Source organism: Mchenga conophoros, linkage group LG15 (genome assembly GCF_057382185.1).
Source record: "Mchenga conophoros isolate Kocher_MC1m ecotype Shallow Benthic linkage group LG15, M_conophoros_male_GT1.1, whole genome shotgun sequence".
Classification (NCBI taxonomy): Eukaryota; Metazoa; Chordata; class Actinopteri; order Cichliformes; family Cichlidae; genus Mchenga; species Mchenga conophoros.
In genome coordinates, this window is record NC_140540.1 from 35,621,903 (window position 1) to 35,765,087 (window position 143,185).

General features: G+C 41.4%; 6 protein-coding genes and 1 pseudogene across 16 annotated transcripts; 5 read left to right on the forward strand and 2 right to left on the reverse strand.

The window, feature by feature from the left end:
- Positions 1-5,992: 5,992 nt before the first annotated feature.
- mast3b (microtubule associated serine/threonine kinase 3b) lies at positions 5,993-43,498 on the forward strand. Of its 6 annotated transcripts, none has more exons than XM_085246190.1 (28): positions 5,993-6,325; positions 8,736-8,825; positions 18,663-18,751; positions 21,228-21,300; positions 23,479-23,499; positions 23,832-23,910; positions 26,245-26,402; positions 27,727-27,802; positions 28,078-28,287; positions 33,140-33,241; positions 33,460-33,592; positions 33,838-33,917; positions 34,549-34,646; positions 34,939-35,147; positions 35,356-35,494; positions 35,694-35,826; positions 35,932-36,097; positions 36,435-36,536; positions 36,728-36,850; positions 37,094-37,206; positions 37,302-37,468; positions 37,655-37,776; positions 37,871-38,071; positions 38,289-38,515; positions 38,693-38,815; positions 38,914-39,050; positions 39,200-39,384; positions 39,743-43,498. In XM_085246190.1, exons 1-28 carry the CDS (start codon positions 6,279-6,281, stop codon positions 40,795-40,797), a joined length of 4,458 nt encoding a protein of 1,485 aa, XP_085102316.1. In that variant the 5' UTR covers positions 5,993-6,278; the 3' UTR covers positions 40,798-43,498. The 6 variants fall into 6 exon arrangements, with proteins under 6 accessions (XP_085102316.1, XP_085102317.1, XP_085102318.1 ...); XM_085246191.1 differs by having other exon boundaries at positions 37,874-38,071; XM_085246192.1 differs by lacking the exon at positions 23,479-23,499.
- A 942-nt stretch (positions 43,499-44,440) lies between these two features.
- On the forward strand, positions 44,441-46,276 carry ndufa7 (NADH:ubiquinone oxidoreductase subunit A7). The gene is made up of 4 exons (XM_085246690.1): positions 44,441-44,583; positions 44,826-44,875; positions 45,710-45,847; positions 46,077-46,276. Exons 1-4 carry the CDS (start codon positions 44,533-44,535, stop codon positions 46,162-46,164), a joined length of 327 nt encoding a protein of 108 aa, XP_085102816.1. The 5' UTR covers positions 44,441-44,532; the 3' UTR covers positions 46,165-46,276.
- Positions 46,277-46,414: 138 nt separating this feature from the next.
- On the forward strand, positions 46,415-75,664 carry LOC146558793 (low-density lipoprotein receptor-related protein 8-like). The gene is made up of 13 exons (XM_085246689.1): positions 46,415-47,894; positions 48,498-48,632; positions 49,535-49,912; positions 53,604-53,723; positions 53,887-54,012; positions 54,955-55,120; positions 66,098-66,313; positions 66,822-66,940; positions 67,150-67,289; positions 67,870-68,011; positions 68,085-68,282; positions 70,416-70,576; positions 74,161-75,664. The coding sequence occupies exons 1-13, from the start codon at positions 47,837-47,839 to the stop codon at positions 74,194-74,196; spliced, it is 1,995 nt and encodes a 664-aa protein (XP_085102815.1). The 5' UTR covers positions 46,415-47,836; the 3' UTR covers positions 74,197-75,664.
- A 2,040-nt stretch (positions 75,665-77,704) lies between these two features.
- On the reverse strand, positions 77,705-86,095 carry LOC146558794 (uncharacterized). Of its 2 annotated transcripts, none has more exons than XR_014888638.1 (2): positions 78,508-85,796; positions 77,705-78,394 (listed from the first exon to the last, which is right to left on the reverse strand). XR_014888638.1 is itself a non-coding variant. In XM_085247447.1 (2 exons), exon 2 carries the CDS (start codon positions 84,940-84,942, stop codon positions 79,087-79,089), a length of 5,856 nt encoding a protein of 1,951 aa, XP_085103573.1. In that variant the 5' UTR covers positions 84,943-85,692; positions 85,806-86,095; the 3' UTR covers positions 77,705-79,086. The 2 variants fall into 2 exon arrangements, 1 of the variants encoding a protein (XP_085103573.1); XM_085247447.1 differs by adding an exon at positions 85,806-86,095 and having other exon boundaries at positions 77,705-85,692.
- A 12,153-nt stretch (positions 86,096-98,248) lies between these two features.
- Positions 98,249-107,959, forward strand: LOC146558795 (N-acetyllactosaminide beta-1,3-N-acetylglucosaminyltransferase 3-like). 4 transcript variants are annotated; one of them, XM_085247370.1, is made up of 4 exons: positions 98,304-98,343; positions 101,145-101,233; positions 101,537-101,669; positions 102,326-107,959. In XM_085247370.1, the coding sequence occupies exon 4, from the start codon at positions 102,336-102,338 to the stop codon at positions 103,476-103,478; it is 1,143 nt and encodes a 380-aa protein (XP_085103496.1). In that variant the 5' UTR covers positions 98,304-98,343; positions 101,145-101,233; positions 101,537-101,669; positions 102,326-102,335; the 3' UTR covers positions 103,479-107,959. The 4 variants fall into 4 exon arrangements, with proteins under 4 accessions (XP_085103495.1, XP_085103494.1, XP_085103496.1 ...); XM_085247369.1 differs by lacking the exon at positions 101,537-101,669 and having other exon boundaries at positions 98,249-98,343; positions 101,122-101,233; XM_085247368.1 differs by lacking the exon at positions 101,537-101,669 and having other exon boundaries at positions 98,252-98,343.
- A 6,405-nt stretch (positions 107,960-114,364) lies between these two features.
- On the forward strand, positions 114,365-119,139 carry LOC146558796 (N-acetyllactosaminide beta-1,3-N-acetylglucosaminyltransferase 3 pseudogene; annotated as a pseudogene). Its single transcript, XR_014888463.1, has 2 exons — positions 114,365-114,679; positions 114,925-119,139. The product of XR_014888463.1 is annotated as an N-acetyllactosaminide beta-1,3-N-acetylglucosaminyltransferase 3 pseudogene (transcript).
- On the reverse strand, positions 119,019-138,481 carry jak3 (Janus kinase 3 (a protein tyrosine kinase, leukocyte)). Its single transcript, XM_085245854.1, has 24 exons — positions 138,351-138,481; positions 134,919-135,116; positions 134,718-134,835; positions 133,877-133,994; positions 133,296-133,441; positions 132,913-133,210; positions 132,660-132,797; positions 129,984-130,141; positions 129,630-129,741; positions 129,282-129,462; positions 128,344-128,468; positions 126,193-126,324; positions 126,025-126,112; positions 125,622-125,746; positions 125,224-125,362; positions 124,856-125,007; positions 124,287-124,437; positions 122,547-122,674; positions 122,189-122,378; positions 121,755-121,879; positions 120,713-120,885; positions 120,293-120,410; positions 120,093-120,206; positions 119,019-119,447 (listed from the first exon to the last, which is right to left on the reverse strand). The coding sequence occupies exons 2-24, from the start codon at positions 135,109-135,111 to the stop codon at positions 119,328-119,330; spliced, it is 3,342 nt and encodes a 1,113-aa protein (XP_085101980.1). The 5' UTR covers positions 135,112-135,116; positions 138,351-138,481; the 3' UTR covers positions 119,019-119,327.
- Positions 138,482-143,185: the final 4,704 nt, after the last annotated feature.

The following is a 143,185-nucleotide window of genomic DNA, read 5'->3' on the forward strand; positions in this document are numbered from 1 at the left end:
TTGTTTGATTTAATTAATGTGGGGGGGCTGGTTGACCTCTGATGACCTCTAGAAATTGTTATTAATATCTTTAAAATGATAGCAGCACAAACGAAAATCTTTGCAGCACAAACCAGCACAAACGTAGCACAAACGTTTGATACCACTTTTGTTGGATTTGGGTAATGTGGGGGGGCTGGTTGACCTTTACATTTTCATTAATATCTTTAAAACAGAAGCAGCACAAACGCTAATTTTACCTGCACAAACCAGCACAAACGTAGCACTAAAAAAGTAGACCATTTTGGCCCGTTTTGGAGCAGTCTGGGGGGATGGTGACCTTTGAATGACCTATAAAATAAAGTTTAATATCTCGGAAACCGTAGCAGCACAAACGCTAATTTTACCTGCACAAATCAGCACAAACGTAGCACTAAAAAAGTAGACCATTTTGGTTTGTTTTGGAGCAGTCTGGGGGGATGGTGATGTCATCAGCAAAAAATATAACTTTTAATATCTCAGATACTGTAGCAGCACAAACGCTAATTTTACCTGCACAAATCTGCACAAACGTAGCTAGAAGTCGCTAAATGACGTCATCACCTAATTTGCATAATTGGTCATGCTAATCTAATTGTAACCTATGTTGTTGGAGAGAGAAGTAGCATCGTGGAAGAGACATAAAGTGAGTAAAAAACGTCCTAAATGCATTTAGAGTTTATTTAGAACTACAAATTAAATTTCTTTTAGCAATTATTGTTTTTTTTAATGTCACAATTCCAACCCTGCTCCTTTATCCGGGCTTGGACCGGCAAAAGTGACCCAAAATAGGCACTCTGGTGGAGTTACTTTGTGTGTGTGTTTATAAGTAGTTTTAAACCTTGTGATCCACAAAACAGCATAAGAGTAAAAGAAGAACTGACTGCGTTACAGCACCCGCTGCTTGTTGAGAGTAAAAGCGATACGCGCTTTCGCGTCTTTTTTAAGGGGTCTGAAAGGGGTCTGAAAACTAGCGACAAAGTCGCTAAGTTGGCAACACTGTGCGGCCTTTATGGCTGCAGACCCCAAATCCGGTCATTGGTACTTCCTGGCTTGTGTAGTTACTAGGTAACAAACACAGCTCAACACTGCCCCTAGCGTCCTGGAGCACTTCCGTTGTGATTTGTAGTTTGCATGTGTTTTGTAGTTTGCATGTGTTTTGGCGTTTGCACGTGTTTTGGATTTTGCACGTGCTTTGTCTCTAGGGGCCACCATCCATAACTGGCTTATTATTAAGTGTGATTTTTTTTTTTTAAGTCTATGTGCACTCAAAATCTGTTATAACCGGCAGCAGGGGCATCAGATCTGTGCATAGTAGCAACTAGGTGTGGGCTTTGCGTGTCCACCTCAGTGACCGGTGTGGCCACAGCAGAGTGAAGCTGACCCCCCACCCACTTGAAACGTAAAGGCAAATAGGCGGAGCGGTTAGTGCTGCGTTTGTGCTGATTTGTGCAGGTAAAATTAGCGTTTGTGCTGCTACGGTTTCCGAGATATTAAACTTTATTTTATAGGTCATTCAAAGGTCACCATCCCCCCAGACTGCTCCAAAACGGGCCAAAATGGTCTACTTTTTTAGTGCTACGTTTGTGCTGATTTGTGCAGGTAAAATTAGCGTTTGTGCTGCTTCTGTTTTAAAGATATTAATGAAAATATAAAGGTCAACCAGCCCCCCCACATTACCCAAATCCAACAAAAGTGGTATCAAACGTTTGTGCTACGTTTGTGCTGGTTTGTGCTGCAAAGATTTTCGTTTGTGCTGCTATCATTTTAATAATAACAATTTCTAGAGGTCATCAGAGGTCAACCAGCCCCCCCACATTAATTAAATCAAACAAAATGGGTGTCAATCAACTGTGCTACGTTTGTGCTGGTTTGTGCTGCTAAAATTTTCGTTTGTGCTGCTTCTGTTTTAAAGATATTAATGAAAATGTAAAGGTCAAAAGGTCAACCAGCCCCCCCACATTACCCAAATCCAACAAAAGTGGTATCAAACGTTTGTGCTACGTTTGTGCTGGTTTGTGCTGCAGAAATTTTTGTTTGTGCCGTTATTATTTTAAAGATATTAACAAAAATTTCTAGAGGTCAACCAGCCCCGCCATATTAATGGAATCAAACAAAATGGATGTCAAACGTTTGTGCTGGTTTGTGCTGCAAAAATGTTTGTTTGTGCTGCTAACATTTTAAAATGTTTAATAAAATAATGTCTTGATGCGTGCTTAATCATCCAGGTAAGTAAATCCCAAAAGGTTGATTCTGTTCATCTGGACATTTTCAGTTGGAGAAACGTTTCGTCACTCATCCAAGTGACTTCTTCAGTCTCAGCTGACTGTAGGTTTCCCCAACCATATAAACAGTACATTTGCATAGTGAAGGAAACTAGCGCCACTGAATGAACAATGTGCCGGGGGGTTAATTCCATGATTGTTAGTATGCAAATTCTTATGACCATTGATCAATGACAACTAATCAAAGCCTATTGATCAATGGCCATGAGTACCATTCACAGAAAGTGGGGAATGGCTACAATCACAGCATTGTAGGATGGCGAAAGATGTACCCTTGGGCCCCCCTTCTCGATCCAGAGATGGTCAGCATCCTGACAGCCCGATGGACGAAGCTGTCTCTCAGTCTGCTGGTTCTGGCCCGGAGGCTCTTCAGTATCCTTCCTGATGGCAGCAAACTGAAGACGCTGTTGAAGGGATGAGTGGAGTCACCTGTAATGGAGACGACCTTCCAGATAAGGCAGGTGCAGTAGATCTCCTGGGGAGGGAGGCAAGAGAGGTCCCCACAATGCTCTCGGCTGCTCTCACTACCCGTTGTCATTTTTTCCTGCAGAACCCAATGCAGGAGTCATACCACACAGTGATGCAGCTGGTGAGGATACTCTCAACTGTGCCTCTGTAAAAGGTGCTCATAATGGGGGTTGAATCTCTTGTGCTTCTCAGTTTGCAGAGGAAGTAGAGTCACTGTTGGTCTTCTCCACATTCAGGGACAGGTTGTTGTTGCTGTACCACTCTGGCAGATGGTTAACTTCACCCCTGTAGTAGATCTCGTCGTGGGTCAGCAGAGTGAAGAGAAGGGAGCTCAACACACATCCTTGGGGAGCCCCCGTATTCCGTGTTCTTGGGCTGGAGGTGTTGCTGTTGACCCGTACTGTCTGCTGTCTTCCTGTCAAGAAATCTAGCAGCCCGTTATACAGCAAGGTGCTGATCCCCAGCAGATCCAGTTTGTGAATGAGTTGCTGGGGAATGATGGTGTTGAATGCTGAACTGAAGTCTATGAACAGCACTCTGACATATGAGTCTCTAGTGTTCAGATGTGTGAGGGCTGAGTGAGGGGCAGTTGAAATTCCATCATCGGTTGAGCGTTTTGACCGGTATGCGAACTGAAATGGATCCAGGTTGGGGGAAAGCAATAATTTGATTTGATGCATGACTAACCGTTCAAAGCACTTAACTTAATAATGATGGAGGTGAGTTTGACAGGACGGTAGTCCTTAAAGCAGGAGATAGATGACTTCTTGGGTTCAGTAATGATGGTGGAGGGATCTCCACACACTGTCTGGGGATTGTGTCACCACGGTCTGTAGAGTGGGCTTGTAGTCTGTGATGGTTTGTATTCCTTGCCACTGCCTCCAAGTATCTCTGCTGTCGCTGAAGCTTTGCTGTAGCTGATGCCACGTGACAGGTTTGCCCTTGCTGTTCTTAGACTCACCTAATTCCCGGCTCTGAAGGCTTGCATTTTTCAACTTTAGGAGCATTTAAACCTGACCTGTGAGCCATGGTTTCTGATTGGCCCAGACAGTGATAGTCCTGGTCTCTGTGACATCATCGATGCATTTTGGGATGTAGGCAGTGACAGTTTCTGTATATTCCTGAAAGTCTGTGGTGTTGTCGTGTGTGGCGGCCTGTGGTGGAAAAGCAGTGCCTCTGAGGACCCTTCTGGCCACACCTGTACCTGCTTACGAACTGGTTTGGTGACTTTGACCAGGGGCCTGTGGGAACCCATGGCACACCTAGATTTCTGCCTGTACTGACCTTTATGCAAAATAGGTGGAATTAAGACAGTTCCAAAAGCAAACACAACTGATCAGTGCTGAGAGTGGTCCTGTTGCTGAGGTTGGGATGATCCTGTAATCTCTTATGAACGACCTCCAACGCTTCTATGACTGGGATGCAAGTGAAGACAGATGTAACATCTCTCTCTCACTGTACATGTACTGTTTATAAAATTAGGGAAACATAACCTGCACAAACAAAATAATTTGCAGGACAAATGTTTGACATCAATTTTGTTCGATTTGAAGAAGGTAGGGGGGGCAACTTCACTCACGGGTGTTTATAAGGTTGGGGAAACCTACAGTCAGCTGAGACTGAAGAAGTCACTTGGATGAGTGACGAAACGTTTCTCCAACTGAAAATGTCCAGATGAACAGAATCAACCTTTTGGGATTTACTTACCTGGATGATTAAGCACGCATCAAGACATTATTTTATTAAACATTTTAAAATGTTAGCAGCACAAACAAACATTTTTGCAGCACAAACCAGCACAAACGTTTGACATCCATTTTGTTTGATTCCATTAATATGGCGGGGCTGGTTGACCTCTAGAAATTTTTGTTAATATCTTTAAAATAATAACGGCACAAACAAAAATTTCTGCAGCACAAACCAGCACAAACGTAGCACAAACGTTTGATACCACTTTTGTTGGATTTGGGTAATGTGGGGGGGGGGCTGGTTGACCTTTTGACCTTTACATTTTCATTAATATCTTTAAAACAGAAGCAGCACAAACGAAAATTTTAGCAGCACAAACCAGCACAAACGTAGCACAGTTGATTGACACCCATTTTGTTTGATTTAATTAATGTGGGGGGGCTGGTTGACCTCTGATGACCTCTAGAAATTGTTATTAATATCTTTAAAATGATAGCAGCACAAACGAAAATCTTTGCAGCACAAACCAGCACAAACGTAGCACAAACGTTTGATACCACTTTTGTTGGATTTGGGTAATGTGGGGGGGCTGGTTGACCTTTACATTTTCATTAATATCTTTAAAACAGAAGCAGCACAAACGCTAATTTTACCTGCACAAACCAGCACAAACGTAGCACTAAAAAAGTAGACCATTTTGGCCCGTTTTGGAGCAGTCTGGGGGGATGGTGACCTTTGAATGACCTATAAAATAAAGTTTAATATCTCGGAAACCGTAGCAGCACAAACGCTAATTTTACCTGCACAAATCAGCACAAACGTAGCACTAAAAAAGTAGACCATTTTGGTTTGTTTTGGAGCAGTCTGGGGGGATGGTGATGTCATCAGCAAAAAATATAACTTTTAATATCTCAGATACTGTAGCAGCACAAACGCTAATTTTACCTGCACAAATCTGCACAAACGTAGCACTAACCGCTCCGCCTATTTGCCTTTACGTTTCAAGTGGGTGGGGGGTCAGCTTCACTCTGCTGCTCCGCACAACATAAAGGCTCGTAACAGCAAGACAGTCCCCGCATGCGCGTGCACGGTGCTTCCACGAATAGAAGCGCGCATCTTGGTGTGCGGCAGCTGTTACGGTCTCCGGCAGAGGTATTCCCCAGTTCCATCACAACCAGCAGCCTGCCAGTGTTCGTGGTTCCAGAGTTGACAGTAAAAAAAAAAAGAAACGCTTGTATTAGGTTGTTTTTTTAATGCCATATGGTGCATAGAAATGTGAAAAAACGCGTAACGCACCTAAATAAATACAAAGATACACGAAATGACCAAACCTCGGGGCGCATTCAGACTCATCGGGTTTGTGAATAAAACCTCCTTCTCGACTTGAATTTCTCGTCCTCACCCAACCTCGACTCTGACATGGCTGTCACCCACCCAAATTGATTTGGCCACCCCCCTTCCCCCTCGCTTTCCTCCCTTCCCTCCCTTCCCACCAGTCACATGGAGGTAAGCGGTGACCCATCGTTCCCTCGGCTTTGTGGCAGTCGCTCGCTCTCCGGTGCTCTTGAAAGACGCACGGGGGGAACAAACAAACAAAAAGCGCAAAACTGGCAGTAACTGTCTTTTTTTAAGTTCTTTTATTGTATCTGTTGCTAAGGAGAATCAACCCGGAATCCGCTGAAGCCGCCGGGAAACGATACTTGGTTAAAGGGGTTATTTTTAGTCCCCCACGGCGGCGATGAGTGGCTGGAAGCCGGCTGCGAGACCGAGCGCTGCTGCGCTGTGGTAAGTGAAGCCCCAGCTCGGTGCTCAGGAAGAATGAAGTCGAGACGAGATAAACTGAAGATCCCCTCTCTGACTCTGGAGTAAGTTCTGCTTTTTTCAAACAAACAAACAAAATGTTTTCGTGCTGTGCTGCAGATGTGAAATCACTAGCTGTCCTGTGTGGCTGCTGAATTTGAAGTTGCAGTAGGTGAGAAATAGGAGCGTTCACGCGCTCGTGTACAACGCGCTCGTGGTGTCAACAGAGTTTTAGATGCGCCGTGGCTTTAATTCAAACCTTCAGCTATCTGCTGCGCAGTGAAGTTAAACAGCCACCTGAGCACGAAAGATGTAAAAATAATCTCTCTCTGGGTGATAGCATTCTCATTGTCTTGGTAACGGCTTCGGTTTATTCTCATATTTTGAAGACGATGCGCTTTGGAGACTTCAGGAGTCAACAGGTGTCTCACCAGCAGCCTTTATGTCTTTAGAAACATCATCAGTGCTCTCAGGAAGACACAGGCTTAAAATTGGCAGATCCCCCACCCTGCGCGTTAATCTTTAAACTGAGCTGAAGTGGAGAAATCAAGCTGTCCAACCTTGAACTGGATCCGTGTTTGCTCAATTTGCGACTGGTTAAATTTGTAAAGCCAAACTAGTGAAAACAACACTAAACTTGTGATGGCGTTGACATATTTTGTCCGTGAAATGACTTCATCCAGGTTCCCAATCCTTTAATCTCACCAAATGTTTAATTTCATATGACTTTCTGTTTTTTTCCTTCTCTATTGTCTCTTTTTTTAAAGCTCAGTCCACAAATCCTGCATGAATCACATCGTGGCCTTTCCACAGGAACAACACACACTGACAGTGTTTTATTTAGCAGGACAGACGCTGGCTAACCTGTAATTTTTGTCTCTATCAAAGCCCATGACTGCAGTCTTATGTCCACCCACCCTTCCTTCTGAGTGAATATAGCCTTTTTTTTGCATTGAGAAAAGGGAGGGGGTTAGGGAGCGGGAGGGGTGGGGGTTCCTGCTGCTGCTGCTGCCCACTGGGATGCTGATCCATAAGGCGTAGGAGCTCCCTTCTCGCATCCTCATCATCCTCTGATCCATGCATCCATCTGCCTCCTCTGTGGACCATCTCGGCTGAGCATGCGTTGGTTTCATTTCATTTTTAGGCACTCCTTAGCTTCTGAGATACAGAGGAGGTTTCACGCTTCGCAAGCAGGGAGGGTCTCAGGGTCTTAATGATGGCACCCGCTGAATCAAACCACTACTGGAAGTGCAAATGTGAAAAGTAACACTTTCCTGGCATTCAGATAGATTTTGTTATGGTGAATTGTGCTCTTCGAGTATTTAGCCAGATTTGTAGTCGTAGTGACACTTTGGATCTTATGAGGTAAAATATGAATAACGTGGAATAATAAGAAGCCATTAGGTCTGAGCACAGTTGTAATTGGATTGTAGTTTTTAAGGACAGCCAATGGATGTTATCTGATGATTTGTAGCTACCGCCGGTCTGAATATCAGAGCCTCCCTGAACATTTAGGAAAATCTGAAATGAGTCAGTATGAGATTTTCCGCTCTGTTTTCCACTCTGGACAAGATTGGAGATAAAATTGAAATGCAGTATGGAATTGACAGATTATTCACTCAAACACCACTCGGGGCTTTTCTTTAAAGGGTCTTAAGGAGAAGACGTGCCAAAATGAAATGCAGTGGAACGACTCGCATATGTTGCTTAATTATGAGGAGGCACTACAGAATGATCAGTCTTTGTGCGAGGAGTTGTTTTTCCTACCGTCCGCCCTGCATTACTATGACAACATGTTCATTAGTGCTGTGGTAGCCAGGGCCGTGTTTAGCACTGAGAAGCTTCTGCAGAACTGAGACAATAGCAGCTTTGTGGAACCCCGAAGGCAGAGCTTAAATCTGAGAGAGAATTACTTCACGCATTATGTCAGTGTTAGACAGATGCAGATTTTGGAGCAAGCTCGGCCTGCTTATCTCGACCGTGCATTAAGATGTGAAGTAGTAGCTGAGATTCATTAGAGACAGTGCTGTGCAGGTTTGGGTGTGCAAGAACTACAAGTGCATTGTTGTTTTTGATTTCAGGAAGTCAAACCTCGATTTATCTGATCTTAGGCATCTCCTAACACTGTTAAAGATTGCGCTACATGTTCAATAAATGTGTGTTGGATGCTGAAATTTCCTGTCTGGTGTGTTGACAAGCAGCTGCTGACTTCCTGTTGTGTAAGAGCTCACATGAGATCAGTAGCCGGCTAATCAGATGCATCCAGGGATGCACCCAGCGAGCCTGTAAATAAACAGCGCTATCAGATGGGCATCGGCTTTGGCAGCCCCAGTGGTGATGTCAGCTGGAGAGAGGCGGGCATCGGCCTCTAACCTTGCGCCAAAGCTCCAGCACTGACTGATGATGACAGACACCTGACGGGCCAAGTTGCTGAGCCAGCTCACTAATGCACGTGACCATGTCTTGCTCTTACAGTTTGTCACCCACATGCCAGAGCCCCACCCTCCTGAGCCCATGCAGCCCATGCAGCCCCTGCAGCCCCCTACAAACCCTTCATCCCTGGAGGTAAGAGAGCCAGGTCACACGTAAACTCTTCCTAAGGACTAAACCTATCCATTTTTAAATTAAATTAAAAAACAAAGAAACAAAAAAAACCCTGACAATTTGCTGAACAGGTAATGTTAATGTTACTGTTAACATGGGCCAGCAAGTGTAATTAAATTTCATTTATTTCAGAATAATACAGCTCTTATTATTTGGTTGCTTTTGATCCTTTTATGCACTATTATTTCAGAATAGTGCATAAAAATGCACCAAATCATTCCTGACTGGATCGATATGACATAAAAAAATCATAATTTGCTCATTTATATACATGACAATAACACAATCTGGGTGTGTTTTTTTCTGTTGCTTTTCCTATTTGAGAAAAAAAACGAGATCAGAAAAAGTCAGAAATATCATTTGAGTCGTGTGCTCTTTGTTGTCTTGTTGTTGTTTTTTGGCATGTGAAGGTGCTTCTGTTTCACCAGTGAAGATGTGTCGTTTATTAGTTGTCTCTAAGTCTTAGTGGGTTGCTTGGCAACGGTGCTGGGTGCTGTGGAGGAAGGCAACACTGCAAACAGAGGCGGCTGCATCCAGCATGTTTCTGGATGTGTGAGCACCGCTAGGCTGTCACACCACACACTGAGCAGTAATGAATCTCATTTGCTCTCCTGAAAAATGAGCACAGTTTTTCTAGGGATGCAAAAAAACATGCATTCATTTGCACATGGACATAGTCTGATTCCACAGCATGACCGGCTCCATATTTGCTGGCTTCGTGTTTTTAACACCGTTTTGCATTTGTTTCACCACCCAGGCACATGCTCATTCTCTTGCATCAGATTCTGTATTTGTATGCAAATTTCTTATTTCCCAACATCAACCCTTGGATCAGATACTGTGATTGTGCTGCAGTTTGGCTTGAAGGAAAAAAAATGTGAGAAGACAACATGCCTTTTGCCTGGCGTAGGATTCATTTTCAGTATTACCCATTCTAATCTTTTGGCAGCATAGCCAAATCCTAAACCTAAACTACAGACAAGAACAAATTATGTTAAGCTGCCACACCCTAAATAGCCACCCGGTATGAGCTGTATATCCAATAAAACCTGTTTGATGACTCAAAAAAAGTAAATCACGTCAGAGTTTCTTTGTGTCAGGGTAGATGGAAGTTTATTTAAAATTTGACTGGAAACCAGTTCAAATTAGATTAAATAACATAAAGTGCCAAAGGTTTGGAAACAGGACCGAAAAATTCCAGCTATCTGGTAGAGTCACGTGAAAGAGAGAGTTTTTCATGTGAAAATTATTCATTAGCTTTAGCAGCAATAACTTGAAGCAATCATGATTTCATCAGTCTCTCACATCATCGTGGAGGAATTTTGGTCTATCTTTCTTTACAGCGTGGCTTCAGCTCACTGAAGTTTGCAGGCGTTTTAGCGTAGCTCTCTTAAGGTCTGTGCATAAATAGCCAGCATATAACCAAATCGTTAACGCCTCGATTCTTTTCTTTTTCAGCCATTCTGTTATAGATTTGTTGCTGTGCTTGGCTCGCCCCATTGAATTATCCATTTCTGGCCATAGCTCCCATCCACATGGCCTCACATTTGATTCTAGAATACTTTGGTATACGATGACTGCAATGTGCCCAGGCCTTGTGGCTTCAAAACAAGCCCACATCATCACTCCTCCTCCACCATGCTTGATAATTGATGTGAGGTGTTTGTGCTGATGTGCTGTGTTTGATTTTTGCCAAACATGATGCCTTTGTAAACCCTAAGCTGTACTGCCATGTTCTTTTGATAGAGAAAAGGCTTTCTCCTGGCAACCATCACAAACAAGTTATACTTGTTTTGTGTTTTGCTAATTGCACTGTTATTGACTTTAACGTCTAACACACTAACTAAGGCCTGTAGAGTTTGAGTTGTAGCTTTTGAGTTTTTTGCAGTTTGCATTGCATAGTCTGACCTTGGGGTGAATTTGCTGGGTAGACTTGCAGATATCTTGAATGTTTTCACTTGTAAATACTTACTGTAACCTGATCGGCTGTGAGTTTTTCGAAAATGACCCTATAGACATTCTGTTTGCTGTGGTGACCCCTTGTGAGTAAGGGAGCAAGTGAAAGCAGCTTCTTCCGAGCATTTCACTGTCTTACCCTGAGGTGAATTTGCCTGGACGCCCACTCCTGGAAGAATGTGGCACTTTGTCCATACACACTTAAATGCTCCAGACCGGCAAACTGACAAATGTCTGCTTTTATAGAGGTGATGTTTACATTTGCTGATGATCGGTTGTCCTTACCCTTTTAATTCCTATCACAGCACATGAAGGTATGCTTAGACACGACTGCTCAGAATCCTGTAAAAACTCTGTTTTTCACATGACTTTATGTTAAAGCCTTTAATGAAAAATGGCCTGACTGTGTGGGAAATAATGTGCATAGAGACACTAACAGTCATGAATGGTATGTCAGTGGTAACAAAGTCATTTCACTGAAAATATCTATAAAATTCCACTTAAAGCTGCTGTGATGGAAAGTGCAGAAATGACCAAGCCTGAAAATATGCAATATTCTATCTTTGTTATCAGATAGGTTCAGACACAGACATGCCTCTTTTTGTCAAGGTAAGGTGCTTGGTTACAGTTAGCTTAAAATAAAAGAAAGATTTCAGTTAGTTTTTGGGTCATAGAGATGACGAGATTACGTTTTAAAGAGTAACGTTATTATTATGTGCAGAGGTGTAAGAAGGTTTTATTTTTAGGCCTGGTTGGTCTGAGACTCTAACTTGACACTTCTAATCTTATACATAATGAAGTTTTAAGGTCAGGTAAAAAATAACTAACTACAAAAACAGTCGGGAAATAACTGTTGTACATGCAAACTTCTAATGATGACTTTAAATAGATGTGCTGCAGTATAACTAGAGAAACAAAAAGTTGCAGATCTATCTATCTATCTATCTATCTATCTATCTATCTATCTATCTATCTATCTATCTATCTATCTATCTATCTATCTATCTATCTATCTATCTGTCTGTGTGTGTGTATGTGTGTGTGTACGCGTGCGTACTAAGCCAAGAGTAAGTGAACAAGTACTGGATGTAGTTTGTGCAGTGGAATGTACCACTATTCAATAAGTTTATCTGGAACTTCCCTCTACCAGGCTCCTAATGGTATACCCCAGCAACATCTTATGCTGCTTTCACGTTTTGTAGGAAATTATCCCTAAGGTATGAATGCAAGCAGCATCTGTAAGTTTACTCGTATTACATCATAAAAGGATAGTTTGCAGGTTTGCAGCACAACTAATCATAAAACATATAAAGGCTGCTCTCTCTCTATATTACACGTTTTAATTATTCTTGGTCTATTTGGACAAGATTTTCTATGGAAACTTAAAAACGTAACAATGATCTTGCACTGTTGTTATTGTTTACATGGCAGTACACCAGGTTATTAAAGAAATACAGAAAAAATAAACTATTTTAAACAGGAGAACAAAAAAAAATTAGATTCATTTTCCAGTTCATTGCTAATTATTATGATTAAATGATTTTAAAAGGGGGATTGTTGATATCTGCATATTGTCCTGTCTCGTTTACACACAGGTTTACGCGACTATTTTTTCAATATTATGTTAATTTTGCAGTTATATGATTATAACCCTTCCACACAGAGAGGTATAATCATACATACTAAAAGAATTCAAGCTACGTTTTGACCTATCTGAAGCCTATATGAAAAGAGTGGCTGTCTCAGGCTAATGTAGGTTATAAATAGTCAAGATAGAAAGTAGAAAAAAACAGCTTTTAGCAGGTTTCTAGCACGTTTGCGTGGTAGGAGTCAGCGTGGTTTGGATTTGTACTCCCAGTCTTCAGTGGTGTCAGTTTTTTTTCTTTGCTCTGCTTTTGTAATCTGAGCTGCAGCACCGTCTGTTAGAGTCTTTAGCTGCAGTTATGGCAAACCAACACTTCTCCCCCACCTCTGTTTCAAAATCCCAGGGTCATTAATCATACAGAAAACAGCATGACTGAAAGCTTTATTTTATTAATCTGCTACAGGAATGTTGTATTTATTTGGTATCTTTACATGACTCACACTTTCAGTCTTACAAATAATATTACTTTTGCATCTTTAGCAAAGACAGATAGACAGAAACCCCCTTACAGGCCAGCAAGTCTCATTTGTAGTCAGCACTGGGACCAACAAATCGGGCTGGGTTTCTGACTATAACTGAAATTAATACCTTTGCTTCCACTCTGGGAAATTACTTAGCCAGATCCAGTGCACACTAAAATATTGCCATCAATGTTATCTTTTATGTTATCTTTTTGTGCATGTCCTGGCTAAAGTGAAGTGTTATTATTGGTACGGAATCAGAATAATTAGGACATTAACAGATCCCAAGTTTAGGCAAAGCTGCTTCTATTCTAGTTGTCTATTGTCCAATACACGTGAAAGCACTGAAACTGAAAGACAGCTCTGTTGACACTGATGACAATATACCTGCCCCACAACAGCCTAACTACAGTACACACAAATACAAATATATATACCCACAGCGCACATAAATGAAGTATTATTCATCAGGAGGTACAGTATGGTTGCATATTTGAATGTGGGGCTCATTGAGGATTATCTATTAAACTAAAATCAAACACTACACCACGTGCACTCACAGTTTTTGATACCCAGTCACATTTATTGGGCAGAAATAGCAATCAGTTGTGCAAATACCAAAACAACTATTATTGTAGCTGGATTTAAGTGCTTAAAGTTGAACCTTTTAGAACATGATTAACGCCACCTTGTGCTGATAGATTTACATTTATTTATGTTAGCTAATTATTAACAGAACCAATAACTCAGGGGGAAATAAAGACACTAAAACTAAAAATCAGTGTGTTGTGTGGTCTTTGGCTCCAACAATGAGTTTCATGTTAAGTAATCAAGGCTATACTGTCCACTTTAACTGTATGTTTAGCAGCAATTGGCTCTTCCTTGTTTGGCTAGCTGCACTGAAACGAGAAGATCCAGCTGTTAGTCATAATGTTCAGGTTTTAAAGCACTTTATGGATGAGAACAGAGTGGAGATATGGAAAAGAGCTGTTAAATCGAGTGCTGCACACAAAAATTAATATGAATACAATATACATACATTTTTAAACCATTGCATATGAGAATATAACTGGACTCAGAACTGTTTGTCAGGCTTTTAGGGGATTGCCACTGTCCATTTTAAACTGTTTTGTAAGAATTAGCTAACATAAGAGAAGCGACAAAAACACAAGTCAGTTAAAAAGCCCTAAAACTTGAGCAGACTTTTGCGGCAGTGCGTAGCGAACGTAACGAGCGGCGCTTGAACGCAGCACTTGTCTCCAGCTTCCTCACGCGCAGAGACACGCAGCGAGCGGACACGGTGTGGACAAAGTACCGCGGGCTGAGAGGCTGTTTTCAGCGGTATCGCTTAACCGACAAGCCGCGAAGGACGTGATGTCCCGGGTGTAGCGCTTTCCGTCAGACCGGGGGATGTAACGGCTGCTCCGGAGATGTTGGGACGGCACGAGGCGGTTTGACTCCGGCTTGAATACAAACGGAACCGCCGAAAAGAAGAAGACGAAGAAGAAGCAGAGACGATGGTGGGGAGAGAAGCAGTATTAGCAGCAGCAGCAGCTGGAGGGGGAGCGGATTTCACATCAAGTCGAGCTTGTGTTTTTTGAAACCAGCATAAACTTTAAACGAGGGGTTATGCAAGAAAATCCTCCAGCATGTCGGATCCGATTCACTGGTCTGCGGTGCCGAGCCAGAGCAAGTCCCCTTTTGTTTCGGTGTCGCTACTGAAGCGCTCGAAGAGGTACTTATCAGAAGTTGACATACCGGAGGTTGAAACTAGCCCACATAGCTATTTAGTCTTTAAAAGCTACCACATAGGATTACATTAGTCTATCCTAACTCACTCAAACGTCTCCGTTTACGTTTAACAACACGAGTTAGCTGCTGCTTCAGAGCAGCAACCCGATCGCTTGAACGTTAATCCAGTGTTTGCTCTCTGTTACTCTTTTGTTTTTGTGGTTATGAAGAAAACATCGTATCTGAAGCTGTTTGCAGATAATATTTGCTATAAAGCCAATATTCTCAGAGGCAGGAGCTTAAAATAATAGGCGCGGTGTGCAGTTTCCTTTGTTGAAATTGGATGTAGCATGACAGCAGGTCTGCATGTGTTTGTCAGTGGATGCACTTTGCAGCTGGCACATAAAGCTGTGTGGATAGACTAAATAATAAAATTATATGTGCGGATCCCTGTTTAGATTGGTGTGCTGCACGTTGGATTTGGGATTAGGGTTATAATGACTGCCTGGAAGTCATATTTAGGTGTAATGTATTGTGTTTACTGTTGGCTGACTGGAGATAAGGTCTGCACCTGTTAACTTCCTTGTGCAGGATGTCACACAGGATCACTAGTGATTAGTGTCATCCAGTGATTGATATGCTCTCCAGAACGTGCCGGGCACAGTCTGAAAAAGCCCCTCTGGCTATCAAATACTTTAAATGTGCAGCTGGACATCTTAGATATTGAGATTTTTTTTATCAGTGCATCCAGAAGTTATTTAATCAGGTGATTTTTCTCAATTCATCTTGTGGACTCTAAAACATCAGAAGGTATTTGCTTCATTTTATCTGCATCATAAATTTGGAACGGAGTGCTTGGACCAGCAACTTTGAAATGTCGAATTTCCTCCTTTTAGGGGATTATTTAGCATTCCCTCCTTTTTCCTTCTCAAACACACACACAGTGGTGGACATCTGTTGACCAAGCTGGGCCCGCGGCTGCGGTCAGCGTGCAAACCCCCCCCTTCAGGCTTGAGTCCGGTGACAGAAGGGCATCCTTTTTGGATTGTGGCTCTCATGAGTTTTCTCTCTTGATCTGTCATGCTGGTGTGTCATGCATTTGCCTGCAGATTACAGTTGTAGTTACGTAAACGCGTCTCAAGGCAGAGGTGCTCTGAAGGCGGAAATAATCTCACTGGTTGAGTTAAATTCCAGTGGGCAGAGAAAAAAAACAAAACACATAAAAAACGCAAGCTGTGGTTCTTAACGCTCATCTGTATTGGGCTATGAATGCTGTATTTTTGGTAAGTGTTAAGAAAGGAAAGAGGAAAAAAAATAATAAAGTAAAGAAAGAATTAGCTCATCAATAGTATTAGGTTAACACGAGCTATTGAGCTTGAAAGGATGTGCAGCAGGTTAGGGTGATTAAAGGACCGGAATGGAAATGTAATAACGAGTGAATGGAGTGTGCAGAGAAGTTAGGAGTACTTAGAGGGCCTAATGAATGAAGGAACTGAGAGATTGAGGACAGATCGAGGAAAGCAAGTGAATAAGGAAGTGAAGAAGATTAGTGAGGAGAAGTGAGGGCAGCAGTGAAGGAAGATTAAGAGTGAAAAGGTGGTTATGTAAGCATGACCAGCTGGCATACCTGTAGAGGTATGCAGATTTCCAGGAGAGAGGGCAGTGGCATTTTTAACCAGGCTGGTAATTACAATCTTGGAGAGCAAGAGGATGCCTGGGTAACTGAGAAGAAGTGTATTGATACCAATTTTCTAGAATGATGTGCAGGACTGTAGTAACACTATCAGCCATACTATCAAGATATGGTGAAAGAGTCATTAAAGGTAGATAAGAAGAGAAGCAGCACTATGGCTTCATGCTGAAAAAGAGCACGTTTGCTCTGAGGGTGCTGATGGAGAAGTGTAGAGGTCACAAAGATGCTCTGTAATGCATCCATTGGAGTATGAATTTGAATTTGAGGACTGTTTGAAGATGGTGGCACTGACAGGAAGACAAGCAGAGCTAAAGATGGAGAAGATCGGTATCAGAGGGACAGTTCAGGTTGACAGACAGAGAGGCAAGGTTGAGACGGTTTTGGACATCTGCAGAGGAGGGCTAGTGGAATTATTTGACTAAGGATGTTGGAGATGGAGTTGCCAGGAAGAAGGAAAAAAGGAAGACCTCAGAGGAGGCTCATGGATGTAGGGATGGAGGACATGCAGAGGGTTGATGCGACAGAAGAGGGTGAGAGGGAGGCAGATGATCCGCTGTGGTGACCTCTGAAGGGAGCAGCTGAAAGAAAAAAATGATAATAGGTCATTCAGCTGAAGAACTGTGGAGCTAATTTCATTGCAAGGCGTCAATCGTCCGTCTACAATTTTCAAGACTTGCTAGTTCTCCTACAGCATTGGTCACAATTGATCATCAAACGGGTCTTCTATCAAACTGTGGTATAGATCAAGGTCACATTTGTTATTTTCTGTGCAGTAACCTGTGAATTGTGGTGATACATTGGTATTCTGTTTATTATTTACTTGTCTGACAGCATTGCTACTAGTATTAGCATTTAAATATTGGAAACTTATTGTTTAAAAAGGGATCTACTTTCTTTAGTTTCTTTCTCTCATATAATCTTGAGAAATACTAATAAAACGAACAGATGCAACATATGACTAAACAGAATGCTAAACACCCTTCTAATCTTGCGCAAAAGACAGTACAGTAGATCATTTTCAGACCCATTTGGTCAAGAATCGCCAAACACAGTGTTGTTTATTGGTTGTGTTTAAACCAGTAAAAAATTAAGCCTCAGGCTGAAGGTATATGGGTCCAGAAAATTAATGATCTTCAGATGACCTAAAGTGCAGGTCTTAGCATGTTGGTCCCATGTCGACATGGTTTTACTCTGGCTTCCCACCACAGTCACAAGCCACGCATGTTAGGTCAGCTGATGATCCTAAATTAGGCGTGGGTGTGATGGTGAGCGTGAATGTCGCAGTGAGTTAGCGCTGTGATAGGCTGGCACCCTGCAGTAGATTTGCAGCAATGTCTGAAAAAGGTCTTTTTTGCTAATTAACGATGGAAATTCCTGCCTTTAAAACAAACAGGCGATTGCAAGAAACAGTAAAAAAAATACTGAAATGAAATTAATAATGTAAGGACATCCTAAAGATGGTAAACACCGACAACAAATTTTGACGTGTTTTTCAGGAATATCGCTATGTTTGTTTTGTTTAATAATACGTAGTTATATGAGGATTGCACACTCTACATCCATGTCCTATCTCCACAGCACCATTTACCCCCATTTCTCCTTCCAGTGTGCACACAAAACAGACATGTTTTGGTGTTACTCTGTGTTTTTTCAACCGTCACAGCTTGGAGGATAACGGTCTGCTACGATAGAGGTCAAGTGTCTGCTTAATCTCCTCAGAGTTACACTGTCATGAGCCTTTTGTGTCGACAAGCTGCTGCTCAACACACATACTTAAAGCCAATCCGAAACACTGGAAGACTCAGATGACTCAGACCTGTAATTATAGGTGGAAGAAGTCAGGGCAGCAGCGATTACGCTCACTTTGAAGGAAACCAACAGGTTATTATTTTCTGGCATTGCCATATCGTTCTTCCCGTCAGTTAAAAGAGCTGCTGGTATTATCAGTGTGTTTCATACAGTGCTCTGTGTTAAGGTGTGGAGCTGCTGTCATTATTTTAAAAGTGAGAATGTTGCAGGTTTTAAAGGGACCTTGTTGAGGACATAATGAGAAGAAATAAAGCTTTGTTATTCACTGATCATGAACGTAACACTGCAACTAATTTGTCAGCATGCTGCTACACCTGCAGGGCACAGATTACCCTACTGAGGCCAATGTTAGGTTATTTTCATCTGCAGAATACAGCAGTCACTTAGTATTCAAACTACTACAGAAACACTTGTATATAAATTGTGATGGCAGATGCAGATAAGTGATATGTTTTGACTGTGACAGGCTGTTGAGGTTTCTCTTTTTGCTGTTTGTGCTCCAGCTGTCGCAGCAGCAACAGGAAGAGCCTCGGTGTCGGGACGCCGTCGCCTACGCTTTCCCGGCCGCTCTCTCCACTTTCACTCCAAACTGGTAAGACCTGTTTCAGTGTTTTTCAAAATCTCGGCACTGCACCGGCCAGTCAAACCGATGAAAGAATGAACTGTTGTTATAGAAGCGTTTGCTTTGCTTGTTTCCATCTCACCTTACCAGCGTTGAGAAGAAGGATTTTCAGAGTTGTACGACCCCAATCCCAAAAAAGTGCTGCGTAAAATGTATATAAATTCATAATGCAATGATCTGCATTTCTCAAAAACACATTAGAACATAGAAAATATCAGATTTTTAGAGTGAGACATTTTACTGTTTCGTGGCAAAAAATCAGAGCTTATTTTGAATTTGATGGCAGTGACGTATTTTAAAAGAGCTGGGACAGCAGCAACATAAGGCTGGAAAAGTGAGTGGTACTAATATGAAGCAGCTGGAGGAACATTTTGTAACTAATTAGGGTAATTGGCAAGTAACACGATTGGGTATAAAAAGAGCATCTTAAAGTTTCCCTGAAACAAAGATGGGCAGAGGTTCATCATTTGGCAAAAAACGCATCTAGAAATTGTGAAAGAATTTCTTAATAATGTTCCTCAACCTAAAATTACATAGACTTTCAAATATATCATCATCTACAGTACATAATATTGTCAAAAGAGTCAAAGAATCTGGAGAAATTTCTGTGTGTAAGGCAAAGGTAAAAAAATCAATATTAGATTCCTGCGATTTTCTGGCCCTGAGCCAGCACTGCTTTAAAAACAGGCATGATTCTGTCATGGAAATCACTACATGGGCAAAGCCATATGTGAACACGATTGAGAAACAACACTGTCTTCTTTGGGACAAAGCTCATTTAAAATGGTTTGGGCCAAAGTGGAAAGCTGTTTTGTGATCAGATAAATCATAATTTGAAATTATTTTAGAAATCCATGGAAAGGCACCATCAGTCTTAAAAAGTATTAACAAGTTTTAAATCAACGTTTGCTTTCATCCAGAGTACATCTTTCTCCTACAACCACTTGCTTTTCATAGTACAAGAGCTGGGTGCTGAACTGACCGGCCTGCAGTCCAGACCTTTCATCACTGGAAAATATTTTGTGCATCATGAGATGAAAAATACACTGAACAAGAGTCAAGACTGTTGAGCAAACATAATCCTGTATCAGACAAGAACTGGACAACATTGCTCTCCCAAAAGTCCAACAGCTGGTGTTCTCAGTTCCCAGACGGTTTCACACTGTTGTTAAAAGAAGAGCAGATGCTACTGTTACGTTCTTAGTCTAGGCGTGTATTGAACGCAACAAGAAATTGGCCCCACTCACGCACCACCCAAGAAAGAACACAAACAGTAGTATCTTTTAAAGTGCTAAGCAACCATTTATTTGCTTCAGCAGTGAGCATTGCCAAAAATAACAAACACAACTCCCTAAAGGTCCCTAAGCTTTCCTACACAAATGAAAAGCAACCAAAAGTGGTAAATATGGCCCCCTCCAAACTTTTGGTGATGTGTTGCTGCTCAAATTTAAAATGACCTCGTGTTTTTCTTCGATATGTTCCATATCGGCGTGTTTTCTAAGTTCTGTCGTGAAAGACTGCCGACCACTTATTTGTTTGTATTTCAGACTAGTCGACTAGTCTACAAGTCTGAAAAATACTGACTACAACCGTTAATTTTCTACATCAAGTGCTGCAGAACAGCATTTGTTCACCCAGCTGGCATCTGTATTGCTTCCCACCTTAATTATTTTCAGCCTAACATCACAGATAGACAGATGGGGGCTGCTGTTTGCCAGGGTTGAATTCTCGTCTTGTCTTCTAAAAAAAAGAAAAAAAGAAGAATCACTGTTGAGTCTACAAATAACAGAGAACTTAGTGAAGAACTAGTTTTAAGTTGTATCTTTAACACTTTGTTACGAGCTGCCTTGTAAGAAACACAATATGTTCTAATTTCTTTAGATGAATTTATGAAAAATACCAAAGATAACTCAGTTTGAAGGCCATAAAATAGCAATTTTCATGAACTTGTAACATAGTTAAGGGACAGGAGATACTGAAATGCTTGATTTTGCCCTCCTGCTTTCGAAATCAGCGGCAGATGCTCTAAAGCCCCTGAATGCAATGAAGCAGCAGGAAAAAATAACGTTCGTATCCTCATAACAGCAGTATGTAGCTGTGCTTCCTTTTGAACTCAATCACGCTAAGGATGAGCTAATAATGGAGTGCAGTCGCACTCTAATTGGGCACTCAACACTCGCATGTAAACACACTATGGTCTCTAGTGTACCCAAATCTGCAGACTCAAACAAAGCCAAGCAGGATGAGGCTTCTCCATGAATCGAGAGCCTTAGTAGACTGGAAGCAACATTTGAAAAAGTAATATCAAAATGATATGTTGGACCATTCGTGCTAGTTTTGCACTGATGATAGGTTACTGCATAAACATGATGTTATCTGTTTTCCGTTCCATTTTCTCGTATGTTATTACAGTGCTAACTTTCATTTATGTTTTTATGTCTTTCAGCCGCCAGCAGTCCTTTAGACAGTCCACGAAATGTGTCGACCAGTGCCTTCCTCAACTTTCCATTTGCCCGAAGGTATGTCGGCAATGCTTCTTAAAAATTGTTCCCCTGGAGTTTAGTGTTTGCTTTATTGCCGTTTTTAATCATGCTTGTATTCTGTTGGATGATGGACATTAATCAGCATCACTGCTGTTAAGAGAAAGCCACATGTTGAATGTGGCAGAAATACTGCAATGAAACTTAAAAGTAAAAAGGTCATGTGTCATTCGATTAAAAGTTTGAACCATAAAATCCATCATATTACACTTGTATACAAAGTAAAATCAGCACAACAACAAGTGAGTATTTTTAAAGATATAATTAAAATCAATCGCTTTATGATGTATTTTTGAAGTTCCTGGAACTGGCAACTCTTACAGTGAAGGTTGTTGGGATTGTGCTGGTAGAGGATGATGTCATGGGTCAACAGTGGTCGAAGTTAATGGTGCTAGCACATCAGTCAAGTCAACTTTAGTCTGGTTTTCCCCTTTTAAGAAGAAGAAACCACCTGTCAAAGTTTTCTTCTTGTTAAAAGAAAGCTTTTCTTTCCCACTACACGTAGGGGGTCGTGTAGTTGTTGGGGTTTCTTACTAATATTTGAGGGTCTTTACATTGTCTCCCCTGACGATATGTCCTCTGAGGCAGCTGTTGATTTGAATTGGTGCTATATAAATAAAACTGAATTGAGTTAGGTAGTCGTTTTTTGATCTCTGAATCACCTGGGCCATTGTTTCGCGTTACGTCTTTGTGATTTATTACTGTGAATCCAAATCAGAAAAGTACACACTTAAAAAAATGACAAAAAAAAAAAGCTAACACAGGATCACGGTCTTCATAAAAGCAGCGAGAGGAAAACAGCAGAAAGGTGACTGAGGCTGACTCAGCCGGGAGCGCTCCCCACCATCCTTAACGCTGCAGACTCCTCGGCAGGATGAGTGAAGTCAGATGGAGGGTACCCCCCCTTACTCACGCATCATTCAGCCCGGTTCCCATGGCAACATGCTTGTCTCGCTCCAGGCGTGCGTAGCCGACAAGTGAGGCAGTACCTTAAAGACACCCGAGAACAGTCATTAAAAACTTATAAGCAGGTTCAGGTGCTGTGGACTGCTCTGAGAACACATCATAGCTTGCCAACAAAATAACAGGCACTAGGTAAATATTTATTCATTAAATATTTAGATTTCCTCCTGTTGTATAAAAAGCCAGTCAAATTAAAGGTCAGTTAATGTCTTTAAAAAAAAAAAAAATTTCATATACACAGGAATGGCCCTCGACTTATCTTGATAAGCTGAACTTAGACTTGACTCTAAATTCATGCCGATAATAAATTGTTGTGCGATACTTTTCTTATTATCTCATCCTGTGTCATATATCTATTCCTAACCGTCACTGTGCTGCAATAAAATAGACTCACAGCCATGAAGAGAACTCTTTTTGTTACTGCGTGAAGCTCTGGTTGTCCTGTTGTCACCATTTAATGAGACCCTTTAGTGGAAGAAGAGATTCATGAGTATAATCCGTCTGCTGTTGTTGTTTTTGTGGCAGTCAAAGCTTTTTATTAATTTACTAAATCTGTCCCGATCTATTTAACACTATTTGTCAGGGTTGTATGCTTTTTTTCTTAAGGGGGGAAAAAGGCAACGAGTTTCTGCTACGTTATACGACAGACGCCTTTGCAGTATTTTTGTGTGATTTGATAAACTAAAGCGTGTTGATGCTGGTGATTTTCCTTTGGCTCAGGCTAAAACTCTCTGCCTAAGCAGGAAAAGCCCTGCTCTTGAAGTTTGCCACTCAGCCTATGCAGCTGCACTTGATTCTCCATACAATCTGTGTGAAAGTTTAGTGCAGTCCTTGCATCATTTCTCTGCGTGCAAATGCCAAATAACATAAACATACTCCCACCGCCACCCTTTTTTGCAGCTGTACAGTCCAATCTGCAGGTTTGTTCTTTCCAGCTTTGAAGTGAAGGGCTCTTCCTGTTATGTAACACACATCCTCAAATTAATTTAGTTTGCTCTCCACTCTTTGTATCTGGACAAATGAAAAGTGGCAAGGAAGGCAACATTGTCAGTACTAATCCCTCAGCCGAATGCCAGAGGTCACAGGTTCATTTGTGCAAGACTCTTAAAACTCACTGAAACTCACTTCTCTGCTTTTCTCTTTCTTGTTTTCTTTTTTTTCTTGTCCTTCTTTCCGTTGCTGTCGTGATCGCAGCCACTTGGCTCGCGCGGACAGGTAGCTTCTTCTCCAATTCTTGCACCCTGTCTTTATGTCTAAACTTTTCTGTCGTGTGTTTTACACAAAAAATATTTGTCCTTCATAAATTCTTATTGCTTGATTATTGAAATCAAGTGATGAGAGAAAGTGAGGGAGGGAGGGAGAAATGGGCATTTATATTTTTAGATATATATATGTGGGGGGGAAAAGACATAAATTTCATGCTCATGTAGTCACAGGACACCTCCGTTGTCTGTTATGTAACAGGTTTCACATATGAAATGCTATGAAATGCTAACTAATGCCTATGCCGCTGAGGCTTATGTAACGTGCATGTCTGCTTCCCTCAGAGCCGAGGGCCGACGATGGTCCCTGGCGTCCCTCCCTTCGTCTGGCTATGGAACCAATCCGCCGAGCTCCACCGTCTCGGTAAGACACCCGGAAAAATGGCGCCATCGTCCCCCGGTCACAACATGGCAGCCAGGCGATTCTAACACCTCACTCAGCCCAAATAGCACATTGGTTTATGCAATAAGGGACAGTGAATGCCAAGACTGATGATGACAAACCGCTAATTGTTTTCCTCCATCGTCTGCTTCAGTGAGTCATTCTCCAAGTCTGTGGAACTCGGTGTAAGAAGTAACACACACACACAGTCTGCGTGGATGCATATTAATGAGGAGAGGAGGGGAAGGAAATTTAAATAATTTCAGGAACTTTTTATTTTTTTTGACAGCCTTTATTAAAAACACAAAACATCATAACATCACATTAACAGTACACTGAGACATTAGTGTTTGGTAGCTTTAAACAGCATTTTTGAGCAACAGGATGTCACAGTGATTCAACCAGATGTTTTTAAAAGACTGCGAATTGTCTTATTGCAGAATAAAGCCATAATTGTATTTACTGGATGATGTCACCAGACGGCAGTCAGATGAACAGTTCGTAATGGCGGCAGTCTGCCAAGTCTTTGAAAGTCTGCTGTGTGAAGCTCTAATAAGGAGGTTTATTGGGCCGACCCCGGCATAGCCCCAGAGGTCAGTGGGGACAAAAGGGCTCTTCAGTGGCCCCCGCTGCCCTCTTTATACTGAGGCTTTAGAAAGAGACTTCGCAGATGCTGTCCCTCTGGCCCCGTTCTGTTCACGACACATGGACCGCAAAATGAAACAGATTGCCGGCAACAGACACCGTCCCCTATTTTGCTTGAAAAGATGTTACTCTCTGCCTCGGTAGACATGGAAGATGACTGCAAATAATAATAATAATGCTTCTGTAGGCTTTTGGTTTTTTGGTCACCTAAATTCATATACATTGTGAATTTGGATTTAGGGCAAATCTTCACAGGTGCCTGATCTATTTTATGAGAATGCATAAGTGGAATATTCTGATCTGAAAGATGCTATGTGGAATTATTTTAAATCACTGAGTTCATTCGTTATGTCTTTTAAACAATTATAACCTTTCAGTGTGTTGTTTTTCAGCTGGTCTGAAAAGAAACTAGACTCTTATGTTTCATAGCATATCACAGATCTTTCCAGATTCAGTTACTCTCACTGAAGTAGTGCATCCATCCATCCATCCATCAGTATCCAGTTCAGGGTTGCAGGTGGTCTGGAGCCTATTTTAGCTATCATAGTGCAAGAGGCAGGGTACACCTCGGACAGGTCGTCAGTCTGTTGTAGAGCCAGTAAAATACAAAGAATAAAGATTGTCCAAGCAGAAAATCACAGTACTGCAAAGGAAAAGAGCACCTTCTCATGGGAGAGCAGGGTTTGAAACCCGAGTGAAGCCAGAACGCAGCACATGCGTAGGCCTGTGCTTGCCTAGTAAGACGAGCTTAGCTTTAATTTTATTTTTTCCCCTTCGATGATCCTTTAAGTCAGGCTCACAATGCAGAACCAATTTCAGTTTGCTGTTGTCCTTTGCTTTGCCCGACTTGCCTGAACCCGTTTGTGATCTTCAGTCTTAGCAGCCTACCTTGTTGAGTGATGCCACCTGAAAAGCAGACCGGCAAATTGCAACATTAGTTGTTTTTCTTCTTTTGTGAAAGCAGCCCGCAGTGGTTACAGGGCTGATGCTGCGTATTGCAACATGTAAAGCTGGCTTAGCTTGCACTTACTAATCGTGAACACAGCAGCAAATCTTTGCCAGTTTGGGAAGCTGTTGGGCTTTTGTAGTGTTGAGGTGAAGATCCTTTCTCGGGGATTTTCAGTCTTAAGTCATTTTTGAGTTCATTTAAATATTTTCCCACTCTTTAGAAGCACTGCACAAGATGATGGGTCGGAAGTAAAGATTTGGATACTTTAACATTTATTCAAATGTCAAAACAAGTAGCTCAGAAGGGCTGAAGAGATACTGCTCGTTGTTTTGGTTAAATCAGCCTCAAAAGAAGCTCAGTATTAAATGTGAAAATAGATGTATTTTTCTTATTTGATGGATTCCAAGAAACTTGATTCTTTTCATCTGAACGCAGAGTTTTCAGCGGGAGAAACTTCAGCTCATGACAATTTGCATATTAATGATGATGAAACTGACCTCACGACCCATTGTTAGTCAATGGTGCCAGTTTCGGTCACTATGTAGTGTTTATAAGGTTGGGGAAACCTGCAGTCAGCTGCAAGTCACTTGGCTGAGTGATAAAACGTTTCTCCCACTGAAACCGCAACATGTAGATGAACAGAATCAACTTTCTGGGGTTTGTTTACCTTGATGATTGAACATCCTTCAAGACATTTGATTAATTTCTTTCTGTGTGCGCAGTCCTCCTCCTCGTCCCAGGAGCGTCTCCACCAGCTTCCCTACCAGCCGACACAAGACGAGCCTCACTTCATCTTCAAGCACTTCCGCAGCACAGACAGCATAACAGACGAGGACGGACGGCCCTCGCCGGTGGTACGACCGCGGTCTCGGAGCCTCAGGTGGATAATTGACACAGAACTGAACAAACTAAAAAAGCGTGCAATTAAACTTTGTTTAGGGTAGCCATTTTTAGTTATTTATTCAGTTACTGAAAACATAAAGTGTAAAGTAATGACAGGATCACTATTTTAAGACGACCTTCTGACACCGACGGAAGGATCCACACGGAGATGGGAGAACCTCTCACAGCCTCCTGTCTGTTTTGTTCAGATTGTTTCTTGTTCTACCATCAAATTAAAAACATGTAATGTTTCACACAGATTAAATGCAGTAATCCGTCCGAAAGGATTAACTATCTACATTTCAGATTAACTTTGGACAGCGACTACAGAACACGAGCGCTGTTGTATCATTTATAGACTGTCAGATTTGAAGACGCCTTCAAGCGCCAGTTTTGGCACCTCAGCTGCCTCCGATTGATCGCACATGCCCGTTGGCCGGCAGGCAGGTGGAGATCTGACTGCAAAGCGGTGCGTTTTTGACAACTTTTGTCTGTTGGCTCTGCTCCGTGCTGTTTGTGCAGTGCCTGAGTGCTCTGTGTTCTGGCACCATGGTGTGCCGCGCGTGGGCGTGCTAGCTAACAGAGCGCCTCGGGGATCATCGTCTCATAGCTGCTGAACTGTAGTCGAGGGTGGTGGGTGTCTGATGCGGCGAACTGCAGCGAGCTTTGCAGCAGTGTGTGTTGGGCAGAAGCCATCCAGTAAAACAGAGGCGTCTTTTATGACAAGAAGAAGAAAAAAAAGACTCTGGGAGTCTGTTTGCAAGTGATAGGTTTTCCCTCCATCTGTTCTGTTTGAAGCTTCATCAAGCAAGATTTCTCTGTAAAAATACACCTTCCCTTTGGCCTCAATGCTGGAGTGGTGCTGCAGCGAGTGACTAATTATTTGATGTCGATGATTCACACAGTTTTGGCTAGAAGAAACCTCTGCTGCTGCCGGTACGGAAGCATCTTAAAGTGAAACATCAAAACCTGACAGTGAAATCCACCTTGATTGGAGCTTAAGCAGCTTAAGAGCCACCAAACCTGAATGTTGTCTCGCAGGCTGACATCAAAAGTATCGTTGATGCTGACCTCAAAACCCTCGTTCAGTCACACTCAGGCTATTAGTTAAGAGCCGACGTGTGTGTGTTGGTTGGATTGAACTAAACTGACTGCTGGCCATTTCGAGGGAACTGCGATGGCCTCGATGACATAACCACTCTTCATTGCCATTTAATAGCTTAGAAGAGAAATGCAATGAACTGTGTAGTAGTAGTAATAATAAATGTCTCTGTGTTGATCAGTTGCAATGTACTAATTTGTTGTGTTTTGCTTTTTCGTAGCCCGGGCCGATCAAGTGTTTCCTTCGATAATGAGATAGTCATGATGAACCATGTTTACAGAGAACGTTTTCCAAAGGTACGTACAGGATATCTGTAACTTTGCATTCTCAACGAAGACATATTCAAACCAGAAACACACTTTGCATTTCTCCTGTTGTTGTGTGGAGCGTCCTGAAGCCTTTTTGGGTTTTGGTTTTGTTTCAATAAGGAGAAATGCTTTTAAACAAGCTTTTAAAGCCCACTTTTCAACATTTGGAGAAATTCTTTTTAATTTGCTGTAGAGAGGGGTTAAAAAATGATTATCAGTGCTCGTTTAATTGTTCTAACTCTGTGTTTGTGTGCTCCCTGCAGGCCACAGCCCAGATGGAGGAGCGCTTGTTGGAGATTGTCACACATTACTCTCCAGACAGCTCCCTCCGGCTGGCTGACGGGGTGTTGGGCTTCATCCAGCACCAGTTGGTGGAGCTGGTCAGAGACTGTCTGGATAAGTCCCAGAACGGCCTGGTTACCTCTCGTTACTTTGTTGAGCTGCAGGAGAAGCTAGACAAGCTGCTACACGAGGTGAGAATCCCTCAATCTGACATAGGGTGCATCTGAAAGGCATCCACACTGCTGAGGTGTATCTTCTAGGAAGCTGAGGGGTAACTGGCCACCACCAGTATTTTGTCATTAATTAACTGAATCCATTTTGGAACAAAGCTGTCACATGACAAAATGTGGAACAAGTAAAGACCTGTGAATGCTTTCCAGTTACACTGGAGGTTTTGCAGGACTGATGAGAGAAGCGGTGCAGGCCAAATGCTCTCTCTGGTTTTAAGCAGCAGCTGATGAACTGATGCTGAACTCTTTAATTCGGGTGTGATGACGTTTTGAAAGAGGATTGATCGAGCCCCGGTGAAATGTGCAATCAGCCATGCCTCTCCAGTGATAGCCAACGGCACACACAATAGATCTCTTAGTGGAAATTTTCAGTGATGCTGAGAGGCACTTTTGTCACAGGTCTTATGCATGTTGTGTTAGTTTCTATAGCAACCTCTTCCCGTGTTTCTCTGCGTGCTTTCAGACAGCAGGCACGGCTAACTCTCTGTACTTCCAGCTGAACTGATAAGTCTGTTCCCGCACAGTGGAGCAAATGTCATATATTTACGCACACACACGCACGACTTGATTTGTGTGCCAAGGCCACTTTGTTAAAAAGGGCAACAGTTTTTTCCAGAAAGTTTTCTCTGGGTCTTTGTCATGCAGTATATGCAGGGGGCCCTGTGACAGGCTGGGGACATGTCCAAGGGGTGTCCCGCGTCTCACCCTGTGACAGCTGCGCAGGCTCCAGCCCTCCACGTGGATACACGGCTGCGGTGTTGCCTGAAAAGTGACACATTTTTTATTAATTTGTTATAAAAATCTTGTACATTACAGGAAGCAATGCACAAAAAGTAGCTTTGTGAAAGAAACACCTGAACAGTGCTCTGGACTAGATTAGAGGTTAGAGATTAGATGAAACTTTATTAATCCCTCGGGTGTGTTCCTCCGGGAAATTCAGTTTCCAGTAGCACAGCACCGGCAGAAGTTGCATGTTACAGATACAATAAAGGGGAATGAGAGCAAGGATATAAACATAAAGACTATAGCCTATTTTAGTAACAATTATTAATAATCATTCACTGCTCTCTATTTCCCATATCTGGACTTCTTCGGGTTTGTGATTGTGCTCTGGTCCCATCATAACAATTACAAACTATGCTTAAACTGCATTTAATGCTTTATTGGCTGTGGGGTACAAAATGTTTTTCTAGTCTATTTGTCCTTGATTTTATTATCTTGCCTGATGAGAGCACTTTACACTAATTATAATTTGGGTGTGATGAGTCATGCAAAATTTTGGGGGCTTTTCTGAGACAGCGGGTGTTTGAAGTTCCTGCAGTAAGGAAGCGATTTCCTGGACGACCTTTTTGAACCACCCGGAGAGCTTTCCAGTTTGCCAAAAAAACGTGTTGTAGTAGTAGCAATTTTATTGATTACATTTGATTACATGTAAATTCAAGAAGAAGACAAAAACATAAAAATGATACCTTAAGGCAGTGAAAACAAAATAAAAACAACAAACAACAACAAAGCAACAACACCTGTAAGGCTGGGTGAATGAAAAGGTTTTAAGTCTGTTTTTGAATTTGTACACAGTTGTAATTGATCTCAGGTCAGCAGGCAGCTTGTTCCAAAGAACAGGACCACAGTAGCTGAAAGCACCTTCAGCACATTTACATCTGATTCTGACAACAGTTAAAGAATCCTGAGAGGGCTGACCAGGTGCTAGACAGTAGGATTTCTGTCCGGCATAGAAGGAGGTCATAGGGCACAGTAACAAAAACACTTTTTGATAGCATCATTAATTATCTGATGAAGATATTCCTCTTCATTCCGGGAAATACGTAAAACTTTTACCATTTACCCCCATTTAGGCCTGTTCTGGGCTAACTGTTGATCCTCTGATTCTGTGTCAGAGCCTCCCCTTTCAGCTCAGCTGTTAAGTAGCAAAAATAATGTCTGTTTATTGGCTAAATATTTTTGTGTACATTTGTCTTAAAATCCACTTTTCTTTGTCTTCTCATCGATCTGTTCTTTTGTTCGTCAGTGTTGATCACGAGGAACTGTGGGGATACTGCACTTTGTACGGTATAGCAGTACTCACTGTAAATATGGATAGCACTAGGCAGTGATTTCAGGCACAGACATGGCCTGTATCACAGTTACGTACAACAGAAAAGCTTTAACAAGAGTTTAGAGCAGGCAGGAGAAAGCCTGTGACCGTAAGGTTTGAGTAACTGCTGTCTTTCTTAACTTACACATTACTACACTCACTACCAGAAGATTAAAATATAATCCACACAAACCTAAGTGTAGACAGAAATGACGATCACAGCCACAGGAAGCTTGGCAGATTGTGAAAGAGTATCTCATGTTTCAGAAATGCTGGTAGACAGGTGTAGTAGCAACATTTCCTTTAGGGCCACTTTCTTGAGTCTGTATCCTCATATTTGACAGGTGGCTGAGATTAGTAATAGTCTTGTTGTGCAGGAAGCTTCAATTAGCTCTCATATGACTGGATCACAAATACACAGTGTGCTGTGCTGCTGTATCGTCACCAGAACAGGGTGTTTCTCTGTTATTATAGAAGAAACTGAAAATGACTCACGAAGACTCCGCCCACCCACCGCGGATTATTCTGATAATTGCTCTTCGTTTGAAGTGGCGTCATTTCTGATGTAATTCTATCAGGCGGCACCTGTTTTCATGTTTTTGTTAAAGCCCTATCCACTTCCTTAGAATTTTATATTTATTTTTATTTCACTGTTTCCCCATAAAGCAGTGCTCTTGTATTTCTCTTTTTTTTTATAGCTTTTTTTTCAGGGGTGGATGAAATGGTGCTAATAGTGATAAACTGTACTTGCCTGTTGGATCAGTTAGGGTTCCCTTAGACATACAGTGGGGCAAAAAAGTATTTAGTCAGCCACCGATGTGCAAGTTCCCCCACTTAAAATGATGACAGAGGTCAGTAATTTGCACCAGAGGTACACTGCAACTGTGAGAGACAGAATGTGAAAAAAAAAATCCATGAATCCACATGGTAAAGAAAGTAAAGAATTTATTCGTAAATTAGGGTGGAAAATAAGTATTTGGTCACCTCAAACAAGGAGAATCTCTGGCTCTCACAGACCTGTAACGTCGTCTGTAAGAAGCTTTTCTGTCCCCCACTCGTTACCTGTATGAATGGCACCTGTTTGAACTCATCATCTGTATAAAAGACACCTGTCCACAGCCTCAAACAGTCAGACTCCAAACTCCGCCATGGCCAAGACCAAAGAGCTTTCGAAGGACACCAGGAAAAGTATTGTAGACCTGCACCAGACTGGGAAGAGTGAATCTACAATAGGCAAGCAGCTTGGTGTGAAAAAAATCAACTGTGGGAGCAATCATCAGAAAATGGAAGACATACAAGACCACTGATAATCTCCCTCGATCTGGGGCTCCACGCAAGATCTCATCCCGTGGGGTCAAAATGATCATGAGAACGGTGAGCAAAGATCCCAGAACCACACGGGGGGACCTGGTGAATGACCTGCAGAGAGCTGGGACCAAAGTAACAAAGGTCACCATCAGTAACACACTACAACGGCAGGGAATCAAATCCCGCAGTGCCAGACGTGTTCCGCTGCTGAAGCCAGTGCATGTCCAGGCCCGTCTGAAGTTTGCCAGAGAGCACATGGATGATACAGCAGAGGATTGGGAGAATGTCATGTGGTCAGATGAAACCAAAGTAGAACTTTTTGGTATAAACTCAACTCGTCGTGTTTGGAGGAAGAAGAATACTGAGTTGCATCCCAAGAACACCATACCTACTGTGAAGCATGGGGGTGGAAACATCATGCTATGGGGCTGTTTTTCTGCCAAGGGGACAGGACGACTGATCCGTGTTAAGGACAGAATGAATGGGGCCATGTATCGTGAGATTTTGAGCCAAAACCTCCTTCCATCAGTGAGAACTTTGAAGATGAAACGAGGCTGGGTCTTCCAACATGACAATGATCCAAAACACACCGCCCGGGCAACAAAGGAGTGGCTCCGTAAGAAGCATTTGAAAGTCCTGGAGTGGCCTAGCCAGTCTCCAGACCTCAACCCCATAGAAAATCTGTGGCGGGAGTTGAAAGTCCGTGTTGCTCGGCGACAGCCCAAAACATCACTGCTCTCGAGAAGATCTGCATGGAGGAATGGGCCAAAATACCAGCTACTGTGTGTGCAAACCTGGTAAAGACCTATAGTAAACGTTTGACCTCTGTTATTGCCAACAAAGGTTATGTTACAAAGTACTGAGTTGTATTTTTGTTATTGACCAAATACTTATTTTCCACCCTGATTTACGAATAAATTCTTTACAAATCCTACCATGTGGATTCATGGATTTTTTTTTTTTCACATTCTGTCTCTCACAGTTGAAGTGTACCTCTGGTGCAAATTACTGACCTCTGTCATCATTTTAGGTGGGGGAACTTGCACAATCGGTGGCTGACTAAATACTTTTTTGCCCCACTGTATAATCCCTGATGATCCTTTTGGCACATGCAGTTTCTCAATATTAAATGACAGTGACACAGTTTTTGCTTTTGTGCACCTCCACGGTGGATTAAAAGCACAGAGATCAAGTTGTGACTAAAATGTAGACGCTCGTTCAGCGATTTTAACATTTTTAAATTAAAGCCATTTTAATCACAGTCGCCTCATGTTCACACAAATAACTGGTCAAACTTTATCGTAAATGTAAGCCATGTTTTTGCCGCTCAGACCCAAACCGTCTGCAGTCCCTCTCTGAAACTGGAAATCTGTTGAGTTGAGTCTCCTGATGGCTCCTTGTGTTTTCCAGGCCTACGAGCGCTCTGAAAGTGAAGAGGTAACCGTCATCACCCAGCTAGTCAGAAAGATCCTCATCATAATCTCTCGACCGGCTCGGCTCCTCGAATGTCTGGTAAGCTACCTAAATTTGTCAATCGAATACCAAGTTTGTCATCTCCAACAATCAGCCATTTATTAACACAAATCTGATCTGAGTCGGCAACCTTACCCCGACAGCTCTGCGCATAGCTTTGTTTAGGATTTTTAGTAGTAAATCAAATGGCATCTTGGATGCCTTTCAGTTTCCCGACACTCTGCATTAATTACACTGCTGTTGGATGCTGGTGACAGGAGTTTGATCCAGAAGAGTTTTACCACCTACTCGAAGCGGCAGAAGGCCACGCCAAAGTCGGCCAGGGAATCAAGACCGACATCCCGCGGTACATCATCAGCCAGCTGGGCCTCACACGCGACCCGTTAGAAGGTAAATTTAATCAGTTATCGAGCGAAGCCTGTGATGTGGCTCATATGTGATGTTTTTTTTAAAGCCTGTTTCAGACATGGGTTAAGTAACATGCTGCCCCGAGTAGGTGATTATTATTATTATGCTTTATGATACTGCAACAAATACACAGTCCTGACTTAGATGAAGAGCAGACTGCATTTTTAAGTGATCGGTGCAGAAATGTTGGAAACCCAAATTAAAGCCTCTTCTTCTTTTATTTCTAGACATGGTACAGCTTGAACAGTATGATGCCAGTCCCTCGCCCTCAGCGTCAGTGTCAGTGGAAACAGATGCTTCTGTGGAGGTGAACTGACTAATTCAATAAGTTCAAATAATATTACAGACTCAGGCTGAGCTTTATTCAACCATTTGACATGTTAGAAATTAAACACAGCATCTTAGGTCTCAGTATATGCAGCGTGCTATTAAACAATAGCTAAAACAGTATAAATAACTAGAATAAATACAAAAACCAAGTATTGAAATATGCTAAAATTCAAATAATGGATCTTAATAAATGTACAGTATTGGACAGTGTGTGGCAGGGAAGAGTTCACACTGCCGCTGTTCCCTGCTGTACATTTATTAGGAGCCATTATTTATATTTTAGTGTGTTTATACTGGGAGAGGAGATGATTTAATGTTGAGTGCTCAGGTAAAGTAGAATCAGTCCATTTACCAAAGATGAAAAGTGCACACGCTTCTTCAGATCTGCCCACCGTGCTGTGCTGAATGTGTTTAAAGCGGATCAGGAAACGGTGACTCTTTTTATTGTGAAAGGATGCCAAAAATATTTAAAATCAATGTTATTTTGGTTAAGTAGATTGCAGGTGTAATTAGTATTTGGAGTAGTAGTTGGCTTTTAATCTGCAATCAGCATTAATCACAGCATTGCTTCTGTCTGCTTATTTAATTTTTCACATGGGCGTAAACAGCCACAGAATAAGAGCCCACAGACGCTGACTCCAACTCGAAGGAAACCTCTTGAGAGTGATTTTGAGACCATCAAACTCATAAGTAACGGAGCTTATGGGTAAGAGCACAAGTCTGTTTAACTGCATTTCACTGCTTCATCTTAGAAATGATGTTTGTTTGTTTGCGACACTTTGTTTATTTGCAAAGTGTCGCAAAGCTAAGATGAAAGATTAAATGGTGTCAGGAAGCGGAAAATACATTTAGTTGGAAGTAGTTTTTATTGTTGTTATTCTGATGCAGTTTGCCTCAATTTCAACCTTTTTTGTGCACGTTTTTGTGAGCCACTGTGACTGTGCCTTTTACCCGTTTCCAGGTAATTGAGCTAATGAGGTTTGTTTGGTTTTTGGCAGGGCGGTGTATCTGGTTCGCCACAAGGAGACCCGTCAGCGCTTTGCCATGAAAAAGATAAACCGTCAGAACCTGGTGCTGAGGAACCAGATCCAGCAGGCGTTTGTGGAGCGGGACATCCTAACTTTTGCTGAGAACCCCTTTGTTGTCTCCATGTTCTGCTCGTTTGAGACACGACGTCACCTCTGCATGGTCATGGAGTATGTAGAAGGTAAAGAAGGGAGAGGCTGCGGGGGCTGTTACAGTTTTATGTCTCTAACATTTTAGCTTAGCTTAAACAAGACCCGGTTTCAGTGAGTGCCAATGCAGAGAGTCTGAGAATAAGAGTCTGTGCATTACTGCCTCGGACAGTTGGTGTGTTAGGATCACTGCTGTTACTGGGATTTTAGTTGTTTTTTAAGGTGTTCTGTTCTTTTAAGGTGGAGATTGTGCCAACCTGCTGAAAAACATGGGCCCACTGCCTGTGGAAATGTCCAGGATGTATTTTGCTGAGACGGTCCTGGCTCTGGAGTACCTTCACAACTACGGCATCGTGCATCGGGATCTTAAACCTGACAAGTAAGGACATCTCCAACATCACCTTCACTCAGCTCTTCCGTCTTGCTTTTCTTGCTTTCATTAGGATCCGTTGACATAGTTGGGTCTGTGAGCGGGCACATGTAGAGTCTTGATTTTTCTGTAATTCAGCCCTTATCCTCATTTTCTTGACAAATTGTAAAATGCGCCGCTTACACTGACGTCTTCTTTCCCCCAACAGTTTGTTGATTACATCTATGGGCCACATCAAGCTGACTGACTTTGGTCTCTCTAAAATCGGCCTGATGAACATGACGACCAACCTGTATGAAGGTCACATAGAGAAAGACACAAGAGAGTTTGTTGACAAGCAGGTGAGACAACTTCAGGTGTAAGAGATGAATCACCTGTCACTTTTGGACAGCAGTGATTGTAGAGGCACTTGATCCAAACTGATGTTTGCTGGTTTACTTCCTCAGGTGTGTGGGACTCCAGAGTACATTGCCCCAGAGGTGATCCTCAGACAGGGCTATGGGAAGCCAGTGGACTGGTGGGCGATGGGGATCATCCTTTATGAATTTCTGGTCGGCTGCGTCCCGTTTTTTGGAGACACTCCCGAAGAGCTTTTTGGACAAGTTGTCAGTGGTACGTCTTGAAATGAATGAATTCTCTACTTAAAAATCGAGCATCAGGTTTAAAAAATAGAATCACAGCATAGAATAGCCACTGAGATCAAATCTTTATGTTAAACTAGTTTCTTTTTCCTTTTATTTGAATTGAAAACACAAGCAGTGACGTAGGCACAGAAGTCTACAACTTTGCTTCACTCTCAGAATCTTAACCACATCAGTCCTGGGCAAGCTTATGCTTTGGCAAACACAAACATTCTGACTTGCTGTTTAATGTCTTTGTAAGACTGTAAATTTGGTTTTAATTAATATTTAATTTTGTACTTTTATTTATTATCTTCTCTGATTGTCAGATGAAATCATTTGGCCTGAAGGAGAGGATGCCTTACCTGTTGATGCACAGGATTTGATCACCCGCCTGCTGAGGCAGAACCCTTTGGACCGGCTGGGAACAGGTAATGCTGATAAATTACAGCAGGGATCTTTTATACAGGTCTGTACAGCTAAATCAGAAAAACAAGGTTTATAGCAAGGGGGACATTACATTTGAATAATTTTAAAAAAGTGAAACTAAGAATGAAGTAAACATGTTTGCAAGAGGAGTTTCACCCTGATCCTAATCCAGTGTTTAACTGAATGTTTTTAGGTGGAGCCTCAGAGGTGAAGCAGCACCCCTTCTTCTTGGGGCTGGACTGGAACGGACTCCTCCGACAGAAAGCCGAGTTCATCCCTCAGCTGGAGGCCGAGGATGATACCAGCTACTTTGACAGTGAGTTCCTGCTGAGTCTCTTTGTGGTTTATTTTTCTGTGTAATCTTGACTTCACATGGTAGTGAGAGCAAAACGTTGTCCATAATTGTGGGTGTTGGAGATGGGATGCAGGTTAAATTTAGCTGGAATATAATACGGGCGAGCTAAGATAAAACTGCAGAGTGATGAGTTTTTCTCGGGATTATACCATGAAGTTTGACTTTCTCTTAAATGAGAGCATCTTCCCTTTTTGCCATATTCAGCTCGTTTGGATCGCTATCATCATTTGGCCTCTGACGAAGACGACGAAACTAACGACGAAGAGTCTTCCTTGGAAATCCGACAGTTTGCTTCCTGGTCTCATCGCTTCAGCAAGGTAAAGACTGCTGCAGTAAGAATCTGCTGTAAGAGTGCCAAAAAATTTGAAAAGTCAGATCTTAACTGACACCTTTTCACCTGTTTGTCATCAAGGTTTACAGCAGCACAGAACACCTGGCAACACCGTCCAACCTGAGTTTCTCCTCCGACCGCAGCCACAGCGAGGACAAAGAGGACCACGGGGATGCGGCAGGGCTCGGAGCCTCGCCAAGCCCAGCAGATGGCAGTGCTGAGCACAGGCAGTCTGGACGCATGGCCAGGTAAACAGAAGATGTGGACACCTGCTATTCCTCTTTATTCTTGTTTCTTTTTCGTATTTTTGCACGTTTCATAGTATTCATAATATAATAAACAGGTGGCTGAGTTTGTGGGTCTGCATGAAAACAGATCCTCAATCAGCTGATCTATGAGTTCAACATTTTTTTGTGTGCTTTTACTGTTTTTAGTCTTCGCCCCCGGGCCTCCTCCAGTTCCTCCCAGTCTGACAGAAGCACCAGTCCTCTGGTAATGAGCAGCACTCACAGCCTGGAGACGATGCCCCGGTTTGCCCTCTCCACTGATGATGAAGGTAAATCCACTTTTTTTTATTTTAACACATCTCTTCATAACACGTCCAGGTGCTTCTGCCAGAAACATTCACACTTAACACCTTCTGTCCGCAGCAGAGGTGGTGGTGTCAAATCTTCGGCGGATCAGGATTCGCAGCAACAGTACCGGCGGGAAGCAGTCATCCCCTAAGGACACGGCAGGCCCTCGGCGCTTCGGTAACCAGCTGGAGACGCCAGACAGGCAGAGGGTTCCCTGCGGAGGAAAGGTTCCCAAGTCTGCCTCTGTCTCAGCCCTGTCTCTCATCATCACTACAGGTGCAGAAGGTTATCATAACTACTTTAAATCCAGCAGAATCAGTTTGGTTTTTATTGCTCCGCTTTGACAGAGAACCTCTGCAAATATAGTCTAAACATGTAATCCATAGACAGCAGTTTTTGTTTCTAATTGTGGAATTAAAACTGGCCTTCTAATTTGAGTCATAAAATGTGAGATTATGAGTCTATTTATCTCTAAACTGTGTGTTTGTTTCAGACGATTCACCCAGTGGCCTCCACCCCGGTCCCATCTCCCCACGCTCACTGTCTTCCAACCCCTCATCCCGCGACTCGTCCCCAAACCGGGATCTGTCATTCAGCCCCGGCAGCCTGAGGCCACCAATCATCATCCACACCTCAGGGAAGAAGTTCGGCTTCACCCTGCAGGCCATCCGTGTGTACATGGGCGACAGCGACGTCTACACCGTGCATCACATGGTGTCGGTAGGTTTTAACCACAAGCCTTAAAACAGATCAAAGATCTGAAACCTGTGTTTGTAAACTGTAGCGTGTTCCAAATATTTTGCTTTGCTTTGGTGATCCAAAACTAGAAGGTAGTGATATAAAAAGGTTGTTATGTAATGCTCAGTTTGAAACTCACTCACTTCACCATCGCAATAGAGTGTGGAGGAGGGCAGCCCGGCTCACCAGGCAGGCCTCTGCACTGGAGACCTCATCACCCACGTGAACGGAGAGTCTGTCCAAGGCCTGGTCCACACAGAGATGATCGAACTGCTGCTGAAGGTACAGCTCGGAGCTGCGTGGCACTTGAACTTTGCTTTTTAAGTTGCTTCTGTGTTGAAAGGTCTGTAAAAATTCTTTCATTCTCACGAAACGTGCAGAGCGGCAACAAGGTGGCCCTTCAGACCATAGCGCTCGAGAACACTTCTATTAAAGTCGGTCCTGCACGAAAGACCAAACACAAAGGGAAGATGGCTCGCCGCAGCAAGAAGAGCAAGAGGAGAGATAATTATGACAGGTGAGCATCTGACTGGGTTCTGGGTTTCTTTTTTTTCTCTCTCTCTGTCTTTGCAGCTCTGCTGTGTTACTCATCATCTGTTTACTCTGGGAGGCTCTTTCTCCTTCAAGTGTAAGCTACAACAGTGAATTATATATCGTCCCTTCTAGGCGACGGACCATCTTTAAGAAGCTGTCCAAGCAGAGCACAGTGATGCACTGCAGTCGCAGCTTCTCCTCAGGTCTTCATCACTCTGTTTCCTCCAGTGAGAGTCTTCCAGGCTCCCCGACCCACAGCCTCTCCCCGGGGCCCTCCACACCCTGCCGGAGCCCCGCACCTGACCATCAGGGCCACGGTAATTAAGGAAATGTAGTCATTTGAGATTCTGCAGGTACACTGAAGGTCTTATAATACCCAGATGGCTGCCCCTCCCTCAGCCTAAAGGATCCTTCCTGTTAAAAGGGGGTTTTTCCTTCCCACTGTTGCCAAAGTGCTTTGTGAAAGGCAGTCGTCTGATTGTTGAGGTTTCTCTGTATTTTTGTGGGGTCTTTACCTTAAAATATTAAACACCTTGAGGTGACTGTTATTGTGATTTGGTGCTACATAAATAAAACTGAACTGAAATAGAATTGAAATTTAAAAGTGTTGTTTGCCCTGCTGCAAACTGCAGCTTGTAGTGTGAGTATTTCAACAGTCCTGCCTCTACTTTCCAGAGAATAACTCACCACAGAGTACGTCGCCTTGCTCCAGCTCTCCAAGCTCTCCCGCCACACACAGCCGGCCCATCACGCTCGGCCTGGGCTCTAAACTCAGCCCGCAACGCTACAGCAAAGTGGGCCGCCGCAAATCCACCAGCAACATCCCCCCCTCGCCTCTGGCCTGCAGCAGCTCCTCATCCTCTAATCAGCCGCTTTCCCCACAGCGCTCGCCCTCTCCTCTGCCAGGCTTCGCCAAAAACCTTCACACGTACCACGGAAAAACCCTGTCTCCCCCCACCATCGTTAGGCATGTCGTCCGGCCACGCAGTGCAGAGCCGCCTCGTTCACCGTTGCTTAAGAGGGTGCAGTCAGCGGAGAAACTGTCTGGAGTATATCACGCTGACAAGAAGTCAAAAGCCCCCCGCAGGCACACGCTGGAAGTGCCGTTTTACGGTGAGGCTGACCTGCTGGGCGACTCAGAGATGGACGCAGCCTGTGGCATCGCTTACATTGGGGTTGACCACAGCAGACTTGGGCCGTACATTAGCAGCCAAAGGATTGAACGATCAGAGCAGCTGGTTGTGATGCGGAAGCTGAACCTGTCAGAGCGGAGAGACTCCTTTAAGAAGCAGGAGGCAGTGCAGGAAGTGAGCTTCGACGAGCCAGAGGAGAAAAGCAGCAGTAATGCAGCGGGGAGCAGCACACCTCCAGGGGCTCAAACGCAGCACAGAGCGGCCTGGACTGTGACACGACCCCAAAGCAGTCAGGACATCGAGATGGACGTCCCCGTGGTGAGGAGGTTCACGCTTGTGCCGCAGATAGCTGTGCAGGGCTCTACGGAGAGCGAGGAGCAAGACGAGTGGGAGCCGTGTTCAGATGGAGAGGACTCTGGTGAGAAGCCCGAGGTGGAGGTGGACGTCACAGCATCTCCGCGGGAACAAACAGGATGTCTTCTCACCAACATGAGCTGCAGGCAGGGAGCAGAAACCACTTCCACGGGTCCTAAAATTGCACCAGAGAAGACACCAGAGTGCAGAGAGCAAACACAAAAAGGGCACCTGAGAAAGTGACAGCTCGCCGTTGTACTCCTAAAACCTGCTCTTGTCTTTCAAGGGTGACGAAGATGTTAAGTCATTCTCAAAGTTGTCGGGCTGAAAGAGCGGGAGAAACTTTTACTTGAATTTTGTTTTGTAAAAAAAACAGTTGCCTTCAGGCATCGCTGACCTTTCTGGTCTTATTTATTACATTTCATGATGCGTTTGTAACAGGGGAAAAGAAAGAAGTTCTCATGGGTTGACCAGCCAAGGCTCAACATTTTTGTATCCATAAAATATGGTTTTATGTCTTCTGAATGGATTGTTTTCTAAAAAAAACAAACAAAAGTTGTCTATTTTTTAAATAAATTCTGGTACAGAGTAGAAGTGTTAATGCTGCGTAAAACTGTTGGACCAAAAGGTACGAGGAGTCAAGGTCGCTTTTTTTTCTTCTTCAGTGTCTGTGTGTGTTTGTAGTACTGCTGTAGGTCTTCCTGAACCTAAAACGATCTCTGGTTCACACTGTGAGCAACATGACTGACACGTCATTGGATCTATCTCTGCAGCTGATGGCTACAGTACTGCATGGATTTGTATTGATGCATCCTTTAGAAGGAGTAAAACTGAAGCTACTACGCTCAAACTAGAATGCAGGGGAGAAAAACAACTGTTAATAAAACGGTCGTATCAAAGAAGAGGCTCTGAAGATGTTTGGTCCATGTTTCCTTGATGGCTTTATCCCTTCATGTACTTTAATCTTGCACAGCTTGTTGTGTTGGTCATGTTCCTCACAGTGTGAATTCACGGGAACGGCATTGTTTTTTTTTTTTTTATTCTTGCTGAGAATAATGTTGCAAACGCGGTGAGACACTACCCACCTTTGTCTTCTCTTATGAAGATACGGAGCCGAAGGGTTTTTATGTGCCATGGCATCTTGTGCAATGTCCTCTAAGCCATATCATTGAAGGCAGAAATGTTACTTGTAATTTTCAGTCACTAGGAAGATTTGTTTGGGGTTTTTGTTTGTTCGTTTCCACTGCTATTGTGGAAAAAGACGCCGAGCCTGAAGCTCCGGATGATCCACGTCCACCTTTCTGTGTGCTGTGAGTTTATCAGTCGAACTCTTTGATCGGGCGCGTTCATCTCACAGCACGCCGTTTTACTTCAGAACATGGAAGGGAGCGTTTAAAACACTCATTTTATTTGACTTTCGTTTTTTGGCCAGGTTTCCTTACTTACTCTGACACATGTTGGACTTTTGCAAGCACAAGTACGTACAAGTGCGTTATGGGGTTGTTGTTGTTTTCACCTTTTCCAGAAGCTGTAGCGTTTTTCCATTTTAATCATTATTTTTTCCCACATGTGCATGTGAAAGAGACCATCCGTAAACGCCCTGGTCCTACTTCATGTGCTGTGCAGTGCTGTTTACATCCAAAGGGGAAAAGTGCACTAATGACATTTAGACATAAGTTTTTTGTAACCGAATGTGAAAGGTAAACTGAGATAAACATATTTACAGTGAAATCAGGGCTTCTTTGAACAAGTGTTTTTGGTTTTTTGTCTTTGTATTGTGCAAATTTTGATGTATATTTTGGTAACAAGAGTGTGTATAATTCCAAGTGTACTGAAGGACATAATATGCACGAAGACAATTTCTGGCAAGAGGGAGTTTTTGGGAATTCTGTCTTTTAAATTCAGGCAGTATTTGACAGCTGCACAGACTGGCTGCACATCACATTTTCTCCACAACAGACATGACGTTTGGAGAGTTGTCGTCCTCTTTGTAAGTGGCTGTTCCTGGCTTTTGTACTAACTTTACTCTGAGTCTTCTCTTTCTAAACAGCTGTTGTGTTACTTCAACCCCTCTTCTTCCTTAAAAACCATAGAAGGGAAAAAAAAAACCTTAAATCTTGTGATGAAAACCTTACGGGATGATGTTGTTGTGTTAGTGACGCAAACAGACGGACCACTCAGTTATTTTTGCAGTCTGACAGAATTGTTTACAATGAACAAACATGCTGTGTACTGTACAAACATTTTATATTCTGTGGCTGTACACGATGAAACTATCCTCTTTGATACTCGCAAAGGAAACGACATTCATAGAAGCTGCATATCCGTTTGTTTTTTATGTTTAGTTTTAAAGACACTGTTCTTAATGAGTAGTTTGGCACCAAGCTCAGAAGCATTTTCGATATTTGCATGTACCTGCAGAACGAGATCATTGGGACTTGTTGTTCAGACTTCAAAAAGAAGCTTTAAATATTAATTAATTGGAGGTGGGGGAAAAGGGATGGATGGAAACATGCATATTTGTTCTTATGTGCATGAGAAAAATGCTTTACACCAAAAGTAAAAGTGTTAAAGATGAGTAATAAAATATATATTTACATTAGAGGTTTCTTTTTGCATACAGGAAAAGCCAATTTAAATATGTAAACATGATGAGGGATAATGTTTTGGTTGCTTTTTAATAACCTTGTATGTGTTTAAAAAAAATGCTTTGCTGAAGTCCACCACAGGGATTTTTCAGCCTCTGTTGAGCGTACTCTTAAAGAACAAGTTTGGCAGGTCAAAGTGTCGTACAAGTGCATTTGTTCTCCTGTGGACTCTTCTGTCCAGTGCATGCTGCATGAGACAAGCACACAGCTGTAATACTTGACTGCATGGTATACCGGCGATGTCGCCCTCTACTGTGTTTTCTTGTGCAACAAATAAACTTTGTATTTCCCTTTGATTCTTCTCTGAGTGTTGCGTACAGTTATCTGCCTTATTGTTACATTGATGTACCAGATCAGACCATTCAAATCCTTTTCATCAGTATAGGTGTTGTAATTCTACAAGCAACCATTCCACTATATCACTATATAAATACTTCATCAATAGACAAATGTGATGAAGCAAAATTACACTGTGAAGGTTATTAAGGCTTCCCTTTAAGGCAGGTGTCTCAAACGTAAGGGCCAGGGTCTAGAATTGGACTCTGATCCAGCTCACAGATCACTTTGGAAAATCTGAAGGAGGCCATAAATTCTGGACTTTGAATTTTTTCATAAGTTTTACAACTTTACCTACTGATAATAGATCAAGCTGTGTATTGTATGCATACCAATAAAAATGTATGCATGTCTGTCCAAGATAGACCAATCACTTGTAGGATAAAGGGTCCAGAGGTTAACCTAGTAACAAAAATGTTTTACTTTAAAATCCGTAGGAGTTCTGCAGTTTCAAGCAGGTAATACTTGAATTCGGTCAAAATTTACTACTGTCCATACTGGCATAGCAATAGTTAGGGCCATAATTTGTTGAACAAAGACACCAATGTTTGTAGTTGGGGATTTGTACACCATCACAGTGGACTGTAAATCAAGATGTAATCAATATGCAGATTATCATCTTTTAAATACAGGGATTTGAAAATTGTGTGTATAAAAATGAATTACAGTCATTTTTATACACACGTCCTGTTTTTTTAAAGGCTCAAAAGTAATTGGACAAAATACTGTAATTTTTTAAAAAAAAATTATGAGCTGCTCTGCCAGGCCTTTACTAAAGAAGATAAAGATTAGTTGTACAGCGTGTCTGTGTTCATCCACTTTATCTAAGTTAATTTGGCCCTCGGAGTACATAAATAAATTGTAAAACAACAAAAGTCTCTAAAATGCACGTTTTTACGCTGCAGTTTCCCCTGCTGGTCGGCAGGTGTCAGCAATGTGTTGAGAAACCTGGGAAAAGGAACGAAGAAGACCCGTGTCCTTCACAACAGCTAACATGGCTACTGCTACTAAATTCATTCAGAGGCTGCGAAATTTTTTATCAGGGGTAAGCAACAACATTCGTCACACTTTAAAACGGAGTAGTTTTCTGCTCTAAATATGATGTAATAGCCCTCCGGACGATTTGTCGCAATAAACTTTATCAAAGGAAACGTTTAACAGCCAGCTAACCCTTACTGACGTTAGCTAGCAGTAGCGTTGTGGGGTAGCTAAACACTATGAAGGAGGTGAAGTTCACCAGTGTGGGATTTGCACTCGTCGAAAATTGACTTTCCTTTTCCTTTTCAGCATGACCTGCAAGCCAAACTGCAGCTGCGATATGAGGAGATTGCAAAGAGGTAAGACCACAGGCGCTACCCTCGTACCGCTCACGAATGAAAGTGTTCACATATTAGAAACAACGACTAAAACCCCGTTAACAGAGAGATGCAATGACTCTGTGGGTTGCCAGACTTGCTTTTTGTTTTTGTTTGTATTTTGTTTGTTAAACCACTTAAAACTAACGAAGAATTCAAATTTGTTGTATAAATCGCTGTCAATGTATATGGACGAGAGAAGTACCACAGTGAATGTCTACAGCCATCTGTAAAAGAAAAATCAAAGCTTTGTGCTGGTTTGGGGCTGTATTTTGAGATTTTCTCAAAAATGCTAGAGTTATGATTGCACAAAAAGCATCATCACTGCCAGTGTCTGACTGGCAACAGCTTCACAATGATCCCAAACACACTACCAATGTAGTATTAACAAATCTGGTTAGAAAAACACACAATGTAACACTATCAGGCTTGGATTGGCCTCCCTGAAGCCCGAACCACAATATTATTTAGATGGCGTGGAATCATGTTGACAGAGAACAGAACAAAAGCCAGCCGACATCCAAAGAAGAGTTCTCCAGAGCTTCAAGAAGCCTGGAGAACTATTCCTGAGGACTACATAAAGAAATGACAAGAAAGTTTGACTAAGAGTTTCTTGATGTGTGGAGGAATAAAGGTGGTCATACAAAATATTGACTTTAAAGCAAAAACTCTGTTTTTGTTTTAAATTCTATATTTCCAGGTATCTTTGCATGTTTCAGTAAACTGCACCTATTTTCCATTTTGCCTGCAAATGTGGAAGTCACCAACATTGTTAAAGTCTGTTAAAATAGATTTTTTTTTTCCTCATCCCAACAGGACACAACCACCACCCAAACTGCCAGTAGGCCCGAGCCACAGGTATGCCAACAACTACTACTACAGCAGAGATGGACGGAGAGAATCAGCCCCTCCCACACTCGTGATGTCCTCACAGAAAGCTCTTACTGCTGGCAGGTTTGTTAATGATCACTGCATTTTCATGTATTTCAAGTTCAGGTGTTTGTTTTTTGCGCCATATACATAATAATAATAGTGTAATCCATCTATTTGATGTCACCTGTCAAAACATCTTCTTGTGACTGACAATGGAAGTTTGCTATTTGTAGTTTTTAGCTGAAATATTGTGGTCTTTTTTTTTCCCCTTCTTTCTCTGTTGTTGTTCCTTTTTTTTTTTTTTTTTTAGTCAAGTTGCTGAGACCTCAAAGCTTCCAGTGACTCCCGGCACTGTATATAAAGAGCCACCAATCTCCACAGACCAGCCCTACCTCTGAGCAGCAAGACAAGACTCTGCAGGGTCAACATTATGTCTCCATCCTGCCCTGACTACAGCAAGTGTTGGTTGTATCTTGTACAATAGAAGATGTGAATAAAATATTATGTTTATCTCTTTCTGCTCATTGTTTTGGTCAACCGTGTACTGAACAGATGTGAGAGTAAGTGGGGGAAGCGATGAGCTAAACATCCAGCTGAAGCTCTGCTCATCCTCTCCAAGTGACCGCTCAATGTCCCTCAAAATGAAAACTCGTACACAGGCGAGCCATTTGCAATAGTCTAAATATTGGAAATCACATTTCGGCAATCCATTACCTGGAAATGGGTAAAAGGCACAGGCCCGTCCCTACCAGTCGCGGCAGAATGCTGTCTCTTTCTGAGCCTGGTTCTTTCGAAGTTTCTTCCTCTTAGAAGGGAATTTTTCCTTCCCAGAGTCGCTAATTGCTTGCTCATAGGGAATCACTTGATTGTTGGGGTGGCCAAAACTCTAGGAGAACTAGCAATTCTTGTGAAAATCCAAAAAAAAAAAAAAAAACAGCTGCCAAAATATGCCATTGAATTTAGGCACCATTTTGCTTAAAACCCATTAAGTAATCTCTGTGTCAAGTTCTTAACAATATTCAAAGCGGAGCAGCGGACAACTTACCATCACATCAGTCCTTTAATCAGACCTAATTTGATACAAATTGGAAATAAATTGATTTTATTAAATAATTGGTTGGGTTTTTTTGTTTTTAGAAAAGTTGAGCTCTAGCCTTGAAGTCAAGGTCCCTAAGATTTAAACCTTACAGAGAGTTTCAGTAAATGCAACCATGGTATTGATTTGAAAATTATACGTTGCCTCGTTCTTGAGTTATTGCATTCACAAATCCATATGCCAATTTTTATTTTTACATTTTGTTTTTACTTTTTCATAAAGATTATAACACACAAATGAGAACATTGTCATTTTTGAAACCCCTACTTTGACCTTATCTAATGCAGTGCAAAAAACAAATAAATAAATAAATAGATAACTAACACTAAGTCTTTTGTGTGCGCGCAAACTGCGTGAACACACAGGGAAACACTGAGAATTCAGAAGATTTTCACTGTGTCCAATTCAGCCACATCTTTCAGATTTTTCACATAACAAGCAGCACGGATTTTGTCATCATTTCAGCTGGAAGCACTTTATAAGGTGTTATTTCACGTGAACGTCGAGGAGAGATCTCAACAAATATCACAGCTGCATGAAGATACTGTAAATGTCCACAAAGACGTGGACTGATTATAATGTAGACACATTAATCAGAGTCATATATGTAATTTCTTTATTTTCTATATAACCAACCTTTTCACAAATTCTATTAAAGTTTGTTTATCAATATAATCAAACATGTTGAATATACAGAAAAAGGCAGAGAAGCTTGGAAAAGCAAAGTGGACCGTTTGAGGCATTTCCATGTTAAAACCTGCGACGATATAAAGATAAACAAGTACAAAACATACAGCAGTTTCTACTCAACACGAGCCAGTTCACGAGCATAAAAATAACACAACTAGACGAAGAAACGAAGTATGAACGGCGGACGAAACAAATACCAACTCGGAGACCTGACAGGTTGACAGGCTCGGCTCTTGCGTCATATTTGCGCGCCATCTGCCTCGTTTCTGTGGAGGACGTTGAACATGGGACACCTTGGAGCTGTATTTCTTCTGGTCGTGGGTCTCTCCTTCTATATTTGGGGTATGTTGTGGAAAGAAAAATCTGCTTCTGCGTGTGTGTGAAATGAACCGGCATGTCGTTTTCGGGGCGCGTGCAGAGCGCCTGTTACTTTGAATGAAGCGTGCTTGCAGCGCGAGCGGGGTTGTTCTTGGTCTGTTACTCATGACGTGTTTATGCTTTTACTGTTACTAAACCATAGACAAACAGTGCTTCAGAAGCCGAGGCGTTTTATGTTCGGGTTGTTGCGTGCGCGAGTCTGTCAACATAAAACACTAAAAACAAAATTATATTCTGCGATGTTTGAACAGTCACAGTCTGTTAGGGCAGAATGAATCATTATGATGTATTTGCATGAAACAAACCTGGTACGAGAGCCTGTCACATTGTGATTGATTTAATGTGATTTTTTGGGGGGGAAACTTTTTGGAAAATGTGCGTGTTGCCGGTTGATTTTAGCAGGTTAATGAATGGGTTTTTAAAAATTAAATATAGTACTCTTGGATATTATTAAAATACCTCTTTTGTCAGCAATGTAATGAACAAGTCCTTTCTTATTTTTAATAATTCATTAATTTATCAGCTCTTTCCCACAGCAGTAAAACACTCAATGTGCCTCGTTTCCAGGCGCTGCAGGTCACTTTGTGCCCGCTTGTCACCAGCAGCGAGAATTCACGTGCAGCGATGGCGCATGCATCTCCACCCTGAAGGTGTGTGATGGACATGCAGACTGTGAGGACCGATCGGACGAACTCCACTGCAGTGAGTGCACACATGCGCTTCATCACACTCATGCTCATTGCTTTGTGTTTAGCAACACAGATGGTGTAATCTGTTTGGCCTATTACAACATTAGGACAACTTTCTCAGCAACTTATGCAGAATTTACTTTTTTTCTAAATATGATTTTTTTAAAAATAAAATTGAACATTTTATCCATTTATTTATTTTAATTTTAATAAGGCAGCATAGTTGAGATGTTATGTTCCATGCATGACTGATACTTTAATAATGTTAATAAATCTAAATCTGCACTGTTAATAATTGTCCTACTCAAGATTTATGGCATATTGTATACTGTTGCACCTTTTGGACTTCTTTTGCAGAACAGATTATCTTCTGTTCTCTTGCTGCGTGGGAATATGCCATTTGAGATTCTGTTTTTCTAATCCTGCTGAAGTCATGAGAGTCTTTGATATCGAATTCCAGAGAGATTTAGTGTTCATCACGTACATCAGCCTGCGGGTTTGCCAAACAGAACCCTGCAGGAGGGAGTACTTCTGAAAGGATTAGGTGTGATTTTAGGTTAAACATAAACTTTGCTGACGTGAATGAAGCCAGCAGGTTGGAATATTTGTTTAGAGCTTGGGGATGTGTGAGTCCAACCTGAAAGGTTTTGGTTTGACTGCTGGCCAGGAAAACTAAAAAAGTGAGTAATTTATTCTCACTGTCCTACTAAGAAATGCAGGGTTCATCAGTTAGGCCAGGAGACTTTAAAGAGACTAATCCAGTCCAGGTTAATCCAGTATAACTAGGAGCATTAGACACATTTACTATGTCGGATCACGCTCTTGTTTTCTTGTCTGTTTCAGATAAATTACACACGCACAATAGACATGCATGCTTGAATTTTAGTTTTAACTTTTAGCTGTGACTCTTCACAGGCCATGTGTGGTGCACCAAAGGTGAATTTGCCTGCCAGAGCAGAAGGTGCATATCAATGGATTTCTTATGCAATGGTGTGGATGACTGTGCCGATGGGAGCGACGAGGCTTCCTGCATGAACTGCACTGCTGGTTTCTTTTCCTGTGGGCCGTCTGATGCCTGCCTGCCCAGAAACAGGGTCTGCGACAGGCAGACTGATTGCAGAGATGGACGTGATGAGACCGAGGAGTTGTGTGGTTTAGCTCAAACCCTCCCGCAGGCGTCACCGAGATGTGCTGCGTCAGAGTTTCCGTGCAAGAACGGCCACTGCATCCGTCACGCCTGGAGGTGTGACCACTCAAAAGACTGCTCTGACGGCAGCGACGAGGAAAACTGCGGTGAGTGATGTGATGTGCAGCTCCACTTCCTTGGATAAAATGTTGAAGTTGTCAGTAGCAAAGCTATAGTGGCTCTGTTGAACTTGTTTTTTTTTTTGTTTTTTTTTAAGGCATAGCGCAGAATAGAAAAATGCGATTCTATCTACCTTTTTGTTAGGAACACCTAGACCCAGTTTTGCCTTCAGAACAACCCTAATTTTTTGCAGATCAGATTTTGGTCCATATTGACTTGATAGCGTCACATAATTGCAGCGTATCCATGATGTGATATTAAAGTAAAAAGTTGCTCTATTGGATTGAATTCTGGTGACTGCTGGGGGCATATTGAGGGGAAACTTGTTTGAGAGGATGTGAGCTTTGTGACGTGGCACAATATCTTCCTGGGTAATGCACTGTGGTCATAAAGGATTGAACATGGTCAGCAACAATACTGTAATAGCTGATCATGACCATGAGGTAGGCCCAAAGTGGACCAAGAAAATAATGTCTACACCATTACACCAAAACCACCAGCCTAAACTGTTGATGCAAGGCTGATGCAGTAAAGCACTATACAAATACAGGCCATTTACCATTCTTTCATGTTTCACATTTCCACTGAATTTCGCAGCAGAAATCAAACCTCTTAAGACCAATTCCACATCCAGGTGCTGCTGGCACCTGGATGTGTCATCCCACAAGAATGCTTGAATGACAGGTTAACCAGTACACACCTTAACAACCTTCCCAGCAGCTTGAAGCAGTCTAATTATTCGTCTCCAATCAGCAAGGCATTTTCTCCTAAAGAACTGCTGCTCTCTGGATATTTTCTGTCTTTCATAGCAGGTTCATGTCCTTGTGCATAGATGCACTGAAATATCTAATCAGCCATGTGATTGGCTGATTAGATATTTGCATTAGCTAACAATATAGCTGGTAAGTGTATAAAGTTTGTAGTTTTAAAAGTTAACCAATGCGTTTGACCTCTAGTGTTCCAGCTGCCACCCAGAATGAAGCCATATTGGATGCTGCTGCACACTGATGATAATGGGAAGTAGAATAAATATTGTATGGTGATACTCGAGTTCTACAAGCCAAAAAGAATACAGGCTAATCCAATTTGTGCAGGCCTGCAGCAATCACGTCTGATTCATTTTTAATAATGTGCATGTTAACACTACTGTAATACAAGATAATGTTCTTGTAACTGGTGACGTTTGATGCCTGAAGTTGAAGGTGGGTAGAATGATGGTAGCTGGGAAGAGCTTTTACACAGATGTCCAGAAAGTGGGTGTAATGTTTGAAATGTTGGTGTCACGGAAAGAAAAATTGTCACACAGACGATCTCTCTACTCCCTGAGGGGTTTTCAGAATTTCCGAACTTTCAAACAGATAGACAGGTCTCACAGTTTTGAGTCACAAAACGGTGACGTGTCACAGCGTCATCCAGCAGAGGGCAGCACTGTACTGCTCTGTATTGCAGAGTTGGTGTACTGAAGTTAGAACAGCCAAACATTTTAGCTGAAGGCTCTGTTCAGACTAGAGTTGATAAAAATTGCTGCACCTTCATCAGTGTCTGAGTTGTTGGTCACCTGTACAGTTAGGAGACTAAACACAACGCAAGCGTCTTACTAATGCGTGTGTGGGAAAGCTGAGTTAATCAGCAGAATTGCGCTTTCAGTTTGTTATCAAATATAATAAGGTGCTAAAATTTCTCAGCTTCTGTGATGGGATAAAATATGGCGTGCTGATGAATTATTGCACCTCCTTAAGTGTACAAAAAAATTCCACAAAAGTTGGGATGTTTCCAACATTAAAATGTCAGAACTGAGAAAATGTGCTGGAAGCTATCCCAGCTGTCATGGGGTAGAAGCCGGGGAACACTCTGGATACTAAGATGAGGCTTAAAACAAAGAGCAAACCAGTAGTGACAGATGTGCCCAGTAGTGGAGTACAGGCCCCAAAGATGATTGAAAAGAATAAGAATTCTGTGCCAAGATGTCTCTGTGGGGTTTTCGTCATTTATCTGAGACATAAAAATGTTTTTCCTTGCAACCTATGCAAGGATATGATAACGTTTGTTCAAGCTGGCATCAGTGATATTATCCTGACTCAGCTGTTCCAACAGGAGAGACACAGGGTCCATATATCCTGTGAAATGTCAATGAATGTTGGTCACGTTCAACATAGATCAATTCAGCACATTATAAAAACATGATATGTCTTAAAAAGTACTTTTTTTCTGTATGTTTTTTTTTTTTTGTTTTGTTTTGTTTATGAAGTCCTGAACCTGACGGTATCTGAAGGAGTGATGTGCAGGGAGATGAAATTTCTTTTGTATTTGATCAGTGTGATAGAGATTTAGTCTATCATACTGTGAGCTATGTTCACAGACGGTGACTTCTGTAAGTGTTCCTGAGCTCATGTAGTAATTTCCTTTGAAGTATCATGGCACATTGTGCGTGTGTGTGTGTGCGTGTGTGTGTGTGTGTGTGTGTGTGTGTGTGTGTGTGTGTGTGTGTTCTTTTTGTTCTTTTTGTTCTTTTTTTTTTTTTTAATGCACAAAGACCACAGCCATCCGGTGTTGATTTCCAGCCTTGTACCTTGCGCACAGAAATTTCTCCAGAGAGTCTTTTGATGATATGTTATGAGTCTTTGTAGCTGGACATTGAGGAACATTATTCAAAGTCCACAGTTTTGCAGACTGGTTGAACCTCTGCCCATCTTTATTTCTGAGAAACCCTGCCTCTTTTTTATACCTGCTCATGTTACTCTTTACATTACTCTTTACACACCAGTGGCGCTGGGTAATGATTCACACAGGATCTGTTACAGCAACGACTTGTGAAAAAGTCAGAAAAAGATAATGAGAAAAATGTAACTGTTTATTTTTTTTACTGGGTTGAACTCAGAGAGAGGTGTTTGGGGGTTTTTAATTTTAATTTTTGGAGGATGGCATGCCCAATAATTGGACACCAAGGGTGTTGTAGTTTCAAGAGAAGGGCACGTGAGTTTGTCTTGGAAAACTTCCAGAAGGTTGACGATATGCTTCTTTGAAATTAGAGTTGCAAATGCATTCAGTAAACTTCATTTCGCTGCCTCGTGGTAGAAGCACTTCAGCTCAGTTAAGCTGGTGCAGTCCATAGTCTCACATATTAATGTTTGGAGGAAGTTTGAGAGTTGTGGCTTCTGAATGTTTTTCATAATTGTCGCTCATCATCTGCATGAACAGCTGGGTAGAGGCTCAGTGGGTCATTGTGTTTTGGTGTGGTTACTTTACGTTTTAACCACAGTGCAGCTCGAATGATATCCACCCCTGTGGTTGACACACCCGTTTGGATTATCATGTTCTCGTTGCAGACTCTCATGTTTTACTTTTTCTCAAGTTCAGCTGCCGAGATAAAATGTCGAGCGTCTCATTTTCATTAATGACTCCTTCAAATTGCTCGGTTAGCTTCAGATATGTTTAGAAATAGTAAGCGAATGTTGGCATATGAAGACACTAAAGCAAAATGAATGTGCTAAACATTGTGCTGATTTTAAGCAAGTTTAATCATGCTGGCATTACCCGACTATTATTAGTCATATCTAGATAAAAGGGTGCTTTTTGGTGTGAAACCACTGCTGATGTGCTCTTTTTTTTTGTGTGTGTGTGTGTGTGTGTGTGTGTGTGTGTGTGTGTGTGTGTGTGTGTGTTTTCTTCTTGTTGCAGATCAGGACGAGTGTCTGGTCAATAATGGCGGCTGTTCTCATCATTGCGTGGATCAGCCGATGGGTTTCTTTTGCCGCTGCCCCGACAACATGAAGCTGGTCAGGGACAGCCAGTGTGAGGGTGAGTGGCAGCCTGATGGAGCAGCTGCAAAAACAACCCCGCCCGAAGATTTATTTATTTTGTATTCATAAGTCAGGGTTGTACCATTCGTCTTACATACATATTATAATACAATGCAAGCTATGACTATTTACTCTAGTAAATTATCTCTTTGATTCTTTAGAGGTGGATGTGTGCCTAGAGAGGGACACATGTGATCAGCTGTGTGTTCACAATAACGGCAGCCTTACCTGTGAGTGCCAGGAGGGCTACAGGACGAATGCAACAACTGGAGATTGCAAAGCTGAAGGTGAACAACAAATTATCTCACAACAATTTCAGATGTGTGCCATCAGTGGAGTTGCTAGATTTTTAAACAGTTTTTATTAGACATTTTGTTCATGACATTTGACTGTAGGCTGAGAATAGTGTGGAATAGCCACAGACACATTCACTGAGTTAGTCTGTAAAAAGTCTATTTGTTTTTATATTTGTTCCTTTTTATCTGAGATAAGGTGTTTGGGGTTTTTTTTGTTTTTTATGAAGTCTGGCTCAGATCCCACTAATAGGCAAACCCCAAGTGGATGACTGAATTCATCTTTTGCACAAAGACTTGTTAGTGCTGTGGTCCAAAAGAAGGAAGTCAGCTAGGATTTTCAAATAGATACCACAGGCGTGTTTACTGGAGGGGTGAGGGGTAGCGTTGGCTGTTGCCAGTATTTCTCGATTATCAATACTATCTGTAAGTACAATCAAACTTTTATGTCACGTTCACAAAGGTTACACCTTAACAAATATTGACTCAGTCACACTATATAGGTTGACACAACTGTACAAACATATTGCTCAAATCCGTAACTTTAGCATAGATACACTTACCGTAGTCAATGGCATTTTCCATTCCATTTTGTTATTATGTGACTTACAATGTTCCTGTTGTGCAAACTATTGTAAAATGACCCTGAAACTTAATTCGCTGCCACTGGAAAAAAAAACAAGGTCAAAGAGTTTAAAGCAGGCCCGCTGACATTGTCACTTTTTCCACGTCTTCAAGGACATTTAGAAAAGTCATTAAAAAATAAATAGTGATGGCACATCTGGTTTAAATGAATGAGTAAATTGAAGATAAGTAGACATAGACAGGGGAAATTCACTTGTTACAGCAGCACAATGAAAATGGAGATGAATACAGAATAATTTCTACTGTTTATAAGTGGTTGCTGTACACAGTAAATAATGTGTGTCTTTTCAGGAGATGAAGCTCAGCTGGTCTTCACCAGTTCCAAAGGGATCCAGCTGAAAAACATCAGCAGGTCTGAGTACATGGAACTGGCACCGCATGTGCCGGGTCCCCTGGCTGTCATGATTTCTAATCGCACACTGTACTGGGCCCAACAAGGAAGAGGCTCCATTTACAGGTAACCAGCACGTTTCAATATGACCTGCTTTCCAAAGTCACATGTGACAGTTGCAAGAAAATCTGAGGTCCAAAAAATATATACACATGGATGTTTACCTGTTTTTTTTTTTTTTTTTTTTTTTATTTATTATTTATTAATAAATTTTTTCCCCTAACGCTGATGTGGATCTGTGTGGCAGCAGGATAAGTGAGATAGCCCATACCCATTTTCAGAGTATCAGTTTTAGTTTCGTAAGTATTATTAGCAACTTCCTTATTATTAAAGATATACAAAATATGATCTGATCAGATAAAAAAGGGTACTTTGATAATCTGGAAATTGTTTCCTGTCTGTGGACCAAAACTGATTAGCTGCAGAGCAGAGAGACTGGATTTTAATATTCCTATCTGTATGCAAACCTGACTGGTCTCTTTTCATAAACACACATTCACTGGACTACAGTAATGTGTCAGGTAGTTGTTTCAAACTCGTGGCCCGGGGACAACTTGCGGGCCATGTCATCCCTACTTGCGGCCTGTATACCGACGTGAAGAAGTATAATGCAATTTGGCCCTTGAAGTAAGTTTTTTTTTTTTTTTTTTTTTTTTTTTTTTTTGTTAGGGATGATTTGTTTATTGTTGAGCACAATGTTAAAATAAGTTCTTTAAAAAGCCAAAAATGATTTAATGTGAGCAGAGAGCACAAACATGCTGAGTAATTGGCTGTGTTAGTTCAGTGAGAGAGTCAAAAACTAACGTGTACAATTATGTCTGCAGTTTTATTTTGTTAAATACAAACAAAATGATAGCAGAAGTGCTGCCATGTGTCTGTAAAAAAAACAAACAACCCCCCCCCCCCCCCCCCCCCCCCCACCCCCACCCTGCATTTTAGGACATATTTCTGTGTGTTTTCTTGTTTCGTTTTTTGCATTACCTGAACACCAAAATGGCCCTCAAGCGAGATGACAGTGTCAGCAGTGGCCCATAGCTCATTTTGGTTAGGTGTTAAAATAAACTCTGTGCTCACACACTCTTACTTGTCCACCAATGCTTGCAGTATAAATAGAAACGGTACAGCATCATGGTCTGAAACGTGACCCAAACATAAAAACGCTATGGGACGGTGAAAACAGCCACATGCTGCGGCGCCACTATATCAGTGTGACTACCGCTGTCACTGAACTCCAGATTCAAACCAAACAATATATGTTCTGATTCTCAAAGAGTGTTTCTTAGACAGCTTTGACTCAGATTAGGGCAACAGAAAGCTAATAACCTTCACCTGACCAGATTATTTGGGTAATAGGTAATTTAGTTGTGTCAGTATCAAATATCTTCTCTCTCTCATGGCACACAGTGATAATAATCCGCATACAAGTGTGTCGGTGTTGTTGATATAAGGAAATGCAATTTATGGGGAAATGTTTCTAGTTCAACAGCCTTCATTATGCAAAGCATTTCAGAATAAAAGTGATTCTGAGAAGCATCAAAGAGTGACATGAGTCTGCTGATACGGCTATAAGGGAAGTTTTACTTTATGCTGATTCATTTAAATGACTGATCACAGGCAAACAAGAGAGTCAAATTCCACATCTCAAACAAGCTCTTCAAGTTATGGAGAGAAAATCACATATCACCTATGTCATGTACTTAGTGTTAAGTTTTGAGAAACTACTGTTGTATAAGTGAAGACTTTATCTTGCAGATTGCTTTCTCCTATAAAGCGATTAGTGCTCGGATGCTTCTTAAAAAATAAATGGTTGCCCATGTGTGACTGATATAATACATTTCCTTCATTTCTGCATTTACGTGTGGATGGGATTATTTTTTTAAACGATAATACAAAAAAATACCCATGTACGTGTGGACGTAGCCTTAGCCACACATGAAAACAAAGGGAAACAAAGCCATGATTTGACCTCACACATGCACTCTTGAAAGCAGTGCAGAGACAGAGTGGAATCATCAGCTAGTTCAAAGTAGATCTGTGTATCATCAGCATAACATAACAGAAGTGATACTGTATTTCGCAAAGGTTAGTCACAGTTCCCACGATTGTAGCCTGTTGTTCCTGTTGAAGTTATTGACTGTAGAGATCAAACAAAGAGTATACGTATGTTTTCACCTTACGGTGCAACCTATGCAGTGATGTTGTATAGCTTGTGTGCTAGCTAGTTTAAAAAACTTGATACAATGACATATATCGTTTACCATAGTTGTTTTTTTTTTTTTTTTTTTTTTTTTTTTTTTTAGTGGAGTAATGAATAGTTATGTCTAGAGATGGACCGATCCGATATTACGTATCGGTATCAGTCCGATACTGACCTAAATTACTGGATCGGATATCGGAGAAAAATAAAAAATGTAATCCGATCCATTAAATATCACGAAAGCACCTCACAAAACTTGCAACACGCCGTAACTCACCTCAGAACGTTAGCATGTCGGAGCAGTATGCATCACGTGATAGAGCGGCTGTGGCATGCAGGACCTGTCGGTGGTCTGGATAGCATTTGGAGCTTCGCTAGCAACCCGGCATTTCATCTCCGACAAAGTTATCCCCGAGAGAAGTAAAGCAAGTGTGTAAGTCCATCTCTGAATGTTTGTAAAGCATTCCTGCGTTAAGCTTAACAAATGATATATGGAGCGACTGCCTCTTCTTGCTGCTACTTCAATCATGAAACTGCTTAATGATCAGCTGATTGGCTTTTCTGTCGCGAGTCGTGTCTCTAGTTTGCTTTTGGCCCACTTTGCACCAGAAAGAGGAAACCAGCGGCTGAACAACAGCAGCACGTTTAAGCTTGATCAGCTGTTGTTAGAATTTATTTAATATTACTTTCTACACCAGGATCCTTTTCTATGTAGCTGACAGCTGGTAACTGTGCAGGGGCGGATCTAGCAAAGTTTAGCCAGGGGGGCCGATAGGGCATGAACAGGGAAAAGGGGGCACAAAGACATACTTTTCTTTCTTATTCTCATTTAAAATGTCTAGCTTTTAATAAATAATTATCTGACACCCAAAGTTTTAATTTGATGTAAAATGAATAGAAGTCAATTACTGTATATAGTAACTATTAAGTCTAATATACCCTAGTAAGCTATAGTACTTTTTCCTTTGTGAAGGTACCATCTGTGCAGTCTGCAATTTTGTTGAAGAAAGATGTTGAATCTATTTAATATTTCTTGAAAAATAATTGATTTCTGTGCATTTTTTTTCACACTGCATCAAATTAAGGTTGATTACGTCGATTAAGCATCATGAGGTGGAGCGTGAGGGGTGGTTTCCTATTTTTTATTTATTTATTTTTGTTGTTGCTGGGAGTTGGAACCCTATTAGTTAGGTTGCTTAATATTTATGCTAGGTACTCTTTAAAATACCAGAATAGGGAGGATGGTGTAGGTTTAAGTTTATTAGATTGATCAGTATTGCTGAACTATGAAATATTTTTTTTTTGCATACAGGTATAACAGAATAGCTTTAGTGTAGTTGTTGTTTTAAACTTGAGTATGAACTTATACAAAATGCAGCAAGATATTTAAAAAACAGTTTTGTTGATTAAAAAACACTATCGGATTCATATCGGTATCGGCAGATATTCAAATTTATGATATCGGTATCGGACATAAAAAAGTGGTATCGTGCCATCTCTAGTTATGTCTATAACTTCTGTTCCCTGAAGGAGAGGAACGAGGTACAACATATAAGTATGGGATATCACGACCTCGTGTGCCCTGGCTGAAGAAACCTTTATTCACCGCTGTCATCACAGTCATTCCTCAGTTTGATAGCCGCGCTTCAACGAGCCAAACTGCTCAGTGGGGCCACCTTGTGTTGTACCTCGTTCCTCTCCTTCAGGGAACAAAGTTATGGACATAACTATTCGTTCTCTTTCAGTTGATTTACTCGGTACAACATATAGGTATGGGACATATATACACGCCCCGCAGAGCAGCCACCAAACCGGAATCGGACCACCACCACCTTAGTGAGCGGTAGACCTAGCAGAAAGGACAGTATGAGCCACCGATGGGGCTGTAACATCCAACCGATAAAACCGCACAAAAGTGTGCGGTGATGCCCAACTAGCTGCCGCACAAATATCACCTACAGGCACCCCTTTGAAAAGAGCCCATGAGGTTGCCATCCCCCTGGTGGAATGAGCTCTCACCCCGTGGGGCAAAGCAAGACCTTGGTGCCGTATGCCAGTGAGATAGCTTCTATAATCCAGTGGGACAGCCTCTGTTTGGACAGAGCTCTACCTCTATTTGGATTTGGATGTGCATTTCCCCCAGTGGAAATGATACAGAAGCACGTCTGGCCATTGGTGCATATTAAAACCCGATTCTTTGATCCCCATAATAGAACAGAGAAAACCTGACTCAGAGTGGTCAAAACATTTTTATATTTAATTCTTTATTCAATCATCTTCCGGAAGAGAGAGTCCTGCACAGCCCAACGCCAGTTGCAGGATATCTAACAGAATCATAAAATGTGTCTCTGTGGTAAGACTCGACTTAAGCGGTCAAAGAAATGCAAGAGACTGATGCTGTCCAGTGTAGCAAGTGATTTATTCACCATTTTGTGGCCCAAACAATATTTACAAAGAAACAAATAAGAAACTCAACTCTATAATTAACTCAGTTCAAATAAACATAACTGAACTTAAATCAACAGAAATTAAGGTCAAACTGCACACAGCTACACTGACCTGAACCTTTCTCCTCAAACACCTGAGTTTGTCTGCTTAAATAGTCCACTTAATCAAACAATTTCTCCTCTGGACTATTCCATTCAGTAGGTAGGTAAGATGAACATTATTATATTCAATCCTCTACTACTCCTCTTGACTGGCAACATAAACTCTGTGGTGTAATCAATACATATCACAACAGTAAATCTATTTCTTTATAAACCCTCTAAAATCAACTTTATTAAATTAAAAGAGTTCTTCCCCTTCTGCACTTGGTCTCTTCCTGTGACCTCAAATGAACCCAGAAGGTATAAAGCAGGAAGTAAAACTACATTTCCTCCTTTTGCTTCTGGAAGACAGGTAGGTAAGGGAAGTTCTAAACAATACCAATTAACAGTTGAAATAAATAACATGTTAACTTAACAAACTTGTAGGAATTGATTTAAACCAAGATGTTATATTATATAATCTGTAAAAGTGCAGAACATAAACAAACCCGGGATAGTAGATGTTTGCCTATTGCAGATTACATGTGAAATATGGTTAAATCAAAACAAGAATGTTAACTAAGAATGTAGACAAATGGTCTTCTCACCCACTTTGTCACAGTCTCATATAGATGTTATTTTGGTACTTTACATGTCACACATAGTTTCAACAACTCCTTATATACGGTACAAGTTCCTCTTTTCTGCCTGGCTTCCCTTATTTATTTATTTCTTTAAAATATTTATTAATATGCTTGTATAGCGCTACACTAACTTCCTGTTTTTCAGTCTGGCTGAGCACTTGGTTTGTGAGTCAAAAGTGGCCTTGCTTTACAAACCTTCATTACTAAAGTACATAAAACAATATAATCAGCGCCTCCATGCCCAAGGGTGCATCGTGGTCGATTATGGAGAAGAACAGGGGGCAGTGAGTATTAACCTTGGAGGGAAAAAGATCTATTTGCGCCTTGCTAAATAGATCCCAAATCTGAGCCACTAGATTTAAGATGGCGCGGCCACGTCCAGACGCCTTCCTGACCGCTCCGCTCCGACTATCCACTTTTCTTATTTTTTGCTCTGGTTTACATTCCAAAATCCTCTAGTTTTATAGTATACGACAGCAGATCACTTGTAAACATCGGTGACAAGGTTGCACATCTAATCTTGGACACTTTTAAACCCGACCCATCCTGGCCGCCAGAGATTCTACGCGGCGCGAAGAACAACAAAGGACGGGCCGCTCATCCGAGGCGTAGAACAAAGAAGCGCCGGGGGACTGGCCAATGTACAATCCATGGAGAACAAGCTCGATGACCTAAGAGCAAGAGTCACCTTCCAACGTGACATGAGGGAATGCAACATTTTGTGCTTCACAGAAACATGGCTGACCCCCACCGTGCTGGACCAGGCCGTAACTCCGTCGGATTCATTCTTTGTGCATTAAGTGCCGCCCCTTCTATCTGCCGTGTGAGTTCACCTTGGTCATCGCCACGGTGGTCTACATCCCACCCCAAGCGGACACAGGTATGGCTTTGTCCGAATTACATGATGTGCTGAGTTCGCTTCAAAACAAGGACCCGGGCGCAGCCCTCATTGTAGCAGGAGACTTTAACAAAGCGAACCTCAGACAAGTCATGCCAAACTTTTACCAGCATGTCTCGTGTCCAACGAGGGGGGATCGAATTTTGGATCACTGCTACACGCCATACAAGCAGGGCAACAAAGCTGTCTTACACCCGGCTTTTGGGAAGTATGACCACAATGCCATCTTCCTCATTCCCCACTATAACATACGGAGGGAAGAAGTAACCACGAGGGAGGTGAAACGGTAGTCTGCCCAATCAGAAGCTACGCTACAGGACGCACTCAACGACGTCAACTGGGACATGTTCAGAGCATGCGCAGTCGACATCAACGAGTTTACGGAAGTAGCAGTATGCTTCGTCAATATGCTAGCGGAGGAGATTATCCCCACTGCGAGAGTCACCACATTCCCAAACCAGAAACCGTGGATGAAGAGATCGATCCGCACTGCAGTGAACGCCAGGACCTCCACCTACAACGCGGGTCTTGCCACTGGCGATATGAGCGCCTACAAAGCGGCCTCATACGGCGTGCGCGCGCGGTGAGAGATGCCAAACGCCGGTACCGGGAGCGTGTGGAGTCCCGCTTCCACCAGGGCGACACACGGAGTATGTGGCACAGACTACGCACCATTACGGACTACAAAGCCAGGGACACTGCGCCAATCAACGCCAACTCTGCATTCGCCAACGAGCTGAATCAGTTCTACGCCCGTTTCGAGGTTAGCCAGGCGGCTAATGCTATCTACCGCCTGACTACCGAGGACAGTGACGTCATCAGCGAGAGACCGGTGACCATCATCGCGGAGCATGACGTCCGAGCGGCATTGAGGAGAGTGAACACAAGGAAAGCGCCGGGGCCAGACGGCATCACCTCTCTCTCTGAGGGGCACTAGCGCTGCCTCGGCACATTTAGCAAAGGTGCGAGGAGCGAGCGACAGCCCTAAACGGCAGCACCAGGTATTCATAGGCTAAGCCCTCGAAAGCATATCAGGAACTGCCTGCGTTTCAGGTTTATAGCCACATGAAAATAAGCATCTGTTAGATTGGTTTGCAACAATCAATCTCCTGGGCCGACTTCATTCAAGACCTGTCTGAGTGTTATTGATTGTAACATGGAAAGATGTACATTCATACATTTTTTTTTTGGAGGCACCTTTCCTGGGGCACAACAATGAAAAACAGCGGTAACACGTGATGTGGTCACCTGAACATTTAACACACCTGAACAGGGAGTTACAACCTGAGGCATTTTGTGTGCACGGGTTTTGTGCTTGGGAGACAGTGTTGGGCAGCGCATTCTGGAGCTGACAACCTAAACAGAACTTAAGCGGCACCTCTTGGGCGGCAACAGAGGGGTAAAAGCAGCGTCTCCCTGCTGCTGGCCCCCTGTTCCCCTCAGAACCACAGCTAGGAGGGCTGAGGCTTCTTTCTCCTGGGCGTCAGGTGGGCCTTTGCTCCAGGCCGACTGGTGTGGAGCTCGGGCTGTAGGATGTGCTTTTGCTAGCGGCACACCCACTGTAGCAGTGGGCGCTGGTCTTTTGCCAGTTGGCAGAGGAGCGGCAGGCCTGTGAGAGCTAGCTGCGGGCTTGGGCTTCGCCTGACGTCTGGGGATGATGGCGCGCAGAGCTTCTGTCTGCTTCTTCCTCAGATCGAATCTAACCTGAATGGCTTCAAGTGAATGTCCAAAAAACCCAGCCGCAGACACTGGTGCGTCCAAATATACAGCCCTGTCTCTATCTGGGACATCTGAGAGGGTCAGCCACAGCCACTCTGCGCCACTACTGTCAAAGCCATTCCTCTGCCCAGGGAGAGCGCTGCACAGCGGGACACACAGAGGATGTAATCTGTGGCAACTCTGACCTCGTTAGGAAGAGGTACCAGCGGGCTGTCATCAGGAACCAGCGATTCGAGCTCCACCAGGCACATAGCCTGGTACGTCTGGAGCATGGTGACGGAGCTCATTGCGCAAGCAGTGCCGGCCTGAGCCTGATAAATCTTCTCCAGCTGCGAAGCTGAGAATCTGCAGTGTTTGGATGGCAGAGTTGCGGGGCCGCCAACACCATCGTTATGGGATGGGGCCAGATAAGCAGCCAGAGACTGCGTTAACTAAGCCAGCTTCCTCGGCGCCGTCCAACTCCATGTACTTTCCATAGCCGGGCACAGTGATGCGGCTAGACAGAGGTTTGTCCCATGATGCCGTTAGCTCGCAGACAAGGTCTGGGAACATGGGAGGCGCCTTTTTGGCCGATGCGGGCTCTGGTAGGAGGAAAAAACTAGCGAACCACGACGGCTTTTGAGCTGGCGGAGGAGAGGACCAGTCCACCTGCAGCTTCTCAGCAGCACGGCGAAACAGGGAGAAAAGAAAGGTGTCATCGTGGCTGACTGGCACAGCGGTGGCGGCACATTGGGCCATGCTGTGCGACAGCTGAGCGTCCCAGCACTTTTTCCACAAACATCACCCATCTTTCCAGGGTCGAGCGCCAGAGGTGGCGGCAAAACGCACAGGCTTCGGGCTCCGTCAACACTCTCCTAGCGTGAACGATCCCCAGGCAGACAGTGCAGGCATCGTGCTGGTCGCTATCATGCAAAGAGAGGACGGGAGAACGGAAGATTTCTGCTTTGCTAGCTTCAGTTTGGAGTCCATTTTAAAAAGCAAAGCAAAACGCTGCACAGTTAAAACTCGAAATTAGTGCTCTGCGGGCAGCCCACGCACCAACTGCGCAATGGAGGCTAACACCAACAGGGGCAGTTAAGCTAAGTTCAAGTCAGCAGACAACGGAGCTAACTAGCAGCAGCTAGCTAGCCCAACTCAGCAGAGGTGTTCTCAGCGAGGTGAAGAACGTAACAACTGAGGGATGACTGTGTCCCGATTCGCGATGTTGAGAACCAAAACAAAATACCAGAGGCCCAGAAGCATGCAATCAAACAGATGAGTTTATTGAACACACGCGTGGGAAGATGTACACTGGGACTTGTCCTCTTCTTTGGCCCATCTTCTGTCACTTGTTACTAGGCAAACTCAAAAGCAACAAGAAGCTGAATACATTCAGGCCTTCACTCAAGCCTGTTTCTAGATTATATGTAATATATGTGTTTTGTAGGCGTGTATGCAGTTTTAACCTTCTATAGCTCCAAGTCACTTACACAATAGATTGTCTGGACATCGCGCCAAACAAAGCTTACAACCTTTAATTAATTGACTGAGCTTCAACTCTTTAATAAGCACAAAATGCAATGTATATAAAATGGTTATAGCTGCACCTGTAATAAAAATGTCAATGTAATGCCAACAGCTTCAACAAATGCTTTAATGAAATGATGATTAATTTGATTATGTCTTAATGCAAAGTGAATTAATCCAATGGTAATAATGATAAGTATGAGTAGCAGTAAAATATTTCCCGTATTCCACAACTGTGATGACAGCGGCTATAAGTGCAGGCGGGGCTGTGCGTGTGTCATCACACGTCATCTGCCTTAAAGGCGTGAATAAAGGTCTCTTCAGCCAGGACACGCGAGGGCATGATATCCCATACATGTGTTGTACCGAGTGAATCGACTGAAAGGGAACTTATTACACGGTCTCCACCCCCCTGGCTAATAAACTGCCCCTCTGTCTCCCAGGAGGTATAGGGACAGTTTCTTTCCTACAGCTCTGAAATCTAACACCCCCTGCACACACACCTGAAGACATGCACAAGGCCACTGCACTTTACAATACCACTTTTTAATAGTATTCCCTTTTTTATGTGTGTGTGTGCCGTTTCCATATTGTGAATATTTGTTTGTGTTTGTCTATATTTTTTGTTCTTGTTTTTTTTTTTTTCTCTTTTCTCATTATGTAACTCCAAAATCACAACACAGAATCTTTGAATGCTAAATTATGCCAGTTGCTCCTATATAGAAAGTACAGCTAAGGCTGTTAAAGTGCACAAGTACTGGCCTCTAGTAGTGGATTAAAAAGTAAAATAAAAAATTTAACTTGAAAAAAATAAAATGTGTGTATATATAATGGTAAATGGTAAATGGCCTGTATTTATATAGCGCTTTACTAGTCCCTAAGGACCCCAAAGCGCTTTACATATCCAGTCATCCACCCATTCACGCACACATTCACACACTGGTGATGGCAAGCTACATTGTAGCCACAGCCACCCTGGGGCGCACTGACAGAGGCGAGGCTGCCGGACACTGGCGCCACCGGGCCCTCTGACCACCACCAGTAGGCAACGGGTGAAGTGTCCAAGCCGGGGCTCGAACCGGCAACCTTCCGATTACAAGGCGAACGTCCAACTCTTGAGCCACGATATAAGATATACGATATAAGATAATAATTTTAAAAAAGTGTTTTGAGTAACTGCTAAAATATTTCACTGAGACAGAACTGGAAACATCAGCCTGATAGTGGAGGGGAAGGAAATGTTGGTCATGGATTGTTCTGTGGTGGGGGTGACTGTGGTGATGCATCAGTCTGAGACGTGCTAACACTAACATTACTGTTGCTAATGTGGCTAAAATAATGTTTAGGCCGAGTTCTGATGAATTAGCCTGTTGTGGGATGGCGCCAGTGGCATGGATGGAGTCTGATTGGATTTGTTAGAGCTGAAATTTCAATAAACACACTGTCGTTGTTGTGGTTGTTGTTGTGGTGGGTTTTTTTTGTTTTTTTTGTTTTTTTAATGTGTTGTCTGGGCTTCTTATTTTCACTCTTGCATTGTTTTTTTTTTTTTAGGATCTCCTTGGATAGAAAGCCACAGGAAGCTGTGTTGGTGCTGAAAGTTCAAGATTCGGTAACCAGCATGGTGGTGGATTGGATCCACCAACTTCTCTACTGGACCAGTATAGAGATGGGGTGGGTTAGCGTGGCCTTTCTGGATGGTTCAGCTCATCGTCGGCTCATCGCAGGGCTCGACAAGCCCTCCGCAGTGGCCGTGGATCCTCTCCGAGGGTACGAGGCTCTGGGATTTTGCATTTCATTTTAATGGTTAACAGCACAAGATAAGGAAAAAAAAATGCTTCACCTGTGATAAGGGGCTGTTGCATCATGGTTGTTAAATAGCAATGATTGCATTTCAAAGCAAAGAAGCTAAAAGCCAGCACGTCACGCTGGAGCTGGTTAAACATTTACACCTTTACTTGTCCAGGGAAGGGCAGCACATTACAAAACCCTACATTAATACTGTTTAAATGGTGTTTAAGCATGACTGTGTCCATGTCATGCTTGAAGGCATTGAATTATTCAAATAATACATTCTCTTCCTTGCTTTATGCTAGTAGGTCCAACCACTTCCTTTAGTTTTGCATATTTCTTTTTGCTTGTTTCGTCTTTATTGAAGTGTTATTTGTTGGCAAATAGCTTGTCTCCTAAATTAAAAAAAGACATCACCAAAAGGTAAAATAAGTCTTAAAAATCAAAGCTACAGAAGATCAAAACATGGGTGCTTTTATTTTCTCAGGCTGCTTTTCTGGGCAGATTGTGGTGTCTCCCCAAAGATCGAAAGTGCCGGTTTGGACGGCTGCGACAGAAAAGCTCTGGTCACTTCCTCAATACGCCAGCCTGTAGCCATCTCTCTAGGTACGTTCTGACATTCAAATTAATTGCTGTCAAACTGGCATTATTTAGAGAAATCAGAGGAGAGGAAAAACATCTTCGTCCTTAAATTAGGAACAACATGAGTTCATTTTTCTGTACTTCAGGCAGAAGTCAGACCTTCAGTTCGGAGCATTTGAATATATTTATGTTGAGTCACTTAGTGCTGGTATTCATGTTGCACGTTCCCTTAGATATGCCTCGGCAGCTGCTGTACTGGTTTGATGAGGGAATGAGAAGAATCTCAAGAGTAAATCTAGACGGTCGTCAGCGTAAAACGGTGGTGGAGTCTAACGGCTATCTAGACCGAGCGTTTGGACTGTCTGTGTTCGAGGTACAAGAATTACATTATGGTCTGTGCTGCCTGACATCCTGTGTCAGACCCGGGGGGCAACAACAAATGCATTTTAATACTGAAGGCAGCTATATGCAAGGAAACTAAATGCAGTGCATCCAGAAAGGATTTACAGTGCTTCACTTCTTCCACTTTTTGTTATTTTGTAGGCTTATTCAAAGTGCATTCAATTCATTTTTCACCTTAAAACCCAACACACAATACTCCTAACACAACACGCATGCGACAAAAGTGCCTAAATTTCCACTAAAAGATCTATTACTTGTGCCATTGGCTATCACTGAGAAGACATGCTGCTTGCACATTTCACCAGTGCTTGATCATTCCCCTTTTATAATTTCATCACAGCTGAGTTAAAGAGTTCAGCAGCAGCAGCAGCTGCAGCTTAAAACGAAAGAGAATATTTGGCCTGCACCACTTGCTGAATTGAAGTGTGAATACTTCCTGGATATACTGTATACAAGAAAATCACTTCATGATGAGATATGGAGCTTTCTTCTTGCATGCAAAGCCCGATTTCTGCTGTGTGCTGCTAAAGCTTTCCCTCACTGGGTTTCAGGGATTTGTATATTGGAGTGACGAAGTTACGCGGTCCATTTGCCGAGCAAACAAACACAACGGCAGAGACCTCCAAGCACTTCTGTCTAACGTCACCTCGCCAGGTGGTGTGCTCATCATACAGCCTGTTCTCCAACCAAAAGGTATGCCCAATCAAAAAGGGACTTCTTCACACTGTAGGTCCCAGACTGATAACTGTTGCTGATTTCTTCTAAGGACCCTCTGTTTGTGGACGTCCAAGGGCAGTTTGCCATCACAAGTGTGTCATTGACTTGCTGACCCAGGGTCCAAAGTTCAGCTGTGTTTCTCCAGAAATAGGAAGAAACAAAACAGAGGAAATTCCTGCAATCTCCCGTTCAGTTCCTGCAACAGCTTTATCGGATCCTACATTTTTGGGAATCCTTTCTCTGATTGGTAAGAACCTGTCAAAGTCTCAAAACATTTAAACAAATCAGATCCATACTGCACATGAAAGGTCGTCTTTCATTAGTAGCGGCACAAATTTTTCCACCAGAGTCAATAAAATAGAATAGAATAGAATAGAATTCAACTTTATTGTCATTGCACATGCACAGGTACAGGGCAACGAAATGCAGTTTGCATCCATCCAGAAGTGCTTTAGTGATATAGATATATTACAATATATATTAGCAATAATATAGATATGTGAGTATATTACAGAAATGGGTCTATTATGGTATGTTATAATGTACACGGTATGAAGTATGTTGTGAATATTCTATAACTATAAGTATGTACAGGCTGTAGTGAGTACAAGCTATGTACAGGATATGAACAGGATATAAATATGAAAAACTATACAGAATATGAAATAAATAACTTTACAGAATCTGGGATATACAGCTATACAGAAATGGGAACTATGCAAGTTGTAAACAGTTGTAGGATTAAAGATTATCGAATGTACAGAATGATTATTTACACAGAGCTATACAGTAGTGCAGTTAAGATAAGTGAGGGTGTAGATAGTTTCTACAGAGGCTATATAAAGTGCAAAAATGAATGGATCATTGATTTTCTTTTAGTTACAGTTTACCAGAGTAATTAGTAATCCAATAAACATGCAACAGGTCTCCATTGGTCATCACAGGGAGATGCACTGATCAGGCCTAACATTATGACCACCTGCCTAATATTGTGTTGGTCCCCGTTTTGCTGCCAAAACAGCCCTGACCCATCGAGGAATGGACTCTACGGTCCCCAACCCCTGCGCCACAGGCCGGTACCAGGCCGCGAGAGTTGAGGCCTGGGTGTGAAATTTATGGTTTTCAGGGTTTGTTGTTTGTTTTGTTTTTTGTTATTGTTAACTCTCTTTCCCTGGGTCTTTTCCCGTGTTGTAGTTGTGTGTCTTATTTTGAAATAAATATTTACGCGTTACCATAGCGACCAGAGAGCATTAAGGGGCAGAGAGCTACTCTCGATGCTGTTGATGCATTTCAGGAGGACACTGCTAATAAAGTTACACAATTACAGAGTGATTTGGCATTTATTATTATATTTAAAAAATACCACAGTTTTTGTCTTGGTCGTGTCATTTTGTTTTGTTGTATTTATCCTGTAAGTTGCGAGGTATGACCTCCATGGATCAGACTTGTCCAGCAAATCTGAGAGATGCTCGATTGGATTGAGATCAGTGGAATTTGGAGACCAAATCAAAACCTCAAATTGTTTGTTGTGCTCCTCAAACCATTGCTGAAACATTTTTTTATTTTTTATTTTTTGCTTTGTGGCAGGGTGCATTATCCTGCTGAAAGCAGCCACAGCCATTAGGCAATACGGTTTCCATGAAAGGGTGGACAGGGGTCAGCATGGGTACCGTGACTGGTTTGTGTCTCTGCAGCCTCATATGCACCTAACTAATGCACTGTGTATTCTGACACCTTTCTATCAGAACCAGCATGAACTTTTTTGACAATTCGAGCTACGGTAGCTCATCTGTTGGTTTGGACGACACGGGGAAGCCTTTGCTTCCTACGTGCATTGATGGGGCTTGGCCGCCCATGACCCTGTCACTGGTTTTACCATTGTTCCTTGCTTGGACCACTTTTGATAGATACTAACCACAGCAGACCCGGGCCACCATGACAAAATGTTCACTTGTTCCCTGATAATATCCCACCTCTACCAGATGCCATAATAAAGAGATAATCAGTGTTATTCACATCACCTGTGTGGTCATAATATAATGCTTGATTACATGTATGAAGTCAAGCTTGCAAATGAATATCTTTGCAAAAAATGCTTATATGAATGTGCGTGAACGAGACCTGTTTTATAAAAATGCCCAAATTTAGTAGAAAAGCAAAATAAGAAGCATTTCATTTACCACACATAAGTAAATGTTTTCAAGTTTTTATGAAGCGTTGTTAATCCAAAGGGCTTTTTCCACAAGTGTTTTTCCATTCATGCAGCCACCCATTTGTCCACTCAGTGGAGGTAATAGAAGTGACATCATGCATGACTTCAGCTTCTATGTCATGTCTGGAACTCCAAAAAACTGATGAATTTCCTGTGTGTGTTTCCAAGTGTTCCTCAGTGTCCTGCTGTTGGGAATGGCTGCATGGTGGTGGAGGAAAGAATTCCAACCTTACAGATCTCTCACTGTGCAGAGCTTCTCCCTGAAGGAATCCCAGGACCCCCTCGTCATTCAAGAGCCACCAATGGGTTCAGACACACGTATAGTCAAGGTGAGAGGAGTTTTGAAGGTAAAACCAGTAGTTTGTGTTTGTGTGCACATGTGAGAGATACAGCTAACTGCTTTACATGTTGTTTTCCCACTTCATGGCTATCTTACACCCTCTGTTTTATCTTTTTTAGGACAATAAGATGCAACCCTCACTAGCAAAAATGTTTTAAAATTTCTTTTTCACTGCTCCCAGTGATTTAATAATCCTGCAAAAACACATCCAAAGAAGGAAACTACATAATAAACAATAAAGGGAAACCATAGCTATTGGGCAGGTAGCATGCAACTGCAAACTGAACCTGGACCCACATGCACGTGCGTTAAGCCATATAAGTCGTATTTTCAAATGTTTTTGTCATTCCCATTTTTTTCCTGCACACAAAAACAAACTGTTCATTGCGTTTATTGGACTATTCCTTAAAGAAAACGCCAAACAAAAACCGGCATTTCCCCCAGTGCTTTACATCCCTGATCTTTACCCAAGTGTCCAGAACATATGGTCGCAGTTCTGGTGATACGATTACAAAATCGATCATCGACCTGCAGCCTACAGCGTCCTGGTGCCACGTGCACTTATGCACACTCTTATGTTCAAACAAGGTGTTTGTTATGGCCAAACTGTGATTTGCACAGAAGTCCAATAACAAAACACCGCTCTGGTTCAGATCAGGGAGGCCGTTCCTCCCAATCACGCCCCTCTAGGTCTCGCTGTCGTTACCCACGTGAGCATTGAAGTCTCCCAGTAGGACAACAGAGTCTCCAGGTGGAGCACCTTCCAGCACCCTACCCAAGGACTCTAAGAAGGCTGGGTACTCTGAACTGCCACTCGGCGCACCCGGCCACCAGACGCTCGCCCTCGAGCACCCTCCCCGGGTCTGGCTCCAGGGTGGGGACCCAGTAACCCTATCCCGGGCAGGGTGAACTGTTCCCTCGATGGTCTTTTCATAGGGTACTTCTGAATCGCTCTTTGTCTGGTCCCTCACAGGACCAATTTGCCATGGGAGACCCTACCAGGGGGCAAAAGCCCCCGGACAGCATAGCCCCTGGGACACACAAACCCCTCCACCACGATAAAGTAGCGATTCACGGAGGGGTGCTATCTAATCTAGCAGTTCAATTGAAGTTTAGCTATACAGCCCCGTATCACAACAACAGTCCCCTCAAGGCGCTTTATATTGTAAGGTCAAGACTACAATGTTACAGAGAAGACCAAAAATCAGATGACCTCCTATAAGCAAGCACTTTGTGACAGTGGGATGGAAAAACTCCCTTTTAACAGGAAGAAACCTCCAACAGAGTCACTTAAAGTACATAGTTAGGGCTGGATTATCAAAGAGAGAGCTGGTTCCACAGGAGAGGAGGCCTGAAAGCTACTTTTAAATGCCCTGAGAACCACAAGCAAGCCTGCAGTCTGAGAGCAAAGAAGTAGAGCTTAGGCTTGCATTAACGTCTAAAGAGGCCTGCTTTGCATGCTCGAAGGAGCGAATTAGTAGATGTGAGGGAGTATATTGTGGCTAATGTGCAGGCTTCTCTTATTAGAGGAAACAGGATTGTCAAACAGCACAATGTGTTATCATAAGGTCCCTGACTCAGCCTTTAGTAGCCCTGAACAATGTTTTCACTATAAGGAGGCTGGCTAAGATCATCCCATTTATTGGAGTCCCCCCCATTATACATTTATGCATTTGTTTGTTTTTGGCTGGGCTCTGCTTGCTGCTTTGACTCGAGCCGCGTTCAGTAGTGATACACAGATCAGGGGTTGGGTTAATGTGGATTGAAACCTGGTGATCCTTCTTCAGTTATTTCATTACAGTCAGTCAAATCTTATCAAGCCACTGTATATGTGTGCATGAGGGTGGGAATGCATGTTTGTGTCTGTGTGTGCCAGTTTGTCTGTGTCTATATGTCAGGTTGGGTCTTAGACTCCACCTCTCTGGGAACTCCCAGGCCCTCCAAGGCCTATCTCCCCTCACCACACTCCCTGCCGGTGACTGATGCCCTCAGGGGTCAGTGCATTGGTGGTTCTTGGTGTCCAGGGCTGGGCACTCAGGTATGTACCAGCTCACTCCCGGTGGCTACCTGGCGGGGCCTGGCGCCTGTTGCTCGGTCAGGCCTCCTCCGGGGTGCGGGGGGCCTCCGGCCTCTGGGCCTGCGGCTCGGTTCACTCTGGCACAGCTGGCTGCCGGCAGAGCCGGCGGGCACGCCGGTGCAGCCCCCTCTAGCTTCTGCTCGGTGGCTACTGGGTGACGCCTTGTCTGGGGATCCTCAGCCCTTCCCATGAGGGTGGCACAGATGCCCCTCCGGTGGTCCTCCTTGGGCTCTCGCACTCTAAGGCCTCTGGATGTCTGGGGCCTGGATCTCCTCCATGCCTGCTTCATGCCCTGGGGGATGGGGCTATGGCTCGCTACATCCTCTTGCAGACCATTACATGTGGAAGCCATTTGAATACAAGCGCGCTGATCCACACAGGTATGCACACGGGTGTTTACTGCTCGTAGACTTAAATTACACCTTTCTTGGCTGCTACTTCAAAGCACATTGTGCGCTGTCTGTCCTGCGTGTTGCACAACAACATCGAATATTTAGTATTTACTGCTGTTTACACTTAGCTAGATTAATGCGATGGTGTTGTGTTTAGTATGTTGCTTTATCATTAGTATACAGAAATACTAATGATTATGAAATTACTGCAACCCATCATCTCCAGAGGTTACTCCTGTGCATGACCATTAGTATATTTATGCTTTATTTGTCAGATTTTTTTTACTGTTTCGTCTTGAGAAGTGAGACATTTTTGACATTTGAAAAAAGAAAATAACACAGTATTCCACTTTCAAATGGATCCATTTCATTCATTCACTTGAGTACAGTTTGAACCTTAAAGATTAGCTTCGTCTGGTATAAACAACAGTTTATTGTGACCTTATGAACATCCTAGAGTTGCATAATGTGACTTTTGGTTTTATTGCAGAATAAAAAAAGAAAAAGAAAAAGAAAAAAATAAAAGAAAAAGCCACTGTAAGCAGTTCTGGTGAAGAAGAGTGGATTTCTTTGAGGGTAAAATTGGGACGGATGACAAAAAACCTAGTGCTTCTAAATATTGCTCCTTGCTCCTAAATGTTTCATGTGTGTGTTGTCCTTGAATTAAGCTGTGGTAAGTGCAGCAACTTTCTCTTTTGGTAGTTTAAAAAAAACAGCCTCGTGCTTCTGAAGCGACGCAATCAACAGGTGTTTCCTCCTCAGGAAAAACACGCACACACGCATGTCTTACTATTAAGATTTGAAGCCAGCAACCTCAGATTTTCTAATTTGCATCTCAGCTTTTAAAATAGTTAGAAAGAACTGCAAATGTGGGCTGTTTGAAAGGCTTACAGAATACATCCGTTAAGCTACAGTTTCTTCCTCCTGTCTAGACTTTAAACTGACACAATCACAATATAAACAAACAGGCTGTCCCATCAATGAGTTTCTTTTGTTTGTTTATGTGGAATTTATCCTATAATATATAGAAACACAGTTTGACTCACAAGTTAGAGGCTTATCCCATGCAGCAGGTTGACTAAGTCGTGTTTTCTTTGCTGCCAGGAAACTTTGCTTAAGCGGGACTTGGACGGTGAGTGAAGGTTTGACACAAGTGATCAGCTGACTGGGTTTCTCCCGGTGAACCTGGTGGTGTTTTAACCCCTGGCAAAGACCTCAGAGCTGACAGGACATCAAGGCTGCAAGCAGGCCCGGCTGAGAGTTCCAACTCCCCTGGAAGTTTAAATCTGTGATCTGGGATAAATATCTGCATTTGAAGAGGAGGAAAGTCCTTCACTTTTCAGGATATTTTTCACATAGCTCTCGCAACTCACTTTGTTTTTGTTAAAGTCATAGTTTATTTACTTAATGGTGAACAAGCACATCCAGTTTCTTTTTCTTTAAGTATGTCTAAGAAATGTTCATCAGGTTAACTGTTAAGGTCTTCACATTTCCATGTGAACTGAAGACGAGGTGAAAATATGTGTATGAAGGACACTGGCAGTGAGATCGTTCTGATAATTGACAACACAGTTTGCTGGTTTCTTTGATATGTTTTGCACTTTTGATCAAAGAGAATGAGCAAACTGTAGGATGAGGTTTCACAGATGAAATTATTTAGTCACTAATATTTGTTCATATTTGTATTTTAGTTTAGTTGCATCGTTTTACTGAATGTTTTGAATACTTTTTGCCTCGTGTTCAATTCACCAAACTTAACTCCAGCAGTACTACAAGTTTTACTTCCTCACATCAATCAGGAATCAAGCGAGCAAAATGCGTTAATTTAATAGACATTTAGTTTGGCACATTTTAAAGAGCATCACCAAATGTATGCATGGTCCTGTTTACACACTTGGTGTGAATCCTGCAGGGTACAAAGTGCAGAAGGTCACTCTTGTGTGTTTTCACAGACTGGATTAAAGCTGAAAGTTAAATATTGATCTAAAAAATCCATCCCTACCAGGATGTTTGTTTTTTGTTTTTAAATGGTCACCTTTTTTTTTCTTCATCTTAGTTCGATAAACTTTTGAGAGCTTTCCTCAGTGTTAGACCGCTTTCCTATTTTCTACAATATAACATCAACTATCTAGCAGCCACTTTTGTGCAGCACACGTTTTATTACCAGTTCAGAAGCTGGCTGAGTTAAATATTTCAACATTCCTAACCCAGCTCATGGCATCATTTGGAATCTCAATTCAGTTTAAAGTGACCTTAAATAAATACATAAAGGGCTTTTTTTCTTAGTCTATTACCAACTGTTAGAAAACCTATAACTGGTTTGGGGGTTTCTTCATGTTTTTGTTTGTGTGTTGATGCGGTTATGGTTGATGCTGTTGAATGGTTGACATGCCTTATCTGATTTCAGTCTCTTGATTTGTTTTTTCTGTTGGACCTTAAAAAAAATATCTGTTGGTACAAACTGCTGACTTGTATGGTTAGTATTTATTTTGGTGGGTTTATTTATTTTGCAGTAGTATTGTAGCTGCTTTAGTGCTGTCTCTGTACTTTACATAATTCTGTTAATTGCTGTAAATGAGTCAAATAAAGAATTTTATGTTTTCCTACATTTGATGTTTTTGCATTTTGGCTTCATTGCTCTCTGCATGGAAAATATGAAAATGTTAGCTAATCCAATTGTGAAAAACCACCAGTTGTACTATATGTCAGGAGCCTCCTGCACCTCTGTCTGCACTGCAATGATCTGTTTTAAGTAATAACTCCAAACAGACCTGAGTTCACTGTGTTTGTGCGTTTATGTTTGCCTCTTTTAACTATACACTCGCTGGCCACTTCATTAGTTACACCTAGCTAGTACCGAGTTGGACAACTTGTTGCTTTCAGAACTGCTTTAATTCTTCATGGTACAGATTCAACAAGGTGCTGGAAACTTTCCTCAGATTTTGATCCATGTTGATACAACAGCATCACACAGTTTGTGCACATCCCAAGAAGCTACAACATAAGAAGCAACAATACTCGGGTAGGCTTTGGTGTTGTAAATGATGCTCAGTTGGGACTAAGGTGTCCAATGTGTGCCAGGAAGGTCTGCCTCACACCATTACACCAAAACCACCAGCCTAAACTGGTGATACAGAGCAGGATGGATCTATGCTTTTGTTTTGTTCACACCAAAGTGACTCTACCAACTGCCGTAGCTTGCCTCCACCAGTGTGTGAATTCAATTCAATTCAATTTTATTTATATAGCGCCAAATCACAACAAAAGTCGCCTCAAGGCGCTTCATAGATACAGAGAAAAACCCAACAATCATATGACCCCCTATGACCAAGCACTTTGGCGACAGTGGGAAGGAAAAACTCCCTTTTAACAGGAAGAAACCTCCGGCAGAACCAGGCTCAGGGAGGGGCGGGGCCATCTCCTGCGACCGGTTGGGGTGAGAGAAGGAAGACAGGATAAAAGACATGCTGTGGAAGAGAGACAGAGGTTAATAACAGATATGATTCAATGCAGAGAGGTCTATTAATACATAGTGAGTGAGAAAGGTGACTGGAAAGGAAAAACTCAATGCATCATGGGAATCCCCCGGCAGCCTACGTCTATTGCAGCATAACTAAGGGAGGATTCAGGATCACCTGGTCCAGCCCTAACTATATGCTTTAGCAAAAAGGAAAGTTTTAAGCCTAATCTTAAAAGTAGAGATAGTGTCTGTCTCCCGAATCCAAACTGGAAGCTGGTTCCACAGAAGAGGGGCCTGAAAACTGAAGGCTCTGCCTCCCATTCTACTTTTAAATACTCTAGGAACAACAAGTAGGCCTGCAGAGCAAGAGCGAAGTGCTCTAATAGGGTGATATGGTACTACAAGGTCATTAAGATAAGATGGGGCCTGATTATTTAAGACCTTGTATGTGAGGAGCAGGATTTTGAATTCAATTCTGGATTTAACAGGAAGCCAATGAAGGGAAGCCAAAACAGGAGAAATATGCTCTCTCTTTCTAGTCCCTGTCAGGACTCTTGCTGCAGCATTTTGGATCAGCTGAAGGCTTTTCAGTGAGTTTTTTGGACATCCTGATAATAATGAATTACAGTCGTCCAGCCTGGAAGTAATAAATGCATGAACTAGTTTTTCAGCGTCACTCTCAGACAGGATATTTCTAATTTTAGAGATGTTGCGCAAATGGAAGAAAGCAGTCTTACATATTTGTTTAATATGTGCGTTGAAGGACATGTCCTGGTCAAAAATGACTCCAAGGTTCCTCACAGTGTTACTGGAGGCCAAGGTAATGCCATCCAGAGTAAGAATCTGGTTAGATACCATATTTCTAAGATTTTCAGGGCCGAGTACAATAACCTCAGTTTTATCTGAATTAAGAAGCAGAAAGTTAGCGGCCATCCAGGTCTTTATGTCTTTAAGACATTCCTGCAGTTTAACTAATTGGTGTGTGTTATCTGGCTTCATGGACAGATAGAGCTGGGTGTCATCGGCATAGCAGTGAAAATGTATGCTATGTCTTCTAATGATGCTGCCTAAGGGAAGCATGTATAATGTAAACAGAATTGGTCCTAGCACTGAATGCAAGAGTGAATGTGTCAGGGGTCGACATTTGTTCAAACACAAGTAAGAGAAATGAGACAACTGCAGACTGACTCAGAGTGTAATTAGAAAACGTGCGCACGGGTGAATGTCTCTCTGAGAAGACACACACACCGAGCACAGGCTCGCTTGCTTTATTTATAAGGCAAAAATGGGTTACATAGTACTTCCTCTTTTAACTGTCAGGGAAGAGGTTAAACATTAAATCAGCTTATCTGATCTTTCACACACTGGGATAAGAATACAGAAGTATATCATGCTTTATCTGACATCACAGACACTAAAGGAAAAGAATGCATCATTATATCATGCTGTCAAACATCTCAGACACTGAGGTAAGGAATGCATCAGTTTTCCTTTAACAATAGACTTGGTTAGGTGATTCTTCAACAATAGGCTTGGTTATGTGAAAATATATGAACACACAAAATATAAGGCATACTTGGTTAAAATATAAGGTTTACTTGGTTAGAATATAAGGCTTACTTGATTATATTGTTTTATAGAGATTTGGTTATAATGTATAATGTAGAAAATCTCTAACAGAATGAATAGTGGCATTGTAAAGCGCTTTGGGTGCCTTGAAAAGCGCTATATAAATCTAATCCATCATTATTATTATTATTTTGCAGCAGAAATAGAAACTAGATAAAGCCTGTTTCTACTCTGGTCGAAAGAATCCACGCTTCGTACTGATGTCCACAATTCTTTTATTCCTCTCACAATCATGGAGCACCGTGAAAACTAGAAACAAGTAAAATAATATCGATAGCACATATGATATTCATCTCAGCCACTTATTTCCTTTCACAAGGTGCACAAGTGTTAAACAAATAACAGCATAATGATTTTTTTACCGTGTACGCCTTGTAAACCCAGCAGTAGAAAAGTTGTATATTCCGAAAAGTCCGCCGTGTTACCGTTCTGTCTTGTCTCTCCCGCGCACAACTTCCGGTTCCCGCAACTCACAGGAAGTGACTACTTCACAATAATATTTTAACAGAAACATTTCTTATAAGCAGGACATATCACTGGATTCATAGATTACCTTTCCTACTGCAAATGTACACAAGCATGAGAAGCAAATAAAGAAAACAAATAGAAAACAATAACGATCTCAGATTCACTTTGGTGTTGTCATGGCAACCCACACAAACATTTCAGCGTCAGCTACACTCCCACCAATTACCTTTGATTATTACAATTGAGAACGTAAATACACTTGCATTTCTCATTATATCAATGGTAATTCCCAAGCACCATGTTGTTGTTTTAAACATTCTTGCATTGACATAAACAATATTCTTTTCTCAACAAATGAATTCAACAATATGAACAGTAGATTTTACATCTCCATAACATGTGCATGAAGTACAGCATAATGACAACTTCTATTTTAGAAGGGAAATCTAATCAATGAATGACATTTTTCCCATTTAGCTGTTTTTCACCAGGACCACTAATTTCTGAATGGGTCTCTGAATGATTGAGGGTTGGACGAGGCGTTCGCCTCCCTTTCCTAACTTCCGATCACCAGTCTGGATTGTCACCTTCCGTACAAGTCCATCATCATCCTCATGTGCTTCCACAACCCTAGCAAGTTTCCATTCATTGCGAGGAACATCTTCCTCTTTGAGAATCACAATGTCACCCACCTCCACATTACGTCTTGGTGTATGCCATCGCTGTCTCAGAGCAATATTGGCCAGGTATTCCTTTCTCCATCTGTGCCAAAATTGCTCAGTCAAATACTGTACCCTTCTCCACCGTTTCTTAGCATACAGGTCCTCCTTGACGAATTTACCTGGAGGTGGAAGTGGGACTGAGGATTTCATGGTGATCAAGTGGTTCGGTGTGAGTGGCTCCAAGCTTTTGGGGTCATTGATGTTATCAACAGTGAGTGGGCGGTTATTTACGATGCACATAGCTTCATAAAGGAATGTCCTCAATGAAGCATCATCCAACCTTCCCACACTGCAGGCAAGGACTGTGCTCAGTACGCTTCTCACTGTCCGGATTTGACGCTCCCATGCGCCTCCAGCATGACTAGAGTGGGGCGTATTCATCTGGAAGTCGCACTGATTTTCTGCTAGGTATGCAGTCACGCTTTCCTTATCAAGTTCTTTCAGAGCCTTTGCCATCTCGTTTCTTGCCCCCATAAAGTTAGTTCCCTGATCGGACCTAATGTGCCTAACAGCTCCACGAAGGGCAATGAAGCAGCGCAAGGCATTGATGAATGCGTCAGTCGTCAAATCCTCCAACATCTCTATATGCACTGCCCTTGAGCAAAAACATGTGAAGAGGAGGCCGTACCGTTTTTGATCTTTGCGACCTTGTTTGGTGTGAAAAGGACCAAAGCAGTCCATACCACAATAAGTGAATGGTGGTGTGGGATCAACACGGTCACTAGGTAGATCTGCCATCCGTTGCTCCTCTGGTGGCGCGCGGGCTCTCCTGCACTGTACGCACTGCCTGATGTATTGGGCTACAGCCTTACTTCCACCAGTGATCCAGTAACCATTGGCTCTCAGGGCATTGAGGGTTTGTCCTCTGCCTTGGTGTTGTATCTTGGTATGATGGTGTGCAATGATGAGGTTTGTAACAGCACCATCTTTAGGAAGGATCACTGGGTGTCTTAACTCAAGAGGCACAGATGCCTTCCTCAGTCTTCCTCCTACTCTCATTATGCCATCTTGGAGAAATGGGTCAAGCTGAAAGAGTTGGTGGTTGCAAGGCAGCCTTCCTAGTTTCTGGCTGAGTGTGTTTAACTCCTCTTGAAAGGCATCTTGTTGTGCAAGCTTGACGAGAGTCTGTGCAGCTTGCTTTCTCTCTTCCACGCTTAAAGGCTCAGCGGTCCTGATCCTCTTTGCCAGCCGCTGGATACGAGCAATGACGTTGACAGCTGTAGTCCATCTTGAGAACCGCAGCAGATGCTTCTGGATGTCAAACTGCCTTGCTACATCAACCTCCAACACCTGAGTAGTCCTCACCTCTGGGTCTCCCACCAGCAAATCTGAAGTAGCCTGTTTTGTGGCTATCTCTCTTTCCCATAGAAAGCTGGGACCAGAGAACCAATTTGACTTGATGAGGTCAGCTACTTTGAGGCCTCTCGAGGCATGATCAGCAGGGTTTTCTCCTGTGTCAACATAGTACCATTTCCGTGCATCGGTGGTTTCTCGAATTCTCTGCACGCGGTTTGCCACGAACACATGGAACCTTCTTGCTTCATTATTGATGTAACCAAGCACGACCTTTGAGTCTGTCCAAAAATATTCGTCATCAACCTTGAGTTCTAGCTCCTCTCTTAACATGCTGCTCACAGATGCCGAGGTTACTGCTGCAGTTAACTCAAGTCTCGGTATGGTAACTATTTTGGTTGGTGCAACCCTCGCCTTGCCCATGACCAAGGAGCAGCATACCCTTTCTCTGCTTACCACTCTGATGTAAGAGCACTGGCCATACCCTTGACTGCTTGCATCAGAGAAATGATGAAGCTCGACTCTTTGAATCTCGCCAAGGCTGACAGGTATGAAGCATCTTTGAATTTCAATTCTTTCCAGGTTCTCCAGATCCTTCATCCAAGTCTCCCACCTTAACTTCAAGCCTTTGGGTAGTGGCTCATCCCACCCTGTGCCTCTCTGACACATCTCCTGCAGCACTCTTTTCCCTTCAAGAATGACTGGGGCTAGAAACCCCAAAGGGTCATACAAGGAGGCCACAATTGAAAGAATCCCTCGGCGCGTTGCTGGTTTCTCCTCAAGTGACACCTTGAAGGAGAAGCTATCATTTTCAACATTCCACCTTATACCTAGCACTCTTTGAACTGGTAAATCCTCGTGATTAAGATCAACATTCTTTACCTCCGTAGCACGCTCTGCAACATCGACAGAGTCAAGGACCTCTCGGCTGTTGGAGAGAAATTTGTGAAGGTGCAGCTTTCCTTTGGCACACACGGCTTGGGCTTCTTTGACCAGTTCAATTGCCTTACCCACCGACTCTACACTTATGAGACCATCGTCGACATAGAAATGTTTCTGGATGAAGTTAGCTGCGGAGGGGTACTCTTTCTCACATTGGCTGGCAAGGTGCTTCATGCCATAATTGGCGCAGCCAGGGGATGATGATGCTCCAAACAGGTGAACCTTCATGCGGTACTCTCTGGGTTCAGAGTTTGTGTCTCCATTTTCCCACCAGAGAAACCGCAGGTAGTCTCTATCATCCTCGCTCACATGAAACCTGTGGAACATTTTCTCCACATCACACATGACTGCGATGGGATGTTTACGGAAGCGGCACAGCACGGCTGTTAGGCTATTTGTGAGGTCAGGTCCTGTTAGCAGATGGTCGTTTAAGGAGGTGCCTTCATACCTTGCAGAGCAGTCGAAAACCACTCTGATTTTTCCTGGTTTTCTGGGGTGGTAAACTCCTTGGTGTGGGATATACCAGACTTTCCCCAGCTCTGCTTGGTTTTCCACTTTCTCTGCATCTCCATCCTTGAAGACACCTTCCATAAATCTCACGTAGTCTATTTTGAATTTGGGATCTCTGTCCAGCTTCCTCTTTAGATGCTTCAGCCGTACTAACGCCAGCCCTTTGTTGTCTGGGAGATGCGGACGTGCTTTGAAAGGGAGAGGCATCTCCAGGTGACCATCCTTATTTTGTTGGATTCTGTCTTTCAAGATCTGCAGGAAGCAAATATCTTCTTGAGATATGCTTCTGTCACCAGGTTTTGTGTCTGCAAAATCAGACTCCAGGGCCTTGATGACAGCAAATGGTGTTATAGGTGGCACCTCTCTGACAGACACTCGATGACAAAAACCAGTCACATCTTTAGCCTGCACACGCTGTGGTGCGCTTCCCACAATGCTCCAACCAAGATCCGTCTCAATAGCATAAGGCTCATAGTCACCCCCAGTGACGACCCTTCTTGGAATTAACGCTCTGGAGCAGTCGTATCCAATCAACAATCCAACACCACAGTCCATCAACGGGGGTATCTCCTGGGCCATGCTTACAAGGTGTTTCCATTTGTTGGCTGTCTGGCAAGTGGGAATATGTGTGCGGTCAAGGGGAATGAAGTCCCTTGTGTAGGCTGGAGGCAAACTGATGGAAACATTAGAGGAAAATCCTCTAACTTTGAGCTTGCATACTCTTTGACTCTTCACGACTGAGTCTCTCCCCATCATGGTGGAAAGTTTAAGTTTCACTGGTTCCATTGTTGCTTGTAGCTTTTCGCACACCTCCTGATCAACAAATGTGTGACTGCTTTGAGTGTCCAATAGTGCATACACTAGGGTTTCAGTGTCCGGAGCACTAAGTGTTGAGATCCACACTGGGACTATCATTGATGTACTCCCACCTTCACCTCCACTCACACAACATGATAATGACAACGTACTTTCTTCAACTGCGCCTTGTGTTGATGCTGCTGTAGAACGATCTTCATGCAATGGCGTTGGGTGACTCTTTCTGCATATGCCACACATGGCCCTGTTCCTACAGTCTTTAGAATTGTGACCCTTTCTTAGACATGCAAAACACAACTTATTTTCAAGTATGCATTTTTTCTTATCCTCTACAGACATGTCCATAAGCCTCTTGCATTTATGTATGGAATGGTTCTCACTACAGCAAATACACTGGCCATTATTGGAATTTTGTGTTGGTGTGGTCCATTTCTTTGGTTTCCCTGCATCTCCCAACTTGATTTCACCAGGGTCAGATTTGGCGGTGGAGCTTGATGGAATCGGGGGTTTCACATTTGTGGCAAACGTGTTTGCTTTTGAACGCTTCATCTCTCTTGCTGGTGCCTCTGCAGAGTGCCTTAAGGCATGTAAGGATGACACTGGATTGCATGCGATGCGTGACTCCTTAGAGATAAAGGAAGCAAACTCATGAAAGCTTGGATAGTCGTTGCCCCGATCTAGCTGCTCTGTGACATAACGGTTCCATCTAGATGTCACCCAATCAGGAAGCTTGACTAGTATTTTCTGATTCTCCTCACAGTCGTTAAGAACCTGTAAGCCCTTTACGTGAGGCATGGCATTACTACATGTTTGGAGGAAATCACTGAAATCTCTTAACTTGAGATATTCCTTTCCACCAATCTTCGGCCACCCATTTAGCTTATCTCTGAAAGCCCGCTGCACTACAAAGGAATGGCCATATCTAGCATTTAACCTATCCCATGCTTGTTGATAGACTTCTTCATCTTTTCTGTAGAAGCTGCCTTCAAGAGAGGATTTTGCCTCACCTGCTATGTACTTTTGCAGGTAGAATAGCCTGTCTGCAGGGTCAGAGCATCGTCTCTCTATGAGGGCTTTGAAGCTTATGCTCCATTCTGTAAACTTCAGAGGATCGCCCGAGAATACAGAAGGTTCTGGAGTTGGCAAGCGAGTAAGAGCTAATGACTCTTGTAGCGATTGGACCAATGATGTCTCGTTTTGCACAACCTGCCGTTCTTGATCTGGGATGTGGTGAGCGAAGGGGTGTGCATCACTCACTTTGCTGAATGGAGGACTGCGTGTCCCATCCCTTCCCTCTTCTTCAGTGTAGACATTTAGCTTTGCCTGAATTACATCAATGTCCCTCTGATTTTCAAGTTTTCTCAACTGCTGACGTTGAGCTTCGATGGCAGCTTCCATATCAATTTCGGCTTTCTTTGCAGCCAGCTGAGCAGCCACTTCCGCTCTCATAGCTGGAATGCTAGGTGACTCTGAGAGATGGTTAGAATTGTGACAGCTGGGTGCAGTAACTCTGGAGGCTGTGGATCCATATATGGACCTAGCATATTCATTATCAAGTAGCATGCGTAACCTTGATCTTTCCGCCACCGTGTCAAACTCACCTTCATCTTCAGTCAGACGTACTCTCATCAGCTGCAGCAAGTCGGCCGTCACGGCTGAGCATGCATCGATCTTTCTTCGAAATTCTTGACTTGGTGAGGTTTGGAGTCGAATTCTGTCATACTGTTCCTTTAATTCAGACTCAAGCTTCTCAGCCTCATCCATCATATCATACATGTCACTCTCAGAGCATACTTGCTTTAACTTTGTGCGAATGTCTCTTACGTTGCTTTTCCATTTCTCGTATGTTGCTTTGAACCTCTTCTCCTTTTGAGTTAACTCTTGATCTTTCAGTTCCTGCATTTTTGGCGTTAATCGCCTTTCACGAGAGGATTTTCTTGTTTTTGTCTCAGATTTCTCAGACACTACACTTTTTTCCTCTTCCAAATCCCCTGCATCTTGTACTTCTGACATAACATCAGGGTGACTATGACCATCTTTAGACATTTTCAGACTTTAAAGGGGGTATCTTATGAAGAGGACAAGATAACTAAGGTAATTACAAGAATGGATGTAATAGGCGGAGAATTATTAAAATTAACACATAGGAACCTTAGCTTAGATTCTTACGTATGACAGCAAATAAATTTTCAGTTTCAGCCTTCATGAAGCTTGCAAGCAACAGGTAAGAAAACAACAATAATTTCCAGAACTTCAACAGATTGTCCTTTTTTTGTTTGTTTGTTTGTTTGTTTGTTTTTTTTTTACACAATCCGAAATTTGAACACTATTAATTCCTTGTCCATTACAGCAAATTTGTAGCTCATGTTCTATCCATCAACTCATGAGGCATAATAACTGCGCAATATAGCCTGAGGACTCACGCTTTAGCCTGAAACCGCTTCTTGGAGTGTCCGCTGAATCTGCAGCTCCCGATTGGTTGTCACAAAATGCAAAGCAACGTGTCCACTGAAGCCTGTAGCTCGCTGCAGGATGAGAAGCAACCGAGACCTGTAGCTTGCTGCAGGATGAGAAGAGCTTTGCACACCGAAGCCTGTAGCTTGCTGCAGGAGGGGAAGCGCGTTTGCAAACCGAGACCTGTAGCTTGCTGCAGGATGAGAAGAGCTTTGCACACCGAAGCCTCCAGATGGATTGGGACACGTTTTCACTGTTTCTACTCTGGTCGAAAGAATCCACGCTTCGTACTGATGTCCACAATTCTTTTATTCCTCTCACAATCATGGAGCACCGTGAAAACTAGAAACAAGTAAAATAATATCGATAGCACATATGATATTCATCTCAGCCACTTATTTCCTTTCACAAGGTGCACAAGTGTTAAACAAATAACAGCATAATGATTTTTTTACCGTGTACGCCTTGTAAACCCAGCAGTAGAAAAGTTGTATATTCCGAAAAGTCCGCCGTGTTACCGTTCTGTCTTGTCTCTCCCGCGCACAACTTCCGGTTCCCGCAACTCACAGGAAGTGACTACTTCACAATAATATTTTAACAGAAACATTTCTTATAAGCAGGACATATCACTGGATTCATAGATTACCTTTCCTACTGCAAATGTACACAAGCATGAGAAGCAAATAAAGAAAACAAATAGAAAACAATAACGATCTCAGATTCACTTTGGTGTTGTCATGGCAACCCACACAAACATTTCAGCGTCAGCTACAAAGCCTCTGTGGTACAATAGCATCAATTTCCTGTTATTGACTCATAGGAGTGGCATCCTGTGTGACTATTTCCATCCCAGCAGCTTGAAGCAGTCTGATTATATTATTACCTCTGGCATTAGCAAACATTCTCAGAGAACTGCCGCTCAATGGATGTTTTCTCTTTATTTGGACCATCCTCTGTAAACCCTAGAGCTGATTTTGTGGGAAAACCACAGCAGATCAGCATCTTCCCCGTTCTGACGCTCAGTCTGAACTTCGGCAGCTCATCTTTAGCATGCCAAACATAAGTGGAAATGGCTGCTGTCTTAAATGTCGCTCTTACCGTTCACTCATGCAGCATGCAGCATGTTCTGCCTTATTAACTGGCAGTAACTGAAAATATAATAACTGTTGGTGTCTAATGTCCGTAACATTACAACAATTTGCATTTTAGCAAAATGAGGCTCGTGATGTCACAGACATTATGTATAAATTAGAGATGGAATCAACACGTCACAATCATTCATAAAATCTCGTTGTAGTTTCTTATTACACACTTGAAAAAAACTGATTTTTGCCTCCAGCTTTAAGAGTTTTTCTCGATTTTAATGAGGTCAGAGGTTGAGATGCTCTTTCAGTAATTCCAGCATGTATCAAGACTGTAAAACATGACTCGACTTAAATTTTATTTATAAAGAATATCTATTAAAAAAAAAAGAAATGCTGTACAAAAATTAGAATGAATAGAGAAAAACAAAGCAAGGGAATAGATAAGAAATAAGTAAAGCACATGTTAGTAGGTGCTAAACAGAAAAAGGCACCGAGGCTAGGATGAGCAAAAATGTGAGTGAGTCATCTTTAGTTTTAGGTCTACAGGACCACATTCTGTAGACATACATCCTGTAGTGGTATACAAACAGGAGGACCTTGAAATCAATTTTAAACCTCACTGGAAACCAGTGGAGAGAAGCTAAAACAGATACGATATGATCTCTTTATCCGGGCGCATGTGAGAGACCTAGCAGTAATATCTTGAGATGGGGGACAGAGACTGACAGGAACCAGTGTAAAATGAACTGAGCGTGAGTTATTCTGAAATCTTAAGCTTCTCCGTGTCTGGTTCTGACTCTGGGAACTGATAAAAGACCGGATCCAGATGACCTGAGGGATCTGGATGGTTCATACTGGGTCAGGAGGTCATTGATGTATTTTGGTCCTAAACCATTCAGAGCTTTATAGGCCAGCATCAGAACTTTAAAGTCTATCCTTTTTTGCTCCTCCCCTTTGTGAGTGTGGACACTTCATCTCTTTGCTCTTGAATGCTTTGCTTCTTATATTGATTTTTATGCTGATTTTTTCCCTTTTTTCCGTGTGAGCTTACCTGCGATAACTTCTGGACACTTGTAGATCATTAGGACTAGAGTGTTCTTAACAGAAACAGCAACATTTTATGGTTACCTTATCCTCAGCGCTCCGTGTGTCTGTGGCCTAGACACAGCTGAAGTCTGATTACAGCGTCTGGGCACCGAGCAGCCTCAATAGCCTGGAAAGGTGCTAACCGCTAGGCTAACTAGCAACAAGATGCCTTCCCTCTCCACAGATGACTACCACAGCCTCCTGCAGAAGATTGCAGTACTGGAGACAAAAATTCATCGCTTAGAAGTAAACGTGGAGGTAAATGGACTGTGTGGAAATGAAACAACCTTGCCTTTGATTCAAAACAGTGGCGATGAGCAAGCTAGTACACAGCTAAGGAGCACAGATAACATGACCAAGAAAGTAGACTGTGCATTATTATAAATCCTCAAGTGATAATCCCCCCTTAGACTGTCTTGGTGCAAAACCAAGACATAAATCATGTCTCCTGGAAGGGGGAGGACGTATCACAGGCAGGGCACAGCGAGCTGAAATCTCTGAAACCGACTGGCCTTCACTTCCTACGAGACAGAGAAGCTCTTCTACCCCTGTATACGGGCGGAAACAGGACTGGACAACCGTGAATAGGAAGGTTAACATCAAACCTCCAAAACAACTGAATGTGAAACTGCAGAACAGATTTGCTCCACTATCAAAGGACCCTGGATCTATATCGGACAACCATCCATCTAAAAGCAGCGAAATAAGGTCTGAAAATCTGTTGAAAAGTGAAAGGCCACAGGGAAAGCTAAAGGCTAGGCCTGAAACTCTGATTGTGGGTGACTCTGCCGTAAAGGATGTACAAAGGATGTGCGGTAAGAACACTAAAGTCCTCTGCTTTCCTAACGATATGGTCAACAACCTGAAGGAGAGAATTCTTCAAATTGCAGATGAATATCCAACTGTGACAAACATTGTTCTGCATACAGGGTCAAACGATGTGTCCAAACAACAGTCGGAGGTTCTGAAACGGGACTTTACTGGATTATTAAATACTGTAAACTCTCTGAATGCAGCTGTATTCATCAGTGGACCTGTACCGCCGGTCAGAGGAGGAGACGAGAGATTCAGCAGGTTGTTTACACTGAATAAATGGCTTATATCAGCATGTGCTGACCACTCAGTGCATTTTATCGACAACTTTAATATTTTTTGGGAACGCAGGCATCTGTTCAAAGCAAATGGATTTAATTTTAACAAGTCAGGGGTGAAACTGTTCACCTCCAACTTGTTTTATTCCATACGTCATCCATCTGTGCTTGGTGCCAAGGCTGAGATAAACGAGGAGTTATCTCATAAAGAGGAACAAACAGTACTCCAAGAACAGACAAAGCCCAGCAGAAACCTTGAGGAGGAGCTCCATTTGCCCCCACCCGGGAAGAGCCTCAGAAAGGAGAGACATCCATGGCATCTGAGGAAGAGCCTCAGAAAGGAGAGACATCTAAGGCAAGAAGAGGGGTCCCTATTTGCCTCCAACTCTCTCAACAACACCAACGACCAGGACAAGGGACCACGACCTTCCCCAGTCCCCCAAACCCCTGACAGGCCATCACCCTCCTCCCCCTCCCTTTCTCCCTCCTCCCCACACCTGAAATTCACTGAGGAGATGATGGAGCGGGTCAATGCTGGGCTCAGATCTACCCCCCGTCCCAATCCCTTTTTGTCCCCCATAAACCCCCCACCAGAGCGGCCAAAGGTTCGCCATCGAGCCCCACCCTCAACAGAGCAATCGAAGTCACATTGCCCAGCCTCGCCCCCCTTAGTTCCTCTTCATGCCCTGTCTCCGCAGTCTGATATGTGATATGTGAAGGGTCCGGGCTGTGAGGATTATGGCAGTGATGACTTTTCCCAGGAGAAGCTGGGACCCTGTTTACTAGAAGGTTTTAAAATTTCTGTACTTTTAGGTGACAGGAGACATGTGGCCTGGTCAAAACACAGAGAGCTGCACTCTAAAAGATCTTTAAACATAGTAAACATACCTTGTGTGCCACAGACTGCTCCCAAACACGAGGGGACAAGTAATACCTCTAAAACACTTAAGTTGGCTTTATTAAACATTAGATCTCTAGCTGGGAAAACATTTTTAATTAATGATTTAATCACTGAGCACAGCCTTGATTTTATGTTTTTAACTGAAACTTGGTTGGACCAAAGTAACAGTGGAGCTGTTCTCATCGAGACGACCCCTCCTAACTACAGTTTTATCAGTGAGGTCAGGGCGAGCAGGAGAGGAGGAGGGGTTGCTGTCTTATTTAATGAATCATTTCAATGTAAGCAGCTATCTCCTGGAAGTTTTCAGTCTTTTGAATATGTGGCTTTACAGCTGAAGGCCCCATCCAAAGTTGTGTTTCTTAATGTTTACAGGCCTCCCAAATACTGCACAGACTTTTTTAATGACCTCAGTGAACTGCTGTCTGTGATCTGTGTTGATTTTGACTGTGTAATTATTGCTGGGGATTTTAACATTCATGTGGACAACCCTCAGGACAAAGGGACTAAAGACCTGAGTAACACTCTGGGCAACTTTGGGCTGACTCAGCATGTAACAGAGGCCACACATAATAGAGGACACACTCTTGACCTACTGATCTCCAAAGGCCTGAGCATTTCAAAGGTTACTGTGTCTGATGTGGGCCTGTCTGATCATTACTGTGTTTTCTTTGAAAGTAAAATCTCAGCCCACACAAATATATCAACAACAGTGATCACAAAACGGTGTATAACTGAACACAGTAGTGCAATTTTTAACCAGGTCTTCCCATTAACACCTGACCTGCCCAGAGGGTCAGTCAATGAGCTCGTCAATAGCTTCAATGCTAACATGTTAAATGTAATGGACACTATTGCTCCCATTAAGGTGAAGGTTATCTCTGGAAGGAAAAAGTCTCCATGGAGAAACTCCACACTGGTGAAAAATGAAAAAAGAGAGTGTAGGAAAGCTGAGCGCAGATGGAGAAAAACAAACCTCCAGGTTCATTATGACATTTATAAAGAGAAACTTCACAATTATAATTTACAACTGAGGAATGCAAGGAGGTCCTACTTCTCTGACATCATCACTAAAAACAGCCATAATGCTCGGGTCTTATTTTCTACAGTTGACAGGCTAACAAACCCCCCTGTGTCAGTGGCAGCTGAACTTCATTCGACCATGGCCTGCAATGACTTTGCCAAATTCTTCACTGAAAAAATCCAAAAAATTAGACAAGCAATTGGTACATCAACAGCAGATCCAGGATATGTACTGTGTCCACCAAAAAACTGTTTAAACACCATGAAACAGTTTCAACCTATTAACAGCAAAGACCTGGAGGACATCTTAGGTCAACTGAACTCCTCCTCCTGCTGTTTAGATGTCCTGCCAACAAGTTTTTTCAAAAAGGTCTCAAAGACTTTAGAGTCAGACCTGTTACAGATCGTCAACTTTTCTTTATTATCAGGTGTGTTTCCAGAATCACTAAAAACTGCTGTAATCAAACCTATACTGAAAAAGGACAATCTTGACAAGACACAAATGAACAACTACAGGCCGATCTCAAATCTCCCGTTTTTAAGTAAGATCATTGAAAAAGCAGTTTCCCAACAGCTCAGTTACTTCTTAAAACAGAATAATTGCTACGATGCCTTCCAGTCAGGTTTTAGACAGAACCACAGCACTGAAACCGCTCTGACCAAAGTGTTTAATGACATATGTCTGAATACAGACAGTGGAAAAATGTCAGTCCTAGTTTTACTGGATCTCAGTGCAGCATTTGATACAGTTGACCACAACATATTACTCAAACGACTGGAGAACTGGACAGGTCTTTCAGGAACTGTACTAAACTGGTTCAAAACATACGTAGAAAACAGGAAATACTTTGTATCAATAGGTAACTTCACATCTGAGCAGACAAGTATCACATGTGGAGTTCCCCAAGGTTCCATCTTGGGACCCCTTCTGTTTAACATCTACATGCTGCCACTGGCACAGATTATAAACAACAACAAAATAAACTATCACAGCTATGCAGATGACACACAAATATATATCACAATGTCACCAGGAGACCGAGGCCCTGTACAGGCTCTTGGTAAATGCATTGAGGAAATCAATGACTGGTTGTGCCACAATTTTCTCCAGCTAAACAAAAACAAAACTGAGGTAATAGTCTTTGGCGCCAAAGAAAAACGATTACAGGTCACCAGAGAACTTCAATCTATACATCTAAAAACCACAAACCAGGCGAGAAATTTGGGTGTAGTGATGGATGCAGACCTAAACTTAGAAAAACACATTAAGACAATAACAAAGTCAGCTTACTATCACCTCAAGAATATATCAAGGATAAAAGATCTGATGTCTCAACAGGACCTGGAAAAACTAGTCCATGCATTCATCTTTAGTAGGCTTGATTACTGTAACAGCATCTTTACAGGTCTACCTAAAAAATCAGTCAGACAACTACAGCTCATTCAGAACTCTGCTGCTCGAGTCCTCACTAAGACCAAAAAAGTGGACCACATCAGTCCAGCTCTGAGGTCCTTACACTGGCTGCCTGTCCGTCAGAGGATAGACTTTAAAGTTCTGATGCTGGCCTATAAAGCTCTGAATGGTTTAGGACCAAAATACATCAATGACCTCCTGACCCAGTATGAACCATCCAGATCCCTCAGGTCATCTGGATCCGGTCTTTTATCAGTTCCCAGAGTCAGAACCAGACACGGAGAAGCTGCATTCAGCTTTTATGCTCCTTATATCTGGAACAAACTCCCAGAAAGCCTCAGATCAGCTGAAACACTCAGTTTATTTAAATCCAGGTTGAAGACTCACCTGTTCTCAGCTGCATTTGAATAAAGCACCAAATCCACACTTTAAGCTTAAATTTCAAAACTTACATTTAACTACTGATTTTATCTACTGTTCTGATTTTATCTGTTTTGATTTTATATACTGTTGTTTGTTTGTTTGTTAATTAGTTAGTTAGTTTATTTGCTTGTTTTATTCAATTTTAAATCATGCTTTTTATTTGTTCTTGTTTCTAATGTCTCTGTAAAGCACTTTGAATCACCTTGTTGTTGAATTGTGCTATACAAATAAACTTGCCTTGCCTTGCCTTGCCTAAATAAAAAAAAACCTTTGATGGAACTGTTTCTATTTTATCTTCATCCAGCTGAAGAGGCTCACGCCATTCGAGGTCTTGCAGAAAGTATTGTGAAGTGATGTCGCTTATGAAACATTGTTACCTTAGTGAAATTGTATGTTTCAAGCTTCTGGTTGGCCAGCACATCAAACACACCTGTCAGTACGTTTAGAAACATCATCACTCACTGCACCACTACCAACTCCATGTTTCCAGTTTGTGTTATGTTTGTAGTATTCCGATAAAGCTGCCCAATCCCCCTCTGTCCCTTGCAGATTTCATCTTGTGATCAGTTCACTGAAGTGAGATAAGTAGGTTAGCAGGAGAAGGAGAAGATCACGCTTAGTTAATTAAGCTGAGAGATTACTCTGTGTCACAGTGAGTGGTAGAGAGTGCAGAGGCAAAACAGAATAGCTTGGTAGTGTCTCTTTAATATGAGGGATTTATTAGAAGTCAGTATTTTAAAACTATTCTTTAAGTGTCTGTGAAGTGAGGACAGCAGTTCCTGCAGCTCTGATGTAGGATTTCAGGTCCTCAGCAGTTTGTGTAATCTCATTTTTATAGCCACCTCAACACAACACAGCACATAAGCCATCAATCTAGGGCAACACCCAGCTGTTTTTTTTTTTGTGTGTGGTTGGGTGGGTTTTTTCAGATAGCCAAGTGAACTATTCACCAATGGATTACATTTTACACAATCTGTCTTACACATATACAGGATTTACACACCCTTTTTTATCTAACCAACGAGTGTGTGTTGGTAGCAACACAGCTGTCTCATGACAAATGTAGAAGAGACTTATTCCTAGTGTAGTCAAAGCATGTTTTAAGTTTCACATCCACTTACATTCATAAATAATTTACTAAGTCAGTGAACTAGTTCAAACCTCATCAGTGTAGCATGCAGAGAATGTAACCACCCACAGTCTATCCTGATAACCGTGCTGCATTGTGCTCATTTTGTGTGGGAAGATTTTTTTCTGCTTCAGTGGACTGATGTGCAGTTTAACTGTAAGTGCACACGTATATGACAATGGTTGGTTGACTCTGTCTGAGTGTGGTTCTGCTGGAGGTTTCTTCCTGTTAAAAGGGTGTTTTTCCTTTCCACTCTCACCAAGTGGCTACTTATTAGTCAAACACAGAAATTAATTGATTTTCACAAATGTAACATGCAGTGATCTGTACTTATGTTTGGCTTAAAAAACTAAATTCTTCTCAGCATTTTTTTAGTCTATTTGCATAAATTTCTTAAATGTCATTTCATGAAAGGCAAACCCTGCCCAAACTGTTTTCTCATAAAGAATTAGAAGATGGCAATCCTAACACTGGTCAACGGAAGTGGTCTGCTGTCTGTGCTTTTTCTTAAGTATTTTGACACCTGCTAGAGCCACAAAGAGGCTAGGGTGTAGGTTTTGATGGAAGCAGCAGCCTGATTGTACAGAACTGTCCAATAAAGTTACACATTTTAATGTTTATACTTGCACTGCAGACTTCAGATAATGTCTTTGTGTTGCTTTTGAAGTGAAATTAAACAAGTAAGTGTCGATTCAGCAGACATTTTCAAGGCCAGCTGTACTACTTGTTAGTGTAAACTTTTAATTCATTCTTAGAATCAAAAATAACTCTGATTAAAGGAAACATTCCTGGAAACTGAACATAGGATTTTGTTTCCCCTTTTCTCTCTCAGGTCAGTATCTCCACTGTGGGCTACGGGGATGTGGTTCCTGTAACTATCCTGGGCCGCATCGTGGCCTTTGGATGCATTACTTTTGGGATAATCCTCAACGGCATGCCGATTTCTTTCCTGTTTAACAAGTTCTCTGATTACTACAGCAAACTAAAGACCCAAGCTTACAATTCTACCTCAGTCCAGCGCCGCTTTCAGCTTAAGAAGAGACTCAAGCGTAAAATGGATGCATGGTTCCATCCCTTTGAAGAAGATGACACCACAGCCCAATCCCCATGCTAAGTGCATCTCATACATGACCACTGTGTACTGTGAACGTGCTGCAGCCTCAAGCTGCCTTCAAAAGTTAAAATGTGGTGCAAAAAAATTAAACCTAGCACATGTGAACGAGGGCAGGAAGAGGAAGTGGAAAGTTTCTTTGTACTGATGCAATTTCAGGCCTGGTAGTTTCACAACTACCACATGCACCACTGTTTCTTTTTCATTTTGTATGTATCTTGTATGTAAGTAATTCATGCGATTGAAAAGGAGCCTGGATGTCCAACCCAGGTATTTTAACCTCAGGTGAATCCATCGTGATGCTTATCTTCCACCTGACACCAGTGAATTATAAATAATGAATGCCTGCCAATGACACCTTCTTTTTTAAGTATGTGTCACATGCGACTGCGACATACCAAACAGGGCTAAAAGGGGTTTCTGGTTACCATATAGGTTACACTGTAGATTTCCCGCTAAAGCAAAATTGTACTAAGGAATAACGACCTTGACACGATGTTTTGGTGAAGGTCAAATCAAACGTTTCTGGATAAAATGTGAGCAGGTTTTGACATGTGCCAAGAGGAAAATATATTCTCTCTGTTCCCAAATGACTTGGGATTAATAAAAACAAATGAATACAACAAAACTTGCATCTATTATGTTGCAGTATGTTAGCCTCAAAGGTTAAGTAATAAATTACCAACAATTTTTAAAAACTGTCCTTAAAATAGATGTTTATTGAAAGAGAGTTGCATTTTCTGTGCAGTTTCTTTACACTCATGTCACTGCTTGATGCCTGATAAAAGAAAATGTTTATATGGCCTTATCTGAGCTCTGTACCAGGAAAATAAAAGGTCATTTTCACATTTAATGTCTGGGGGGAGGACTTCACAACAGTTCCTGTCATTAGACTGGTGCTCCCAGTTCTTAACAGTGTTTACTGTAAACATTTCTATATGTTGCTTTTATTTTGCCTTGTGTGTCCTGTGGAAATTCCATTTTTTTAAAGTCTTGATGCATGCTCAATCATAGCAAGTAAAATAGTAAAAGATATAACAGCAATGGGCTGTGAGATCAGTTTCAAATGCGTCCTAGCTGTTCCCGTACTCCTGACACACAAGGGATCACTAAAGTGCTTAGGCAGCAGTTGTCCTTCTCTCCTGGATACCTTGGAGCTTTCTTTTTGCCAAAGCTGGGAAGGCTTTGACAAATGTTCAGCTGGGCCTACTCAGGGCCTTCTTGATGTGATGTTCTTCTGCTTTCCTGGCCACTCGGTCTGTGGGGATGTAATTTGCTCTGTGTTGTAGTGTCCTGATGACACCCAGTTTATGCTCCAATGGATGATGAGAGTCAGACTGATTACACTGATCCATGTGTGTTTACAGAACACAACACCTTCTCAAAAAAATCCAAGGTGTTCTGGATATGGTGTTTAGAGCTGCCTGCTAACGGATTGAGGATTGAAGCCAGAAACTTTGACATGTTATAGGGGACCGAGTTGATGATACAGACAATTGGTCTGTATGTAATTGGGGAGATTTAAAGTTGATACTTGCCCATTATATTTAAATGACTTTGATAGTCTGCTGTAGGGGTAGACCCCACTATTCCATAAGATATCACTTCATTTGGTGGAGTGCGCTGTTTAGTATACAGGTCCGAATTCTCCAGCAGGTATTCACCCGAGTTGACATCTGGTGACTAAAAAGCTGCATATCACCTTACAGCCACATATTTTTCCAGATTCGTAGTCAACTGAGCTGTGCATGGTTTCAGTCTTTAAAAGAGATTACACAGCATATTACATCAGGTATTGCAAACTCACACAGAGCATAATACATTCAGTCCTAGCACTGGTGACTTTTTAATCCATATTTCACAGTGAAATGCAGTTAGTCTGGTAAGATTAAGCTTTAGATTCTTCCCCTTCCCTGTCTTTCTCTTTCATTTCTCCAAATTGCTTTAGTGTCATGACAGCAGAAACTATAACCGCATTTATATTTCCATATACTACAGCAGTATTTTTATGCTATGCTTAACTCAGCACTTTTAACCCTTGACTAAAAAAAAAATCCCAAGGCCGATGGCAACTAAACCTTGAGGTTCACGTTCTATGTTTAGTTGTTAAGCTTCACGTAAACATGTACATTTCAGTGTAAATATGAACTGAAATATTTGTAATTTTTTCACCCAAGTGCTAAAGGTTGAACACGCGAGGCAAACATGCTCGATCAATTCAAAATTGCAAAATTATTCAATTAAAAATCATTCAACGTGTGGGGATAGCAAAGTAGGACAGCCTCTGGGATTAAACATAAACTTGAAGGGGAACTTGGGATCAGGTGTTTTCTGTCAGGAATCAGCAGGGAGTGCGAACACTTTTAGTATTCAACTCTTGAAGATGTTTGACTTATCATTGTTGATGCTTGGCAGCGTGGAAAATGAGTTTTAAAATGTACAAAAGGTCCTTGAAAGCGTTTGGAGTCCTTCTAGCCCCGGTCAAAAAACTGTGTGCAAAATAGAGGAAATTTAAGACCATGAGCGCTTAAACAACGAAGGTCACTGGAAGAGTAATAATGGTCATGGCAGCACTCCAACGAGGAAGAACAGGCTTTCAGAAAGAACTTCCTTTTATTTTGGTTGAAATTTACACAGAAGCATGCCTGAAAAGTGTTGTATAGACAGAAAAAACCAAAACAGAAAGATGAAGAAATATTTTCACGATAAATCCGAAAGGGATTAAAAAGCTTTTGAAGACAAAGTGCAGGGAAATATTTAAATCTCAAGGCCAAGCCCTTAAAAGCATTTTACCATCCACATGAGTTAAGGTCTTCTTGTTTTACTGTGGTGATATTTAGCTGTGTCCTACAGCGAAGTACTGTCTCTACAGATACGACTAACCCTGCAAGTAGAGTTTTAACTATATTAAGTGTCCCATTTCAAATTCAAATTCAAATCAAATTCAAATTTTATTTGTCACACACACACACAGCCATACACAGTATGACATGGGGGGTGGGGGGGTGAAATGCTTGTAGCTGTGCAATGCCCGACCATTTGGTTGAAAAGGAAGCTCAAATCTTTAACTGGATAATGTGATCTTTCATAAATTCTGCTAAAGGATTTCCTTAGACTGCGTTGTGTAAAATGCTACTAGTGGATGTATAACTGGTGAATACCTCAATCACCCAAGCACTTTTTCTAAGTACTTTCTATCAAACATCCACACGCATTCAAAATCCAGTGGATTCAGTATCTTATCCAAGGATACTTTAACATGCAGACCAGAGCAGCCAGGAATTAAACCACCAACCTTCTGATTAGTTGATGACGTGCTCCACCTCCTACAGCTACAGCTAACCTAATAGGGAATAACCTTTACTTTTAAGGTTTTATTATTAGGTAATCATAGTACATTTTATTTAAGCAGCGTCTTAATGATATTGTAATACTTATACTTCATTTAAAGTATTATAATATCATATATCCTATAATAATCACAAGTAATATTATTTCTATAGATATTTGTTATTAATCAACAGTCAAAGTAATTGAAATTGTGAAAGAAAATAGTCATAGCGGGATGATCGCAGATCGTTACCGACAGGCAATAGATGAGGAGATGACGCACGGGGCGGACAGAACAACGCCCTGCAGTGCAGGGACCTGAGCTTTTCAGCCACCGGATTCTGGATTCACTATTAGTCTGACTTCACTACAGACACAGGAGAGGGGCGATCTTCTTAAACTTGTAAGTACTGTACACAGCAGCTTCGCGAAGTGCTGTCTCTGTGCCCGTGCGCGTCCTCGAATAAAGTTTCCGTAAAGTAACGGGATCTGGCATAGGGAGCATCACATGCTTAGTTTGTACTCGGCGTAATTGGGATATATTACTGGCTATAATAACACAGTTTCCTGAGAAATTACGCATAGACGACAAATGCTGTTTAAAAAAAATTTTTTTTGGAGTGTCGCTTTGTAAAATCTCTTATTTTATGAATCTTAACTGTCCCCTAGATTAGTTTACAATAGTTTAGGCATGACTCGCTAGAACTCGACGAAAGCTAAAGATAAATGTCTTCTGATGCTTCAGCCATGCGCGACGTGTTACTTTGCTTACTCTGCTTACTTTGGCTTCCACAAACTCTGTCTGGTTTGTGGAAGCCAAAGGAATTTAAAAATTCCTTTTACAAACTAATAATCGTCGCTTAAAGCTCGACTATTGTCCATTCAACAATATGACACTATGTAAAAAAAAAAATCAAAAATCAAAAAATGGACTTAAATGTTCACCAATGCTTCTTTTAATCTCCCGATGGTTTATAAAAATTACATTTGTTTAATACGCCTTCTGTGTGATGGAGCTGGCAGATATTAACTAAATACTAAATGGCACCATCTTAAAACAAACTGGAGAACACAGACAACAAAGACCAAACAACAAAAATAAAATATAATATTTGGCAAAAAGATTACAGCCTGTGGCTACTGATGCTTTGATGACAATACACTATGAAAGGATTTAATAAGAAATATATATAATAACCATCGGACTTGCAGATTAAAAAGTAAATAGGCATATCTTCTAAATCTCTTCAAATGACTGTTGTACCTGGACATGTTCAAGACTGAAAGGAGCTCTCATTGTCTGAAAGTAGAAACACCACAAAGTAAAAACCACATTAAAAGTGAAAGTCTTAACCAGACAAGTGTACTTAAAACCTGTGCAATCATTCTCTACCTTGTCCAGAAGACTAATTTGACTGCTGTTTATCATTTTGCTTTTTACAAAACTAGCCTTCTGTATTCGTGAGTCTGCACAGTATGTAACTGGTTAACAATTATCCTTTGTATTGTAACAGGAAATTGAAATAAGCATAGAAATATTCAGCGATCCTAGTAAATAACACTTTCACACACAGCAAAAATAATTTTAAAATAGGCCTATATGTTATTCATCTTTTTAATTGTTTTTGATGTCGTGGCTGTCACAAATCAAATACTCACGACACTGTGCAGTTAACTTCCGTTTTCCAGTCCATTTTTGTGGAATCCAAAGCTAAGCCCATTGTTCCTGACTTTACCCTGATGTTGTGCCAACTACACAAAAATCACGCAAAACAAAAGAGTGTCACGATCCTGGGTCTTAGGACCCAGTGTTTTGAGTTTTAGTTCATTTTGATGTTTATAGTATGTTTAGCTCATTAGGCCTCCTATGTTGATTTGCTTATTAGTTCCCCCTTGTGTTTCAACCCATGTTAAGTCTCCCCTGCCCTTCATGTCTCTCTGTGCCCCCTCTGTTCTGTTTATGGTGTGTCTTTGCATGTTTGAGTTTCTTGTTTTCTGTCACCCTGCATTGTGCATTATGTTCTCATGGTTGGTCTTTTGTTACTCCCTCTAGTCTAGTCTCTTGTGTTCAAAGCTGAGTATTTCCCTCTGTGTATTTTGGTTCTTAGACCTCTGCCTTATGGTTTGTCTCTGTTTCTTAGTTGCTGTCTCCACTGTGTCTAGTTCGCGTCTCTGTGTGATACTTCCTGTTTTACTTTGAAGGTCCATGCCTCATGTGAGTGTTTCTAGTTTTGCGTCTCTGTCTCGTCCAGTCCTGATTTCTCCCAGCTGTGCCCTCCTTCTGTGTCTCATTCCCTCGTTATCCCTCTGTGTATTTAAGCCCTGTGTTTCTCTTTGTCAGTGTCGTAGTCTCCATCATAGCTGTGTGATTTTTCCCTGTGGCTCTTTGTGCTTTAGTTTTCCAAGTTTAGTTTATTTTGTATTGTTTTTCGTGTCCCACTTCACGCCAGCAATAAAGCTGTGTTTTTTGAGTTTACCTTTTGTCTCTGTGAGTTTGCATTTGGGTCCTCTCCTGCCTGCCACACAGCCGAAACATGACAAAGAGGAAGAAAACTAGTAACAGTTAAAATGGTCAACACTGAAAATTCTGCTTTAACCTCCTAAGACCCGAACTCTTCCACGACATGCATTTTTAATTTCTCCTTGATATTTGGGCATGTTGAGGCCCAATTAATGTAAAAACAAAGAATTACCAGATTTTTTTTAAAAGAAAAATAAGAGCCACATATGAGGATATTTGTTTAAAATTTTGATAGAACAGTAGCAATATAATGTCCTTGTAAGTAGAAATCAGGCCCATGTTGAGCAAAATTGAGTATTTTGGTCTAAATAACCCAAAATGTGATGTCCACATATGTGGACACCAGGTCCTAGGAGGTTAATAACAACATAAAGCAATCTGCCGCAGCTGTCCTACCGCACTAACATGCTTAAGGATTGCTGAACACTGTTACACTGCACATTTTGAGTTTTATTGCTGTCAGATTTGCATTTAAAAAACACACAAAAGCCTGTGTGGACCGGGAACTTCCTTTTCTTTCTTTCTTTTCCCCCCCTTAATGCTTCTTTCAGAATGACTGTGTGGTTTTATTACTTAATGTCAGAAACCGCCTATGTAACATATTCCATCCATTCTGAGGACACAAAACAACATTTGATTTATTTTTATTTTGTGTGACAGCATCCTGTGTGTGGATTTTTCAGGCACATGTCCAGCTGCTTCATGTCTGCTCTGAAGCTCGGTCTCCTCACTCCTGCTGGCTTGTCACTCTGAGAGTCATGTCGTGGTGCAGGTGAGTTTGCATTCCTGTTGCCCAAGTGTTTTTGTATGTTTTTTCGTGGGAGGGTGTTGCCTTCATTTCAAATTAAAACCAAAATGTTAGTTTTGCATAAGTGTTAAGCCACAGCCCATGAGGTGTCAGGGCTACAGCAAAGAATTTGATAATTAAAATGATGCTTCAGTCTTTTGCAAAACAAACATCAACTGTACTGTAAAAAGGATGTGTGAAAAACATATGCTGTTACATGCGTGTCGCATTTTGTGTGCATGCACAAATATTTTCAACACAACACATGTTCTGTTTAATTTAAAACAGGAAGATGAATGCTTTGAATGGTCAACCCATGTGCACCACACGGTCTACCATTAAGGCACCAGCATTAGCTCTGTTGGAAGGAATATAACACCCATTGCTGCATTTTAAGCTGTTTGAGGATTGATTTTAACAGGTGAAACCTCAGTGTAGATCTCAGCCTGCAAACACGATCACACCAAAGTTACACAACCCTTACTGATACAGTATCACATTACAAGACAAGACAAAGGCAACATTATAATAAGGCCCATTGTAACGATCACTGAGCTAACACTGGTACGTGATCATTCTAGAGTTAAAGTGCACTCTGTCCTCATGTTTCAGGAAATCACAAGTTTACTCTTAAAACCACATTCAGAGCAAAGGATCATATTCTGAAAAATAATTTCACCTTATGCCTATGCCACAGATATAGAGAGCAATTGTAACATACAAACAAGTCAACAAGTGTTTTAAAAACCACTGTATTGTTAGCTAATAAAGGGAACATAGGTTTATGTTCAGCAATACTCTGACAAAACAAATTGCAAGTTCCCTGCAAGTTATGCCCTTGTCAGTGCAATGTATGCTACAGTTGCGGGTTTAACCACATCACCCTAAAGGAACTTTCAAGAAGAATGCGAGGGTCTTATGCACTGCACAAGTAGTACGTAAATCTATAAGGCTTTGGCTCACATCTTTGTGTTCACTGCATGCTTGTACTCGCTTCTAATCAATAACTTCCTCAATAAGTTAGTCTAGTTTCATTCTGATCTTAATTAATCTCTGTCTTTTGTCTTGTCGCTACAGAGTTTTGAAGATGAAAACCATCAGGGCAAGAAATGTATTGATGGTGGTAGCACTCGGGCTTTTGCTCCTTCACCTTTGCAAAGATTTTGTTGACCATAAAACTATAAGTTTCCACGTAGATGTTAGAGAGGACCACAGCCGACTGACGCAAAACACCAAAAACAGCACATATGTATTCTCATGGCCAAAATGTCAACAAAACACATCTACCGCCAACATCGCTGAGTTCAACTCTTTGCCTAATTCTATCAAGGATTTCCTCTACTATCGCCACTGTCGCCACTTCCCCATGCTACTGGACATTCCGGACAAATGTGGAGGAGCTGATAAATCTGGAGAAGTCTTTCTTCTTCTGGTCATTAAAAGCTCTCCGGGGAACTATGAACGCAGAGAGGTGCTGCGCAAAACGTGGGGTGAAGAGAGGTTACACAACGGTGTGTGGATTCGACGGATCTTCATCTCAGGAACGACAGAGAGCGGGTTTGAGAAGGAAAGGCTGAACAAACTCCTGGAGCTGGAGCAACAGGAGCACAACGACATCCTCCAATGGGATTTCAGTGACACATTTTACAACCTTACATTGAAACAGATACTCTTCCTTGAATGGATGGAAAGGAACTGTCCCAATGCTCACTTCCTGTTGAATGGTGATGACGACGTCTTTGCCAACACAGACAACATGGTCGAGTATCTGCAAAGCCTCAAGGACAATGATGGAAGCCAGCACCTCTTTACTGGCCATCTGATCCAAAATGTTGGCCCTATTAGATCACCAAACAGCAAGTACTATATTCCTGTTCAGGTGCAGGAGTCAAACTCATACCCTCCTTATTGTGGTGGCGGGGGCTTCCTCCTCTCTGGCTATACAGCTTCAGTCATTTACAATATGTCCCAGTCTATTACCATTCTTCCCATTGATGATGTTTACATGGGGATGTGTCTGGCCAAGGCAGGACTTGGCCCCACTTCTCACATGGGCGTCAAGACAGCAGGACAACACGTTCCATCCCACAGTTTAGACCAATACCATCCTTGCTTTTATAAAGAGGTTTTACTTGTGCACAGATTCCTTCCAGCTCAGATGTATCTAATGTGGCACAGAGTACATGATCCAAATCTAAGATGTGGTCTCTCCAGCCAAAAACATTTGTAGCACCAAACTTTAACTTCTAGGCAGTAATAGAGCTTAGTGATGTTCCGGTTCCTCCTGCTTCCAGCTCAAATGAACATGTAAGTGTTTGTTTCACATACTGTAAAGAGAAAAAACTTTTGCTGGACAGAAGGGACTGGCACATACCTTAAATGAGTTGACAACATTTGAACAGGCAGGACTGGCTGTTGCGTTACAATACAATGCATTATATTTTGTCTTTGTCTCACCAAATCTTGTACCTTTCTTTACCAGATTGTCTAATATTACTTAATAGGTACTATACTGGTTGGATTGCTAGATTTTTCTTTTGCTTGAAATGCCCACTTACTGCACAGAAAGAATGAATGTGAATTTTAAGTAGCCATCAAGTGTAAAGTTACGCCTCATTTTGAGAATTCTCATTGGAAAATGAGTCCACATTTAAGGTCATTGGGTCTGATTTTCTATATTTTAGTATCACATAAAGTTCAGCATAGCTACAGCTGATACAGACTAATAAAGGCCATGTTTTAGTAGACAAAAGCTGCCAGCTAGAGTGCAGCCGTGTGTTAGCTACCTTGTCCTGAGATTAAGGACATGAAAAATGGCCAAGAATTGAAAAGTTGGCTCTATATTGCATAATTTACTGAATTTCCATCACGTAGAAAATGAGCCAGGTGTAAGGAGAGTTACCAAGTTAATGTTAGCTGCCTGTAAATCAAATGTGAATTTTAAGAGCTGATTGTAATATTTAATTCATACTTTCTGTTGGAGTTTTTCTGTATGTCGCGTGCCAGCCAGTGTGAAAATCATGAACAGATGACATATAATCAACCAATTCAAATGTAAAGCATTGCAGAGTACTATGGTTCATCTGTATGGGTCTTTTCATGCTACGATTGTATGGAGGAAAGTACATTTTGCGGGTTAAATTGGTTATAAGAGTTGGGTATTTATTTACAATAAAATACAGCGATGATATGAAAACATTTTATTTATGTATTGTTTTTCTGCACAAAGTTACAAAGTGCTTAAAATATACTGAGACTTCTCCAAAAATAAATACATACATTAAATAAAACAGGACAAATAACAATGCAATTCAACACCTAAAAAGAACGATTGAACTCATGTTTGAGTTGGTTTGATATTTTAAGTTCTACATTTGGTAAATTTTACACTGCAGTTTAATTGTACCTGTAAACTTCTGAACAATGCCCAGCTCTAGATCTGACGCTTGTGTTGCCGCAGATATCATCCAAAATAATTTCTCAGGGTTTCTTAAGAATAAAAGGTGTAATATATATATATAAACACCCAGCACGCCCCTGCGGGCGGTTTATCCTTCAAGCTCGGGTCCTCTACCAGAGGCCTGGGAGCTTGAGGGTCCTGCGCAGTATCTTAGCTGTTCCCAGGACTGCGCTCTTCTGGACAGAGATTTCCGATGTTGTTCCCGGGATCTGCTGGAGCCACTCGCCTAGCTTGGGAGTCACCGCACCTAGTGCTCCGATTACCACGGGGACCACCGTTACCTTCACCCTCCACATCCTCTCGAGCTCTTCTCTGAGCCCTTGGTATTTCTCCAGCTTCTCGTGTTCCTTCTTCCTGATATTGCTGTCATTCGGAACCGCTACATCGATCACTACGGCCGTCTTCTTCTGTTTGTCTACCACCTCTATGTCTGGTTGGTTAGCCACCACCATTTTGTCCGTCTGTATCTGGAAGTCCCACAGGATCTTAGCTCGGTCATTCTCCACCACCCTTGGGGGCATCTCCCATTTTGACCTCGGGACTTCCAGGTTGTACTCAGCACAGATGTTCCTGTACACTATGCCGGCCACTTGGTTATGGCGTTCCATGTATGCCTTGCCTGCTAGCCTCTTGCACCCTGCTGTTATGTGCTGGATTGTCTCTGGGGCTTCTTTACACACCCTGCACCTGGGGTCTTGCCTGGTGTGATAGACCCCAGCCTCTATGGATCTTGTGCTCAGAGCTTGTTCTTGTGCTGCCATGATTAGTGCCTCTGTGCTGTCTTTCAGTCCAGCTTTGTCCAGCCACTGGTAGGATTTCTGGATATCAGCCACCTCCTCTATCTGCCGGTGGTACATACCGTGCAGGGGCCTGTCCTTCCATGATGGTTCCTCGTCTCCCTCCTCTTTCTTGGGTTTCTGCTGCCTGAGGTATTCACTGAGCACTCGGTCAGTTGGGGCCATCTTCCCAATGTATTCTTGGATGTTCCTTGTCTCATCCTGGACTGTGGTGCTGACACTCACCAGTCCCCGGCCCCCTTCCTTCCGCTTAGCGTACAGCCTCAGGGTGCTGGACTTGGGGTGAAACCCTCCATGCATGGTAAGGAGCTTTCTTGTCTTTATGTCAGTGGTTTCTATCTCCTCCTTTGGCCAGCTTATTACCCCAGCAGGGTATCTGATCACGGGCAGGGCGTATGTGTTGATGGCCCGGATCTTGTTCTTACCATTCAGCTGACTCCTCAGGACTTGCCTGACCCTCTGCAGGTACTTGGTGGTTGCAGCCTTTCTAGCGGCCTCTTCATGGTTCCCATTTGCCTGTGGGATCCCCAGGTACTTGTAACTGTCCTCTATGTCTGCAATGTTGCCTTCTGGTAGATCAATCCCCTCAGTTCTGACTACCTTCCCTCTCTTTGTTACCATCCGACTACACTTCTCCAGTCCGAACGACATTCCAATGTCATTGCTGTATAGCCTGGTAGTGTGGATCAGTGAATCGATGTCTCGTTCACTCTTGGCATACAGCTTGATGTCATCCATGTACAGGAGGTGGCTGACAACTGCTCCGTTCCGTAGTCGGTATCCGTAGCCAGTCTTGTTAATGATCTCACTGAGGGGGTTCAGGCCTATGCAGAACAGCAGTGAGGACAGAGCATCTCCTTGGTAGATCCCGCACTTGATGGTGACTTGTGCTATGGGCTTGGAGTTGGCCTCTAGTGTTGTACGCCACATCCCCATTGAGTTCCTGATGAAGGCTCTTAGGGTCCCATTGATCTTGTACAATTCTAGGCATTCCAGTATCCAGCTGTGGGGCATTGAGTCATAGGCCTTCTTGTAATCAATCCAGGCAGTGCACAGGTTGGTCAGTCTGGTCTTGCAGTCTCGGCTGATTGTTCTGTCTACCAGTAGCTGGTGTTTTGCACCTCTGGTATTCTTGCCAATTCCTTTCTGTGTCCCGCTCATGTATTGACCCATGTGCCTGTTCATCTTAGCCGATATGATACCTGACAGGAGCTTCCATGTAGTACTGAGGCAGGTTATTGGTCGGTAGTTGGAGGGGACCGGTCCCTTCTTGGGGTCCTTGGGGATCAGGACCGTCCGGCCTTCAGTTAGCCATTCCGGGTGTCTTTCGTTAACTAGCAGCTGGTTCATTTGTGCTGCCAGACGCTCGTGGAGTGCAGTCAGCTTCTTCAGCCAGTAGGTGTGAACCATGTCGGGCCCTGGTGCTGTCCAACTCTTCATACTGGAGACCCTTTCTTGGATATCTGCCACTGTGATGGTTACTGGACCCTGTTCAGGGAGGTCGCTGTGGTCTGCCCTCAGATCCTCTAGCCACTGAGCATTGCCGTTATGGGTTGCATCCTTCTCCCATATGCTCTTCCAGTATTGTTCTGTCTCCAGCCTTGGTGGTGCTGTTCTCTTATTGTTCCCTTGCCACTGAGAGTACACCTTTGCTGGTTCTGTGGAGAACAGCTGGTTTATTCTCCTGCCTTCTATCTCTCTGGTGTACCTCCTCAAGCGGCTGGCCAAGGCTGTGAGTCTTTGCTTGGCAGTTTCCAAGGCCTCAGGTATGGACAGCTTGCTGTATTTCTTAGGCACCTTATTTGTCGCACCTTTCTGCAACTCCGTTAGTTGGCTAACCTCCCTCCGTGCTACTTTGATCTTGCCCTCTAGCCTCCTTCTCCATGGAGGGTACTGCCCCTTGTGGCTGTTCAACTTGTAGCCAAGCATCTCACTGATCACTGCTGCCGTATTGTAGATCAGCTTATATATATATATATATATATATATATTTTATATTCTTAATCCTCTTTGTTCTGTTAAGCCTTCTTTATTTTGTTTGTTTCAGCCTCAATATTTCTGTTACACAAAGGGATTTGTGCCTTACATCAGTGTTGCAGAACATAACAACTGGGTGTCGGTAAAAGCCGTTACAAGTAGTTGCCAGTAGGCAATCCAATGCAGGATCACTGTTTCATTAAGAATCAATATCTGTTGTTGCAGATTCAGTATGCTGAATCGAATATATGCACAAATGTTCAAATCTGTTTGGGTTTAATGCTGCTAAGTAAGGGGCTATATGTTGTACGGTTAAACAGCTTTAAATGGTAACTGTGAACTGCATACACTGGCAGTACACAATCGTTTTAAATAAGATGTACGCATAATGTCCTTGGACCTTTTTTGTTTGGGTGTACCTGCGCAAGACATTTTGGAGGATTATTTTGTAATAAACATTGGGATAAATATTTATAAGCTGCCTTGGATTTTGTTCATGTCTGTAAAAAAAATTGTTATATAATCCTAACCTTACTTAACACCAGGTGGAGGAATGTGAGGAGACTGTTTGGGTCCGTTTTAAATTCGTTAGGTTTTTTAAAAGATGTTAAGAATTAAATTAAGGGAGGATGAAAGCCAACATAACAGACAAAGCAACGCTAACTGAAAGCAACGCCTACAAGGCTTGTTTTTTTTTCCTCTCAGGGGAAGAGGTGGGCCGGCGGTTACTGTGCCCTTTTTTCGGTCTTTAACTCAGCACCTGCTTTGCATTGCCCAATCAGTGTTTGGTATTTAAGGATGTCTTTAATGGCAAATAGGTTACTTTAATAACTGTTCAAATAGTTACTTGCATTTTCTCGGGTAGACTGAAGAGGATAGCTGGTATTGCTAATCTGATTCAAACACTCTATGGAAATGACAGCATGGACAAGGACTTCCTTGTTGGATAACTGCCTGCCTGTTTGCTGCCCCTCCAAATCTCATGTACCAGAAAATAGCAAGTTGTATAAAAGTCAATTGTCTGGAAAAAGTGTTAAAGTGTGTATCATTAACAAGAACTCTTTAGCATGTTCCAAAGGCAAAAATGCACCACATCAGCCATTTTTGAATGCCCAAATAGTCATACTTGCTAAGAAGCAAAACAAACCCTTTTTTAAAATTATTTTTTAACTTCCGTCACTTCCGAGATCTAACATTTGACTTGCGAGGTACGAAGAAACCACAATTTGTCACACAGCACTCCAGTCACACGCTGTGTCCCATCAGCATCTTTTCAGACTTGTATTTTATCAGTTCTGCTATGATCTGAATGTGTGCATTCGAACTTCTTCCTGCAGAAAGTAAGAACATGAGCAGCATTTCCCAACTGTTTCATGCATAGAAGTAAAACATGCATCAGCTGTCTGTGCAACAGCGAGAGCTTCACTTGCCACAGTGTTGATGAGGGTTTGCTAGGTGACTCCACCTCCAGGACATCTTTTCTATTTAAATATGGGGTGGCTCCTTTATTAGTCAGTGTTGAAGTCACTGTATCAGATAAATTTGTTTGCTCTGAGAAAATGGAGAGGTAGCATTTTGAAAATTCATTTGATTCCAGGTTATCTGTGGCTTCGAGTGCAGGACACACTGTACAATAATCAAAACATAATCAAAACATCAAAAGGCAACTGGAACATAAACCATTTGAACTCCTTGAATTGGAGTGTTTGTATGTCAGGAGGAAGCCTCACTCATCATCGGTACTAAACCCATGAGGGGGGCCTGGCAGCTGACCACGCCCCGTCACACATACTCCTTTGTACAATGTTTTTTTTTTTCTATCGCCACTATACTTGCACGTTGGAGTTCATTATCTTGCTCTTTGAGACAATGATATGTAGTCAGGAAACGCTGGTCTGATCAGTATAACACCAGTCTACTTCCTGAAACACAATCCTCCTGAGTACATAGTATATATTGTGCAACTGTAGATTAGTAGACTGGTTGTTGGTTCAGTGTATAACTAAGTGCCTCGTGTAAAAGTCAGATAAGTCACCCACGCATAGAATAAAGTGCATCATGAAAATATTTGTGATTGGATAAATGAGGTCTCTAGTAAAATTAGATTGCATTTTCTATTTCCTTCTATTATCTTCTTCCTCGTTTACCTTTAAAGAATAAAGATAAAAGGGCCTCTTTATTCTTTGCAAGATAATATGATTTTACAAAAGCTTGAGATTTGCAGCATTTGTTAAGTTCCCGCCACAACAATTCAGTCGACTCGAAGTGCATGGTGTTGCAATGGTTCAGCTAGACTTTGACTGAATCATTGCAATGCCTTGATTTTTGTTTTTCAGACATGTGGTTATTGATTTGCTTAGGATCACTGTGATGTTGCACAACACAATTTCAATCAAGCTCTTGTTATCAGACAGAGGGCCTCACATTTGACTCTAAAATACCTTGGTATAAAGGAGTTCATGTTCACCTCAGTGTCTGCAAGGTGCCCAGGTCCTGTGGCTGGAAAGCAAGCCCTAATCATCACCTCCCCACCCCTGTGCTGACAGGTGGTAAGAGGTGTTTGTGTTGATGTGCTGGTTTTGTCCAAAGTGGTGTTGTCCATTATGTCCAAACATTTCCACTTTGGCCTCGTCTCTCCAAAGGACACTGCTCCAGAAGTCTTTGTGTAATATGTCTTACACTGTTGTTCATTTGAGGAGGAGAATCTGGTTGGAACCAGTTGTGTTGTACTGAGTTTTATTATCATATTTAAAACCTTAAATTAAAGAAACAATGTAGTTTCTTTATCTTACGATTGCACAAGCAATGTTACACCTATTCTGCCATACTGGATCTTGATCTATATATTCTCCTCTAATGCTCATGAAATAACTAAAATGTGGAAATGGATTAATCAAACTGTCATGGTCCTCGGCCTCTGAACCAGTATTTTCAGTGTGTTCTATTTTTCTTGGATTTAAGAAATTATATTCTCTTTCCTAGAGCTTCTCAGTTCATTAGTTTCTTTATCTGTTCCCTGTGTCTGGGTCTCCCTCCCTGCTTTTGTTTCCTTCTTTTAATTTGATAGTCCCTTATCCCCTGTGTGTTATGCTATGCTTTGCCTTCCTCGGTTCATTGGTGGATTTAGTTCACTTGTGTGTTTTCCATCTCCCTGATTACCCAGGGTATATTTTAGCTCTCTGTCTCCTCTTGTCATTTGTCGCAAACTCCATCATGTTGAATGTCTGCCTCGTGTTTCAGTCTCCTAGTTGATTATTAAGTTGATTATTACTTCCGTTCCCAGTTTCCTCCTTGTCTCCTAGTCTGTAGTTTTCCTTTAAGCAATAAAGCTGCTTTTGAGTTCAGTTCTGCCTCTGAGTCCTGCATACTGGCTCCACAAACAGCTTTAAATGACACAAATGTGAAAACATTAGAAACATTTTTTTTATTACAGTGGAAAAACAGTCCATATAAACGTAACGCAAAAAGTAAGGAAATCTGCTATTCTGCTATTCAGTCTTGTTTGGCGTCCTAATTTCACACACGATTTTTACAACTCAACCATTTCAGAGTGTTGAGCAAGAAGATTGGTATAAAGGAAACACAAACATGGCAACAAAACAAGCTCTGAAAGTCATTTTAATCTGAACCAAAAACCACTGTCAGTAGTGATGGGACGTTCTGTATCGAGGTTTCGGAGCGTGTGTTGAGTAATGGAGGGGGCGTTTCCGCGATGCGCGTATCGAGGCTTGCTTCATTTATGGGAGGAGCTGAAAATGATGACGTGCGAAGCCTCGCTGCCCGGCTGTACCACGTGACTGGTTCATGAAGTGATTCCAACTTTTTCGCGAGATATGACAGCGATATAAACCCCTCAGACTTCATTCAAAAATGTGGGTGTTTGATGGAGAGTTGCGGTTAGTGAGAGTTTGGAGACAGTTTGGAGGTTTATGAGAGTGAGGAGAGAAAGTCAGGAGAGAATGGGGCCAGCTAAGAAGAGGAGGATGTCCTCCCCTGTGTGGGAACATTTTGATCTTATTCCTCCCAACAAGGTATGTAAATTTCTACAGAAGATGTGTTTTCATAATACTGATGGTGCAATACAATTTATGTTAAGCTGTCTTGACTTTTGTACAAGGTGAAGTGTTTGCTATGTGCCAGGGAGCTGGGATATAACAACAACACCTCATCCATGCTTAGGCACTACAGAGCTTTGCATGAGAATAAGGGAACACCGATTGTGGAGCAAGACCAGGTGAGCCATCAAATGCAATGATAATATAGCATGCAGTAATGTTACTAAATGATATAACAATATTATACAACTGTTATAAGTTACGTGTGTGATATTTATATTTGTCCTTTGTCTTTATTGTCTTTCCTCAGGAGAACAATCTCAAATAGATGAAGACCTGGTCAGCATGGTGATTGAGGACTCACAGCCATTTAGCATTGTGGAGGACAAAGGATTCAAAAGATTTGTTAAATCATTAAATCCCAGCTATGTTCTCCCCACTAAAAAGGTCATAAAAGCAGTGAAAATTTAGTTTTTACAGAATAAAATGTGAACAGGCAGGACTGCTGTCCATACCTCAACGTTACAAAAGCACAACCACTGTCCACACCCCAACCACACCTCACCTCACAGTAAATGATCATTTCCATTTTAAGCATTTCCAAATAATCATTTTCCATACTGCCAGTATAAATATACACAGTATACTGCCATCACTACAATATAGATGTTTTACACACTCCTTTTGTTGTTGACATTTACAGGCTGTGTGCAAAAGGCCACACTCTTCAAATTCATGCCAACTAATATTTTTACGTCCAGTAGGTGTCCTACTAGAGCAAATGAAGCTTCAAGAAGCTTTGCGCTGGGATGAACCAATTGGATGAAAAGCTTCAGTGCTTCATGAAGCTTCATCTGCCCATCACTAACTGCCAGGGCTCTGTGTGCGGGCAGGTGGAAATGTGGATCCAAATGCAGGACTCCGAGACAAAATGTAACTGAAAACCACAGCTTTTATTGCTGGCATGAAACAAAAACAGAAACCAAACAGGAACACACAGGCAGGATCTGAGGGTACGACGCAACACTGAGCACAGGAAAACACAGGGCTAATATACACAGGGTGGTAATCAGGGAATGGACAACAGGAGGGAGACACAGCTGGGAGAAATGGGACTAACGAGACAGGGGAGCAGTAGAACTGAACACACTCACATGAGACACAGACCTTCACAATAAAACATGAAACAACAAATCCTTAAACACGGATAAACAGAAACATGAAACTCTAATAATAATAATCATCATCACCACCACAAACACTACAAGAGAATAAGAAAACAATCCATAATGCAAAAACACACCAAAACAAAACAACTCAAAATACTGGGTCAAACTGGCCCAGAACCGTGACAACCACAGCACTTTGGACAGTATGTGAATGAAAAAACAAACAAATAAATACAAATTTTTTTATACAAAATGTCTCAACTTTTATTTTTATTAACAATTACAGCACTGACAGTTCAGTTTAATGTGGCTTTTTCCTGCATCTAAGTGGGCACCTGCCTGTGCTGGTTCAGCTTGTTTGAGCTCTCCTTATTTAAAAACAGCCAAATACTTTATACATAAACTTTCAAGTTTAATTTCAGTATTTCAATATTTCCATCTTTTACAAATCAAACAATCAGCTAAACTTGAAAACCATCAGCAAAACAAGCAGAAGATTAGTACAAAAAAATAAATAAAAATCAGTGCAGTCCCAAACAGTCATTAACCCTCTAAGACCCAGCATATCAAAAAACTAAGATTTTTTGGAACTGAGATGTTTATTAACCCTGATGACAAAATCCATAACAATTCTTTTGCTATATTGTGTTGTGTTTGATATATTTTTATTATTATATTTATTATATATTTTTTGTATTGCATATGATACACTGGTCATTTTTGGCAACTTTTTGTTAACAACAATGTTCATTTTAGACAAAAAAAATTATGGCAAGTATTGATCATGTTAATGAGATAGAGGTCTCAGAATCTCATGAATCAAATATGATACAAAGGGCATTATAGGTTTAGGGTTTTTTTTTTAAAAGCCAAGTACTTTATATGTAAACTTTCAAGTTTAATATTAATATTTAATCTTTTAGTAGTAGTACACTCGAAGGCCATCAGAAGGTAGCATTGGAATCGTTTTATGATTTTCATCTTTTAGAAATCAAACAATCAGCTAAGCTTGAAAATCGTCAACAAAACAGTCTAGTACAAAAATTAAATAAAAATGAGGTCAGTCCCAAACAGTCATTAGGTGAAACAGGGTTGTTTTGGTGTGTTGTCAGCTAATCACATTTACCCAAGTGCAGTTTGTAAGTGCGGAGGGTGGAGAGAATTAAGAGGCCTGGGTAAGAAAAATAAAAACTAGAGAGAAGAGTACTGAGGCCATGGTGAAGAGAAAGAGTGAATAGCATGGAGAGTGTGCTTTTCTGTCTGTTTATCAGAACCTTAAAACCTGTAAATCTAGCCCTTTTTAAATACATATATTATTAAATGTGGGAGTGCACAGTCTATCCCATTAAAATATTTGAAAACGTCAGAGCAGATATATTTCTTTATCAAGTCAAGTCAAGTCAAGTCAAGTCAAGTTTATTTATAGAGCACATTTAAAAACAACCAAGGCTGACCAAAGTGCTGTACAGTAAATACAGATAAAAATACAATAGAACACAATTTCGTAATAACACCTCGCTGATAAAAATAAAATAAAAATATATAAAACAAATAAATTAAACCTTTCTAAAAGCCAATGAAAAGAGGTGAGTTTTAAGAGCGGTTTTAAAAGTTTCTAGGCTTTTGGAGAGTCTGACGTGAGGAGGTAAACTGTTCCACATCCTGTCTACGTTAATGCAAGCACCGCCTAGTCGGCTCGGTGCAACCCTCATATCTTTGGGCGCAAGAACAAACATCCGTTCTTGCAGCTATGAGGTTTAAGGTGTGGCAGCAGACAGAATAAAATCTTTTTTAGGAAGTGACTAGCTTACATTTAAACTATACAGAAACTGCAAAACTAAACTGTGAATTTTGGATTCTCAAGTGATCAACATACTATGCCTGTCCTGGGAAATTGAAACTTGGATTAAATCTGGATTTTGATGAAGCTAATCAGACAATTATCACATTTCACCACATCTCACTGCATTAAGGTTTGTATGAGTTAATGTGGTTATTATTTTAAAAATATAAATATATGTGTCACCTGTTGATATTATAGCAAAAGATGAATCTATTTTCATCAACCTGACAGTTAGAGAAAACTGAAATGAGGTCAGTGAGTCAGTAACTGATTTGTTCCTCGGCTGTGCCTTAGTAATTACTTGTCCTAATGGTTTTGATGCGTACCTTTTTTGCTGTTATTGTTGTTAGAGTTCTTCCTTGTTTTGGTTTGCAGAGTTTAAAGGATGAGAATAAGAAAGTCAAAAAATCTCCCGATAGCTGGAGTTCTTTTTTTATTGATTTTCCTTCTTTGGAGGGTTGGATTTTTCCACCGTGGGTTTGACTTTGTACCTGTGACTACCAGAAGCAAAGGCGTTCAAAAGAAGACACCTATGAAAAACTCTCATATGTTCTCGTGGCCAAAATGTCAACAAAACACATCTACCGCCAACATCCCAGGATTCCAAACACTTCCTCAGCATATCAAAGATTTCCTCTACTATCGCCACTGTCGCCACTTCCCCATGCTACTGGACATTCCGGACAAATGTGGAGGAGCTGATAAATCTGGAGAAGTCTTTCTTCTTCTGGTCATTAAAAGCTCTCCGGGGAACTATGAACGCAGAGAGGTGCTGCGCAAAACGTGGGGTGAAGAGAGGTTACACAACGGTGTGTGGATTCGACGGATCTTCATCTCAGGAACGACAGAGAGCGGGTTTGAGAAGGAAAGGCTGAACAAACTCCTGGAGCTGGAGCAACAGGAGCACAACGACATCCTCCAATGGGATTTCAGTGACACATTTTACAACCTTACATTGAAGCAGATACTCTTTCTTGAATGGATGGAAAGGAACTGTCCCAATGCCCACTTCCTGTTGAATGGTGATGACGACGTCTTTGCCAACACAGACAACATGGTCGAGTATCTGCAAAGCCTCAAGGACAATGACGGAAGCCAGCACCTCTTTACTGGCCATCTTATCCAGGGAAAAGGGCCTATTAGAGGGAATAACAGCAAGTACTATATTCCTGTTCAGGTGCATGAGTCCGACTCATACCCTCCTTACTGTGGGGGTGCAGGCTACCTCCTGTCTCACTATACAGCTTTGGTCATATACAAAATGTCAAAATCCATTAACCTTCTTCCCATTGATGACGTTTACATGGGGATATGTCTGGCCAAAGCAGGACTTGGTCCTGTGTCCCACATGGGCTTCAAGACTGCTGGATTGCACATCCCATCAAATAAAGTGGATCTTTATGACCCCTGTTATTACAAAGACTTTTTACTAGTACACAGATTTCTCCCAGCTAGGATGTATTTTATGTGGCATAAAATACACGATCCTAATCTAAAATGTGGCGATAGTAGCAATCGCTGAAGATTCATATTTTCTTTGACTTTTGTCAATACTGTGTTTGTTATAGCATCTCAGAAAAACTGTAGTGCTTTGCTTAAGTGAAAACTTCAAAGACATTTTAAGTAGCATTTCGATGCAAGTAAATGGCCTGTATTTGTATAGCGCTTTACTTAGTCCCGAAGGACCCCAAAGCGCTTTACACTACCCATTCACACATAAGTAAAAGCAGTTTTATCACAATTATGGTTGAGTAACAGCACAGAAGAATTATTACCCACTATTATTCTGTCAAAGGCTTGGTAAGATAAAACTATGGAGTCAAAGGTAATGAGAGATAGAGAGAACACTGTGAAAAAAAATTTGTATGTACTTTTTGGTACTTCTCTCTAGTCTTTGTTGTGGTTTATTTCTAATACGAATATAATAATACAAGTTTTGTAAGAGAGAGTCACTTTTAAGAATAATGTCTAACAGCTGACATCTGTGTAAGTCGACCCATGTCAAACTGGTTTGAATGTATTGGGTTAATCATTGTATCAGTCAGTCATAAATGTATTGGGGTGAAATTAAGATAAAATCAAAATACTGAAAAAAAACAAGCATGTCTTGAAATTCTGAATTATATTAATATACTTATATGTAAATATACTTACTTTATTTCTACCACTGTGTGTAACTGGACTATAAGCTTTAAGAATTTCATACAAGTCAGGAATGCAAAACACAGTGTATTACAGTGTACACTGAAGAAAATACAATATTGCATTAAAAAATCTGCACATTTTTAAGCTTAAGTTTCTGTAATATTTCAAACCCGTTCAGACACAGCTAAAACTTAAACAAGCTGCTTTTCAGCCTTACATTCTCCTTCAGTCACTGGCAAAAGCAAAAAGTGCAAATTATTCTGAAATAATACTTAATACATATTAAAGATGGCACGATACCACTTTTTTATGTCCAATACCGATATCATAAATTTGGATATCGGCCGATACCGATATGAATCCGATATAGTGAGTTTTTTAATCAATATAACTGTTTTTTTAATATCTTGCTGCTTTTTGTATAAGTTCATACTCAAGTTAAAAAACAAACAAACAAACATTAAAGCTATTCTGTTATACCTGTATGCAAAAAATACACTGCACCCAAAATATTTAATAGTTCAGCAAAACTGATCAATCTAAAAAACTTAAACCTACTCCATCCTTCCTATTCTGGTATTTTAAAGAGTAAGCAACCTAACTAATAGGCTTCTAAAACTCCCAGCAAAAAAAAAAAAAAAAAATAGGGAACCACCCTCACCTCATGATGCTTAATCAAAATAATCAACTTTAATTTGATGCAGTGTGAAAACAAATGCACAGACATCAATTATTTTTCAAGAGTAATTAAATAGATTCAACATCTTTCTTCAACAGAATTGCAGACTGCACAGATGGTATCTTCCCAAAGGAAAAAGTACTACAGCTTACTAGGGTATATTAGACTTAATAGTTACTATATACAGTAATTGACTTCTATACATTTTACATCAGATTAAAACTTTGGGTGTAAGATTCAGATAATTATTTATTAAAAGCTAGACATTTTAAACGAGAATAAGAACGTATTTCTTTGTGGCCCCCTTTCCCTGTTAATGCCCTACCTGGCCCCCTGGCAAAACTTTGCTAGACCCGCCCCTGCACAGTTACCAGATGTCAGCGTAAAAAAGGATCCTGGTGTTATTTGTCTCTCAGAAACAGTTCATAACTTCCCTTTAACTCATTCAAGTCACCTAAAAGGTAAACCTGTTTCTCCATCACCTGTTCAGCTCTGATGATTCAGTAAGGACATCTCCTGGTTTCATCTTCATGTTTCCCTCTCACCAGATATACAAACCGATATCATGACCAGCAGCTTTACAGCTGTGGCTCCAGCAAACATCAGCTGATACTTGAAATTAATATTAAATAAACTCTAACAACAGCTGATAAAGCTTAAACTTGCAGCTGTTGTTTAACACGACATCCGCTGGTTTCCTCTTTCTGGCGCTGTCATGGTCTCCGTGCCTGCCCGGTCGGCCCCACAAGGCTACATTTGCTGTTTCTGTTCTCTCCCTCTCTGCCTGGGCGGAGCTCACTGTGGGCTCCCGCCCTTGGCCCACACACACACCTGACAACAATCACCTGTCATCACCGGGAGCACTATTTGAGGCTGGAACACAGATCCTCTCGTCGCTGGATGATTGTACTACTGACATCTCTCCTCCTGCCTCCCCTTTCCCTCATCCACCTGCTGTCCTCCACCACTTGCTAATGTTACTGAATCTGTGGAAGCTCTGTGATAGCCACCCCCAAACAACTGAGTTATTTTTACACACTGGCCAGCATCTGACCAATCCACCACCTTTCATTATTTATACCGTTAACAGAAAAAAATAAAAAATCATCGGCCCATAAAAACGAAAAATCACCATTGCCGGGTGGGCCGATGGCCAGTCCAGCTATGAGCAGAGGGAGAGAGAGAGGCAGTCGCTCCATATATCCGTTGTTAAGCTTAACGCTGGAATGCTTTATAAACATTCAGAGATGAAGTTACACACTTGCTTTACTTCTCTCTGGGATCACTTCCTCGGAGATGAAATGCTGGATTGGTAGCGAGGCTACAAATACACACGGTCCATCTCTAATACATACATACATATATATATATATTTTTTTACCACATAAACTTATTATTATTATTATTATTAGCTTTATATAAGCTTGTCCAGCTTGTCTTTCTCCCGCTCATCTCAAAAAACACATTTTGATTTAGGAAAAGAGCTTTATTTATGCTTTGCTGCATCTTTCGTAAGTGCGATCAACGCATGAACACAGAGAACTAAAGTTACATCCAGGTAACATATATTTTTCATCTACTTTTAAAACGTTGTGAACGTTCTGAGCTACGGAACACTTACAACCCCCCCCCCCCCCCCCCCCCAAAAAAAAAAACAAACAAAAAACTAGCAATCTCTAGCAACCATTAAATCTCTGCAAAAAGTTCAGAGTGAAAACTGGAAAAATATACAATATAAAAAATATAAAAATATAATAACCTAGGCTTTGCTGTGATATCAACTTGAAAGAGCCTAAGCAGAGCTTATCAGAACCAGTGTACCCAGAGATCTATCATAAATAAGTCAGCCTGCGCATACTCCCATAATTGGATGTTCACTCCTGAGAACTTGTGAACATGTACTCATTTAAACTTGATTTCCTTTTGAACATAGAGTAAGTATCTTGTATCCTCGTCAGCCTTTAGAGTTCTCTCTTTCATCCTGGATCATAGTTTCAATTTCGTTTCCAAGGTTGGAGAAAAATGGACGCTCATCAAAGTCATGTGCCCAGCACTGCCTCATCATAAGGTACACCTGGCATTACAATGAAAGTAATATGAGCAAGGATAAACATTGTGTAATAAAAGGATAGAAGGGAAATTACTTTATTGCTGATGCACACACCCAGGACACCGGGTGTTTAAGCTGCTGCCGTCTGGCAGGAGGTTCAGGCTGCTGAGGTCCCGAACAAATAGACTCAAGGACAGCTTTTACAACAGGGCAATAGCCCTGATCAATGTAAATAGCTGACCTGACTGGATACCTCCCTGGACTTTTTAGGGGGAGGTAACAATGTTTAAAACGATAACAATAATATTTATATTTATAACAAGGTGCAATAATAATTAATGTGCAATAATAACAGTGTGCAATACACATACACTTATTCTTCTTTTTTATACTAAGTTAATATACTGTGTTGTGTTGTTTGTTACGTTGTGATGTGTCATATCGTGTCGTGTTGTGTTATATGTAGTGCCGACGTAGGACAGTTTTTCCAATTTCATTGTACTACTGTACTATGTATGACTGTGCAATGACAATAAAGAGTTATCTTATCTTATCTTATGTAAGACAGATAAGAAAGTCGTTTCTCCAAAGGTCTGATTTACTCACAATAGCAAAGATCAAAAAGTATTCCGAAAAAACTACAGTTTCGACCGCACAGAGCAAACGTACCTTGGGCGGGCAGTTTAAAGGTGGTGGTAACCTCCAGTTACCCTTCAGTAGATTTGCCAGATGCACTGAAATGGATGTACCCAGCACGTTGTGCCCAATCTCCTGCATATAAAGCTGAAACAAAACAGTAAGCCATGGGAATCCATATTTAAGCTGAAGCATTTTCCAGACACATTTGTAACAATTGTACATTTTCTTACTCTTTTCGGATTGAAACTTATATCACAGTAAGAGAAGATTTCATGAAGAACAACCCCGAAACTCCAGACATCTGATTTTTGGGAGAATCTGGACTCAGTGATGGACTCTGGGGCATACCTGCAGTAAATGCATGACCATTAGAGCACAGAATAATCCCGAGTAATGGGGCAACTGTGATCTTCAAGCAGAGGAAATCTATCTCATAGCTTATGCTTCACTTTTCAACATTACATATTCTTTTCTGAGAAGCATTTCTTTTAAAAATAAGCACTGTCTCATGTTTGGTTTTATTCGTGTCTTTCATTTAGTCATATTAGGAAGTATTAACAGCTAGTAACCACACCATCGACACAAGAAAGTAGCTGATTCATTGAAAAGCAGTTATTAGATTTTTATTGGTGAAACTAGTGGAAATCTACCAGAAGATGGGGCTCTCTCCTGGTTGGGTGACACGGTAGTAGTCCTTATTATGTGGAATGACCTTGGTCAGCCCAAAATCAGCGATTTTTACCAGCGTCTCACTGGCTACAAGGATATTTCGGGCTGCAAGGTCTCGGTGCACATAACGCAGGCTCTGCAGGTACTCCATCCCCTGACAGAATTAGAAACAAACGAAAGACACTTTTATTTTTAGCTCTGTCAATCTCCCTCTGTGTTTTAAGTTTTTTTTTTTTAAAGATTTGCAACACGTAGAACTGTGGAAAGTCTATGTATTTGTGTGTGTCTGTGGGGGAAATATAATAAGCTATATGGTATTAGAAGGTAAATATTTTTAGCTATTAATTCTTCTTGTCACCTTCTAATACAACTCTAAAATGTGCGTCATCGTTACACAGCAGATAAGAATAAACTGCCAAAACTGAACCGGTCCACACAGCAGAGAAATATTCTGCATTAGACACACACACACACACACACACACACACACACACACACACACACACACACACACACACACGGCTTGGACAGTTTGTGTCCTTGGGCAAGACACTTCAAACGTTGCCTACTGGTGGTGGTCAGAGGGCCCGGTGGCGCCAGTGTCCGGCAGCCTCGCCTCTGTCAGTGCACCCCAGGGTGGCTGTGGCTACAATGTAGCTGCCATCACCAGTGTGTGAATGGGTGAATGACTGGATGTGTAAAGCGCTTTGGGGTCCTTAGGGAAAACGTGAGCACTGGTTCAGGAATGGCTTCACATATGTCACGTCAATTTTCAGATCCTGCCCAATCAGATCTGTAATCCTGCTGCGTCACAGGCAGCTTTAAATCCTGCTGGTTTACACTTGCTTGGGAAGACATGTTCATCATCTTTATCAAAAGCAGCAGGTCAAGCACACGTTAAAGCAAAAGACTTTCAAGTCATAGAATGTGCAGTCGATACTCATTTATGATTGTGTGGGCAAACAATTAATTCCTGTCCATATAGCAGAGGTCATATTTTTAACATTTTGCAAGCTCACGCACCTTACAAATTTGAGAAGCAAATAGTAACATCCGCCTGGTGTTGATGTTGTGTTTGTTCTTCTCTAAGTAGCCAATAAGGCTGCCATAGGGCAGGTACTCCATCACTAGACTCATGCTGAGGCGACCTGTGAACAGACAAGCCATAACGTTGTTCATCAGATAATGTCCTTTCAAATCTTTGTCACTGAAACACAGAGACATGTGTGAGTTTCATGCTTTAAGAGGAAATGAGTAAGTGCAACGAGCTCTTTTGCTTGGTTCACTTACATTTACACCTTTTACAAAAAAGTCATACAAGTCACCTTAAACATGTTTTTGAAGTGGCACAGCAATCCTTAATGAGTTCATTTATAAAACAGGAAAGGGAGAGCTAAGAGTTTTACAGTCTAAGCAGGGGGCAGATCATTTTATTATTGTTTAGTTTTTTTTTTTACCCATGCTGTAGCAGACTCCCTTGTATTTGACGATGTAGTCGCAGTGTAAGACGTGGAGGGTGTTGACCTCCTTTTGGAAGTCCTCCAGGTTTGACTGCTTGTTGGACTGCAGCTTCTTCACAGCCACCAGCTCACCAGTGTTATCACCCAGCGGGTCATAACGGCAAAGCTCCACGCTGCCAAAGTTCCCCTGCAAATGTGTTAAGTCACAGGTAAAAACTGAAGTTAAAGTAGATGCATGAAAGAGACGGATAAAGAATGAGCACAAATAGTAGGTCCTGCTTGTGTAGCATAACATCAGCTTGACACATTTATTTAGTTTAAAGCTTCTGTCCATTATATGTCACCTCACACTTACTTTTCCCAGAGGGGAGATGTAGCGCAAGTATCTCTCCTCAAACAATGTCTGGTCGTGCTGAGGGTGGCTGTAAGATCTGCACACGGGGCTCTGTGTGACAGGTTCGGTAGCATGAAGTATCACATAGTCTGGCAAAAAACAAGGCAACGTTAGCAGTCAGCAGTATTTTCACTTCAGTGAATCTCAGCGTAATACCTAAAACATCATCCATTTGGAAAACAGCTATTGGTAGCAACAGTAGTCTGTTTAACAGCTACCCCTGGACGAATCACACAGACACACAAACACAAGGACAAACAAAGATTTCTCTTTGCTATTCTATAATTTACATTTAAAAGGTTCACTGTACTACTGTATATTAGAGCATTTTTTGAAATGCACATACTTATATTGTGTTATCTCAGAGCTTCCCAAAGTGTGGGGCCCGTCCCCTGGGGGGGGGGGGGGGGGGGGGGGGGGTATGAAAAGGAAAAAAACAAAACAAAAAACACTTGGACACTGCTAGCATAATGGACAGGTTTTTGACGGGGCGCCCACACAGGGCGGGAGATGAAGCATCGCTGAATATGTTTCCAAAGCCAAAGACTAGAAAATATGGTGAAGCATATCTTCCCTTTGGCTTCACCTGCACAAGTGCCAAGCAGTGTTGCCAACTTAGCGACTTTGTCGCTATATTTAGCGAGTTTTCAGACCCCTTAGCGACTTTTTTTCTAAAGAAAAGTCGCTAAAAAAAGACGTGAAAGCGCGTATCGCTTTTACTCTCAACAAGCAGCGGGTGCTGTAACGCAGTCAGTTCTTCTTTTACTCTTTTACTCTTATGCTGTTTTGTGGATCACAAGGTTTAAAACTACTTATAAACACACACACACAAAGTAACTCCACCAGAGTGCCTATTTCGGGTCACTTTTGCGAAAAGAATTTCAAAGTCTGTTTTAAATGATCTCTGATCCAGGGAAGATGATGATCCGGGGTCATGTTCACGTATAACTTTGTTTTTTATAAAGTTGCATGACAGAGTTAATTGTGTTTTACAGACAGCGATTTCTGGAGATGTCCCTGAGCCCGTGCAGTTATTTCAATGAAAGAATCATGCCTGTTCTTATGCAGTGCCGCGTGATCATTGGCATCCAATATTCATTTTAGGCCTTGTCACTTGCACACAGAGATTTCTCCAGATTCTCTGAAACTTTTGATGGCATCATGTGATGACATATTCAAAGTCTTTGCAATTCTATATTGAGGAACATTATTCTGAAATTGACCCATAATTTGTAGAGGTATTTTTTTGCAGAACTGGTGAACCTCCACCCGTCTTCACTTCAGAGAAATGTTACCTCTTTAGGATGCTGTTCTTTATTAGCGCTGACTTTTGTCACTTGCATTCCAAATTGTTTGAGATTTTTGGCTGCCATCAAACTCTAAATCAGCTCATATCTTTCATGAAGTAATACAATGTCTCACTTTAAACATCAGTTATGTTTTCTATGTTCTATTCTGAATAACATACGGGTTTATAAGATTTGCAAATCATGGATTCTGTTTTATTTACATTTCATAAAACACCATAATTTGTTATCTATGTCTTCTTTTCTAAGGATTATATCTGATACAAAAAGTTAGTCAAAGTATTGTGGTATTAACTGAATTAATTTTATTTATCTAATTAATTTATGTTTTAAAGGACAGTTTTAACATGTATGTGTCAGCTGATTACCAGAACAGTATGGTACGCATCTTTACCTGAAGTGATGAGACTGTTGAGTTGACGGATAATACTGCGACATGAAGGTCTGAAGTCTGCCTGGTAGTCCATACACTGACTGATCAGATCTGCTAGCTCTGTCCACTGAGAGGGAGGCAGCTGCTGGAAACTCTCATAAAACTGCTTCTTCTGCAAATAAAAACAAAAACAAACACAACACATTTAGCACCACATAGCACCATTTAATGTTTGTACAACAATTTTTCTAACGACTGAAAATTCACAGAAAAGGAAGTGCAATTTTCATTTAATCTACACAGTATTCTCAGTAGTCTTTTCACAGTGTTGCATTTTATTTACATCAACTTGAAAAGTTAATATAATATTCTGAACTGCATCAGTTTTTCTGCATGCTGAACTTTATGAACCAAAACCAGAGCTACAACTCACACACAGAGTCCTCTAGTTTAGGCATTTTCTGCAATTGTTGCATAACAGCAATGAGCTTTGAGGGATCATGTAACACTGACCCAGACAGCTAAAAAGTTTAGAGTGTTTAAAGCCTTCCAAAACCACAAACTGCAGATCAGGGAATACGATAATCTACCTGATCTAGGTTCCAGCCTCGTAGCAGGGAGTTTCCATTGTTAAAGATTTCCCACACTGTGGCGCCAAAGCTCCATTTATCACACTCGAGGGTCAGTTTTTCTGGAGCGCCCAACACCTCGGGGGCCACCCAGGGGATCCTGTCCAGAATGACTGGAGAAACGACAACTCTATTAATTAAGTTTCTTCATCTATTTGTTTGTTTGGCTATAAGGAAGCAGCTAAAAGTATCCTTTATTTTGTAAGGCATGTTAATGGGTATAAAATAAAATGAATAAAGCTAAAATTGGTTACCATTGCATAAAGAAATGCTGATACATACATTACAGTAAATAATGAGTCAATTTAAATAAAAAAAAAAGGCTTTACCATCTTTGCCCACCATGGCCATACTGATGCCCGGATCACTCAGCTTAATGAAAGGAGAGCTCCCCTGAGAGGGGTCACCTTCTCTGGCCAGCAGCAGATTTTTGGCACAGATATTTCCATGAACAATGTTCTTCTCTTCCTGTACGAGGGTTACATGTGATTTTAGCAACTACATTTCAAAGTAAGCAAGACAGAAAAATACCTGTTTGCTTGTTTAGTGTTATTAGGAAACACTTCATCCTTTGCATTAATTCTACTGTTCACAGCAGTTATGTATTTTAAAATACCTGGTAAAACATGACATTTTAAAGAACATTTATTTGCACATCACGCAATCTACAGTCAGGCCTGCTCTAGGCTGCCTTCTTCTCATTTCCACATCGGTAAATCTTCCTTACCAGGAAGTTGAGGGCTGATGCGAGCTGTTTGGCTACGTCAAGTTTCCAGCTCACTGATACAGATCTCCCCCTTTTCAAGTAAAGGTCAAGGGCCCCGTACTTGACATACTCCTGCACCATGATGTCTGAAAGGCACAACAAGGTTTGTTTCAACAGCTGTACTTCAAACCAAAACACAGAGCGCTCACTCGCAGAGCAGCGCCTGAGCTAGGGCCACATGATATGAGACAAAGTTAACCAAATAACTGTCAGCTTTGAAATTACAACTACTTGTGTCAGTCGAAACACTGATTGTACAACATTCAGCAACACAACATTCAGCTTTACTGGGCTTACTAGCAAACAACAAAACACAAAACAACAAAAACAGTCAATGCGATCATGGAACTTAGTTTTAACTCACTCTTTGCTCCGTGAACACTAACACCGTATACAAGGAGTAGGTGTCTGTGTGCAATCTGACTCATCAGGCTGGCAGCTTCAAAGAATGACTGAAATGGTCAAAAAGCATGTGTTAGTCATAAGAAACAAATACATTTAAAAAAAAATACTTAGGTATGTATAAAGTCACCTCCCAGCAGTTCTTGTGAGTCGCATCGAGCTCTTTCAGCAGAACTTCGGTCACACGTTTCTCCCCGTCATGAATGTCGATTTTTTTGCCTTTAAAGATTCGAGTGAAAGAGCCCTGACCGAGGCTTTCGTCCTGATTGGGAAAGTATCCATCATAAACAACATTATAGCTCAGCGATTCTTTTTAGATTACCGTGGCTATAGCGTCACAGTAGCAGCATTAGCAGTATTTGTTAGTGCCACAGCGTTATTCATTTAAAAAGACACAACTGTAGCTGTAATGGAGGTATGAGCAGTTGTAGAAGAAGCAGGGGCAGACATTTACACTTTCAGGTCTCGGCTCAAACCAAGAAAGTGTGAATAGATACGTTGCATATTGTTGAGATAAAGAATAAACATTTTAATCACAATACTCGAGTTGTGTCTCCTTAGAATAATAGATTTGCAACAAATCTCTGCTGAAGAAGACTCGTGTAGGACTGTTCCTGTTGAGAACCCCTTGATGTGACTGTGTCAGCTGACAGAATATTGGGACTGTCCCATATAGTGTAACTATTTTCGTATGAAATTCAGCTAATGATTATACTGTTGTTAAAAAGCACAACTCTGAATCAGTCTTCCAGAAATCACGATAAAGGGTGCCAGCTCTTGTTCTTCATTCAGCTACTTAAGGGTCATTACAGCAGATCATCTGCTTTTATTTCACCCTATCCTCAGCATCCTCTTCTGTCACGCCAACCCTCTTCATGTCCTCCTTCACTACATCCATGAGCCTCCTCTGAGGTCTTCCTCTTTTCCACCTGCCTGGCAGCTCCATTTTCAACATAATTTGTCCAATATAGCAACGATCTCTCCTCTGATGCCCAAACCATCTAAACCTAAGTTGTCCTTCTAAAATACCAGTTTCTAATCTTATCCATCTTGGTCACTCCAAGCAGAAATCTTACACTCAAGCACCTTTAGCTCCACGTCCTGTCTTATGTCCGTGCCACTGTCTGTATTGAAACTCTTCTAGCGTCACTACCTCTGCTCCTCAGAGCTTCGCTGTTACACCTGCCCTGTTCTCATTCACACACATGTATTCTGTCTTACTTCTATGGACTTTCATTCCTCTTCTCTCCATTGCACACCCCAATGTCTCCAGACTCTTTTCCACCTCTCCCCACTCTCACTACAGATCACAATATCATCTGCAAACATCATAATTTATAGAGACTCCTGCCTGATCTCATCTGTTAAGCTGTATATCACCATAGCAAACAATACGGGGGTCTGAGCCGATCCCTTATATAATCTCACCCTCACCATGAACCCATCTATCACCCCAACTGCACACTTCACCAATGTCTCACAGTCCTAATACACCATCCTTACATATTTCTGACTTCCTTGTGCACTATCACAATTACTCTTTTGGCACCCTATCACATGCTTTCTCTCTCTATAGATAGATATCTGAAATTCAGGACAGTTTCACAGGGTACATAGGTGCTGTGCAAATCTTTGCAAATCTTGTTGCAGTTATGAAATATCATAAACACACGGAAGCTGTAATACAGGGTGCTACTGTTCATGTCAGAAAGGAATAAGTTAAGGTAATAAACAATTAAAAATTACAATTCAAAGAAAAATAACCAACAACTATTCCATATCCATCTAGTCTGTTGTTTGTGAAAGGTGCAGGAGGAACCACTGGAGATGTGGTTGACATCATAGCTATAGCATTGTTTGGATTCCCAGAATCCCTCTCTCTACATGGGGCTGAAGAGCTACCCCAATAGAACAATGCAGGAAAATAAATCCAAAATGAAGGATAGCAGCTGGGGGAAGTGGGCTGCTGTTGCCTACCTCTGAGTTAACATTAATTTTTCAATAGAAATTTAATGATACAGATAGTTTATAAATAATTGCCGTTTACTGTTTAAAAAATGAGTTCACCACTATAGGTATGCACCACTTCTCGTCCAAAGCTAGCAAGCAAGAAATGCCTGTTATGTTAGGATAAAGGTATATTTTTCATTAATGCTCCTGCTCTGCTTTCACTAAAAAAGGAGTAGATGGAAAAAGAAGAAAACAAGTAGAAGAAGTTTTGTACTGACAGTCATCAGAAGTACCAACTGGCCTGATTGGCACAACATACAGATCAACTTACACAGCTCAGGTCCTCATATTTGATCATATGAAACTGGATGTGACTGAATTTGTTCCTTTCGGTTGTTGGAGAGCCTGGAGCTTCTACAGAGCTGCAGTTGCGTATGATGATCAAATTTGTGAGCTCTTTAAAAACAGCAGAAAACATAATATTTCTTATAAAATCTTCAATCTTTCAGACATATATTACCTCAAACAAGAATTGAATGATGATGAGTGCACAGAAAATTGTCGAGCAACTGTAGATTTGACAGTACATGTGTCCTAGTAATGTTTTTTTCTATATCCTTGATGTAGTTCAGAATACTGAATGTGACAGTTACACATTGTAACCATGTGGATGTTCATTTGTTTCTACTGCTACAATTGATAGCTTGCACAGATTAATTGAAACAATAAAACTTAGATTATGAGACAACTGTAATATGACAATTTCATATTTAAAAAAAAATCAGAACAGTATGTACTCTATTGCAAAAATTGGCATGCAGTTGATGCAAATATGTAATCACACTTTGATTTTCCTGTAACAGACCCGTCAAAAAATATGGACATAACCTGCTGCTCTTAACAGCAAAGTCTTACAGTGCCATTAATCTGCACTGTTTCTAATGGCCAGCAGGTGGCAGCTCCTCTGTGAAAGAAGTTGCACTATAGGATACTCTTGGTAGTTGGCTCTGAACTTATTTTGGCAAGTACTTTTTATGTTTCTTTTTCACTAGTGAAAACAAGCATCCCAGTTGTCACAGTGTTTACTCACTGCGCCTAGCTAACTAGATAAGCTAGCTTATTAATTTAGCCTCTTGTCTAGTCATGGTGCTGAATTTCAGGAAGTAGATGGCCAAAATGAAGTATCAGGGTCACATCTCTCTGTGTGTTTGCCCTTGTATTTTTGGCGATCAAGGCAGATAATGTCATCTGTAGCTTGAAGAAACATACCTTTGGGTCGGGGTGGACAGCAGCAGGTTAACTTGACAGGTACTTCAGCCAGCAGGAGCTTATTGTGTTGATAGTGGCTGGTAAGCTCTCTCAAGCTGGAAAATGATTTCTGGACACCAAAGAGGCTGTAGTGCTCATTTTTATTAATGAGACAGTCTTTATAATCAAGTCCAAGTGGAGTCTGCAAAAATAAGAGGGTGATTTTTGATCAGAAGCAAGAATCCAAACACTTGAGTCAAAATGTAAGCCATGGGAAACACTCTTGCACATCGGATTGAGCAGATGCTTCTTTAACATGAAGTGGGTGACAAAAAACATTTAAACAAAGGTTTTTGTCTATATCTGTACCTGAACACAAACAGTGAGGAAAAAGTTGTCATAGTTCTTCGGACTCTGCCGCAGAAGGAAGGTACCACCTTTGTATCCTGACTTTTTCAATTTGTTGACTGCAAACTCTGATCTGCTCAAACAGCATAAAAACAAATCAGAATATATCTATCTATCTATCTATCTATCTATCTATCTATCTATCTATCTATCTATCTATCTATCTATCTATCTATCTATATATCTATCTATCTATCTGTGTGTGTGTGTGTGTGTGTGTGTGTGTGTGTGTGTGTGTGTGTGTGTGTGTGTGTGTGTGGGTGGGTGTGTGTGTAAAAGCTGGCGTCTGATTAAGTAATGATTAAATTGACGCACGTTATTGGGCCATGACAATGGTTTTTGATTCCCTCTAGAATACTTGGCGGAGCAATGTCTTGGCAGAAGAAGTGGCTTGAGTCCGTGGTCAGTCTGAAGTAACCATCAACAAGTGACACAAACGAAAGTGCCTCTTTGAGACTCTGGAACTTGACTTCCTGTAATGAAAGTAGTCACACACAAAAAAAGTTAGTCTCCTGTTAGTCTCCTGTTGCATTACTGGACCACTTAGGGGACTAAGTTAGGTTTTCAAACTCCCGTTCTGACCGATGCCACGTGTACCGTGGAGTCTTACCATGGACTTCCCACATCACATTATGGATCAAACCTAGCCAACATTTATCCTAAGGACCATCAGTAGTCACGGGAGTTGGGCCTCTGGCTATGAACCATTTGTAGGCAGACATTTATTACTCACTGCACACCCTGCTTGCTGCATTTGGCCCTCTGTGTTCTTGTCCTCTTCTCTAGTTTTAGCTTTAAGTTAAAGGACCATTGTTTGACAGCGTCAGCAAGCATTACAACACTGAATAACCATCAAGTGTTTGCTTAGTCATGGTACAAAAATACTTCCAAACTAAAAGTTGAACCAATGTCTGGGGTGTTACAATGATGCTCAGTCAAGTTACTCCTGAAATGGACACCATTGTTAGACTTTCTAGAAAGACAAACTGCTCTCTACTATCTCTGTATTAATTAATTTCAACTAAGCAAAATTTGAAAGCCTTCTTGAAAAAAGAATGAGGAGGGGAAAAAGCATTTTTCAGTGGTGATGGAAACTTGATGTCTCATACTTTTGGGTCCACCACTTGTCCTAACTCGTTAACTGACTTCCTATGGATATAACAGCTTTCCTCACATCACAGAAAGAATGGGGATAATTGTAAGACTCCAACACATTAACTTCACCCGCCACAAATGACATTATCTGATGAATATTTCTCACTTCTGGTCCAGAGATGGTCTGGGTAGAATTCTATTCAACATACAAACATCACCAACATCGGTCCATCTACGATTAAAGGTTTGGTGTTATGCCATGACCAGTTTTGGCCAGATGGTACAAATTTGCAACTTTTCCACCCCAGCAAGCCAAATGTCATCCACGTAGCCAGAACAGGGAGCTTTGGAGAAGCAATACAAAAGTAGAAGGGATACAGTTGCCCGAGGACACTAATTTGATGCGAATAGCTTTTAAATTGTTCATATTTACATCCAAACAGTTAAAAAAAAAAAAAAAAATATATATATATATATATATATATATATATATTAAAGACAGTGAAGGTAGTCAGAACTGAGGGGATTGAACTACCAGAAGGCAACATTGCAGACATAGAGGACAGTTACAAGTACCTGGGGATCCCACAGGCAAATGGGAACCATGAAGAGGCCGCTAGAAAGGCTGCAACCACCAAGTACCTGCAGAGGGTCAGGCAAGTCCTGAGGAGTCAGCTGAATGGTAAGAACAAGATCCGGGCCATCAACACGTACGCCCTGCCCGTGATCAGGTACCCTGCTGGGGTAATAGGCTGGCCAAAGGAGGAGATAGAAGCCACTGACATAAAGACAAGAAAGATCCTTACCATGCATGGAGGGTTTCACCCCAAGTCCAGCACCTTGAGGCTGTACGCTAAGCGGAAGGAAGGGGGCCGGGGACTGGTGAGTGTCAGCACCACAGTCCAGGATGAGACAAGGAACATCCAAGAATACATTGGGAAGATGGCCCCAACTGACCGAGTGCTCAGTGAATACCTCAGGCAGCAGAAACCCAAGAAAGAGGAGGGAGACGAGGAACCATCATGGAAGGACAGGCCCCTGCACGGTATGTACCACCGGCAGATAGAGGAGGTGGCTGATATCCAGAAATCCTACCAGTGGCTGGACAAAGCTGGACTGAAAGACAGCACAGAGGCACTAATCATGGCAGCACAAGAACAAGCTCTGAGTACAGGATCCATAGAGGCTGGGGTCTATCACACCAGGCAAGACCCCAGGTGCAGGCTGTGTAAAGATGCCCCAGAGACAATCCAGCACATAACAGCAGGGTGCAAGATGCTAGCAGGCAAGGCATACATGGAACGCCATAACCAAGTGGCCGGCATAGTGTACAGGAACATCTGTGCCGAGTATAACCTGGAAGTCCCAAGGTCAAAATGGGAGATGCCCCCAAGGGTGGTGGAGAATGACCGAGCTAAGATCCTGTGGGACTTCCAGATACAGATGGACAAAATGGTGGTGGCTAACCAACCGGACATAGTGGTGGTAGACAAACAGAAGAAGACGGCCGTAGTGATCGATGTAGCGGTTCCGAATGACAGCAATATCAGGAAGAAGGATGTGGAGGGTGAAGGTAACGGTGGTCCCCGTGGTAATCGGAGCACTAGGTGCGGTGACTCCCAAGCTAGGCGAGTGGCTCCAGCAGATCCCGGGAATAACATCGGAGATCTCTGTCCAGAAGAGCGCAGTCCTGGGAACAGCTAAGATACTGCGCAGGACCCTCAAGCTCCCAGGCCTCTGGTAGAGGACCCGAGCTTGAAGGATAAACCGCCCGCAGGGGCGTGCTGGGTGTTTATATATATATATATATATATATATATATATATATATACATATATATATACACACATATATATATTGCAATGGTTTAAGTGTAAAATATGTTGTTTTTTTTACCAAGCAGCTGTCATCCTTTCGTGTTATAGTCACCATCCTGCTGTCTTGGGGAACCTGCTCATGGCATACCCGCTGTATACTGATGTCAATGATTTCTTGAAAATCACAGAAGGTCTGCCACTCAACTCTTGACAAAACCTATCAACCAAATAGCATTTTGATCTGTTTAGTAGCGTAGTAGAGATATTAAAGCAGGAAAATGATAGCAGTTAACCAACTACAAACTAAACTCGATCTTCTTCAGTCATCTTACCTGGCTGTTATTGATACTTCCAGCGGTTTGGATTCCTGTTTCCCCTGTGACCCGCACAAGAGAGAAGTCTGACTTTGGATGGGAGGAAGAATGATTCACTTGGAAGGTTTCCGTTCCAACAGAAGGCTCAATGCCAGACAGCTCAATCAGGTACTTGAGTTTCAGGCTGCACTCATCTACGGAGCAGTTGCCAAGCTTCTTTAAGAAACGCTTGAGGGTATTTCTAATTCGGTAGCGGTCCAGCCGGTTTCGTTTCTGGATGTCATGGCGATGTGACATGGGAAGGCAGGATTTGTAGCTAAAGAGGAATAATATTTGGTGTAATGATTGCAAACTAGAATGGATTGTTGTATAAGCAATGATACAGTCTCAACTGTAAATACCTGACAGTCTTGCAGAGCTCTCTAACACTCTGGTTGCGCTCCTTGGCCATTCTCCACAAGTCGAGCACTGCAAGGCCAAGGCATTCCTCCTGAAGAGTCAATGGTGGGGCTATGCCTGCCTTACTTTCAATGAAGTCATTTCGAAGCTAAACACCAAAAGAAATCAATTGGACTTATTATCGTCACATCTACTAGTATAACAAGCATGCAGTTTTTTTGTGGCCACAACTTGTGTTACATTGTGCAGTAGTACATTAATCTATCAGTTTTACAAAAACCAAAACTAATAGACACCTCAAAGCAACAAAGACAGTACATGGTTGGATAAACTTTTGCTAATGAATTAAATTGAAGAATCTCACCATTTTCAATAATAGAAATTGTAAATATTTCATCTTACTAGAAATCGGTACTTAAAATAGAAAAACATTTATCTAATCACTTTCTATCAGTCTCGATTCTTAAAATTAAAATAAAATAAAGAATTTCATAAAGTATAACATAATTTAAATTAATTATGTTAATTAATAAAAATCTTTACTTAATATATTTGAAAATAATATCATTATTTAGTACTTTACCTGGGCAAAAAGATAGTCAATGACACTGTAGTCGAGTACTGGACTGATTCTGTCTCTAGTCAAACTGTAGCGGTATGAAGATCTTGGTTCTTGCCCAAACCAATTTCCAAAGAAGTACCTTCAAACACAAAAGAACTCCATTGCATATCAAATCATATAAAACTAACCTTTACATCAGGATCCATTAAAAACCTTTCAACTAGTACTCCAAACTCTAATTATTTATAGCAACATTCTAAGTATAAGGAGTTGATGCACTAAACATTCATCAAATGAAAGAATATTCAATAGCCACTTTATCTGTCTGTCACTTTATCTTCTGTTGTCAAACTTTGGTGAGCTCTTGTGAGCTGTGGCATCAGTTTCCTGTTCTTAGCTAACAGGAGTGGCACCCGGTTCAGAGATTTTCTTCTGTGTCTTGGTTGTAATGCAGTTGCTTGAGTTATCGTTGTCTTCCTATCAGCTCAAAGCACTTTGGCCATTCTTCTCCGACCTCTGACATCAAGAAGTCCTTTTCACCCAGAGAACTTTGACTCATTGGTTATTTATTTCTTTTTCAGACCATTCTTTGCAAACACTAGCAATGACTGTGTGGGGTAGATCCCAGTAGAGCAGTTTCATAAATACTCAGATCAGTCCGTCTGGTACAAACAGCTATATTGTGTTCAAAGTCACTTAAATCACATTTCTTCCCCATTCTGACGTTTGAGTTGAACTTCAGCAAGTTGTTTTAACCGTGTCCACATGCCAAACTGCGCATTAACAAGCATTTGAAAAGTTGAATTTGAATCTTAAATATATATATATATTTTCTCATCAAATAAGGCATTTTGACACCCACCTGACTCTGAAATGGACTTTTAAGTTTTCATCAGTGTCAAACATGTGAGAAGGAGGATACCAAAATGAGAGGTCTTCAGATGCCAAACCAAATAGACTTAGGTATACCGGCAAGATTCCTGGAGGAAAAAAACCCCACAATAATGAATATGGCTGACAAAAATTAGTGACTTACATAATACATAATGCATTACAGTCTTACCACATTTCTTCCCTGCTTGGATGCAGACATTTTCAGCAGATATTTGTCCAGATGTGATCTGTAATGTTGTTGCTTCCTTTTTGACAGGGAAGAAGTTGACTTGTAAATTAGGAACAGTGCTTGAACTGGACCTCTGGCTGCCTCCGCGGTCTCTGATCACCAGAGGAGTTGACTCTTCCTCGCTGAGATCCATGGTTACTTCAGAAAATAAAGCCAACAGATAAACATCAGAAAATGTATTTAGAGGTCAGTAGTCAGGTGACCTTTTTTATATTAACTTACACTGAAAATCAGAAATCCTTGGAATAACTTGAACATTTTATGTTCTGACATGGAAGGTTCAATTTTGACTTGATTGGCTGAAGCGTTGACATAAAAGTAAAAAAAAATGGAGAGTTAAATAACTAATGCTGAATAACTGAGTTGTTTTCCAACTGTTTTTTGTTGTACACGTACAGTGACAATAAAAGGTTATTCTGTTCTTGTGACGTCCACAAAGCTTGACTTCATCCATTTTAGATTAGTAATGTTCCTGAGTCATTGAGTCAGGAACTGTTTCACAGGTCCAGCTTCTTATTTAGTCTGTTCTTGGTTTCCTGTCTGTTCTTGTCTCATCTATGTTTTGTCCTTTGTCTCATATGTGCATCAGCCTTACCTTTCAGCATCTTATATGCTTTACTGTTTCCCTGTTAGGTTCATTTATTGGCCTGTCACCTGGTATTTCCTCTGGTCTTTTGTCCTCCTGTCCTCTAACTCTAGTTTTACTCTCTCTGTCTCATCTTCCCTGATTTGTTCGCTGTTTGTCTCCCTATGTCCCCTGTCACGTCCTCCTGTTCTCCTCTGTTAAGTTAACCAAGGTTTCTCGTTCAGTTGTGTCTCCCTATATTTCGTTCCCCTTTCTGTTCCTAGTCAGACATTTGTTTTCCTCTTTGGTCAGTGTCAAGGTTGCATGTCTCAGTCTCCGTCTCATTGTTAGTTTGGTGTGTTATTTTTATAGCCCCTTGTCAAATACGTGCTACGTTCAGTTTAACTTTTCTTGTCCCCTCCCCTGTAATCAGTGTTTCCTTTTCCCTTGTTACTCGGTGTGTATATATTATCTCAATCTCCCTTTATTGCATCGTCCCTCATACCTACATGCTGTGTGGTTCAGGTTCAGAGGGATTTTTTTCTGTTTCTGAAGTCCTGCATTGTGGGTTCCAAATCTGGCTGCTCGCACAGCACGTACATGACAAGGGAGTGATTCAGCTCTATAAAACCCCATTGACTCAGGAAAAAAAACCTAGATTATTGTTATAAGGTGTTATTGTATCACAGTAGTGTTTACAGTATAGGCTTATGACTCATCGTGTCATAAGAATCAGTGTCATGGCTCAAATCAGGTTTTAAGGTACCTTGGTGCATTACGACATGGTGTCAGACGCCTGGAAAAGCCCCAAATGCTTAATAATTAAAATCTTGGACAAAAACCAAAGAAATGTTTCATATCCTATTTCCCAAATGTATGTATATAAATGCTGACTGGGATGTGTTGGAAAGACTGTTTACAAAGATAACTACCACTGGATTTTCTTGCTAACTGTATAGGAATTTGTGACCTTAAACAACATAAATTAGGAGAAAAGTCACAGGAGGGTGTAGTCCTAAGTAGTTTTCTTGATTAGTCAGGTCCTTCATAGATTCATTAGTGCTGAGGAATAATGGGTGTGTTAGTGGGAGACTGTGAGGTAACAAAAAGCCATGCATCAGGCAGTACCCATGTATACATTAACGTCAAAGGTCTTCTTTTGACAAAACAGACCTGTACCTACCTGGTCTGTGTCAACAAAAGACATAGCATACTTTTATATTTGTTATACTTATGTTACCTGTGAATCTAACTGTCTTTTTCTCTTTTGAATTCCAATTAAGCTCCAATTATTATCTAATAGTATCTTAATTGTCCTTCTAATTCTAATACATTGCTTGTTTTGTTTCTATTGGTGATTAATGGTATTATAGTAGTGATTTTAACACTGGTTCTTATGTCAACCAGTGTGCACACTTGGGGCAGAGTGATTTATGATGGCACCTTACTTTATTGTGGAATCATGTGCATCACTATTGAGGTGCTGCACCCTTTGGCTGTCTTTTCTTTTCTTAATATTATCTTTACCAAGATCAGTGGATGCTTTTTTTAAATTAACTTTTTAGCTTGTAACACTAATAGTGCTTTTACAAGACAATTTCAGTGAAGTGTTTATGCAGTTTACTGTAGCAGTGAACTCTCTGGTGGTCTACGTAAACAATGCTTGATAAAATTACAGTGTACTATTCTGTTAGGATCAAGAACCTGTTATTGTGGTGTTTCTTAAAAATAACAAAAAATGTTTAATGTTTTGTAAAATACTGGGAATAAACTTAAATATTGCTCTGGGCTGCAAGAAATGTCTGTATGGGAAATAATTGCAAGGATGAAAAAGAGAATAATAAAATAAAAAGAGAAAATAACATAATCTTGGAGCTGAAAAAATATTGTCCACATGCAAATATATTGCATGATTATATATACACAGATAAATTAGACCAGCATCCAATGTAAGGTTTATGTCATAGATTTACATTATTGGTAATAGCCAACATTATTTTTTTATGTTTTTCCACCAAGCTCTTTAATATAATTAATATTTTTGATCATATTTAAATTTTTGCTTAATACTTTTGTTAAAAGAGATCAAATACTGATCTGTGACAGAGAGCTCACAGGAAACATTTACCAAATATTAACAGGATAACTATTCCTTTCAGTAGCACTCAAATTAATTAAAGGTAAGTCCTTAAATGTCAATTTGTGTTTGTAAACCTTAATGCAGGCTCCTGCTTGTATAGGATGAAGTCGTATGCTATACAGTAATATGCATAACCCTGCATTCTAGATAAACATCATATACCGAATATGATGTAAACCTGGACAGACCCCATATTCAGTATTCACATCCATATAAAAGCATTCAGAAAGCTTTTGAAAAGTCAATTGTAGTTTTGCGGGGATTCCCGTCCTCAAGTGAAACTGGTTACCACGCTTTGCCGTAGCCCAAATTAACACTATGTGAGAACATGTGACTTACGTTTCAATGTAATAAGTACATTTATTTGACTTTGTCTTTCAATGTCTTTCAAATACCGTATATTAGGATCAATTTTAAGAATGTTTTTTTATTATTATTTTTTTAAAGATCACCATAACAACTTAAGAAGGAGTCACTGTTATAGAAAAATATCCCACAATATGGACATGCTGTAAAAGCTTCTTTGAATAGCCATTTATAAAGAGCTAAAGACAGATTAATCCATAGATCAAACACATTCTTCATAATGTGACATAATACTTGTCGATATACAGTGGAAGTGGATGTTTCTGAGTAGGAAGTATGTAAAAATATCTTTTATACTTACAGGAATATGTGCAATCACTCGTCGGGTCGTGTATTGTCACATGCGACCATCAGAAGTCCTCATTTTGTTACTTTGTAGCCACAAACACAGAGTTACTTTTCTGACTTTTGCGCTGCGTGTCTGTCTGTGTGAGACAGGAAGTTTAAAAGGATTTCCTGATTTTCAGAAAACTCATCAACTGTTTGTCACCAGGCTGTTGTCACCCCACACATACAAACCCATACAACTTTCAAAAGTGAAATACTGATGTCAGAACTTGTGCAACTTCTCGTTAGAATTCACTTTTCAAGGAACATTTCAAGGACCTATGATGCACATTACACGAGAATTAGCATATTTCTCATTCCAGCTGTCTAAATTAATAATCATTGGTTCCAATAGTGTTCAAAAAACGCCTTGTAATGCACCATCACCGTTGGATGAACTTAATACATTTTGGTTACCCCTGAGTGGTGTGGCTGTTTCTCTTGGTTACCAGCAAATGAAACATACAGAATGCAATAAAATATACTGAACACATTTATGCTTCCTAGAGGATGTTGACCAAATTTATTTTCCTTCAGTCATAAGCCTATATTATTGTATTATAATGGACCCATGTTCCTCTTTCAAACCACAACCAGCAGGAAAAGTTTAGCAGAATTGCAAATATTTGATTACTTCTTCCAAAATCCACAGGCCTCTTTGTGTAAGTATAACCATTGTAAATGGCCTGTATTTATATAGTGCTTTACTAGTTCCTAAGGTCCCCAAAGCGCTTTACATATCCAGTCATCCACCCATTCACACACTGGTGATGACAAGCTACATTGTAGCCACAGCCACCCTGGGGCGCACTGACAGAGGCATTGTCTCATCGACGGACTTTAAAACTGCTCATCCCGAGTAGTGGAAATTTCAAGATTTTGTGTATGTAAATGTGATCCATCATTAGCCTTTTATATTCTTGTCTCGGACCAAGGAGATAAGAACTATGTCTCTGATCCCTGTTATACTTTTGAACAACAGAAATCATGTTAAATGTTGTAATGGTTGAGCACAGAAGACTCAGACTTTTTAATAATCAAAAGAAATTTCCTGTACAGGGGTTGTGGGCCCTCCAGATCGACAACAGAAGAAAATCGACTGATCTAACATTACAGGAAAAGAGAAACAGCTGAAAACTGTGGTTTCCTTGTTCAGCTCTTGGGTTTCTGAGCAGTTTCCTGTTATAGCTCTGAGAAAACCATCTGCTCACAACAGCAAACATTTTAGCACTTTAGGCAATACTTGTAATTTCTTGTTCTGTGAAACTTTTTATTCTGACACATTTAGTATTCTTTTTTTCTATAGCTGTCAATTTTCAGGTTACAGTTAACATTTAAATTAAATAAAACACCTTTGTTAAGACTGATAAATCCAACATAAAACCCTTTCAAACCTCAGCTCCAGTAAACTGAAGCCATTGAGCCATTGCTTGGTTTGTCATCATTTCTGGAAAAAAGGTGATTCATGGGTGTTAAGCTCTGATGCATGCAGCATTCATACTGACCAGGTGGTGTTTACTGTTAGTGTAGAGGTAAGTTCTTCTAGTGTGTGCTATCAAGAGTAGTTAGGCAGGTAAGTTACGTCAAGTAAGAGTTTAATCTTCTTAACAGGAATCCACAGAGAAGTAGGATAAAGAGAGGACTGATTGCATAACTAGGTACAATAATGTAGGCTGATGTAACAGCCTGGTCCCTAAATTCCCAGCAGGATTTGAGGAAATGAAGACTCTTGTCACACACTGCCAGGAAGCAAGAGAGGAATGGCTGGAACAGCCAAGTCATGACAAAATAACAATCCAAAGCACTTTATTAACGGACTGACAGACTAGCATTAATATCCACAACAATGCCAGCATGGCTGAAAGAATGAGTCTATAAAGTCCAGTATTACCTTCATTGGCTTTTACTCCCTACATTTTTATACAAATATTTTTACTTTCTCCTGCTTGAATGTTCAAAACAGTATCCTTTATAGCTTTTATACTATAAGGCTAAAGTGTTACCAGAGCAAGTGCAGGTATCAGCACCAAGCTAGCCCTACAGAAGGGAGCAACATTTTTTAAGTAGCAGTTGGTTTCAAATGCCACATTCTGTAACCTCACTGAACATTAACAAACACAATAAAAACATTAAGAAAGTTGATACTGATGATGGTTTAAAGTGGAGCGTTTTCAGTCCGGTGTGCTCAGCTCTTTTATAAAACTCCCCGTTCCTGCATCTCTGTCTCTCTGAGGGGAGTTTGCTTGTTACAGCATGATCTCTAAGTTTCTTTTTCATTCTACAATACACTGTGTCCTGATTCTTTAATATTGAGGATAAGAACAAACCAACACTGTCCCAGATTAGTTCAGTCAAACAATGATTTTATTAAACACAATAAAATAAATGCTAAATGCAAGCCATGTTGCAACGATATATTTTCTTTTAATTCCACAACTGCCATACATCCTTTTACACGACAGACTCACTGATGGATCAATCTATGACACCCATAAAATTACATTTTCATTATTTCACTGGGTGAGTTTTGTAGAGAAGTCTGATTATTTTGGATGGACAGAGACAACAAATCAAACATCCAACAGATAACACTGATCTTTTTTTTAATGCTTTAAAGTTGAAGAGAAATGCTGGAGTCTGAAGAAAATGATCTTCTGTGTGAAGTTAGACTGGGCAACAGAGAGTTCACCCAGTCCAAAAGATGTGGGGAACAAGTCCAGGAGGGAATTAGGGTTCGGCAGAGGCGTAGTACACTCCATGATCATTAAATTTTATTTTATTTTTTTCATTTCTGTCCCTAGACAAGACACAATTGAGCACACAACTCTCCGTAAAACTGTTAATTAGTGAGCGTTCATTAAGTCTTTATGCTAAATGGAAATAATATTCTGGTATTCTGTGTTTTAACTGCTCTGTGGGCCAGGATCAGAAACTGCACAAGAAGTATATGTGAAAACTGATAGAGGACATCAAGTACTGGAATGAGTGTTTAAAACACATATCAAGGAGCAAAGACTAATCAAGACAAGTGAATAAAAATGTGACATTATTATTTTGACTAGATAGTTTTAGCAGTAAAAGGTTAACGTCTCAAAAACATGTGTAAACATGGTGACTGCTTTGTAAGGTTAGCTCTAACATCTCAGCCATAGATTAAGTGCAGTCCAGATATTAAACAGTAAAAATGTTGTTTTTTCTGAACCTTTCAGTTTATTCCTTTTATGTCATTAAAGCATTTGATTTAGTATTTCCCAAAAGATCATGATGACATAAGTCATTTGGCACAGATTTTACAAGGTCATGGGGGTAAATCCTGGCCAGGTTCATCAGTCTTTCTTTACAGACTACTAACCAAACATATTTGTAGTTGCAGAACTAATCATATCAGTATCCCCCTGATACTCAGTCAGTCCAGTCAGGACAATGTGGAAAAAATCCAATATTGTAGATCCTGAAGCCCCAGGTCTTCATCCTATTCTAAGTTAAACAGGATCTCAAGCACAGTTAGTGCATTCCCAGACATTCAAGTACATTCATAATTGTGTGTTTATCCTATTAGGTAGTCTTCTTTCTAGGATAAAGGTGTTGCAGACACTTATTCAGACAACATTTCAACATTCATACCTTTATTTAAGATCAGCTTTCACAGCAGAACAAATTAACTGCTGGTTTTAAGGCTACACCCTACTAACACATTTGATGATCACATTTCACTATTGTCTGTTGTATTACCATTAATGCAGACAGTATATATTTTTTTCTAATGCACAACCATCTGTGTCTGTTTTTTGAAACCAGGTACTCAAACACAGTTAAGCAGCATATGATTTTCCTCCTTCACAAACAAAATACCAACTGGCTGAAATGATCCATTTGTAGCATTTATGCACCCTTAACACCATACAAAAGCTGGTGCATGAATGTAGATATATACACGCCTATACATACTTCAAAGCAATTTTATTTAAAATAATCTAGTTACATAATAATCCCATCACTAGTAAAATGAAAAATACATCTGTATTAAATATGTTGGCATATACTGTTTACGTTTTAGACATCCCCAAATGGTGATGTTTACAGTATAAATGTTACATTGCATCATTTGATGGACTGAAGCCAGGTTTACTGTAATTAGGAACAATATCATAAGTTTAATTTCAGATAAATAAATATATAAATGTGCTGGGTTTTAAAGCAAGGTGCATTCATCCACAATACAAAGTTACCTTCCATATCAAAAAGCATGCATGTTATTGTCAGGTGCACGCTGCTGACAGATAGATAAAAATGTGTGTGATTTGTTATTCAGGTAGTGGATGGTCAATTTCATCCCTTTATCTTGCATAGATGTAAACAAATATTGCTGTATAGAAATATACAGTGACTCCCATATTTCCCTTCGATTCATTTACAATAACAACATCTTCGACTCCTTTATTTTAAGAATACTACTGCAGGGCAGTTACTACATATTAGGTGCTTAATTGTGTGCATTGTTCCTTGTGCCCACAGTTTGGGCAATATTAACCCATGATGGAGGAACAAAGCTTGATAAAAAGATAGATGAAAGAAAAAATAAACTTCTTTCAGCTGTTCCATATTCACCAAGGGTCACCACAGCAGGTAGCTCCACATGTTTGATTTGGCAGATTTTTACACCGGATGTCTTTCCTTTTTTTTTTTTATTCATGTTTTGGATGGACAGAAACATTAACAGATATACAACAAGGAATAATCATATTGTCAGTTCTCTGTCCGTTTCTTAACAACAACCGACAAATAAGGGCTAACAATAACTAAAGAAAT

Excerpts from the sequence above, each read along its gene's own strand:
- mast3b (XM_085246190.1), top strand. The coding sequence starts at position 6,279 with ATGAAGTCGAGACGAGATAAACTGAAGATCCCCTCTCTGACTCTGGA. Across the intron at positions 21,301-23,478 it reads AACTTTCCATTTGCCCGAAG|CCACTTGGCTCGCGCGGACA; the intron begins GTATGTCGGCAA and ends TCGTGATCGCAG. Across the intron at positions 23,911-26,244 it reads CGCCGAGCTCCACCGTCTCG|TCCTCCTCCTCGTCCCAGGA; the intron begins GTAAGACACCCG and ends CTGTGTGCGCAG.
- ndufa7 (XM_085246690.1), top strand. The coding sequence starts at position 44,533 with ATGGCTACTGCTACTAAATTCATTCAGAGGCTGCGAAATTTTTTATCA. Across the intron at positions 44,584-44,825 it reads TGCGAAATTTTTTATCAGGG|CATGACCTGCAAGCCAAACT; the intron begins GTAAGCAACAAC and ends TTTCCTTTTCAG. Across the intron at positions 45,848-46,076 it reads AAAGCTCTTACTGCTGGCAG|TCAAGTTGCTGAGACCTCAA; the intron begins GTTTGTTAATGA and ends TTTTTTTTTTAG.
- LOC146558793 (XM_085246689.1), top strand. The coding sequence starts at position 47,837 with ATGGGACACCTTGGAGCTGTATTTCTTCTGGTCGTGGGTCTCTCCTTC. Across the intron at positions 67,290-67,869 it reads TTGGACTGTCTGTGTTCGAG|GGATTTGTATATTGGAGTGA; the intron begins GTACAAGAATTA and ends ACTGGGTTTCAG. Across the intron at positions 68,283-70,415 it reads GGGAATCCTTTCTCTGATTG|TGTTCCTCAGTGTCCTGCTG; the intron begins GTAAGAACCTGT and ends TGTGTTTCCAAG.
- LOC146558794 (XM_085247447.1), bottom strand. The coding sequence starts at position 84,942 with ATGTCTAAAGATGGTCATAGTCACCCTGATGTTATGTCAGAAGTACAA.
- LOC146558795 (XM_085247367.1), top strand. Across the intron at positions 101,234-102,325 it reads AGAGTCATGTCGTGGTGCAG|AGTTTTGAAGATGAAAACCA; the intron begins GTGAGTTTGCAT and ends TTGTCGCTACAG.
- jak3 (XM_085245854.1), bottom strand. The coding sequence starts at position 135,111 with ATGGATCTCAGCGAGGAAGAGTCAACTCCTCTGGTGATCAGAGACCGC. Across the intron at positions 130,142-132,659 it reads GAAAGGATGACAGCTGCTTG|GAAGTCAAGTTCCAGAGTCT; the intron begins GTAAAAAAAACA and ends CTTTCATTACAG. Across the intron at positions 119,448-120,092 it reads CTTTAAACTGCCCGCCCAAG|GTGTACCTTATGATGAGGCA; the intron begins GTACGTTTGCTC and ends TTGTAATGCCAG.